This window comes from Aulonocara stuartgranti, assembly GCF_965226115.1.
Source record: "Aulonocara stuartgranti genome assembly, chromosome: 11".
Taxonomy (NCBI): domain Eukaryota; kingdom Metazoa; phylum Chordata; class Actinopteri; order Cichliformes; family Cichlidae; genus Aulonocara; species Aulonocara stuartgranti.
Window position 1 is genome coordinate 27802692 of NC_138947.1, and position 144179 is coordinate 27946870.

General features: G+C 42.0%; 3 protein-coding genes across 9 annotated transcripts in view; 2 read left to right on the plus strand and 1 right to left on the minus strand.

Moving 5' to 3' along the window:
- Positions 1 to 9060, plus strand: part of znf407 (zinc finger protein 407) — a 152314-nt gene extending 143254 nt beyond the window's left edge. Inside the window, exon 10 of the mRNA XM_082552495.1 lies at positions 7409 to 9060. Within this exon, the coding sequence (XP_082408621.1) occupies positions 7409 to 8262 (854 nt within the window). The 3' untranslated portion in view covers positions 8263 to 9060. The remainder of the gene's footprint in view (positions 1 to 7408) is intronic.
- A 45167-nt stretch (positions 9061 to 54227) lies between these two features.
- LOC309717427 (prostaglandin reductase-3-like) lies at positions 54228 to 61066 on the minus strand. 3 transcript variants are annotated; one of them, XM_082551996.1, is made up of 3 exons: positions 60430 to 61065; positions 57376 to 58094; positions 54228 to 56015 (listed from the first exon to the last, which is right to left on the minus strand). In XM_082551996.1, the coding sequence occupies exons 1-3, from the start codon at positions 60711 to 60713 to the stop codon at positions 55927 to 55929; spliced, it is 1092 nt and encodes a 363-aa protein (XP_082408122.1). In that variant the 5' UTR covers positions 60714 to 61065; the 3' UTR covers positions 54228 to 55926. The 3 variants fall into 3 exon arrangements, with proteins under 3 accessions (XP_082408122.1, XP_082408123.1, XP_082408121.1); XM_082551997.1 differs by having other exon boundaries at positions 54229 to 56015; positions 57181 to 58094; positions 60430 to 61066; XM_082551995.1 differs by lacking the exon at positions 54228 to 56015 and having other exon boundaries at positions 56965 to 58094.
- LOC309717426 (teashirt homolog 1-like) lies at positions 59975 to 95896 on the plus strand. Of its 5 annotated transcripts, none has more exons than XM_082551991.1 (3): positions 59975 to 60264; positions 62424 to 63000; positions 90989 to 95896. In XM_082551991.1, the coding sequence occupies exons 2-3, from the start codon at positions 62961 to 62963 to the stop codon at positions 94510 to 94512; spliced, it is 3564 nt and encodes a 1187-aa protein (XP_082408117.1). In that variant the 5' UTR covers positions 59975 to 60264; positions 62424 to 62960; the 3' UTR covers positions 94513 to 95896. The 5 variants fall into 5 exon arrangements, with proteins under 5 accessions (XP_082408117.1, XP_082408116.1, XP_082408119.1 ...); XM_082551990.1 differs by lacking the exon at positions 59975 to 60264 and adding an exon at positions 61339 to 62203; XM_082551993.1 differs by lacking the exon at positions 59975 to 60264 and adding an exon at positions 62272 to 62318.
- Positions 95897 to 144179: the final 48283 nt, after the last annotated feature.

Below are 144179 nucleotides of genomic sequence, written 5' to 3' on the forward strand. Positions count from 1 at the left end.
CTCAGGACTTGCTCTTGGTTACTTCCAGGTTAAAGTGAGGGGTACAAATTTGAGTTAAGGATTCTGACTACTGCAACGTCCTGATGAATATAACAAGACTCACACTGTGCTCTCCCCTGATTGTATGTGTATGTGCGAGTAAGCTTATATTCACAGCACCCTGACCTGTGTTACCGTGAATGTAATTGATTGTGTGTGTGCTGGTGTCTCAGTGTTAAGGTTAATTTCTCTAACTGCTGGTAAGTGCTGTCTGACCGTTCCCTTGGCGGCCTCTCCGAGCTAAAGTAATGCCACTTAGAGCCCCTGGGCCCCCACCGCTGGCCAGCACATTGATCCGCTGATCAATAATCACATCTGTACCACACACCGTGTGTGTGAGGCTTCTGCACTGATGCTTACATACAGAATAGTGTCTAGAACAAAGTGTCACTGAATGGTTATCAAACTGAGGTCTGAGGGTCACCAAATGGTCATTGAAGTGGTTCCAGAGGAGCCCCCAAGCAGAATAAGGTTATGTTTAATTCCAGTAGCGTTTCATTTAATATAAAGTTATCATGTTCTGAGACCAGAGTCCTTTGCAGCACTTTTCTCCCCATACAGTGCACACAGTTGTGTCCTCCTTGGATTATTTTCTGATCATGCTCCAACAGTTAATCAAACAGTGAACAACTGCAGGCATTAAAATAACTTCCTGTAAATTGTGCTGTTGCTTCTTAGCAGCAGACATCAAATTTTATCAGGTAGTTTTTGGGAGCATGAGTCTATTCTAGCAGTGCAGCCAGGTCTGATCCCAAAAAGTAGTTGTGCCGGCAATCCCCTGTGCTTTCTGGTATTAATTGGAAAGAAAACTAGAAAATTGGCCTTTGATTTAATACTGATCATATTTTCCTTACATGTATCATGCTGTTCACTGCGCTCTTCTCGCTGATTCTTCCATATTTCTGTTTGCTTTGCAAATTCTTCTATAAACTAGTCATCTGATAGTTCAGTAAAAGCACCATCACCCCTGTCATCTGATATAAGAAGTAAAGTGCTTCCTCAAATACAGTGTTATATCCCCTGTACAAATTCATTATCAGCATTAAAAGCATACCTCAAGGTTTTTTTGTTTCTTTCGTTTTGGAAATGAGAGTGACATCATCACCTGTCTGTGCATCCTTTTCCTCCTCCCGTTCTTTTATTCTTCTCAGGGAGCCTCCATCTTGTTTCAGATCACAGCCAATAAAGCAGCCTGCACCTCTCTCTCTTTCTCTCATCCTCTCTCCTTCTTCCTGTTAAAGGAGTCAGTCAGTCAGAACACTCAAAACACATATTAAACAGGCATCAGCCTCTCGCCGGGGCCAAATCACGCTGTTCAAATGTTGTTCTTCCACCGGGAGCGCAGGACAACTGAAGAGATGGGATCTGCAACATTAACTTGATTCACGGCTGCGGCGACTGAGTGACACTCCATAAACCTCAGCGGGCCGCCGCTGGGCCCCGCCGACAGCACCCCATGGCTAATGTGACACACACTAGCAACGCGTAGCCTCGCCACCCCCACAGCACAACACCAACACATTTTTGCAGCACAGCAAGCACACGCAGAGACAAATAGGAATAGGAGCGCATGTGGTAGAGACACACATCGGTAAAGCCTGACCTTAACCCACAATGCTGACATAAACAACACGTGAACTTAGAGATTCACACAAAAACTGGCAGAGACTGAGCTTTAGTCACCCGAGCTTCATTATTTTCTACACTAATGTGCTCTTTCTCTCCTAAAATCACACACACACTCTTACAAACAGGTTCTATGGTGCAGTGGTAGAAACTGAACAGCCACTGAGTTATTGTCCTCTCCGGCCGACCTCTCAGCTCGAAGCATTTTGGTGTAGGCAGTTAGCACTGGCCCTGTAGCTCTGTGTAAATAGCTAACCTCTGCTGCTCAAAATGCCACCTTCTTCTGGCTGCCTTTGACAGTACTGACTCCTTCCACACACTAACTACAGCGCTTGTCACTTGGGTTACAAATAGCCGGGCCTGAATTGATATTTACTACAGAGACTTGTTGCCTCTGTGCTGCAGTGCCGCAATAATTTTTTCTTTTTTTTTTTTTCGTGTTTTGCCCTTAAACAAATGCATAGTGTTAGCTTTACCTGCATATGTAATGAGATAGATGTATAGGGTAGATTTAGAAAGACACTTCAAACATGAGAGGAGAGACTGAATAAAGAGGGTTAGAATCAGGGAGTTGAACACTCTACTTATGAGTATTTAAGCTGTAATGCACAATGTATACTATATATCTTTCTAAGAGAAGAGTCTGCTCCCTCTTAACAAAGCTGCAGTCTGATTGCCCTCTTCATTAAAGTTACCATTTCATGTGGAGAGGAAACATCTTGATTTAAAGAAATCACCTTGTCCATCTACACTTCAACTGTTACACTACCTCTTCAGTCCTCTATTATCAGTTTCTTTTCTTCTTTTATGTGTAGAGTCATTTTTTAATTCATTGTCATGTCATTAGCATTAGCATCTTACAGCTTACAGCAAAGCTAAGGTTATTAATAATAATAAAGCCTTAAAATGAAAACAATGGAATTTGAATGAAAAGAACAGAATTTGATCAAAAACGAAAGAATTTGCATGAAAACAACAGAATTTGAACAAAAACAACGGAATTTGAATGAAAACAACAGAATTAGAATGTATAGAACAGAGTTTGAATGACAGCAAAAGAATTCTAAAACAAACAATAGAATTGGAATAAAAGAGTAGAATTAGAATGAAAACAACAGCATTTGAATGAAAACAACGGAATTAGAATGAACAGACCAGAATTTGAGTCAAAACAATGGAATTAGAATGAAAAGAACAGAATTTGAATGAAAACGACGGAATTTGAATGAAAACAACAGAATTAGAGAACAAACAATGGAATTTTAATGAAAACAATGGAATTTGAAGGAAAACGACGGAATTTGAATGAAAAGAACAGAATTTGATCAAAAATAAAAGAATTTGCATGAAAACAACAGAATTACAATGAAAACCACGGAATTTGAATGAAAACAACAGTATTTGAGAACAAACAATGGAATTTAAATGAAAACAATGGAATTTGCATGAAAACGACGGAATTAGAATAAAAACAACAGCATTTGAATGAAAACAACGGAATTTCAATGAAATGAACAGAATTAGAATGAAAACAACGGAATTAGAATAAACAGACCAGAATTTGAATCAAAACAATGGAATTAGAATGAAAAGAACAGAATTTGAATGAAAACAACGGAATTTGAATGAAAACAACGGAATTTGAATGAAAACAACGGAATTAGAATGAAAACAACGGAATTTAAATGAAAACAACAGAATTTGATCAAAAACCAAAGAATTTGAATGAAAACAACAGAATTTGAACGAAAACAACGGAATTTGAAAACAAACAACGGAATTTGAATGAAAACAACGGAGTTAGAATGTACAGAACAGAGTTAGAATGAAAGCAACAGAATTCTAAAAGAAACAATAGAATTTACATAAAAAGAGTAGAATTACAATGAAAACAACGGAATTTGAATGAAAACAACAGAATTACAATGAAAACAACGGAATTTGAATGAAAACAACAGAATTACAATGAAAACAACGGAATTAAAATGAAAACTACAGAATTAAAATGAAAACGACAGAATTTGAATGAAAACAACAGAATTTGAGAACAAACAATGGAATTTGAATGAAAACGACGGAATTTGAATGAAAACAACAGAATTTGAGAACAAACAATGGAATTTGAATGAAAACAACAGAATTTGAGAACAAACAATGGAATTTGAATGAAAACGACGGAATTTGAATGAAAACGACGGAATTTGAATGAAAACAACAGAATTTGAGAACAAACAATGGAATTTGAATGAAAACAACAGAATTTGAGAACAAACAATGGAATTTGAATGAAAACAATGGAATTTGAATGAAAACAACGGAATTTGAATGAAAACGACGGAATTAGAATGAAAACAACAGCATTTGAATGAAAACAACGGAATTTCAATGAAATGAACGGAATTAGAATGAAATGAATAGAATTTGAATGAAAACAACGGAATTAGAATAAACAGACCAGAATTTGAATCAAAACAATGGAATTAGAATGAAAAGAACAGAATTTGAATGAAAACAACGGAATTTGAATGAAAACAATGGAATTTGAATAAAAAGAAAAGAATTTGAATGAAAACAACGGAATTAAAATGAAAACGACCGAATTTAAATGAAAACAACAGAATTTGATCAAAAACCAAAGAATTTGAATGAAAACAACAGAATTTGAACGAAAACAACGGAATTTGAAAACAAACAACGGAATTTGAATGAAAACGACGGAATTTGAATGAAAACAACAGAATTTGAGAACAAACAACGGAATTTGAATGAAAACAACGGAGTTAGAATGTACAGAACAGAGTTAGAATGAAAGCAACAGAATTCTAAAAGAAACAATAGAATTTACATAAAAAGAGTAGAATTAAAATGAAAACGACAGAATTAAAATGAAAACAACAGAATTACAATGAAAACAACGGAATTTGAATGAAAACAACAGAATTACAATGAAAACAACGGAATTTGAATGAAAACAACAGAATTACAATGAAAACAACGGAATTAAAATGAAAACAACGGAATTAAAATGAAAACGACAGAATTTGAATGAAAACAACAGAATTTGAGAACAAACAATGGAATTTGAATGAAAACAACAGAATTTGAGAACAAACAATGGAATTTGAATGAAAACGACGGAATTTGAATGAAAACAACAGAATTTGAGAACAAACAATGGAATTTGAATGAAAACAACAGAATTTGAGAACAAACAATGGAATTTGAATGAAAACAATGGAATTTGAATGAAAATGACGGAATTTGAATGAAAACAACAGAATTTGAGAACAAACAATGGAATTTGAATGAAAACAACAGAATTTGAGAACAAACAATGGAATTTGAATGAAAACAATGGAATTTGAATGAAAACGACTGAATTAGAATGAAAACAACAGCATTTGAATGAAAACAACGGAATTAGAATGAAAACAACAGCATTTGAATGAAAACAACGGAATTTCAATGAAATGAACGGAATTAGAATGAAATGAATAGAATTTTGAATGAAAACAACAGAATTAGAATGAACAGACCAGAATTTGAATCAAAACAATGGAATTAGAATGAAAAGAAAAGAATTTGAATGAAAACAACAGAATTAGAATGAACAGACCAGAATTTGAATCAAAACAATGGAATTAGAATGAAAAGAAAAGAATTTGAATGAAAACAACAGAATTTGAATGAAAACAATGGAAGTTTAAAACAAACAACAGAATTAGAATGAAAACAACGGAATTAATCAAAGCTGTGTTGCCAGCATAGACTATATATAAAAGATCCACTTAGCCATGGTTTATTGTCTGTTTTAAAGCCTTGATTTTGGTATTTTTGGTTGCCACCAGAGCCAGGCGTGACCATATAGTTGACTCTTAAAAAAGGGGTGAAGCACTAAGTTATCCGCTAACGCTAGCAAACCTGTCTATGTGTGTCCAAAAAAGAGACACTTGATAATTAACGCTAAGAAACAAAAAACTTGTTTATTAGAATTTCACAATTTCTAATTGGAGCTCAGATTTGTCGGTGGTGCGCTGAGTGACACAGAAAGCTGTGTTACTTGTTGAACAATTAAAAATACTCAAAAAGGCAGCAAGACTCTAAATACACTTGAGAGGTTTTGTTTAAGTGACTTGTGGCAAGGTCTTACAGAAAGCTAGTAGCTACAGCTGCAGAGACCAGGCTCTAAACAATTTATTCTATGAAGTTGGGAGTTTTAACAATATCTGGATACATTTTTGGCAACCAAGCAGCAACCTTCAGGACTAAAAACTGAAACCAAAGCATGCTGCAGTTCCTCGACTGGCCACGTAAGCCTTGCTTCAGACAATCCTGGGGCCATTCTGAAGTGGCTTTTTTAGAATGAGTAAATTTCTTTTGCCCTTGAGGTTGCTACTTAGTTGCTAGAAAAGGCCAGACTGTATTAAAAATCTTTAACTTTGTCGCCTCCAAGTAGAATTTTCTGCTCTATCCATCTAAGCCTTAATAGTTCACTCTTTTGTCAGAAGCAGTTGTAATACATAAAGGGTTTTCTGTTTCCTTTCATTCACCTACAGCTGTGTAAAATGTTGTTTATTCCAAAAGCACCTTTGCAGTATTATCTGTTTTGCTGTCACCAAAGAATGAATGGTCATTTTCTATTTGGCTAGTAAGTGTGGGAGTTAAAACGAATGTGTTTCTGGTCGTGTTTGAGGAGGACGTGGCACCATTGGGTCAGAAGCTGTTTGTGGCATAACTCTGACTTTCTGATCACATTGTCCACCCTGTGAGTGGAGGACATTAAATGTTAGCTGTAGATAGGAATATCAATGATTGATGAGTTTTTTCCTTTATGTACTGTGAGATCTGTATGATCTTGTGTGTTGCCCTTGGGTGTAAACCTTGTACCTCCAATGTTAGCATTTTAGAAACTTTAGAAAGAAAGGAAGGAGAAGAAAAAAAAGTACAGTTTTATTTCCTAAGAAGTTAGGAAAGTCTTTCCTATGGTGTTTGTAAAACCAATGTACATTTGAAATGACAATGTATGTTTGTTTGTTTTTTTACAGTTATTTTACAGTAAGTTCATCTGCACTCAGCAACCTAGGTGTGAGAGTCCCTTTTTCACTCTCTCAAATTCCTATTTTTCTGCATAGATTAGTCTACAAGTGTCTAAGCCAGGCGCTGTTTAAACAATGGCATTTCTAACACTGTTCCTATCACCTTGGAAACGCCATGGCAACCTGTGATCTGAGAGGGCACAGTGTGGCTCAATTAGCACCAGCCGTATCTCACCGCACTCTCCCGCCAGAAGAATATCTCCATATTCTGTCTCCTTTCATGCATTAAGTGACACAAATACGTGAAGTGTTACATCACCTTTTATGTCAACTTTCCATGTAGTTTTCCTCTCTCTCTTTTTTTTACACAGTGATGGATGCACACACACATAGGAAAGAAAGAATAATATATGCATTGCCATGTGTGGTACAGACAGTAATTGGCACTCCTCATTTGCCACTTTTAAATGAGATCCTGTCCATTTAGCCACTAAATGACTTTCATGTTTTTATGCTGTGATTGGGCCTCAAAAAGATCCTTTGTGTCATACTGGCTGCTAGAATGACAGGAAGGTTGCAGTCACTCTCAGACACCTTTTTCCTTCTTTAATTTCTAGCAGTCTGGTAGATGGAGCTTCTTTATGTCATTATTGGCTGCTTATAACAAACATATTAACTAATAAGAAATGCATCACTGTGTTTCCCAGGTATCGTTTCCAAGTCCTTTGAGTGTCGTCTGAAAGGCCAGGGGGCTACATTTGTGGAAGCAGAGGATATGGGCTCCCCTTTGCACAGGAAAGACTCTTCTGAGTTATCGGGCCATGACGAGATCCAACAGGTCATCATCATCCAGGGCTATGGTGACGGAGAGGTAGCTATCGACCAGACCCTCGAGGAGTCAGCCGCTGCCACCCTGCAGACGCTGGCCATGGCCGGCCAGGTGGCCGAGGTGCTCCACATCACTGAAGACGGACAAGTCATAGCCTCGGGCAGGGAAGTGGCATCCGCAGGAGCCCACCTGGCTGGAGGCAGCACCCAGTACGTGGTCTTGGAGTCAGGGGAGGCCAGAAAGGAGTTTCAGGCTGTGGCCAGAGGAGGGGTAGCAGTCGCAGCTGCTGGTGGACAAAGTCACATTGTCTCAGAGTCCTCCACAGCTCTCGATGCTCTGCTCAGCGCAGTCAGCGAAATGGGCCATCAGGAGGAAATACAAGGAGAGGCAGCCATCGTTCATGAGGTCTTGACCCCAGAGATAGCTGAGGCTGTGCAGAGTGAAGTGCAGGGGGAGGGGAAGCAGGAGGGGGAGGAGCAGGTGCAGGTCATCCAGGGGACCGGCCAGGAGGACATGCAGGAAGTGCTGCAACTCGCCGCGTCCCAGATGATGAAGGAAGGCCTGACCCAGGTCATCGTCAATGATGAGGGCACGCACTACATTGTGACTGAGCTGGACAACTGCACCTTACAGGTGGAGGGAGAAGTGTATGGAGAGGCCGGGACAGGTGACGGGGAGGTGCACCAGGCGGAGCAGCAGACAGGAGAAGAGATAGTGGTGTACCTGGATTGAGCTGCTCGCAGTATTGTCCTGGAAGGGTAGAGGAGAGAGACATCCCTGAAAGATTCACATTGGGCATTTTATTTCACTTCCCCTGTTTAGCTAGGTTAAAGCTCACGTTAGCCCAGATGTTGTGTTCTGCATTGTCTCTGTTTAATTTCACCCTGCTTCATTCACTTCGTACATCACTTCTACCATCTTCTCTTGGGCTACACTGAACTCAGGTTAAACATCGTTTATTCAAAGCGACAGTAAAGGAAAAAAGGTTTTGGTGCTAAGTGAGCTAACCTGCAATCCACACAGCCGCCAACACTGCTTTAATTAATTAATGCAACTTAAGGAAATGAATGAGTATACATTGTCATGAAATATTTTTACAATGCTTCTAATGTGCTAAGAGTTAAACAAGTTATTATAAAGAAAGTCTATCTTTTCATTTATAACAGAGCTAACAGGTTTTTTTTCTTGCTTTTTGATTTCTTTGTGGTACATTTATGTTGCAACCTAAAGTTTTTCTGTAGCAAAATAGATGTTTTTTTTTTCTTTTGATAACGCAGTGATTTAATTTGTGTGAGCAATCTTTTCTTTTTCTTCAAATCCTTTGTGTGTGTGTGTGTGTGTACTATTAGTTCCAAATCAGTAATACGATGAATGATTTCCCAAATAGACCTTATACATATTTTCTGTGTAGCGAAAAGTAAAGCAATGACAATTATATGTTTTAGATTTTTGACAGTCCTTCATTGTGTGGAAGGCCTGTTTAAAAAAACAAAACATGAGTGCAGTTTCATTTTTGACAATAAAGATTGAGCCTAATTTTTAACAAGTGTGCCCACATTTGTTTTCTTGGCAGTTAGCGCTGTTGATAGTTATGTCAGCAGCACGATGCTATCGTGCATACAGTGCAGCAGCATCGTACAGGCGACATGCACATACATGCATCAACTGATGGTTCCCATCAAGCTTTCTGATCACTAACACCGTCATTATCATCACCATTATCATTATCGTCATCATGATCACCATCATCCTAATCGCCATCCTCTCATCTCGTCCCCCCATCAGGCCCATTCTGTTCATTGCATTTTTTTCTCTTCCCCCCCCCCAGCACTATTCAGCACTGGAGGGAGAATCAATATTCATTTAGGCCCCTACACAAGCCTGGTTTCTGATGGAGTGAGTGGGAGAGCGGTGTGACGGTTGCAAACACAATGGCCAACCACTGAAAGTAGAGAGAAAGCACTCGTACACACTGAGGGCATCAAAAGATCATCCCTTTAACACACACGCGCTGCGCGAGCAGAGCAAGAAGGTGGGCTGAGAGGGAGAAAGTGGTGGAGGAGTGGGCAGGAAAAATGAGAGCATTACAGATGGATGTTGAGAGAGGTGAGGCCAGGGAGAAGTGAAAGAGCGGTGAAATCCACAGCCACACAGAGAGAAGGGAGCCTGTAATTTCACATAACACCTGTCTGCCTTTCAGCCTGTCTTTGTCTCCTGCTCCCAGCCTCATGTTGCATTTATAAGCTCGCACAGTCTTTTCATGCTCTTCTTCCTTCTATTCAGCGGAGATGGGCGCATTTAACGGAGGTCACGTTCTCTGTGTGAGCAACCATACGTGCCTGTGAGAGCCAAGGTTTGTCAACACCCACTGAGTGGTGAGAATGCACCGATAGCATTTAGATGCCTCACATTTATAGAACTTACAGTTTGTTTTTATAATGCTTCCAAATATGTGTTATTCAAGAGTCATGTCACAACAACAGCAGTATGTGCGACTTCTTTTGTGACCTCTCAGTGGGCTCCTGATGCCAAGGTTGAGCAGCGCTGCTTTAAATAATGAATTTTGAAGAGAAGTGCTGTTCAGTCAAATAGATGCACTGCACTGAGGAATAATATTTATTTTGGTGCGTATGTACTCATTAATTATAATATTTTGATTTAAATTGGCTAATCTCATAACGGATATGCACATGTTTGAATAATATTAGAAAGTAATGTAATATGGTACACTGTAAACTATATATAGAGATATCTACATACACTACTGCTGCCAGAGGTTTAAATTAAAAGGTTACCCAAAACTGAAAAATAATGTACATTTCAGAATTATACAAAAAGGCCTTTTTCAGGCCTTTTTTTAAATGAGTTAACAAATTAAAGCTCTTCTGCAGCAATGGAAGTTGATCAAGCCTTGAAAGCTGGTGTTGCTAATTCCTACAGATGTTCCAACTTTTCTGGATTACTTACAGCCCCCTCTGTCTGCATAAAAGCAGTGCTGGAACAAACTGTGGTACCGTACCCTCATGAGCATCAGTTGAACATTATTGTACTGCAGAAAGTAGAGTGTTGCTGCAAAAATGGTGAGAAAAAGGCAATTAATGGAAGAGCGACAGACCATCATGACACTGTTGTCAAAAATGTAGGTATTTCCTTCAAAGAAATTACAAAGAAAGTCAAGGTGTCAGTCAGTACAGTTTCCTTCACCATCAAAAGGCACTCAGAGACCAGGGCAAACCAACAGGAAGAGGTCTGTCAGACCCAAAGCTGCAACTGAATCAGAGGACAAGTTTCTGAGAGTTAACCACTCACAACTCACAGTACAACATCTTCAAGCACAGCTGAATAGTGTTCATAGTAAGCAAGTCTCAGTTTCAGCTGTGACTCGAGAAGACTTCGAGCTGCAGGTTTGACAGGATGAGTTTCAGCAAGAAAGCCATTACTAAGGCATGAAAATAAGACGAAGAGGCTTGCCTGGACCATGAAACACCACTGTTAAGACTGCTGTCGTAGGATTGTCTAATATGCAAATCTCAGTGCATCCACCTCTATCTGATTGGTGGATCCGGAGGACAGCCCATATGGATTGGCTAACTAGCTGGATATGATATGATGACATTATGTGACGATACTGCCATGGATTCCCATTCATTCATCTTCGGCTCATCCCAACCAGCAGAGTTTTGCAAACGTGCCCAGTGTTGTTGGTTATATACAGGAGTTTGTAGGGGTGGACTGGCTTTTTATTTGATTAGTTTTCTTCTGTTTTTCTTAGTTAGGGAGGTAAGTTGTTGTCATTTGGTTTGATTCTTTTGATTATGTAAATTTTGTAAATCCACAAGATAGGCTCCTTTTGTCTCCTTTTGTTTGTTGTTTTGGCACTAAGTCCATCCCTTACGAATTAACATATTGTAAAAAAATCATTATCAAACTGTACCAATTGTGCGATATGGCTGCTTGAGGTCTGACGAGGATGGATCACCCTAATGTGGTGACCTGGCCATCTCTAGATGGGCTATAACATCGCCACTGGATTACTGAAGACTGGAGGCAGGTATTATGGGCTGATTAATCAAAATTTGAAATATTTGGTTCATCACACAAGATCTTTTTACACCGTCGAGTAGGTGAAAGGATGGTTCCACAGTGTGTGGCATCAACTGTCAAACATGGAGGAGGAAGTGTGATGGTCTGGGGCTGTTTTGCTGGATCCAGGGTGACAGAGTGAGAGGCACCCTGAACCAAAACAGCTACCACACCATTCTGCAGCACCATGCAATACCCTCTGGGATGCGCCAGTTGGTCAGGGGTTCATCCTACAGCAAGAAAATGACCCGAAACATAAGTTCAAGCTATGTCAGAACTATCTCAGGAAAAAAGAACAAGATGGTAAGCTTGAAAACAAGGAGTGGTCAGCACAGTCTCCAGACTTAAACCCCATCGAGATGGTTTGGGATGAACTGGACAGAAGAGTGAATGCAAAGAAACCTACAAGTGCCACACATTTATGGGAACAGATATGGGAAGAACTTTCCGAAGGATATTTGATTTCTATTGTACAAAGAGTGCCACGGGTGTGTTCAGCTGTTATATCTGCCAAAGGTGGCTTTGATGAGTCAGAAATTTAAAAAGCATTTTGGTCTATAAATTGATTCCATGGTTGCTTATTTGTACTATGCTTTCATTTCAGAGTGCAGAGAGACATTAAACTGCATCATTTTCAATAAGAAAATTGAAACATTTGGGCGTTCTAAAACTTCATTCTGCAGTGCATGACCTTGGCTAATCCTATTGCCCTCAATAAGGTCGCAAGTTCAATGTTCTTTTGTGTTTTTTCCCCCCTCTGAATAGGAATGCAGATTATTCTACATGTCCATCTGAGTGATTGTGTACTGTATTGTGTGCATCCCCACCCTCTCCGTGTATCTCTCTAATCAGGGCTGGATGGCTCATTATTAACTGCAGCAGGCCACTCGAGTGACATGGAAGAGGGAGAAATTAGCAGCTGTCATCCAGTGATGAGTTCATTTCCTGACAGGCCTCTGCTCCGAAGAGTCCTGCTGCAGACGACCAGACGGCTGATGGAAACCTGCCGCTGAAGCTTAATTGGAGAGCCGGAAAAGGCCAGTGGGAGAGGAAGGGAGGGGCAAAAATGGAGAGATCAGGGTAAAGTCATAACGGTAATGTTAAGGGTCTAACTCTTAACTGAGTTTCACAAGCAGTAATTCAACTTCTGTATCAGCAGTAGGCTTTGTGGGCATAATAGATGAAGAGCAGTGGACAAAAGTGTAGTTTTAACATACTATAATAATTACTCCTGTCATTGTTATTAATCAGGTGCTGAAAGAGATAGCCAAAGCAATTTTACCTCCCAAAATGCTGCGCACTGTAAATTAGACTAACCAGAAATCAGCTCAAGGTTTACATTAAAATGTTAAGGCATAATCCAAATCTAACAGCATACTGTGTAAAATTCTCCATTAATCGTTTCCTATAAATATGTTGAACTGAATAGTCATTATTTTTATGTTAAATGTATATGCATCTGAGTAGCACATCATATTGTCCATATATAATGTACCACATTCTGCAGCTCTCTTCAGGTTTGCATTGTCCTTTGTCCATTGTTTTGGACTGCAGCTTTAAATCTGGGTCACTTATTATGGAGCCACAAATTTTAAGCAAAACTGAGCTAACAGCAGACAGACACAGTTAGCAAGTAAGTAGTGAAAAACAGTGGCACATGTGGTGGCTGAAGCCTCTGATGTGCCTATAGGTGGTGGAGACCAAAACTGGATCATTAAGAGAGAATGGAATTCAGGTTCCATGCTAATGCTAATTATCTGGCTGTGTGAACACGATGTTTGTTAACTTATTAAATGTCTGTTGTTAAGTTCACCAATACTTCATAGCCAATTTGAGCATGTGTTGCTAACCTACAACTGAAGACACGATTTACTTGTCAGGTTCCAGTGGTGTGCTCTGAATTGCCGGTTTATTTTCGAGACAGACTGAAGTTGTTGACATCCAAGGCTATAATTCAGTCTTGTTAGGGTAATGCCTTTACACTCTCATATAACGACATATACTTGCAACGCTTTATTTATTTATTTTTTACATTGATGCTTAAAATACTTCTAAAGCCTTCAACCACTGGCTCAGTGCGAACGTGTAACATAGTATGATGGGTAATGCACACACACACATTCATACACACAAGCACTTGCACGGTCTCCTTGGGGCAACTCTCATCACTCTCCTGGGCACAGCGGAGAGGGACAGCAGCGTGGATGGAGGTTTCTCTTTTTCGCTCTCTCTGTTTCTCTGAGTATGATAAATATGGCAATTCTGTTTAGTTGCCATCTATAGAAAACATATCAGCCTGAGGATCATTTCCTTAATGTCTCCACTATTAGTTTTGGCTTCCCTTTGGCTGTATTAACATGCCGGCTGATATGCTCTGTTTGTGTGTGTGTGCGTGTCCTCGGGGCTCCAGGTACAATTCTATTAAACCAGACTTGTTTGTTTATTTCCTGTCTGCCTCCCTCTACATGTCCCCTGCTTGCTAGGACTCCGGATCCAGGTCTGTACGTACATTCATGTTAACGACAGGCCGCACACGTATAGATGAACGCACAGTCAGAATCCAGTGTTTATTTGTTTTGTTGTTGTTGGTTTTTTTTTTCATCATTTTTGTAGCTGTAAATCGATAGCTGTTTGAGGCAGTGGAAGCCACAGTTCAGTTATGGTTCATCTCTTCCATGGGAGTTGTTATGGGAAAACGGAGAGAAGGCGGGGAGGGAGGGGAGGGTATGTGGGGAGCCCTGCGTGGCTCTTCTCCCTTTCTCTTACTTTTCCTATGTGGCTCTGCATTTGTGTCTTTGATCATGTTAATCCCTGCCTAGCGCCCACCCCCCCAGTCTCCCTGCCATAGACTCACTGCCACACACACCTCAGTGCCTGACAGAAATTGACAGCCCACTCTATCCCACACACCCCCTCCAAAATGGCATGCATTCTTCATTCCACCATTGAGCAGCTTACCCCAAACCCAAATAAAGAATGAAATAAAAACACTACGCAGGCAGGCAGGCAGGAATTGACAGTCTGCAGCACTTCATTAAGCAATAGCAGTGATTGAAAAGGGATCTGATTAGCTCACTATGATGAGATAGCAATGTTTCAACCTTGAACCAGAAACAACCGTAAGTGCTTTTTAATTAGGCACACAACACTGAGGAATAGCACTTCAAAACATAAAAAAGAGAGAGTGAAAGACAGAGTGTCTCCAGCAGAAGGGAGAGCAAATGACGAAGCAAAGAGAGGATCAGTGGGAAGCCTATTCCCTCTGCCCTAACAAGAACATCACTTTTTCAACATTATGCGCATCTAGGAAATGTTCTCAAAACACTTTTTTTTACTACTCTCCTTTTTAGTTTAGCTTCATCTCCATTTAGATTTACAATATTTAAAATTAGATACACCTCTAGAGGGTAAGAAAATGTTAGGCGTTAAATCTGCACTCTTGAATTACAGAATTTGACATCGTCAATTTTATATCAGAGGCGCTCACAGAGTCTGATTCACGTGTATAGACTCAGGGAAGTCGGCACGCTACCCTGCGCCAACACACCACTCTGTTTAAATAGCAGATCTTCACTGTCAGCCTGCGATAACACCTTTCTACATAGCTGCTGCAGCCATCTGCTTCATGTCAGCACTGCCATATAGGGGTTAATTCTGTTGGTATATTCATTTTAGCAAAACAAACAGCGTGACAGATGAAGGGAAGGGAAAAATTATTTGATTTTTCTTGATTCTGAAAATATGTCACGATAAAGTGAAACTTTAATGTTTTATTTGCCAAAAAATTGGGTCACTTCAGCAGTAAATACTTACAGGATGCGGCAAAGGGAAAATAACAACCTGTACCAACACTGGAAATATCTGTAAATAATGCACAAAATGAACTGAAGAGATCAGAAGTGAAACTGTGATTGTAAAGTTTAACATTTGCTTCTTCACTACAGAATAGCTTAGTTTACAATGCAAATACAATAGTAATAGAGTTTATTGAAAGAAAGAAAGTAACAAGACTTATATTATACAGCTATGCTAGCAGCTGTGTTAGCAGCACAGCTACTGACTTTAATTTGTTGACATGATGTTCTTTACCATTTTTTCCTCTGACTTTTTACACTTTAATAATTGGTCATATGCTCAACATTTGAAAAAAAAAAACCTGACTGAAATTGTTCCATCGTTCTACAAATTTCATACACTAATAAAGCAGAAATTGTGTAAAGATAGCAAGAAAATCCATTCCTTTTAAAATGTTGGCATGGAGACAAGTGAGTGAAACTAAAAACGGTGGCATGGTAGAGTGCACTGCAGGGCATATAAAAACAAAAGAATTTGAAAGAAAAGTCTTTCGTTGCTTTTATTTATGTCATTTGTGTGCAGTCGATTCAGTACTTTGAGAGTCTATTGAGGTGTATTGCTGCTCTCCTCTGTTCTGTGTTTCACCGTGAAACACAGAACAGAGGAGAGCAGCAAAGCAGTAGGTGAGGCTCTCATTGTGGCTTAGGGATGCCTTCCAGTAAGTTTACTATATATTTTTTCTCATGTACACAACTTCAACTACAACTATGGTTGAAACATGAGAAACGTGATGGGAAGGGCTTGTTGTTTATAGTGTGAATATCTTAGCCCGTATTGAGACTAGTCCCATTTTTCTCGTGGATCTGCCTGTTTTTGACGTTCACAAAGCTGACTGAGTGATCACAACGAAATTCCTATGGCATTTCAAAAGCTGGCTAAAAAATGTGCTTGTCAGTTGAGTGGCAACAAAGCTGTTATTAAATGTAACACTGTGAGGTCAGTCCCGTCCTGTGAATACAGGTAATCACTGTCCATGTCAGCTTCCCTGAGAACTTTGACCTACTTACTCACTGCATGCCCAATGGTCAAACTGACAGTATCAGGAAAGTACTTGAGCAGTTTTAGTATAGATGTGTCAGATTCCATACGGACAAATAGACTGCCCTCCAAAACAATGTTTTTTTATTTATTACACTAACAGTACAGTCTGGTTCAATTATCACCAGCATATAAAATGTGAAAATAGGCCCATGTGTGCATGTGCATGAGCAAAAATTTCTTTGGCATTAGGCTTTCTTCTTAGTCATCTGTTACTGTCTGTTATGCTCCTTTTTCTGTATCTTTCCCCTAATGTACTACAAGGAAGTGAGGCCTCAACTCTCAGGGTGATCTCATTTGCTGGATTGAGTTTTAGTGTCACAGATATTGGATTTGATGTGATACTACTTCTGACTGTGCAATGAAAGAAGTGCAGTCACGAATTTATGGTGCTGCCAATGGGTGGTGTCTGTGTCATTCAACAGGGCTCATTTTATTGGCTAATTCCCTCATCCCTAGTGATCTAGTTGGCAATTCAGCTCCCTAAAAAAATCCTGCATAGGAGTTTTGAGTATAATATTTTCAGAAAAGTGGAATATGTCATTTGTGGGGATTTATTCCCAAATTGATCTTAAACGTATCTGAGCTTGTTATAATTTCTCTGGCTCTCTCGTAGAGGAGATTTTCAAAGGAAGGCATAATTGCGTTGCGCTTTCTTCCCAGCCACCCTGACCGTCTGCCTTTTAACCATCTAGCATGGTGAATCGAGCCCCGCATTTGTGAAGTGTAGCCCTGGGAGTCCCCTAGTGGCCCCTGCCTTGCTGTAACAAGCATGGGGGGGCCCCTGTGGTAAGTGCTCTCTGGGGACCCCGGCTCTGATCTGGCCATCCCTGGGGTCCTGTTAATTCCTGCTCTGCTCAGAAAGCCTCGCCACTCTCCAGTGCTCTCCTGCCCCTTCTTTTTATACTTCTCCTCTCCTCCTCTTCATCCACCTATCATGCTCTCGCTCTCTCTTTCTGTTCTTTTTGTAGAAGGTGTGCTGTCAACAGGGAACTTGGCCAGTCTCATTAAAGAGCCGGTGGAGGTTGTGAAGTTGCGACAGTGACAGAGATGTGAAGATCAGTGGCAGGGTAGTGGATGGAGAAGCAGTCCATTAGACAAACCCTGCTGATGTATGGTTGAAATGTGATGTGGAATTAGTCCAGTGTTCTCTATGAATACCATCGATATTAGATGATTCTGCAGTTTGTGCTTGTGCACATGCAGAGGTAGAGACTGACGAAATTGATGGGAATTAGCACCGATCACTTTTTTGTTTTAGTTCAATTTTTCAAAACAAGTTTTCTCATCACCAACATTTCGTTTATTATCCACAAAACACTAGAAAGCAAGAACTTCCCTATCAAACTTTCTTTTTCTCTTGTGTGACGTGACAGTTAACAGCGTGATAAGTAATTAAAGGAAAGGTCTTGGGCCAGTATCAGATTCAGTGTGTAGTAATTATAAGTATATTAGCCAAGTGAGCCTCAAAGATGCCCCCAGCTGCTTGTCCAAGCTGATTTAATGTGACTGGTCCATAACAGAATCATGTAAAATTTTAGGATTCTCCCATCACCCCCGCGCCAAAGTGCCACTCTAGATAAGAGAATCCTCCAAATGAGGCCCTGGTGACCTTCCAACCATCTTCCTATCAGCTTTTCTATCTGCCCACTTCCTTCCTTGTCTTCCCTTCGTTGCTTCTCTTCTTCCGCCCTTGTCCCGTGCCTGGGCTGAGATAGGGGATACAATGTAGGGAGTTGGAGGGTCGTGGGGAGGCAAGGGGAGGCGTGTACATGTGGAGAGGAGGAAGGAGGAGGCGCCCAGATCATGCCGGGCGACTCCACAGGAGTGATAAGAGCGAATAAGCTGTCAGCGTGGGCGTCGGATGGTCCTTATTGTTCATATTTAGATGGAGGAACAATGGCGGGGTGTCAGGCGCCTATAGTTCATAATCTGCTGATGCTGACCAAGTGTCAGTGTGATCCATGAGCACAGAGGCTCCTGAATCCTTAAGCAATCCCCCGTAGGAATGTCATGGGGGAGAGTACAAATGGGACAGCATCTGCCGGACTATAGATAGATAGGTATAGCAGAAGGGGAGGGAGGAGAGGGAAAGGAAGGAGGGCAATGAAAAAATAAAAAGAAAGAAGGATGGAAACAAAAAGAAAAGTGAGACAAATTCAAAGAGAAAAACGATATTAAAGCGAGTTTACTAAAAAGAACAGCAGAGCTTAATTTCCCCTAAAAAAAGGAAAAGAAAATGAAAGCGACTAATTGTGAACAAGTGTGGAGGAAGGCACCTGCGAGGAGAGCGATAGATGGATGGATGGGGGATTAAAACGAAGAAGTGGGAGGGAGAAAGGAGAGAGGAGGGGGAGAGAAACAGCGCGCTGATTGTGAGGAGGCCTTTAGCAGTGTGAGCTCCCACCTGCAGGTGAGACAGAGAGGAGAATGGGTGTCAGATTAGAAGGAGGCCCTGAGAGCTCCTTCCCCCACAATGAAGGCTTGATTCCGGGCAGAGAGATGCCCCGGAGACGCCAGGCGCACCCCGGAGCCGTCACAGCCTATCAGCCACTTTTCTGCGCTCGTCTTGATCAAAAATGCAACCACGCCGCCCTCACGCCGCTTCAGCTGTGACAGATGACAATTAATGGTGATTGTTTGATGGAGTTTTGGAGCAAATCTTATCTGTGTGTGTGTTTTGTGACAGTGTTTTGAAGAATTAAAAAGAGGCACGCAAAGCTGCACACACACGAGTCACGTGTTTTTGATGGCGTTCTTAAATGTGTCACAATGAAAATGCCCCTCCCCACCCCAGGCATTCTTCATTTACTGTCACAACCATTAGACATGGAAGGGGAGAAAAAATAAGAGATGGTATCAGTAACGCATGAGCTACAGTAATTAGCCCCCTGATGCAAGTGTGTGTACGTGTTTGCATGTGTGTGTCAGTGTGTGTCTGTGTGTGAGTGGGATAAAGCTGACAAATGCACGCACAAATGAGTAACAGTGCATTCCTACACCTGCTGAGGAGTCTCGTCAACAAGAGCGGTGTAAACTGGAATCACCATTTTAAGGGCTTAGTCCCACATTCTCTAAATTAAGCACCTTCTTGGGTGTCTTGCAGTCATACTATAAGCTATGCTAACGCTTCCATTAGTTTGTGAGCTGACACATGATGTAATGGGAGCCTTGTCGTGCTATGGTGATTCCTTTTAATGCTCCACATCTTCATTTTCCCTTCCCACTTCTTCTCCATGCCGCCACCTTAACATCTTTGTCACGGGAGCCACAATCCATTTCATTATCTTTGTATTCTGGGGTGGAGGTGAATAATGGTGTACTGATTTCCAGTTTGCAATAAGGGACTGGGATTGAATTCACTGGGCAACTGGGGGCTTTTCCGTGTGCCGTTTGCATATGCTCCCCATGTCTGCGTCGGTTCTTTCCAGACACTCTGGTTTCCTCCTACAGTCCAAAGACATACATGTTAGGCTAATTGGTAACTCCAAATTGGCCAGAAGTGTGAATGGTTGTCTGTGTCTGTGTGTTAGTCCCACAATAGCGTCTCATCCTGTGATAACTGGGATACGCTCTATCCCAACCCTGCATTGCACAAGTGGAAGAAAATAGATGATGAAGGATTACCAGCTTGTGATAGACCTGTAGTCAGATCCCACACTGCTTCACTAATGTTGAGGTCAGGACTCAGGGGAGGCCAATCCATGACTGATAGTGTTTCATTGTGATTTTCTATCCAGGTATGCTCTTACAGCACTGGCAATGTTTTCAATAAGACCTCCAGCATCACTGGCTGAAATGTAACCCCTACCATGACAGAGCCTCCACCTTGTTTTACCGATTCCTGCAGACGCTCACTAATGTACCTCTCTCCTGACCTCCTCTGTACACGCTGAGGATGATTTGAACCAAAAATTTTGCCACAAGTCGCTAGTAAGTGCTTAAAGTTACCATTTGAATTTGGTTCTTTGCTAAGTTGTCTACGACATACAGACACAACACTGATTCATTCTTTGAGTCAGGCGTTTTTGAGACTTAAGTGGTTCATAGATCAGTATTAAGTGGCTTAAGAAAAGAAAGAAAAAAAAACCTCTGTAAAAAGTCAGGTAGGGGGGATGTGAAGTAAGTGAAAAAGCAGTCAATGTCCAAAGAAATACTTTGAAAGTCCATCAGAAAGCCTGGAGAACTACTGCACAAAACTACTTTAAAAATTCAAATTTGTGCTTTAGAAGCAAAATAATAATAATAATAATAAAGAACTGGGGAGTGGCTCAAGAGCTGTTTGAATTTTCAATTACAAGATAATAAAGCCAACAGTAAAGGCTAGTGTTTAGGACAAAAGTCAACCTTCTCCTCTGTTTTCCTTCTGTTTTTTGTTTTTTTTTAATTATTATTATTATTAAGTCAGTGCTTGACTGTCTCACTTTCAATGAACCACAACACCTCTGGGAGAGGTTTCACAAGTAAAGACTTCTAGACTTCTGTCGGAGCTGTTAAGGAAGCTTTTAATATGAATGTGAAACACGTGTGGAGGGCGTGACTCAATTCACCAACAGCAGCTCAACCAAAAGAAAAAAGTACTAAGAAGAGACCGCAATCAGCGGGACATTTCAACCTGTATTGGTATGAAAAGGAGAAACTTTGGTTAAAAATACAAAGATATAGAATTCACATATTTAAGAACTTAAATGTTCAGTGACCCCCACCCATAAAAAGTAAAAACTATACCAGATTTAAATGTGTCCTCTTTAGCCCCGGGCGGCACTGCACCTCTTCAGCTCTGCTGCCGTTTTTAGAACAGCGACTTCTGAGTTTGATTTTTGTGTTGAGGAAGAGAACAAAGTTTTGCAGAAGGCAAAATCTGGAGAGTAGGATTAGTGATGAGTGAAGTTTGTGGTGGTAGGTCGAACAAAGTGTCTTTTTGTGCTTTGTGACTATGAATGACATAAGCCAGAGTTTGTGTTGTTTGCTGTCGTCTAAGTTTTACATGTTCACAGTTGGGAAACCTCTTGATCTCCCCTCATTTGGTTATTATAGACTAAATGCAGTATTTTATCCTGAATTTGGTAAGTCAACAGACACGGCTGAGTGTACCAGAGACAAAGCAATTTATTTAATAGAAGCTTCTACACAAAACATCTGATCTTTTATAGTTTATGGTTTCAAAATAGTACGTTTTATTCAGCTGTGACATTTAGATCTAGTCTGTGCTGCTTGTCACCTACTCTTTCCTCTCTCTCCAGTCTCTTTTTTAACAGCTTCAAAAAAAAAATTGCATCAGACTTATATTAAAAAAGTAAGTGTAGAGGCAAAGGAATGGTGACCCTGAACTCTGACTTCACAACCATAAAGCATGGCAGGTTGCTATGATCCAGTCCCCGGTCTCATTGGATCTCGTTTCCCAGCATGCCCCAGGTTCTTCCGCCCGTTCCCCTTTTTTACTGTGTTGGCCTTGGTCCGGGGTCTGTTCAGCATCAAACGGCACACAGTGACGTCCAACACAAACACGCAGCAGTCAGAGTCCAGCTCAGTGAGCGACTCTGCAGAGACTTTTCCCCTTACGTTAAACATCACTGACATCACAAAGAGCTTAGCCAGTGCCTAACCACCTCCCAAAGGCTGGGACTCGGCCACAGTAATCAGCAGGTAAATCCCGTAACACAGAAATACTAAAAAATGCACACTCACGTGCACAGATGAATGAACTGTCACCCATTCATTCAGTTAAAAAAAAAAAAAACCAGGACGCCTCAGCCTGAAATAATTTCATCTGAGTGGAACTGCTGCAATTAGCAGATCTGGTCACACAGGTGAAACACTGGTGAACTTTGACATTAAAATTAGCTGAAAATTAAAAAAAACAAGAGCTCAACATCAAAAATAAGGTAAAGCTATACTGCACAAGGTTCCATATTATTTGCAAGGCTGAAGCATGGTTTACATTTACATGCGCATAAACAATAAGAAAAAACCCTGTCTTTAAATTCAGTACATTGAACCACACACACGAATAACAAACTACAAAGTGAAGCATTTTCCATACTCCCTCCTTCCACCATCCCTACATAACAGTCTTAAAGGTCAAGTGAAGACTGTGTGCTGAGCTGAAGCTTGTGTTTTAATCCCGATGTTATTAGCAGAAAGACTGACCTCAGATCGCTGATTGATGATTTAACACTGCATCTTTGAAAATCAACGTATCCGTCTCCCATCTCCTCTCAGTGCTGATCATATGCCCTTTTTATGCAACACTTGCATGATGACATGTGGCTCGCAGCAATACAGTTGATATGAGGGTTACCTCACCCGAGCTGTGCTGCATTTATCCCCAAAGAATGACTAAAATAAGAACACCTACTCAGCGTGCACAAAAGTATTCATTGTATTCCGAGGATGCAATACAGTGCTGCAAGTTAGAATAGAAAACAAGAGGCTATGCCTCATCTCTGACACTTAATCCCATTTTGCATGGCATGATCAAAGGAATTTGTCCTAAAAAAGAAAGCAGACAAAAGCACAAGTGTACACCCAATGTACTGTATTGAATTCCAGGTTGAAGCCATGTGACTAAAGAGAAAAACCTGTGATGTCATAATGTACAGTGCTCTTCAGTTTTATGCAGTTTAAAGACAGTGAGGATGCTTTCTGAAAAGATTTGTATTTAGCGTTTAACTTCATATAAGGTGCAGAAAAAAATAAAGCACTCTTATTCACATTTTCTCGAGGTACTTGGCAGGTCAGTTGTTTTAAGCACATGGAGGGTTAGACTGAGTTCTGTGCATTTTCTTTCTGTCTCAGTTGCTTCTCTGTCTTTATGTAATTACAGGCTGACTTGATGATGCTGACATCGAGGCTCCTTGTCCGTCTCATTGCTAAAGACACAGTATCTCTTTATGACTTGATGACTGTATGTTTGCCATGCAGGAGAATGACTTTAGGATCGATCAGATGTCTCCTTGATGGTGTTGCATGATGGATAAAAATGTAAAGATCTTAAGTGCTTAAAACCTTAGCACACTACTGTACGTCGGTGACGAGATTATGATTGAGCTTGTTATAATTAATGACGCTCAGAAACGTTTACATGTGATCATGAGCGTTAAAACATATTTCCCTTTACATGATTAGCTGCGAAGGCCTGTGCCGACTTCCTTCCTCCAAACTGTGTGCGCGCCGGGTCCCTTGGGCATTTAATGGCAACACATTTGAAATATTACCCAAGTTCATAGAAGGAGCCTCTTGCCTCAGCAGAGGTGTGGCAGCTGCCTGTAGTGGTGGCCTCAGACATCACTGTAGGTGAACGGGGGTGGAGCAGTAGGGGCCCTGGAGAGCACCTAGTGGAAAAACAGTGAGCGCAGCACCTACAGCAGAGCTACAGTGCAACTACAGTAACTCCACAGTACTGTACGTGGCAGTGTGAGAGCTAGCTAACTGCCTCAGGGTCAACTTACAGCTATCACTGCAGGACGACTCAAAGTTTGCGTCAGGCTTCATCTCTACTTCAGCAGTTAGGTCGCACTTGGCTACAGCGGTTGCCAGTGGACATTTGGGGACTCAGCAATATTTGCATCAGTCCACAAATCCCTAATTCCCAAAGATCCCTGTTTTCTGTCCCCTGTAAACAAAAGCACATGTGACAGTTGTTTTACATTATTGCAGTAGGGTGGCGATAGCACCAGTTGTTCCATATTACTCACTTACTTTTATCTGCTTTTTAATGTAGTCATTCATTATATTCTGTGTCTGCCGTTAAATGTAATATGTTAAAATTTTATGCAAGAAAAGAAAAAAAGACAGATTCTTAACCTGGGAGTTATTGTTTGTCTCTATTTGTTTTTTATTGTCAGTTTTTATCAGATAATTCCTTAGAATTAAAATGCCAAGTGTGTAGAAAATCAAAGGCGCAAGCTTCCAGCAGAAAAAACAGACATTTATTTGCATTGAATTTTTGAGTATTGTTTCTTACATGTGGGTGATTGTGAGGATGGGATGAGCTGACGCATAAGCGCTTCGACTAAATGATGCTCCTCTCTTTCTCAGACTGCTCACTTGCCAATTTAAAGGGAGAGGAGCTCGCATCAGTTATGGATGTGCACTATTGAAACGTGCATGTGAGAGCAGAGAACATGTTTTATTACTTAATTGAGTGGAGTTCCAGCAGGCCCTGTAAATGAGGAGTGACAGTAGGCGTTATCGCAGCGCGCCCTGGGTAATTATGTTTGGCTAAGTCTGGCTCGGAGGAGGTGAGGCTCTCGGCGTGGTTATAAACAGCGGAGTTAGAGGAACGTGCGTGCAAAAGAAGCTGTTTTACTTCCAGAGCGAAGAGCTCGCTGCATATGTAGCGGGGAAGAATGCAATTTATTACGCTGAACGTTCAGCAATTTAAACTTCCATCTGAAGGCTGACACTTGCTCACACAGGTTCGCATGCTACAATTAGCACATGTAACGACTTTGCAATCAAAAACAAAAACAGCCGTGTTTGAAGCACTCAGTCCTGGTGAGAGGTGTAATCATGTTCAGGGTAATTAGACAGGTTTGTTGTTCTCTACAGCCATGTTACGTACCTGTGGGATGCTGATTGACTCAACAATCTAATTAGGTTTCGTTATGTAGGCACCACAACGCGTTACAATTGGCAGCGAGGCCCATATGGCACACGGGGTAACATATTCTTTAAGCGTCACACACAAGCGACCTCCATCGACCTCACAGAGGAGAAGTTCTCTGACAGACAGGCTTTCTGAGAGCACTGCTGAAAGGATTGCATTGTAACTCAAACTTTCTCCTTAATCTCAACCAAGAAAGAGTTTTGTCGCCTAAACGTAACCAAACAGCGGCTGGAAACTGAAAGAAATCTAAAAGGAAAGAAACCCCCAAAGGAAGGCTTCTCTCTGGCCTCTCAGCCTCACACAGACAAAGAAACGCTGTCTTAATGTTGGCTCACACTTGAATAACGCTGTTGCTGTGATTAAAGGAAGAATATCTTTCAGCATAAAAGTTTCTTTTGGTTTTGGTGAGGAACACCAGCTCGTTCTAAAGACAGTTGGTAGCAGCTCTTATTGTAACTATTTGATGAGCTACAAATGAGAATTCTGTGTTTTTTGAGTTGAAAAAAATTATTGGCCTTCTAAATTGTGCACAAAACATCTTAAATTAGTGGAAATCATTTCAGGCAAAAAAAAATGTATTCAATTCATTATCTCACAAAAAATGTAGAGGACATGAAATGAAATCATAAGAAGCTGAAATCAAACTTTTTTTTTTTACTTTAAATGACAAAAAAATGAATGTGCCTTTCCATTCAATTGCTTAACCTTTTATGGGGGATCTGGAGCTAATCATAGTTGACCTTCTATTGCACTGTTAACAGGGAGAGCCAGAAAACCCTTCACGCTCACACCCACGCCTACAACCAATTAGGAATCACCAATTAACCTAACACGAATGTAGTTGGTATGGGACTGTGAGACAAAAACAGACCTGGAGAAAACCCGCAAAGGCACATGAAGGTAATTCTCCGCACAGCTGACCAACAGATTCAAGCCCAGAACTTCTTTTTTTGTGAGGTGACAACGAAACAATTTAATTGTGTTTAATAATCAACTTAACAATACTAGTAATACAAGAAAATGTAATAAAACAAAAAACAAGCCAGACAAACCAATTAAATGATCCCTGTTAAGTCACACATCATCTGTGCGACTCTGTGGAGAATTGCCTTTCCGTCATGTGATCTATCTGATGAATAAGAAAGATAAAGACCTGGAAGATGAACAGTGTATGATGGAGAATCACAGATGTTATGGGAGGGGAAGGCTCTGGCCGTGTGACACTTTATCTATGAAAATGGATAAAGCAAGAAGAACAGAGGATCAACACAGTGAGGGCAAAGTCTCCATAGACTAATTATTCCTGTGACAAAGTGGAAACTGTGCCACCATTGTCCTCGCTCCACCCAATCACACATGTAGCGCTGAAATGAAAAAGAAACTCGTTCTTCTCTGAAAGTCATACATACACACACACACATATATATATATATATATATATATATATATATATTTAAAACTCTAGGTGAGAGCAAAGGAGAGGCTCTGATTAAGGCGGCGTATAGTGAAGAGAACCCACAGTGTCACCCACCTTTGGGCCCTCCTTAAGTGGCCTTAAATAAGATAATAAGGGCGATGGGCAGAAAAGAGAGGACTTTGTCTGCTGGCATTAGCGCGATGGCCGTGTTAGCCGTGATATCTTTGAGGGGGGATAGTGTGCCAGTAATGAGACAGGGTTGCCTTCCCTTGCCGGCCTAATTAATCCTACATTTTCATAGCATATAATCACTGCCCACAGTGCAGCCTTCTACTGGCCAGAGAAGAGAGATGTTGGAGGAGTCTCTATCTGTTGCTCTATCTTTCCCTCTTCCCACTCCATCTTTCCTTCTCCTTCCTCCTCTCTGCAATTTATTACACTGGTATCCAGAGTGAAGTGAAACCTCCCAGTATGGACCTATCTGTCATCTCTACATTATCAGGAAAACACACTGCCTACCATATTGTGCTACAAGGGGCTCCAGCAAATTACTATTTTTATGGGACATGATAAAGGAAATGCTGCCTTATGCTCAGATACGTAACTGTCTTGGAGGAAATGGGAAGGATTGAGCGTTGCAGATTGCCGTGCGGTTTTGATCTTTGTGTTTGCGTGTGGCAGCCAGCGCAGTTACGCCTGATGGATAATGCAACCATTGGCTGAAGCTCATAAAAGTGTGTTCCTACAGGGTTAAAATGCAATAAAGCTTTTAAAATGTAATACCCTGCCAAAAGATGGGCCTACGTCTTTATGATCGTATAGAAACACTGATATTTTTTTATTTTTTATTTTTTAAATACTAATTGTGTTTACAGAACTAGGCAAAAAGTTAGAAATATTCTGAAATTTTTTACTCTCTTTTATGACTTAGGCTCAACTTTTAAAAAAGGGGGTATCATAACATTTGGACGTGTACTTTCTAGCCAATGCAATTCCACATTTACACAAAAATAAACAGCTCAACAGCTCAAATTGCGCGTTAAAACTGCGAATTAAGACACCTAAAGCATTTATGTGCACACCCAGTTCGTTTACAGTATTATTTGAAATGAGGTTTTTTTTCTTCCCCCGTCTCTGCAATAGCCCCTGGACTACAAACGCATCAAAGACCACAGTGTCTCTCTGTTCAGTGGCATTGAAGCCATGTTGCAGAACGATCCCTGAGATGATAAAGAGAGGAAAGTGAAAAGTCACATCCTGTCACATCTCATCATCTCCTGGCTGAAATGTGAGGCTTGCAGGGCCTTGAGGGTGACATCCTCCATATACCAACGCACCACAATGCAGTGAATGAAGAAGGGGGTTATGGAGAGGAGAGAAGGAGAGGGAGGAGAGGGATAGAGCATATGGAAGAAAAACAGTGGAGGATTTAAGAGTAAATAAGCCTGTGCAGAAGCAACTGATCCTGTCCCTGCCTATCTCTCTGAAATTCCTCTCTCTCTCCCTCTCCCTCTGTCTCTCCCCCTCTACTTCTATCTCTCTCTCTCAATCGCTGTCGGTGTGAGACAGATACCCCAACCTCAAAGTGACAGGCCCTCAAACGACTTGGCGAGGAAACCAAGCATTAATTAAGTCATTGCCGGACTGTAATTTCCTTGAGAAGTGAAAAAATGCACGAGAAAAGGTTACTGAGACCTTTTCTGTGTCAAAATTACCATTCGTCATGAATATTAATGCACCTAATGAAGACAACCTTTGCTTCATCAAGAATGTTCTGGAGCAGGGTGCCACGCTGATAGACTCTCCCTGGCTGTTTTTCTCCTTCAGTCAGGAGGGGAAACTGGCACGCACACACACACTGAGTTTTACCCATCTGAGTCACCTGCGTGTATCTTGTTCTTTATGTGGAGCATCACATCCTTTCAAAGGCAAGGTATCATATTTGACATGCTGGTTAGGAAAGAAAGGCGCATAAATACGAAGGCAGTAAGTTAGCTGTGTATTAATATTTTAATACTTAAAATGGTTCTGGTGGAGTTGGGTTTTTTTTAAATGCTTTTCTATGTTAAAAATCGAACACAAAGCGTAAGAATTTGTAAGGTATAATTCATAAGACATGTCACGGTGGTGAGAAACTATGTGCACCTTCACTACTTCTGCAGGAGTTAAAAGGGTAAGTAGCAGCCATGTGCTGCTAATCAAATGCTTTTCATTAACTGATCGTCAGGGAGTGTGAGCATCTCTGTAAAAGCAGGAATTTTGGCAGTTTTCTGGTGTGTGTTCACAGAATGTCACACTCTTCCCAGGAGTGGATATCCCAGAAAATTTGCCCACAAGGTCAGATTTTGCAACGCTCAGACAAATTGCAAAAATCCCAAGAGCTACAACTCAGACTCTAAAGGCCCCAGTTAAAGCATTAGATGCTAAAGTTAATGGCAGAACTGTTAGAAAAAGACTGAACAAGTCTGACTTTTTTGCAAGTTTTGCCAGGAGAAAGCCTCTTCTCTCTAAAAAGAACATGGCAGCACTGCTTAAGATTGCAAAGTAGCATCTGAACAATGCCCACTGAACAGATGAGACCAAAGTGGAGATAATGCAAGGCAACATGTTTGGAGGAAATCAAACACCACTACGTCTGCACAAACAACTCATACCAACTGTCAGGCATGGCCGAGAAGGGATGCTGACTTGGGTTTGTTTTACAGTCATGGGATCAGGGTAACTTGCAGTCATTGAGCTGGCCATGAGCTCTTCTGTATACCAAGTATTCTGGAGTCAAATGTGAAGCCATCTGTCCGTCAGCTAATGCTTGGCCAAAACTGGACGGTGATGCACAGCAGGAAATCTATAGAAGCGGCTGAAAAACAAAAAAAGAATAAAGGTGTTGCAATGGCCAAGTCAAAGTCCAGACCTCAGGCTGATTGAAATACTGTGGTGGGAGCTTTTAAGGAGCCTTTTAAGCAAATTTCTTGAAAAATGTTCTGTGGCTTGTCTTTAAATCTGGCACAAACATTTAAGATTTCCCACCATCATGTCAGATTTTTTGTTTTCCGAATACTATCTCTATGGCCAGAATACCCGTAAAGCTATTGATATTCCAGCATCTACCCCTGCATCAAGTGTGCATCAACATGTAATCATTAACTCTGTGAGCATGTATCTATCAAAACGTAACATTTTAGAATTATTTGTCAAAATACAGCCTCACAGATCTGCTAGTGTAGCACTGTTGTAGACTCTTCTTGTCTGTCTCTTTGAGGTTCAGCACATTATTGCAGGAGTTTATCTTTGTATTCCAAGCTGAAATATAAATGATATCATCCCCTGTGACTACAGACCAACAAAACATACGCTTACTTTTCCAAGAACAAATATAAAAAAATCTTAGTCTACGTACTGGTTGCTGGTGTATTTACACCAGGATTATTGAGTATTAGGACATGGTTTATGATGAAACTGGGAAAGCGGGATTGTAACTTTAAAGATTCACGATGACTGATTCTGACTTCACCTTAAATAACCAGGCAGGAAACATTTGAATTATTCTTTTAAGTGCCACTGCTACACACACATGCTGTAGTCGCCACTACTCATTCACCATCTTTGCCCTCTTTACTTCTCAACGTCTCTCCCTCCCCTTGACACATACCTCTCATTAATTCAGCCCTGTCATATCGACACACACACACGCACACGCACACACACATATGCACTCGTGGTATCTCTGCAGAAGGTGACAGCTCTGTGTTGAGTGACAGCAGCTCTGTCTGTCTGCTACAGGAAGATCTTCTGCTGCCAACAGTTTTGTAAAGTAACCCTCGACTGTCACTGCGAGAGAGGGAAGGGTCATCTATTCATATGTCTGCCTCCTCAAACTGTAAATAGCTTTCAGTGATGTCTTCCCTCATCCATTATTAACTGCTTTTGAATTAATGACAGTCTTTTATTTTGCACAAGTGGGATTGTTTGCCGTTGACTTATCCATCCAGCAGCAATTCTGCTCTTGCCTGTAATTAGAATGAGTTGGAAATTGAGGCATTCTCTTACAGCTGGATAATCTCTACTGTTGGAAACTTTTTACTTTTAACTTCAGCCTGCATTTCCTAGCTTTAAAAGCTTAAAGCCCCCCAAAATATGTGAGTGACTTAGTGCTCTTGCTTGCTTTGCTGATGTCTCTTCAAACAAACTCGGTATTGGAAATATCCAACACTATGGTTCCACGTGGAGCTTTTGACCTCTGGAAATGCTACAGCGCTAGGTTTTTAAGGAATAAATTCCCATTTTGTCTATTTTAAGCATACATAGGAGTATATGCATACATGCATGAACAAGCCCATGGGTCATGCAATATACAGCCGTATCTGTGGCATCACATTATATCACTAATCAGTCACATTGGTCATAATATGCCAATAAATAGACTAATGAGCTAACATGTAATTAATTAAAAACAAGAAACCCATATTCTTTTTTTTAATCACCAACTTGGAGATATAGCACTGTGCAAATGAGCCATCCCTCATTTCTTTATGTTTTGCTAGGAACATGGGAAGTAGGTGCAGCATTTACTGAAAGATGTGCAAACACACATGAAATTGAGTTTATACAATTCTAGCAAACTTCAAAGTCAATATTTGCTGTGACCACCTTTATTCTTCAACACAGGCTGAAGTCTTTTTTCATTTTCTCAAGCAGTCTTCAGGAATAGTTCTCCAGTTTTCTTAAAGGGCATTCAAAGCTCTTCTTTGGATGCTGACTGCTTATAGTTCTGCTTTCTCTCGGGATGATCCCACACTGCTTCAATGTTGAGGTTTGGGCTCCAGGGAGACCATACCACACCACACCATACCATACCATACCATACCATACCATACCATACCATACCACACCATACCATACCATACCACACCATACCATACCATACCATACCATACCATACCACACCACACCATACCATACCATACCATACCATACCATAACAACTTTATTTATAAAGCACTTTAACAACAGCAACAGCAACTACAAATTGCTGTACACAAAAATGAAAAAATATACTAAAAAAGATTAAAAGACACCAATAAATGCAGCGATAATAAAACAATAAAAACAAATAAGATGCTGAGTTTATTAAGATAGAGAGTATAAATGTGTTTTAAAATGAGACTTAAAAATGGACAATGTATGTGACTGTCTTTAGTGCCAAGGCGATTTATTTCACAGGGGCAGCGATAGAAAATGCTCTAAGACAGCGGTCAGCAAACCCCTGGGCCACGGACTGATACCTGTCCAGGTTTTCAGGGTTTTTATCGTTAACTCGGTTTCCCTGGGTCTTTTCCCATGTTGTAGTTGTGCGTCTTATTTTGAAAGAAGTATTTACATGTTACCATAGCAACCAGAGAGCATTAAGGGGCAGAGAGGAGGCTGTTACTCTGAATGTTGTTGGCACATTTCAGGAGGACCCTGATAATAAAGTTACACAATTACACAGCGAATTAGTGTTTATTATTATATTATTATATATTTTGTTGTATTCATCCGCGACACCTTAAAGGCCGGTCCATGAAAATATTGTCTGACATTAAACCGGTCCGTGGCGCAAAAAAGATTGGGGACCGCTGCTCTAGGACATTTTTTTCAGACACTGTCCCCTCTGAGGTCTGGACTTCTGCTTCGATTTTTGTGTACACTGGAGCAGTTGGCTCAGAGAGAAGTGTAGGGGTCAGCAGGTCAGAGCGGTAAGGTGGGGCAGGACTATTTAAGTATTTAAAAATAAGCAAAATAACTTTCAAATGGACTACAAAGTGATACTGTTGCACTGTGTGTTTTTCTATCCAGGTATGCTTTTGCATTGGCTGTGTGTTTGGGATGATTGTCAAGATGCTGTCAAACTTTCTGCTTTCCAGATAGTATTTAACAGTGGATCAAAATCTTTTGCATTCATTACTCCACCAACACCACTGGCTGAAATGCAGCCCCGAACTATGACAGAGCCTCCACCATGTTATACAGATGACTGCAGACACTCACCTCTCTTCTGACCTCTGATGTACAAACTGACAATGATCTTTATCAAAATTTTCAAATTATCACTCCAGAAGACCTGTCGCCTCTGATTTTCTGTCCAGGTCTTGTGTAATTTGGCTTACTTAAGCCTTTCCTCCCTGTTTACCTTCCTTAAGTATGGTTTCTGGATAGCCACGCTTCCACTGAGACCATTTCTGATGAGGCTTCAGTGAACAGTAGCTTAATCAACTGAAGAGCCAGATGCATCTTTCAGGTCGTGTGTCAGGCCTTTGCTGAATTTCTTAAGGATATTTATCTTAGACAATGTTCATCTTCCGTACATATTATTTTTAGCCCTGCCACTTCTTCTTTTGTCCACAGCTTGTCCAGTTTTAAGGACACATTGCACACCATGCTGAGATATGCCAAGTTTTCAGCTAATCAACTTGTTGGTGGAAAAATACTATTCTACTCCTGTCAAACTGTGTTTGGCATTTTTTTATAGTTTCAACTTAAGAAATGGGAACAAATGATATGTTTTTGCGACAGGCAGCTAGCAAGTGCCTAAATATACAATTTAAAATTGGTTCTTTGCTAAGCTGACTTTTATGCGTAGAGACAAAATTATTTCATCTCTAGTGTTAAGTGCTTTTGTTAAGCTTGAATGATCCACAGGTGGTGATTGTTAAGTGGCTTAATAAAGACAATTTCTTCTGAATATTGACAGGTACAACATCTGGACTGAAAATGAGTGAAAAAGCAGCCATCCACCTGTGGCCGACATGCAAAATGGAGTGGATACATGTGTGTGAGGGTTCAGGTGTTTTAAAGCTAAAGTAAACTCTGACAGCAATTCACCCCCAATAAATACAGACATTATCCAAAGGTGTGTTTTTGCAAAAACTAGCTTGACAATAGTTAAGCCTTAATAATCTCTTTGAAAATGGTCATTGTCATTATCAACTTTCTTTTTTAATCCAGAGAAGATAACTCCAGGGCTTTTTGCGTTCTCTGATGGTGCCATCATTGTTATGGGACTCACTCCCCCCAATCTTCTGTAAAGTTCTCCAATGAATGGCACTAATACCCCAACTTTCTCATTTAACAGACTTTTGTTTGTTTGTGTACTTAGTTCATTAGGACACAGATTAACTTATGACATTCTCATTTGCACTGGGTGACCATTTAACAGGCCCTCATTAAATTGAGTCTTTCTTAATGTGGTTATTTTTGGTTAAAGAAAAATATTCTACTATACTCCGTGCTCACTCCCAGCTCTCTGTGACAAATCATTCCTGGAAAAATTCCATATGTAAATCAAATAATCAGCAATCCACAACATGTTTTCAATGTCACAAATCCACAGATGACATGAGGAAGGGAAAAGAAACATTACCAAAAAACAAAGAAATGCAAAGTATGATGAGTATCATTACAATACTCATCATTTTAAATATTTTTGTGTAGACTTGTGTTTTTAAGGAACACTCTACATTTTGCAACCTGTGTGTTCATAATGTGGTTTTGGACTGAGTTCAAATTTTACTACTAGGACTATAGAGGATCTCTGGCATCCCCTAGGTGAGAAGAATAAAACTGTGATTTGTAGTCAGAAGTTCTGCCAAGGAAGCCCATAGCTGGAGGGCTCAGAGACATACACAAGACAGACAAGAACATACAGTAAATCGGTCCACCAAACGTCAAAAACACAGGGTTTTTTCATCATCTGATCCTTCCAACATCAGTCTAAAAGAGCAAAAAAATTAATTGGCCGTTTGGAGGCACAAAAAGAAAGTTTGCCTTTGTTGTGAATCTGCATAAGAGTCACCACCATACATTATCATGAATAATACATCCATATCTCCTCCATAGCCACGGGTGGTAGGGATTAGATAAAGCGCCATAAATAAGCTTCAAAGCCTGCTGTATACCATTTTGTTACACCTCACCGTAGAGGCCTTTTCTTTAATCACAAACTTGGCCTTAGCTGGTGGGGCCCTTTTGTTGCAATTGTGCTGGTGTCGCTATTAGTGCGGGGCAGCCCCGTCTGTACACATGTATTCATTTACCTAATTAACACGGAACTCACACTGGGAGTCAAATGAAAGCTACCGTTGGGGAGTCACAGAGAACAAAGCCTGGTGAGGAAGCCCGGCTTCCTACTGTTGCCAGCCACTGGATCACTGGAAAAAAAGCAGCAGACACCCAGACAGGCCTTTGCTTGTGTGGTTTGCCTAAGACATAGGTGATGAACTGGCACAATTTTATAAAAAGACATTAATTTCATTTGTCTTTTAAAAGCTACCTCTGGAAATCATGCAATATTAGAAAATGATCTGTTATTTTGTGGATTGTCATTCGGTAAATACAGAAATTATACTCGTTAACGACAGTAGCCAAGTTTTTTATACAAATCATGATAGGATTTGTGCCAAGTGTATCCATTTACTGACAGTCTATGTTTCCTGGCTACATGTGACCTTAACACAAAAAGAAAAAGTGTCTGCAGTCAAAACGTAATGCTGAAAGAACCTGTGTAGATGAGCTGAAGACAATAATTCTGGCAATTATGGAAATAATTGGAAATATTAGCCTCAGAACCATTTTACAAATTTAGCTACTTTTTTGGAACAAAAAATTTATTTGCTTTACAAACTTTTATTAAATCTAAGATTCCAGAAGCAACTTACTAACAGCTTTTATTTTGTTTCCTTGCTTCAAAATTTTAATTTTGCAACCGAGTTAACTGATACTGTGCAAATTAAACGGTTTAAATACTTAAAAATCGATGACATACAGTAAAAATACTGTTCACTGTATTGAGGCTGAACATACTTGAATCAAAGTACATGCTTCCCTTAGCCAGTAGCATTAGAAGGCATAGCGTACATTTTCATTGCTGTGCAGATGATAACCAGCTTTATCTATTGATAAAGACAAACCAATTAGTTAAACTGCAGGAATGACTTAAAGACAAAAATACCAGGATGACCTCGATTTCCTGTTAGGCCTAAAAACCTTAGAAACATGGCATCTAACCAGATATTTATCGTGGACGGCATCACTGTTACTTGGCCTCCAGTACCACTGTGAGGAACCCTGGAGTCATCCTGGATCCTTTACTGCCCGTATTAACCCTTAAAGCCTGAACCTTGAAATAATTGCCAGAAAATTCTAATTGTTGGGGTGATGTTGTGATTTTGGTGCTATATTAATAAAATTGAATTGGACTGAACTGAACCCTGAATTTTCAGCCCATTTTTGCATTATAATTTGAACAATAGTAATAATTTGTAAGCTTGGCCAGAATAAGACAAACAATAGGAAGGAAAATACAAAGTGCAGTGAGTCTATAATCAGACATAGGTTTGGTTAGTAACACATTCCAAAATCTTCAATTCCAAGTTCACTATATTTTTTCTATGATGCAGTAATGTTACCCATTACTGTACTAAAGTAATCACAATACAGTTACTAATCAAGAAATCGTGTTTTTCAGTTGCCTCCTTTTTTAGTGGATAAAAATGATCAAATATTTCTGCACTCTTCCTCAGCTGACGTCAGTTTGTCTGGTGAGAGAAAAAAAAAATAGCACCTCAATCTACATCTTATGAGAAATGAGCATATAAAGGTTAGTTTCCTTTTTACTGTGTGAAACATAACAGAAAAGTACCAGTAGTGCCCGTACTAAAAACTAAAATGCACTGCTGTTAACATGACACAGACTCTGCAAACATCTGCAAAGACAACAAAGCTAGTTGCAATGAACCCAGGACCCAGCATGATGTTAAAGTTGAGTGTAAGCAGACTCCAGCGGGAAGCCAAAGCTGGATTTTCATCAAAATAGCGATTCGCAGTCAGGCTTGTAGCAAACCTATCCATACCTGTTTCCACAGTGGCCACAGCTTTTGTCTGTGAAGTGCTCTTCGGGCTGATTTTCCACCAACTTTTCTGTCAGCTTTGTGTTAATGCTAAAAGAAAGATCTTTTGTTTGTTCGCCGCATTAGGATAGGGATTTGTGTCAGTGTGTGGGCATGTAGCCTAAGGTTTATATTGTTAACTGGTAATTATGTGACAATGGATCTCAGGCCATGCTGCAAAATAAAAAATACGTAATGCAATGAGCAAAGTAATAAATTACTTTCTCCAGGAAGTAATTATGTTATATGTTGCTTTTTTAAAGTTAAAAGTAAATACATTACTTATTCTTGAGTAATGACCCCAACACTGTTTGCAATAGGCTCTTGTGTTATTTCTTTCCTATAGGCTGTTGAAAATGGTAGATAACTGCTTCTGCCTGTTAACACGGCTTAATGATTATGACTGTCTTCCTTCAAACCCTGAAGTTTTGCCCTTACAAAATTATGAATCTTATAGGAAAAAAATGAGAAACAAAGCCTCAAGACACAAGCAACTACTGACTTCAGGGCTATAATAACTCCACTGGTGTTAGAGTGACACAGGATTTGAAATTAAGGAACACTTAATTAGTAGATTATCATACATATTTCTTTGTGCTCATTCTCAGACAACATGACGCGCGACTACATCAGCTATGAATAAATAATGTGCTCATCAGCTTTAGCCATCTCCTGCATGTATTTTTGTTATATATCTGTTCTATGTTTAAGAAGTGTATAATGACACCATCTCAGCTCAAACACATGTAATTAACATTTTACGTTTTGGTGACATTTTATAAGTCTTTTTGACAGTTGCCTGGAAACAGTTTCTATCTCTATTTGTGTTTATATCTCTGTTTTCAGTCTATTTCCCTCTGAGGTGGGTGCTGGGCTCACCATTTTGTGTTAATTTGAAGAGTTGGATGTCTTTAAGGACTGATTATCTTTAATTAACACAGTAAGATAGATGCTCGTTCTATCTGCCTCTTATCTCTACCTTGTACTCTGTCAGGTAATTTTCATGGCTTATCACCAACTGCAATGTAATGACTTGAACTGCCGGATCTGTATTATGTGAAAAGTTATACTGTAATATTGTTTTCAAAAAAAATGTATTCTAATTAACTTTGTAGAATAATACACTATTCTTTGCAAATTTTACATAAAATTATCCCATAAGCTGATACTCAAGTGTTTGCCAGTGGATTCTAGAAGAATAAGCAATATACTGTATTTCAAATATCACCATGAGCATGATTTGGAAATGAAATGCAAAACAGTGTTGTTGTAATCACTGGTTGGGTAAAAATAATAAACAGCATTTGACACTAACTGTTCATTAAAACTTGGTCTTTGAAATACAATAATGCATAAAAATAACATAACCGTGTGTAATTCTACCCTAATGCCAAACAAAAAAGTGCTGATTATGAAGTATATTATGTCCACTATCATTTTTTGTCAATATTTTCTTCATTTTCTATCTGCACTTGGCACTTATTTGTACTGGTTAAGGGTTTGGTTTTGGCAAAAACATATTGTTTGATATCAGAGAGAGTTGTCAGTTTGTTACACTTCTTTTTGTCTTCAGTCTGACGTCGCCTCCAGTTTAAAGTCTGAAGAAAATTCAAATATTTGTTTTTCTAAAAGATTATGCAGTCATGTGAAAAAGATGCTTTTCACAGGTCTCTGTGTAGTTCTATAAAAAACTAAGTACATTTCATGATTCAGTAGTTGGTAGAACCACCTTTAGCAGCAAAAACTTGTAGTCTTAACATTGTTTTTTGTTCTAACATTGCTTCAGTTCTTTTAGGTTTGTGGTATTGATCTATGCACAACTCTTTTAAGGTGGCACCACAGTATTTCAGCCAGGTTGAGGTCTGCGCTTTGACTAGGCCATTGCAACACCTTGATCCCTGTGTTTTTCATCCATTGTGTTGTAGATTTGCTGCTGTGCTTCGTGTCATTGTCCTTTTGCGTGACCCAATTTGTGAGAAAAGAAGAGTTCATGAGTGACTCAGTAACTGCAACATGCCCAGGTCCTGTGGCTTCAGAACAGGCCCAAATCATCACTCCTCCACCACCATGCTTGACAGTTCCTAAATGAGTTTGTGCTGATCTGCTGTGCATTGTATTGTCACTTTGATCTCGTCTTTCTAAGCACAGTTGCAGAAGGCTTGTGGTTTGTTAAGGTGCAGCTTTGTTTTAGAGAGAAGATGCTTTCTGCTGGCAACCTTTCAAAATAAACCATAAACTAATTATACTATCCTGAACTTTAACATTTGACATGCTGACTGAGGCTTTTTGTCATTGATATAGTTCTTTGCTAGGAGATTCCTGAAAAGATTTTGGCAGTTTGTTAATACTTACTTTAATGCACCAGACCCTCAAACAGCAAAAACTTTAATCGTGAGCAGAACACCTAGAAGCAGACCAAGACAACTGTCACCAGTTTAACTGATTTATTAATAAGCAGATAAGTTTAACAGGCAGCAAGGATGCAGTTAGGGGTGAATGGCTAAGTAGGTAAGTGTATTCACTTTTTAAAATAGTGGAACTTTTTAGAATGTGCACATGGTCACAGTTGGCATTTCATACTGGTAAATGGACTGTTTCTTGTATTGCACTTTTCTATTTGAGCACTCAAAGTGTTTTATACAACATGCCTCATTCATGCAAGCACTTTTTTCTATGCCTAAGTGCTTTCTATCTCACATTCACACTCTTATGAGTGCGTCAGAGAGCAATCTGGGGTTCAGTATCTTGCCCAAGGATACTCTGCCATGCAGACTGAAGCATCCAAGGATCGAACCACCAGCCAGTTAATAGATGACCTGCTCTATGTCCTGAGCTACAGCCGTACTTCAAAAGGTCTTGCTTTGGACTGATTTGTGAGAGGAGTGGGTCACCTGACCAGGTAAAGATGTTAATTCTATGAGCAGGATTTGAACTGGTGAATGTGGATTATTATCTCATTCTTATGGTTAGTTGATTTCTTGGTGAGTGTTTCTTAGGTGCAACAGTTCAGCTTTGACAAAAGTTACAGATGAAGATTTTATGTTAATATTAGCAACAGTGACACTCCACTTCACCGTACCATAGCGTCCATCACAGGGTCAACACAGAGCGCCAGACAATAAGTTGCAATCCCATCAACATCCACATCTTCCAGCCACCTTGTTGGATAGTTTTAAATTTAGCTTTCCAAACTGACCGCACATAAAAGGAGCGCCGACGTGACAAAATTATTTTCTGCTTCATTTGTCTACTTGGGACAGTCTACCTGAGCTGATCTAAGAGCTGTGAATTAGTCCCCTCAGTGGACATGACGCCAACATTTCAAAGTTGTGAACGCTGCTCTCTTATTTTTTATAATTCTGAAACTTAGATTTATAGACTTGGCAATTATTTTAACCGTTCCAGTTGGTGGGTTGTTTATAACAGATTTTTTCTTTGGTGTGGCAAACCTTTTCACAAACTGATGTTGATTGGGGAGAGGATTCAGTTTTCCCTAACCAACACTAGAGCTCATTGTATCTTTCTGAATCCACTGCTGTTTTAAGCTGGAGCTGATGTGTAGTCATCCCAACATACTGGTTTTGCTAAAGTGAAGTAAAAACAAACAATGACAGCTGTTACTGGTATTATTCCTCCTCCTTCACAGACTTAGCTAGCATTACTTCAAGGAGTTTGTTTAAGCGGCGGTGGTGTGTGTCGTGTAGCGAAGCTGCAGATAGACCCCTATCTCTTTTCATGTCACAATATCAGATAAAACAAGTGAACTGGATGGTAAGGTGGACTGATAACAGAAAAAAATATTTGCTATGGTTATTGTTATGGCAACTAAAGTGCTTTTTAAGCAAAGGGAATGGTGGTTCTGCTGGCTAAAATGGCCACATCCCTATCCAGTCTTGTGTTTTGCACAATGGTGGTTTTGATTATAATGTTGGTGAATCCTTGCTTCTTCATTTTTTTCACATGTGAACCGATGGGATGGTATTTAAAAGTGAGTCCTCAAAGAGTTTCTTCCCTTTCTGACTTATCATTATTATTCAACACCAAAACCAAGCAAAGTGGATTATTACATAAACTCGCAAACTGTGGGAACTTTCTTCAGACTCACTGTGTCTAATAAACTCAGATTTTTACAGTAATCAAATACTGGCCAGATAAAGCATGTCAGCAATATAATATTTACACCTAAGAAAATACATCACGATATAAAGTTAAAAAAAAAAAAGAAATCCAACTCTATGCACTTGCATTCAAGGGATAACCTCCAAACCAGAGAGCTATTTTAACACAGATTACATAATGTAAAATAATCACATTTCTGATGTTCACACACACACACAACAACAACAAAGATTAATTACGAGGGCCTGGATGTTGGATCAGCAGCCAATTATCACCTGAGGAGAGTCAGTTGGCCTCAGTCAGTTGGCAGCTATCCTTTCCTCTTCTCACACTTCTCCTGAAATCAGCCGCCCGTCAGCCCCAAGCAAATTGGATGAGGAGCCATAAAACAAATTTTCACCCAAATACAAAGTGACAACAAATCTGGGATGGCAGTAATAAACTCTAATATAAGAAGAAGACTGAGGGATGAAGGATGCTGCCTTGTCAGTACATTAAAATGAGAGTGGAGGAGCACGAGAGAGAGAGAGACAAGTGATCTGTTTAAACTTCATAAATGCAGGGAAGGTCCTCTGTGTTTTAGTGGCGGCTGCTGGCTAGTTCCATAAGAACCCCTGGGGCACCCGTGCTCTTATTCATACCGTCAGAGATTTTTCCTAGCTGATGCGGGAACACCAGAAAATAGTTTGAACGGTGAGGATAAGTGATTGTGCTCACGGGAGAGCAGAAAGCGCAGCTTAAAGAGAGACAGAAGAGGTGATGGACACACAGAGAGACCGACAGACAGAGAGTTGTGGAGGGCATTTCATGTAATGTTGATTTCAGTGAACCCAGATTCGCCTCTCACCAGCGGCCTGACCTCCTCTGACTTGGATGATCCTCGTTGCCATGGAAACTGGCAAAACAAGTGTGACACCCCACCACCACTACCACCACCACATCTGAGTGATGAAAATGAATGTGGCCCCAGGATCAACACGCAGCCATATTGGCAAAAAATCAATACTTTTTCCCCCTCTGTCTTGCCTCGGTCCAGTAAACTGTAACATATCAATCCATATGTGCGCACGCTCTGCACTAATCCCACCCCCCACCCCTCTGTTTGTGTGAGTTGCATGTGTGCGTGTGAGGAAGAGAAAAAAAATGTTGCATTGAACAAAAGCTGCCCAGTGTGTTTGAACTGCTCCATTAAAACAATCTTTGTTTTTGATACAGACAAGGAGAAACAGAGCAAGCTGACTGAACACAGACTGCATGTCAGTCTAAGATTGAGGGGTTTTTGTTGTTTTGTTTTGCTTTTCTTTAAATTCTGTTTCTCATTACTGTGCCGAGCCTCAAGCAGTGAGGGGGGAAAAAAAACCCGAACTAGAGCAACTGTGCCTGAGCCCAGGGGCCCCCAGGAGCCACAGGGGGTCCCTACTTTGATGGAGGCCTGAGCATCATTAGAACAGATAGCATGATGGGGTCAGAAACACAGTTACTGCTGCACTGCTTCTGCAGACTCCTAGCACCACTCTTATTGACAAACACACCAGACACCAGAAAGTATTTCCATCTAGCTGTTTGTTGAATTATGATGTTTCAAAATAGAAAAATATAATGTCCCAATCAAACACCTTCTATGAGAGAACTCCTGTTGAATAATGGCAGCATTGTTGTGATGGCTAGATAAACAAGGTTCAAGCAAAAACCAAAAGAGCAGGACTTTAGAATGGATGGCAATGGACTCGCAGAAAGCACAAATTAATTATGTAACCCATTGAGGTTCTTTCCGAAAGTTCACTGTTCATGAAAAAAGGAATATGGGCTACCTCTGCCTTTATAGGCCTCATAAAAATTATACTGTTGTACTTAAATTTTTTAATAAAGTGACTGAGAACATTTAGAGAGACTGGCATATGTTAATAAGACTGAGAAGAGCAGGCTGCCCAAACAGCATTGGGGAGGAACAATCTGGCTCTAAACCATCCCTGGTCCTCAAAGGTCAACCATATTTTTATAATAGCAGCCCTATGGCCAACTCTAAATCTGTCCCTGGGAAAATGGAAGCCATCCAATGAGAAGGTGCAGGAGATAAAATCCGGTACGTGTGCGAGGCATTGTTACGACGCGCTCTTTACAGGTGGGCAGGGTAGAAATATGGGACTTGCGATTCCCTCTGTGTTTTATAGGCTACCTTTAAGTAAATTTCTGCTGTAAGTGTGAAAGCAATAGCAAACGTTAATCCCTTACCTGCACATATATGTATATGTACATATGGGCGACTTATTAATACCTGTTTTGATGATACGATGCTAAACGAACTACTACTGCAACCAAGTTTTTGGATTTAGCTAAAACTCTAAGATGGGAAAAAACAAAACATCTTTGCAAGCATCTGCACAGACAGCATGCTAACGCTAAGCTAGCCAACCCAGAGTAATGATAAAGCCGTGTGTATGCTGATCCCAGCTGAGCAGTAAGACCCTGAGCTTCACCAGGTATTCTCTTTGTGATGGTTTCAACTTTGTGTTGTCGACCTTAAACACTAAAAGATCGTCATTAGATAGGGATTCGTATTGGTGTGTGGGACTGTAGCATAAGATTTATTTTGTTTAGTGCATTTCATGTCATTTTACGGAAGACTAAGAAAGTAATGAAACAAATTACTTTCTCCAGAGACTAATAAAGTAATGTACCGCATTACTTTTAAGTAAAGTAACAAGTAATGTGTAATACGTTACTTTTCGCGAGTAACGACCCCAACACTGCTAACACAATATAAGACTTGTGGTTCCCTCTGTGTTTTATAGGCTGGCTTTAAATTAAATTTCTGTTGTGAGTGTGAAAGCAGTAGCAAACGTTAGTCTCTTAACCGCACGTGAACGGCTAAGAACACAAATCTCTGTGTGCACATCGTGCAGTGAAACGTAAAAACTGCTTTCCATTTTTGCCCTCAAATGAAAAAAAGAAAAAAAAACATAAATAAAGGGACGGCTCAAATAACGAGAATAATAGGTTTTATTTAAAGTTGGCAACAAGCCTCGACAATATTCCCTGCGACACACACATGCATGAGGTGGGGGTGGGTGAGAAAGAGAGAGAATTACACAGAATACCATTCCATGAAAAAGCCAAACAAATAATTTTTGCAGTGCTGGAAGCATAGAGGATCCTGTTACAGTGAAAATATAGTTGAAAAACAAACAACAACACCAAAGCTGCAGGTTGGTGGTAGTGTTGGTAACTCCTATATCCTCTCAGCAGAATTAATAGATGTTATGCTATGCCAAAGTTAGGCTGAGGGACTGGAAGTATTCCTGTATTTAAGAAATAATAATTTGTTTTTAATATATTGAAATTTTAATGTAATTAATTTTATTGGGATACCATCCTCTCATGAGCCCACTTTACCCTTGATAATACCACCCAAAACTGCCCATTTGTCATATGAAGCTGCACTACTGAAATCAGTCTTACAGTTTTAAAGCTTGATGTGAAATGACTAAAAGTCATATCTCTTTGATTTTCTCTTATCTCTCCTCTGCCATGGAAGTGTAAAACGAAACCCCGGAGCTTCGTTTTGTCCTGTTTCTCTGTGTTTGTCATTTATAACAAGGTTGTGATCATAACTAACGGCGCGTGTAATATTTTTCTTTCAACCTTGTGATGCCAGACAATGTAAATCTGCTGTACATGTAAGGATCAGTAGCAGAGCTGCACTTCCTGGTGCCTATCAAAGGAACTTGATTTCCCCGTGGGATGCGGCAACGATGATGAGGGATAGTCGTCAAAAAAACGAGTCACCTGTCAGTCTTTATGTCTGCTTTTCTTCTTCTTACTGTTGATTTCAAAAGCTGATGTGAACACCAACCGGAAATACCAGGCAATGAATGATCAAGTTTGAAAGGAAAGCTCGCTACCAACAGTGTGCAAATTTGGGAAAGCAACACATCCACAAAACTCTTTCATCACATTTTCTTAAATTGCACAAAACAAGTGTAATCACTCACTAATCAGTAAATAGGTCATCACAGCGCATAATAAACATCAAAACAGAGATACATAATAGTTCCTCAGTTGTTGATACTTGACTTTTAGGATCACCTGACTTATCTGTTTTTATTCCCCAGGTTGAAAATATGTTGGGTGTTGATGTCCAGGCTATCGGGATCTCTGAAGAGTTTTCTGTGCGCCCATATGTGTGTGTGTGTGTGTCTCTGACACAATGTTGCTCTGTTAAGGTCAAGCCCTACAGAATGTCAGGGATGATGACACGCACTGAAAGGTTTCATCTAATCCCTCCATTTCCCCTCTTCTCCTGCGTCCCTCCAATCTGTCTACCCAGCTTCCATCTCCGGCCCCGCTCACTCACAAGACAAGACAGACATACACTGGCCTTCACCTACAGTCTGCATCAAAACTCTTCGTGGGTGTGTTTGTCCGCGCGCGTGTGTGCGTGCATGTTTGTATGTGTGTGTGTTTAAATAGCGTCAAGCCATGCCATCCCACTAGTAAGGCCAAATCAGAAATGCCTGAGGCCACTGTCTCTGTGTCTGCATGGCTTGCCTGGTCTTTACAACCCGCTGTCAAACATCTTTGCTTCATTCCTCACCAGCAACACATTTACTTATCTTTTTTAGGTCTTCAGCTTATGCTTTAATATAGTGGGGGCCTGCAGTGGAATAACCGGCGGTGGCAAACAAATAAATGTACGAGAACTAAACTTACTTTCCACGTGAAACACTGAAGATTAAAATAATTACAGAAAATGTTTTGAAGTGAGAGTAGAAATTGAATTTATTCCACATTTAGAAGTCAGCAGAGGGTCGAGATCCTTTTTAATGCCAAATGTTTTGCATTTGGGGGCATTTATGTGATGCTCTCGCACAGATAACAGGTCAGTTCTGACCTCTGACGTGCTGCAAACATTACCGTAGTCCACACTGGTTTCTTTTGCAAAAGGCAGGCAGCACGAGTAATCCTCCGTTATTTCAATTATTCTCATATCTGATCCCTCCAGATGTGTTTGAAATACTAAACTTTAATTCCAATTCTATTCAACTTTACAAAGAGCTCCCTGTGACAGTCTTTAGTTTCATGTGAAAGCAAATCTAATTCTGTTATTTCTAAACAGTGTCAAATGAATTCAATTAAGCTGCCATGGAAAAGAATGTTATTTACACCTTATGAGATTACCTGGACTTAATTTCCTGGGGTTTTAAATAATTGACAAACAGCATGCGCGTACTTAACTAAGCCTCATATTATGCGCACAGTTGAACATGTCATCATTTAATCTTAATGCTTTTTACTTCAACATTTTCCCTCCCTTTTTTCTCTCTTTTTTTCCCTCCCGCTCGCTTGGCCGCACCATAGTTAACACTTATTAAATTAGCAGTCATCCAGTGATCAAACAACAACCCTTTTCCATCTAGGCGGCTGAATGACGGCTGAGGTCTCCTCGGCATCTGGTGAGACGCCTAGTTTAGTGGAGATAAGCACAGAAGCCGTGCTAATTATGATATTACAATTCCAGCAAACCGTTTTTCTGAAAGCGGCGCAGTTTGGATTTAACACTGGTAAGCAAAGAAACATTGTTGGATTCAAGATGCCTGGCTTCCCCTGCACCTTCTCAAACTGTCATTTATCCTCACATCTCTGCGGATTGGGTCTGGGAAAACGGAGGAATGGCGGAGATGGAGAGAGCCGAGGGAAGGGGGGGAATGAAGGATTATATAAAGAAGAAGCAGCACTTGACGGTAACTGGCTGAGATTAGCGCCTTAGGGGTACAGCAGTGGCTGTGATTTTGATACTGCGCCCCCAGCTAAACGCTGAAGGCCGCTTTGCCTAGAGGAGTCTGCCTTCACCCACAGGCAGTCAAAGATTGTTTTCTTACCAGCATCTCCTCCTCCTCCTCCTCCTCCTCCACTCCACAGACACCTGTCATCTCCGATGTCAAAACTCCACACAGAAAGGAAAAGACAACGCAAAGAATAAACAAAAGAAACATGTTTTTTTTAAAGGCACACTCTGCATACAGATCTGCGAGGGTGAGGCCCAGGCTTCACCTGCAGCAGCCCGAGCCGAACGTCATGAGGATCCTACCGGCTCCACGCGGTGAAGCCTAAATGACGGCATCATTCTTTGTCATCTGTAGGCGCGAGCTGGAAATTAATTTAGCACCAGAAAAACTTTGATGCTTGCACTTGAGTCTGAACTCACTCGACTTCGTGCTTTGCACTCTGCACAATAGCTGGCAAAGAACAATTCTAGGCAAGGCTTTACTTTCAAATCATGATCTATAACAACATCCTTTCATCTTTTCACAAGACTGCCACTCAAGAGGGCTACAAAATTGTTTATGGTTTAAAACTGGCCTAACATGTACCTACAGCACAGTTTCCTGCACTATATAGATTAAATGTGAATGAATTTAGGACTTAAAGCTCAGTTCAGAGTTATAATTTATCCATATTTCTCATCTTTCACTCTAAAAGGATTTTCAACCAAACAAACAAATCTCTCTTTATAAACTGTCCGTTTGTGGACCAGCCGAGCTAATCATGAGGTCAACGTATTGTCATTTGGTTTGTGTGATAAATGCTGTAAAAGCGAGGGTAGCCAGACATCATCAGTGTAGACAGAACATTAAGATGCTCCAATTAGCCTGATGAGATAATCAGACTGAATTGCCATTTCATGAAGAAATCAGATATTTGGCAGCGAGCTAGAGGTCTGGGTCCAGGCTTCTGCGAAGCGTTTGAGTGGACTTTTGCGGGTATACTTCCTTTGTTTTCCCCTTCATATAGAGAGAGGGCGAGGAGAAAAAAAAGGGATAAAATCTAATTTGAACTCATGCTGGCTGAGGAAAATTATTTTTATCAAATCCACTGTGAATGACCTTTGCCACCTTGAGCAAACACGGCTGCCTGAGAAATAGTAAACTGATCCTGGTGTGAAGTGGCCCTTGTTGTCCGTGTAGTTAAGCAGAAGTATGAGATGACGTGACACTGGCAGCAGTGCCAGGCGGTGTTGTTGCAACCAATGGGGGGCAGAGGACACAACAGAGAGTAATGGCTGCTACAAGCCATCAGCCCTCACACAGATAAAAAAAAAACACAAACAAAAAAAAAAACACCGCCACATTTCATCTGCCCTGTTTTTCTCCATTTTAATTCCTTCTGTTTGTTTGTTTGTCGACCTTGCCATGTCAGCTGACCTTCCTCTGTCCAGGACCCTGAAGAGAGAGGGGAAGGGGGAAAAAAAGAAAGAGGAAACAATAAGCAAGACGCTGACATTTCTGTACAGAGAAGAAACAAACAGCTCATACAAAATGCCCCCCACTCCCCTCAGACAAATTTACTCAAAAATATGTGTGTGTCTTGAACGTCCGAGGGCTGTCCGGCTCTCAGCCACCATTGCCAAGGAAGTGTCACGGTGTCGTGACAACTTCAGCGACTGCAGTGCGATGGGTGACCCTCGGCCGGCAGAAGGGGGGCGCTGAATCCCCCGCCCACCCTGGATCCTGACAGATGTCATATACCTCCTCCATGGGCACCTTCTGTTTCCTGTTCACCTTTCTCCATCCTGCAGCGTTAGGGCTCCTGTCTCCACCTCGTCAAAGCACACACACGCGCACACACACAAACAGGGGGGAATCAGACAAAGAAGGAGACATAAACTTGACCGGGATGGATTTTTAAACGATGTTTCTGGATTGACAGCAGATGATTATGACAAGAAGCAGTTTCCATCTCAGTTCCAAGTTACATTCCCATCATCTGTTTGCCCCATCTATTTATGCTTTTTTTTTTTTAACCATTTGCTTTTTACTTTACGTTAAAAAAAGGCAAATATGGATTCCACACTCCCTGGCATTCATATCGCCTTCTCAGAGGATGTTTCCTGTTATTTACCAAAGGCTTCTCTCTGAGAACAGTTGGTATTTTAGTCTTAGCACACCCCACTCAAAACCTGTTTGCACAGATTTTCCCCATCATCCTTCAGACCATAGTTTGACAGAAACACTTCAACAAAATGAGATTCTGCCTCGTTACATTGTCTTATACTGTTACATCAAAAGTGTCACCAGCCCACTCCACGAATAACAAGTCTAACAAACCAAAAAGCCTTATGATATTAGATTTCCATAAACCTTCTGCTGGCTGCCTCCTCGCGTGGATTGTGTATCATCCGCTCAAAAATGCTCTCCTAGATGGAAATGTGTGGACTAAATCTGATCATGGCGCTAGATAATGTTCACTTCTCACTGCTGAAACACAGACTTGAGGAGGAAACGGAGGGGATCCTGTGACTAACCCATCAATCACGGTGACGTTTCGCTCAAGTGATGGATATTCTAATTTCCCTTTTATATACAGGTGCGCAGGATGGATGGATGACGATTAATGGACGGGCAAGGCTGTTTCCACAAAACAAAGAAAAAGACGTAGCATGGCCCGCGGCGTCGCTATGGAGGACAGAGAGCTGCACTTCCCTCTGTTTTGAAGACGATACTTCACATTTGGGATTTGATGTCCCTGTAAACACGCAGAGACAAAGTATACATCCCGAGGTGACAAAGGTGTTGCTAACACAACAATTGCCTTCCCTCTACAGGGACCTACAACAGGTTCAGCAGTCAGTTCTGTGACAGCCCTCGACACCTTCGCCTCACCTCATTTTCACACAACCTGTTTCTCGCTTTCTGTCATTGCTATCACCTCCATAATTATTCCTTAACTTTCACTCCGCCTCAGACTGCTTAAGACTGTAATTTCTTGAAAAACATCTTCCTCCTTCAGCATCTCTTCCAGTGGGGGGCACTTCTCTATCAAACTTTTCAAAGTGAAAATTGTGCTAAACGTCCTTTTGGTGAAGTCCTTTTGCATCGCCCTGAAAGTCTCATTCTTACTTTCCAAGCACAGTTTAAAAAAAAACAAAACAATTCTTTCACTGTTAGGCTTTTAAGCTTGCACATCTTTCATATCGGACTTGCCGTTTATCTGTTTTCTTAGACCGCACCCACCATGCTGAAGGTGTTTCATTGCACTAATTGGCCAAAGTCATGACTGAAATAGAGTTAAACTAACCAGGAGACTAAAAAAAGAAAAGAAAGGAAAATACAAACTCTTAAAATTAAACTTTGCATAAAAAACAGCAGAACAGCATTTCAGATGTATTACAAATGTTAAAAACTGGTGTTTTCACTGCAATGAGACAAAATAATTTGCATTCATTTCTGCAGATCAACTATTTCACTGGGCTATTTTGCACCGACTTTGCTCATTTGATGGCTTTTTGTCGGACGTCAGCTGCGAAGCATTTCCCCGGTGGGTTCTAGTTTTTCCCTTCACAGCTGACATTGAACATGGGCATTCATAAACCATCCAGCACTTGAGACTTTTCCTAAGACTTAACAATCCAGCCTGAGATCTCTCTTCCAGCTCTGTCCTTCTACCTCTAGCTCACTTTATCTCTCGCTCTCCATCCCTCCCTCCCTGTCCAAAGCTGTCCTCCCAGCCATCTGTCATGTGATGTTTATAGGCCCTTTTGCTTTTGTGTCCTGATGACCACTGTCACAGAGAGCTACCCATTACCGATGCGCCCTGATGAACGATGTTACCCAGACGCATCGCTGACACCCTTGTGTCCTTGGCCGCAGAGATGCTGCCTCACTAGCCAACTCGGGCCAGTAAAGAATGAGGACGGGGAGGGACCTGGGGGAGCTGAGCTGAGGACCTGTCCGTCATCACACCGACAGGGTGTTCATATTTCCCCTTGTTCCCACCGCCATCTTTTCTTTTCCTCTTTATCCAGCCAATAGAAATGTGGGGTTGGTCAGCCTGGTGACGATGTTGCCATTAATCCTGCGGTGGTGAATAGCGCCCTTGCCTTTCACCTGAATGTATATCTACATCTGAACAGACCCAGCGAGGGACCCTCACTCCCCTCCTGAGGCCACAAAAGATGCCCCGAAGGGTCAATGTAGGCAGAAATACATGATGAATGTTACCGAGTGTGATTTTATCTGTCAAATAGAAACATTGATCTTTTATGCACTATGTTTAAAGGTGGCACAGTGTGTTAGAATAATGTTTTATTACACTGTTATGATGGTTATAAATTAAAACTGTTCCAATGTTTTTTTTTAGTATTAAATCATCATTGTTAAAAATGTGTGCTTTTTTTTGAGTTGCTCTTGAACTTGACCACTAGCACACAATTATCATTTGTCAAAAGTTACCTTGGTTACCATGCTTGATCTAAAAGCTTTTGGTTGTCCAACTCGGTGCTCTTTATTTAGGCAAAAATGTTCAGTTCAGGCAAAGCTTTGTGTAAAATATTTGTGCACGTCTAGTTTATGATATAAACATTTTAGCGTGAATTATGTGAATTGAACCTCACAAAGCGCAGTAAATGGAAATCATCTAAATCAGTTCAGTGTTTCTGCCTTTTAAATGATTCTACCTGGTGTTTCGAGGCTTTTGGCAGGTACGTTGCTGGAATCCTCTGGGAGAACTTGCAACAGCTCTTATGTGGATTTAGGATGTCTCAAAGTCTCTTCATGTAACTACACACAGACGATTTTGAGATAAGGGCTCAGTGTGTGGAGTTTGTGCCATGTTTTGCAGGAGGGTGTCATGGTTTGGGGTTTTCATTATGGGTCTGGATCTTGTTTTCATTTTGTTTTTGTGTATTTATAGTCCTGTCGTTTTTTCACTCTTTGTGCCCCGTCTTTGTGTCTCTCCATTTCTACCAGTTTCCTCCTGTGTTGGTGGGTGTTAACTCTTTGCCCCTTTTGCTGCATGCTGTAACACTTCAAATCATCACTCCGCCACCACCGTGCTGGACAGCTGCTATGAGGTGTTTGTGCTGATATGTTGCGTTTGGTTGTAAATTATGGCCAAACATCTCTTCTTTTGTCTCATTTGTCCAAAGGACGTTGTCTAACATATCTTGTGGGTTATTCATAACTAAGCTGTGCTACCATCTTCCTTTTTTTAGGGATACAAAAGCTTTCTCTTTCCTCAACCTTTCCAAACAAGCTGCACTTTTTCAGTCTGTTTCTAATTCCTCTAACATGAACTTTTGCATTTGCTGACCGAGGTCTTCAGTCAGAGGTGTTGCTCTTGGGTTTTTTGCACTTTCTCATTGTACAGTCTGACCTAGGGGTGAATTTGCTGGGAAGATTGGCAAGTGTCTCGAATGTTTTGCTCTTGTGAAAAATGTTTTTTACTGAAGAATGATGAACTTCAAAATGTTTAAAAATTCCCTTATAACCCTTCATGAACTGCTGGGCTGCAACAATTAGTTCTCTAACATCATTGCTGATGTATTTCTTCCTCGGTACTACGTTAACACACCTGAATGCTGCAGCAAACTACCAAAACCTCTACTCTTATGCAGGTACTCACACTTTCTAACAATCAGTTAATCAAGTATCAAGTATTTGATTATCACCACCAGGCTGCTACTTAAGTTTGCACTTTTTTTTTTAACACACTGCTTCTGCCTTTTGGCTTACTTTGTGTTAAATAAAGAATTCTGCAATATAATTTTTTTGTAGTTAATCAAAGTTTGTATTTACCTCATTTTAAGACCTGCTAAGATTATTTTTATTATGTCGGATTCTTAAAACCTTTAAAGAGGGTTTCCTTTCTCTCTTGTGCTACCTGGACTGTAGCAAAAGCTTTATTCTCATCACTAAAGAGACTTCAAGGTGATTCTTGTGAGAGCTGTGGAATATATAATATTGGGTGATTTATAAGAATCTAAACCTCTCAGGTGCACTTATTTTTGTATGGTATTATACAGTATCTTTGACATAAAGTTATATGTTTATAGCTATTGAAACATAAACCAGCAGTTCCCAAATCAAAGATCAGAATCTCAGTGATTGTTGAAAAACTTCTAGTACAAAAAAGAAAGAATTCGTAGTTTTTTTTTTCTCGGCAGACTTTTGTTTGTTCATTTCATTCTAGGATATTTAAAAAAGTCACTTTTCAAAGATTTCAGAAATATTCAAATGAACAGGAACTCTTCGGCTGATATATGCCAAGTGTAACTTTTGGTCATTAGAAGACATTGTTCCGTATTAACAAGCCACAGTTAAAATGTCACCTCATTTATCATCTAAAACCCATAAGCTTATTTTTTTATTTATTTTTTCAGGGAGGGTTTGGCATGGAAACCACTGAATCATAGTGACCATACACAAAAAAGATTATCCTTATTAAATGCAGTTGTTTGGAACAGAGGTTAAATGGATAATATGGTACAAAATGGGGAATTCTTAGAGCGGGAAGAAGGCTGCAGATAATCCTTTCACAATAGTGTAACATAATGTGAACAATCTGTTGGACAAAATAAAAACCTCATTTAATCAGTGGGGCCTTCTCTCCTCTTGTGTCACTGCTCCTCCCTTGCTCTCTCTCTCTCTCTCTCTGAACGTCTTTATTGGCCGGTGAAGCTGCTGATGAATTCTTAAGCAGATCACACTGATAATTGTATTTCATAACTGTCAGTTGTGCGAAGGCTGCCAGTGTGCCCAGGAGCTATTTGTGTCTCACTATGTCCTCCACAAACCTTCCCCCTCTCCCTCCTCCACACTTTGTCCAGCCCCCCCAATCACCAGGGATGTGCTTACTGTCTCCGGCCCCGAATTACTCAATCAGGAGGACACATTTACGGATGACACCTTTATTACAATTAATCACGGGAACTTGATTAAGAAAGTTATTCCTCCCCTTCATTGAGACTTACACAAGTGGTTCTGCTGCATATTGTAATTTATGTCCCACTGAGCTCTCCCTCCGCTGATAGACAGAGAAGCCGACAGACTGCCAGCCATACTGAGACGCGTGTGGACGCTTGTGGGTCTGTGTGCGAGGCTAGGCGCGGATGCGTGCATGGCTACATATCCTGAGACACATGCGCACAGCCACAAACACATCCCCCCTGTCATGCTGTCATGCACAACTCACAGGTTTTGCAAAGAGTTAAAATAAATGACTTTAATTGGCTGTAGAGACGTGCTCGCTAAAGGAGACTTGAATATTCCATTTCCCTTTCCTCTTGTCTTTTCTTTTCACTCTCCCTCTCTTTAACACATACCCCCCCCACCACACACACCGACACACACACACACTTGAATGAAGCCATCTCTTTACCTTTACTCACAGTTCCTGGGTCTGCTGTGGCTAATTAGTTGAGTGGGGTTTTAGGTTTGGTAATTAGGCGGAGGTAGGAGTGATGGGGGCTCAGGGAGTTGGGGAGTTGAGAGGGCCTGACTGACTTGCAAAGAAAGAAACTGGACTGTCTAGATCCTGGCAGCACCGAGCAGCCAGCCAGTGTCCCTTAGGTGCCTGGAGGTAGACTACCATCCCACACTAAAGAGGGTGATGTCTTTGTTATGTGCCACATATTCCAGCAAGAAGAAACTGTGAAAAAAAAGAGGATTTAGCAGGGAAAAAAAGGAACAAGAGGGAGACCTTTGAGAATTTTCCTACCCTGAATGTCAGCGTACAACAATAAAATCCGGCACCGCGCTGTTGTCTTGGATGGCAAATTAAAGTGGACTTGAGAGCTACAAAAAAAGTTGTGATCACCGCTAATTAATGTAAAGGTGGAAAAAAGAAGCAACAACTGAACATTTTTATTTCAAACGTAGAGTACATTTAACTTTATTGAGCTCGTGGCCACCATGGTCACAAGTGACAATTACTCCATAATTGCTGCATCAAAGTAAAGCACAAATAGCGAGGAAATATAACATAAGCAGACTGAGTGCACAGTGTTATACACTAAAGACTATATTTGGTTCTCTGCCATTAGCTTAAAGAAGTCAACTTTTAAAAGTCACACCAGAGTAAATATGACTGTAGTAGCAAAAATAGCCCTCAGTGTGCTTAATTTTCATGGATTCAGCTTGTTATTTCTGAATGTTTTCTCCTTAAATGTTACATAGTAGCTGTTGTAGTAAATGTAAAATAAAACTACAATCTTATGCCATCTGAAATGCTACACAGTAGCTAGTACACAAGGTAAATTCCTGGGAATAGATGGCGATCCAATGGAGGCAACACATTCAACTTTTTCCAATGTTATAAATTCCTATGCAATCAGTTTGATAATATTTGCGATAATCAGTATATTACATTTGCATTGCATGCATTACAATGTCATCCGCATTCACATTAAAGGGAAAATGAAGTTTACCCTTCATTCCTTCCATGTACATCACCTATTTAAGTTTGTGTGTTAGTGTTTGTCCCTTCTGAGGAGCAGCAACAAAACTAAAATGAGAGAGACACTTAGCATGATTTCTAATTTCTTGATTTTTTTCTCCTTTCTTTCACCACCTCACAGCAGCCGGTGAATACTTTTCTAGAAGACCTTCACCATCTTTAATGTCTTGTTTACACTCTGCAGTTCCAGGTTGCTTCAATACGATGCCAGTTAGCAGCCTAGGACTGCAACACAATCCAATTAAATAAAGAGTGTTGTCTCTCCAGGTTCCTGTGTTCTCTAATTGGGGCTGTGACTGCTCACTAATCAGTGGAGGTACAGGTAGGCCCCGGAGGACGGCGAGACAGGGCCTCTCCTGTTAATTGAAGAGATGCTACACCCGGCCTCCTCCTTCTCCTCATAGTCCAACATGGATGCACAGGAGTACTGACGCATGCTAAATTCGTCTACGCATCCACGTGCATCATCACTCCTCTCACCTTTTGTGTGGCCGGCATGTAAGAGCTTGCTTTTCTTTTTTCATTTTAACTCCTGAGCAAGCAGTGGTGTTAAGAGGTGACTGGCAGTCATTTAAAGTGTGTTTGCTCTCTTGGTCACTTACGCCTATGCAATTCCCAGTACTTCCATTTCTGCTTTAATTATATCCATAAAAAATCTTTAAAAACGTTTTTTTTTTAAACTGTGCAATCAAAGTTGAACTTTCATGGGTAAAAAATGTTTTTATTCTGACCCGAGAGGCTTTAGATCACAGATGTGGTGCTTTAAATACTGAATTAAATGAGTGCAAAAACGTCACATCCGTGATTTAAGTAAATAATTTTTAACCTAAATTTGTAAGAGCAAGCTACACAAAAACATGGCAAGCATCGACTAGCGTGAGTCATCCAACTCCAACTGTAACAGAAACAATGATTAACATGCACACATATTTTTAAGCAGCTAAAAATAGTTGTTTTTTTTAAAAAAACCTAACAGCTACTCGGAAAATTGAAAATAACCGTGCACGTAAGACATTACGGGCCTGACTCAAAGCAACAAACATACCTACGGTGTCTCTTGCTGACACAGGCTGTGGCGTACGTGTGAGTGACTTTGAGAGGTGTTCTGACTTGCTCCACTACGGATTCAGAACCGCCTTGGCCTGGTGTGTTTCTGATTTCCTGCACCGTCTGGTGAAGGTAGCAGCTTTGCATGCTGGGGTCACACCTGTAACGTATTTCACACTGGGTTATATTTTGAGTAGCCACCTGGATGAGGAAATAACGTGTTCACGGTGCATGAAGACTACAGCCATCCCTGCCAGGTAGGAACAGGTGTTTGTTTAAAATGACACACAGTGCAGTAATCCAACACGGACTGTTATAAGCATCTCTTGTCCATTTCCTGCTTTTGGAGTGGTTTAACAGTACACTGCTGAAGTTGGGACTCTGAAAACTTTTTTTAAGCTCAATAAGGCTTTCAAAGTTGAAAGAAACACTAAAGTTTTATCTTTGGGTTTTATAAAAATGAGTGCAATGTGATTAAACTTTAAATGGTATTTTTTAAGACTTTGTTGTTTCAAAAAGCCAAATTAAATTCAAAAAAATGGAAATGGAAAAAAAAAAATGTGTCAAAGGGCATATCGCAGAGCATTCACTATGAGTGATTTTTTTTTTTTTTACTCACAGTGGAAGAAAATAATGACATTTTCTAGCCCAACTCCTGGTTAGCTGGACTAATTTTTTTTATTATGTGCAGCTTCGGGGCATGTGAATGAAAAGATTGATTGTGTGAATGCCGTTTCTGTCAGCCACAAACAGGCAATGAAATGCCAAGCACACCTGGAGCAGCACTCACTTTTGACAAGCACATACCAATGTAAGGCCCTATTAGAAAAACAATGAAGTCTATCATAAAACATTTATGGTAGATAAAGTGCTCGAGAGCGCCAAAAGCAAGCGCATTATGGCAGCAGGTCTAACATGATTTCGGAGGTGGACGGAAGGTGTGGGGGAGGTGAAAAAAACCTTAGCTTTTGTTTCCGAGTTTCAATATGTGGTGACTTTTGATTAGCACACACTTATTTAAAACTTTAAATATTTTATATTAAATTCTGTGCTGAATATATTCATGACTGAGTGCATGTGCACATAAAAAAGCAAAAACAACCCCAAAGCACTTTCCAAAGTTGCTGTATGTTTATTCATGACATTATTTTTAGTTACTGGGCTGTATCATCAGTCATTTTACAAAAATAAAGAGCTTTTCCGTGGTTAAAAATCCTTCATTAAACTATACATATATATATATATATTACTGATTGAATCATTGTAATTTTAAGTATGATTTCTTAAGTGCATCTACAATCAGTTAAATCACAGCTTGCTATTACTAACAGACGGTGGTGCCACTTCCACCACGACTTTGCCCAGGTTTCTCCCTGCATACATGTAGTCCACTGCCCGGAAAACCGCATCCAAGCCTACAAATTTCCCCTCCTCTGCCAAATCACCGCAATCCACCTCACACACTAGCTTCCCTTTGGCAAACATCTGAATCATGCTACTCAGAGCCTCCCTGTAGTCACCTAAGAAGTGGGGCAAGAAGAAACCCCGAATGCTGGCCGACTTCTGGAGTAGCTTGACTGGTAGCGTTCCTCCTTTGAAAGGTGGGATCCCTGAAGCGCTCTGGTACCCTGAGATGAAGCCAATCACTATCAGCCGGCCTTTATTGGCCAGACTGTTTACTGCGAGCTCTAAGACGCTCCCTCCGACTGACTCATAGACCACGTCTATGCCTTGTGGATACTCTTTCCTCAGGGTCTTAGCCAAGTCTTCAGCGGTGTAGTTGATCGGCCTGTCGCAGCCGATGGATTTGAGGAAACCGGCTTTCTCGTTGGTCGAGCAGGTCCCAATGACATGGCAACCAGCCTGCTTGGCAAACTGCACAGCGAACTGTCCCGTTCCTCCTGCGGCCGCCGTGACCAGGACAGTCTCACCTTTAGCCAGGTCGCCCAGACGTTTTAAGGCTATATAAGCCGTGGCGCCGCTGACCAAAAGGGTGAGGAACTCTGGCTTCACCGCAGGAACAGGCACAGCTTCCTTGGCTGGGACCACCGTGTACTCGGCAAACGCGCCACTGCCGAAGTAGGCCACAGTATCCCCGACGGTGTAGCGGGAGCTCGCGCTAAGGCCAAGGCCGACAACCTCCCCAATGCCCTCAAAACCTGCATCAAAGGGAGGCTTCACCGAAGGGTCGTAACGGCCCGCTGAGTAATTAATGTCTGAGGCGTTGATTCCCACAAAACTGAAACACAAGAGAAAAATAATTGAGGATTAAAAGTTAGGGAAATAAACCTGCTACATCAGCATGTGCTGAGCAAAATGGATACATTAACATTGCATTTCAGTTAATGGGGTTTTATGCGGTTATTAGCGTAAGCACATATTTCCTGAAATCCTGTATGAAGGTCAACTTCCTTGTTGTGCAGACGGGCGCGCACAGGGCCAAAACACTTTGGTTTGTTTTGGCAATGAGTTATTTTTTCTCTTTTCCTTCTCTTTGCTCGGAAAGAAAAGTCCTGCACTGACAGGGAAAGGTTTGTATCACAAAACGCATTGCATGATGTCATGATTCATTGTCTTCAGAGACACCCACAACAAACTGCACTTTAAAAAAAAATAAAAATTCAGATAGCTGCTTCTTGCCTCAACATGAAGACGGTTGTTTTCATCTTACTTTTGTAACATGCTGGAAACAAATATGTGAGAAAGGAACGTATAAATAAATCATTTACTGTCTTTTAGAGCGGCACGCACGCTGTGCCTCATTACCGTGCATGTCACACGTGTACTTTGAGCTCCCAGATAATGCTTCTGTGGTTTATAGATGGGTGGCGACGATATAACAAAACGCCTTGGTTTGACTTCTTCACATCTATGGAATCAGTTTCCTCGCAGCGACGTATTATTTTATTATCAAAAAAGGTACAAACTGTTTGCATGTGCATAAACTAGCAAGGCGTCTGAGTTTAAATAACACTCCAAATTAGCAGGGGATCTGTAACAATAAAGTCTCAGTCTGTGCAAGCCTAAGCCCTGGAAAAACTTTTCAAACAGGTAACACAGGTTTGGCCAAAATGCTCTGTTAAATGATAGCAAGCCTAATAATTTGACACTGGTTCCACTGAAATTACAAAATAAGATACAGTGTATTGATAAACGCTATACTTGGGGATAAAAAATAAATCTCTTATGTCTCTCAAGAATTAATGAAAGTCCAGAAAACTACAAAAACTCACATCTTGCAATTTTATACGACTTTTATCTTTTGCATGTGCGTGACCAAATTTTTGTGCACATGTGGCTCAGATAAGATGCTGAGGGACACCTGGACTCTTGGAAGTGAAGGGTTTTAGTACATGTAAAAAAAATGTCTGCACGCATTTATTTTTAAAATTTACTATATATATATATATATATATATATATATATATATATATATATATATATAAACCTCAGTCTCTTCTTTTCACTGCAGCTATGATTTTTTTTTTTAAATAAAAACCGCTCACAATCTTCTGCATTTTATATTCCTTTAAAATTTCTCTTACACCGTGCAAAACGGGACAAAGTGTTCTCTGGTTTACTTTCCCCTGTCAGTTAAAACATTTTCCCATGACTGTGATGCATCACTGACACAGACGACCCAGACGGTCAAGGGTCTCGGTGCACCAAGCGACTGTCTTACAAGCTAATAAGATCCTAATGTTGTACGTTTTACACTCAGTCTCGGGGAGGACTGTATTTTATTGGCAGTAAATACAACAGTAAACCCCGAGGTGGACTGATGTAAAGCTGACTTAACATTAAAAACTACATAAGGCGCACACAGCCAGCAATGTTGTAGGAACCTGAAAGCAGAGTGAGGTGGAATCAGAAATTTATGCAGAAATTCAACTATTAAAAAAAAAAAGCATTAATGTATGTTTTTTGGCTTTAATTTCATTTATCTGTTACTGTAATAATGTCGACTCTGTTCACGCACAACAGAGCCCGTACAACAGACTCCTGGATCCACTCTGCCTTCTGCTGCTGTGAATGAAAGAAATGATGCTGCAATTCCAGCGCCGTGTAGCACTCCCATCGCCTTCTCCATCATCTCCATCTCTTGATGCCAGCCTGAGCCCCCCCATGACTTTCTGTTTGCAGGTTGGTGACGTAGAGAGACAGGACAGAGAGAGAGAGAGAGAGAGAGAGAGAGAGAGAGAGAGAGAGAGAGAGAGAGCAGGGGAGAGAGAGCGATAGAAGAGAGAGAGAGATGCCGAGATGGATTGATAGACAAATGCAGAGAGGGCGGAACTTGGAATTACAGTACAGCGCTTATTCCTCACGTATTTTTCCATCTTGTGGCGATGATGATGATGATGATGATAATGATGAGGGTGATCGCAGGTGCTGGACATGGGTGATTCGAGGTAAGCGGAGCCGTTTAATAACTTCTCAACAATCTCCTGACAGATCGGCATTTTAAAAAAAGAAAAAGAAAGAAAAGAAAGAAGACGCTTCGGGTCACCTAACGCTTTCCCGACCGACAGAAAAACAGAGTCCGTGTGTTCCCACCGTCACCAAAATTAACTTACCGATTTCTGACCAGCAAGTCCGCGTCTCCGGGTGTCGGAACGGCCACGGTTTGCGTAGAAACGGCCTCTCTGAAATTCGGGCTGAGCTTGGTGACTACCAGCTTTTTCATACTGCTCGCTATGGAGGATCCTTTAAAATCCATGAAGTGCGCCGAGTAGGACATATCTACGATGAACCGCCTCGCAGCCAGATGAACTCCTGAAAGTGTGTCGGTGCCTCTGCGCCCCCCGTAGATTAGCGGTAGTGCTCTCCTGCCGTTTCTCGCCAACAGCGCCCTGGACATGATTCCGAAATGTGACAAAGTTCACGACCAAACTTGACGCGTGCTCGTGCCTGTGATTAGGTCGATCAGGTGCCATTAGCCTGCACCACAAGCCTCCCCTCTGCACACGCACGGCGTGCAGGCCAGGCCCGGGCCAGGCTGAGCCGAGCCAAACGAGCTTTTAGACCAAAAATAAAAAAACAGGGGGGGGAGAAAAAAAGCGCGATGCGTCGTAGCGTGACTCTTACGCAAAGCAAACAAGCGGGGGATCGAGTTTAGGATTAAAACATTGCACTGGTGCAGCCCCAGCGTGGAGCACAGCAGCGCCTCAGACTTGTCGTCGGGAGTCCCTCCCCTTCCCGGACACAACACTCACTTCCTACTAAGGTGAAACAAATCAATCCTCGTCTCCCCACACAGGCTATCCTCAGCCGTTTCACTCCCACGAAAAGAACGCCAACCCATCGGATCTTTTCCCAACACCTACAAATAACAACAAAAATCACGGTCCGAGCGTGCACTACGACTGCGCTCCCGTTTGACTGGCGCCTTTCCCCCCTTTTCTTCCTAATACTAAATGTTTTGAGCGTCATAGGGAGATGTTTCTGCCCACACTACACCTGTAACCAAAAAGCTCCCACAGGCGATTTGTGAAAGTGTCTTGTTTTCATCTCATTCCATTATTTGTTTCTTTATTTATTTTGCCTGCTCCTTCCATGCAGCTGTGTTATCGTCTGTTGTCATCTGACTGTCATTTTTCTGGAAGGATCTATTCTTAACAGAGCTGCCGGAGCGCACTGGGGGACATTAAAGCGTCAGCGGGAGCAAGAGTCGTGCCCTAACTCGTGCCGTGTCACTACCAGGCGATCTTAAGATGTCACCTGGGTTGCAAAAAGCTCAGACTTAAGTAGTGAGCCTTGTTGTTTTTGATAGTTTGCAAGAGGCATTGGGATAAGTTTGGTTTTGTTAGCTGATCTCGCAGTAAGTTTTGAGAGGATCATATCCTTTTGTCGGAGGTTTGGCTTCTTTTTTAAGCAAAGGGAGAAGGAGAGAGAGAGAGAGAGAGAGGGGGAAAACAAGACAATTAAAAAGATTGACAGGTAGGCTCCTCTGTCAGGGGTGACGCTTGTGGAGAGGGGAGGAGTAAAAATGTAGCAGGAAAAGCCACTCGATGCGTCTGTCTATCAGTTGAGACTGTCTGAAACAGCTTCTGGATCCGCCGCGTTCCCATTTTTTTCTTTTTTTTGAGAGACCGCGGATCAGTCCCTGGAGTTTTTGCCCCCCGTCTTGTTTTTTTTTTTTGGCTTTTTCAAGAGACAAATATTTTAGTCCATGTCGATCTGATCTGTTGTTGGCGAAGCTTGGATGCGCCTGCGTCTTGTTTCCCCTCTCTCTCAAGTGATATCCTCTCCACCGCATCAACCAACCCTCCAAAAAAAAAAAAAAAAACCCGACTCTGTCCAACATGCGATCAGATGAGCGGTGAAAATCATTTCCACGACTCTTAAAACGTAAGTACAAGAGAAAGCCTACTCGTCTCCATTTATTTTATTTAATTATTTTCCCCCTTCTGTGGGAGAGAAAGAGGGCAGAAGGGGAGGGAGGAAAAAAGTCTCCGCCGGACTGGTGAGGCTGGATCCGGGCTGAGGTGGCGTGGTGGTGACGGGATTGACATTAACCCATCTAATGCCTGTCTATCTCTCTTCTCCTTTCCCATTCTCTCTCTTTCAGGTCTGTGGCAAAAGAACGGAAGGAAACACAAGGATACATTACTTATCAGAGGTGTGCACTCGGGACTTATTTGTTTGGTTACCGCCAGAAATCTCTTTCTTTTCTTTTTTCTTTTTAGTTTTGGTGTGCGTAAAAGGCGCAGCAAACTATCGTCCCCCTCCAAACAGCACTGGAGATTAGGGGGATTTTTTTTGTTTTTCCCCCAAAGGGAGTGAACCGAAAACTTGGGTTTTAAGGTGCTGTTTTTTTTTTTGCTTCTTTTCGTACTCTGCCACGAGAGAGATGAAGGAAGATGATTTTTAATGGAAGTGAAGGTGTCAGGAGCTGGCCGAATCCCTTCGTAATTTTTGAGCTCAGTCTCGCTGAAGCCGACCCAGCTATCACATCCAAAAAAGAGCAGCCGGTTTGAAGAGACATTCTCAGCTCAGAGATCAACAACACCCCTCCCCCGAAAAACGGGATGATTTTTCAAAACTGATAAGACTCCATTTGTTTGTAATTCCTGCATGAGAAGCACCGTGGAACGCGACGGTCACTATGCCGAGGAGAAAGCAGCAAGAGCCGCGGCGATCAGCAGGTATAACCCGCCCCTCCATTACGACCATTTCCCATCCCAGTAACCAACTAGTTTTTATTTCCAAGTGCCAATTGGAAGTCTCTCCTTCCACCTTTTTTTTCTTTAGCAGGACTGCATGCTGCGATTTATTACTATTATTATTATTATTTTACAACTTATGGTTTAAATCAATTTATTTGTGTTAATAACACAGCGCACAACTCACCCTGGACACACTGTTGTGTTTAAAATGTATCTAATTGCGCAAATGACGCACGTATCTGCGCAATGCCACTTTGAGATTTTTTTTTTAAAATCCTCCGGTGCCAGGAAAGTTCTATTAAGAATGGTGAGATAAACTAAATGGCATGTTATGGGGATAAAAGGGAGTTTTTGAGGTTCAAGAGTGAGTAATGATGAATAATTGACTGGGAAAGAAAGGGGGGAGAAAAACGGGCGAGAGCTGGTTTTTCCTTTCTTTTTTATTTTATTAGAGGATTGCCACCCTTGATTTGATGCGTGATTGATCGTCTGTCATGTGGCAGTCTTTGATCTATTCATCCCTGATAAACATCAATAAATCCCTCCATGAAGACAAGCATGCTTCTGGTAGCCACTCAAATGCACAACCCTGCTTTTAACCAGGAACTGAAAAGCAAAGACAAAAAGGAAGAAAAAGAAAAAAGGATAAAGAAGAAAGTTGGGAATTGTGGTTGAAAAAAATCACCTTATTTCTTCAAATGTGTATGCACAGAAAGCAGATGAAAGCACTGTGTGTATGTTCAATTGCAAGAAATTCCCCAACACTCTTTAAAAAGAACAGGTATTTGAATTCTCCTCCTCTTCCTATATATTCTTAGATGAAAATATGGAAGGTTCTGGCTGTCCTCGTCCGAAATATTCCTCCCTTATTCACTGCAAGAATCAGCCCACAGCTGAGGTCCACTGCTGGATATGATTTTTATAATGTGACCAACTGATAAAACCAGGTGTTGGCAGAGGACCGACAAGGTTGACTTCTAGTGGTTTGGATGTGGACTCCCCCTTTTTCCTCTTGTCTCCCTGCAGCCTTTAAACAAATGTAAATGAGTGACAGGGGTTTCTACCTCTGTGCTAATGAGGCCGAGCCTTTGAAGTTAGGCATTAACAACTGGAGTGAACAAAAGACAGTTACAGAATTTTAAAGAGATTTTGAAATATGAGGTGCAAAGCGGGTCGAACAGGAGGGCCAGCCGACGAAGACTTTGAACTCAGCAGGTTTTATCATTTTAAACAGAGAGCTTGCGATGATGAAGATGATGGTGGTGGTGATGATGAGGATGAGGAGGAGGATGAGAAGGAGTGTAGGACGGATGAACATTCAACCGGTGCTCGCTGTTAACTTCGCCTTTTCTCGTTTGCCTTTGTGGCAACCTGTAATATGTTTTCTGGCCCACACCGCGAAGCAAGAATCGAGTTTTATATACCGAGTCTCGCTGTACCTTTCTGCATTTGTGTGTGTGAGACGGAGAGAACAGTCACCGCTGTTGCTTTGGCAAAATATCCCCCTGGAAAAGGTTGGCCATGATGGGAGCAGAGGGACTCCCGTTAGGTTTCTGCATGTAGATGGAGGCATGAAAAACATGACATCTCTGTGACCCCTCCCTTCCCCTCCTTTCTCCTGCCACACACACACCACACACACATACACACAAACCATTGATCCATTACAACGTCCACTGAGTGCCATGCACATCATGGGTTGTAATGGTCAATCACAGCTTGGCAAACGGGATGTTTTCCATTCTTTCACGAACACGATGGCCGGTCAGAGATAACGCCCTCCACTCCACGCTTCCAGAAGCGACTGACTAACACGCAATCACGCTGATACGCATGCACACACCGACTTACACACCAGGCTAGCCCGATGCTCCACTGGGAGCTCGTACTGACCTGTGGCTTCCTCTGTGTGCTACTGCTCAAAGAGGAAATAGCTCATAGTGGGACTAGGCATGGAAATCAGGAGTCAGACAATTAAAACAACAATAGCAGACTTGTGTGGACGGCCTATTTTTTTCATTCTCACTTTGTAAAGCTTGTGGAGACTTTTATTAGGTGCGTTATGTTTCGAGGCCGCACCATGCAAAGTTATATTTTGCAAATCAGAAACAGCAAAAGATTTTCTTAACAGTTTCGTTTCTTTGAGTTACATAATCAGATGTGCACATTTCCCTGTTAATTTTCATACACAGTGCACTTCTTAGGCAGCTTCTTGGCAAAGAATTTTCGGGTTGCTTGAGCTTCTCATGTTAAAACTTTTCTTTGATCAGGTTGTTAATCGATTGCTTTATTTTGCAGTAAATTTTACAATTTCCGCAATTTTTTTTAAACAATAAATTTTGTGTTTTGTTTTGCTTTTAAGAAAATTATCACAGGATTTCTTAGGATCATTTTGAAGTATCTGCATGTGTGTGTGTGTGTGTGTGTGTGTGTGTGTGTGTGTGTGTGTGTGTGTGTGTGTGTGTGTGTGTGACACTGCTGTTTAGATGACAAAAAACCCCATTAATGACATATTCCACCGATGGAATGAAAACGCAGCACTCGTTGTCACGCTTCCTGTTGCTTTATAATTTTCATCAGGAAATTCACACGCAGGAATTCCAGAACATGGAAACCAAGATGTGAAGAAACTTTGCAAACCTGAATCAGCAAGTTTGTGAAAATATATATATACACACACACCCTGGTGTTCTTGTTTGTGCAAAGATGGATGTTGTGCATTACTACGTGCACCTCGTACAGTCGATGCCTTGATTTAAAGGTAAAGAGGCCAGGAGGAAAAACCAAAAAAAGTAAAGGACAGAAAGCAGTGACGCCGCCTTTCATGGTAGGCAGGCTTGCATAGTCTTACATGAGGAAGACGAGGGAAAAGAGACGACGAGATAGTCGCTCTTGTTCCGTTGCATGATGGTTAATTATAAGAGAAACGGTGTGTGTGTGTATAGAGTGGGGAAGGGGTGGTGGTGGTGGTGGGGGTAAGGTTGCATCCCGTTGGCTTCATTAGAGAGAGCCCTAATTATCTGTGGAGCTGATGGATTTGTGACAGGCCCTAACGATTAATGCTGACAAATTCAGTAAGGTGTCAAGTCCACAGCTGCCTTGATGTAATCAAGTTGATATTATACAGTCCCCATAGCCCCTAGTGCAGCACCAACTCAATTTGCCTGTGCAGGTGACAAATGGACTTTGCTACCTGACTAATCACATCAGGAGACAATGCCAGTTAATGACCTCAGTAAGGCCCCCCCCCCCCCCCCCCACCCATACACACACACACACACACACACATACGCCCCCATCCTCAACACCTCCTATAACCTTGCAATAAGCGAGCCAGACCAGCCACACCACATTGCAGCCTATCCCTCTGTTCTCTGCTAATTTTCTGCTTGTCCCATTGTTTTTATTTTCATTAGAATTCTTTCGGTTACGCCGAAAATCGTTTTCGGGTTGTTTTTAAAAAAATTACTATTACTATCATTAATGCAGTGCATTTTTCGTGAAGTTTCCTCTTATTTTCTGCTGTAATTTTCTCAGTGGAAATTTCTCAACTCTTGCGAGAGCTTTATTTATTTTTGTATTAATGACACGGCTGAGGCCTGTTCTAACCGCCTGATGCATCAGCGCTCCAGAGTAATCCCGGGAACCATTTTTAAAAATCTCGACGTTCTGTTGAAGTTTTCACACTTTTGCGTGTGTTGCGGCCCCACCAGCCCCACCACCCCCACCCTTGCCAGTAAATCACTGCCACTTCATAGAACGGCCTCCTCGTACTTTGGCTGAACGTTCTCCCAGCTCGGTGTTGTAGCCGCCCGCCTCACTGAAGGCCTCCAGTTTATTCCGAGCTGGAGAATCACAGTGCCCGGGGATTAATGATTTTGCATGCCCGGGGTAGCTAAGATTACACAGCGACCTTTGTGCTCTTACTTGACGATGCTGTTATGTGATATTCTCCCCTCGAAATAATCAGCACGCTGAGATTTATGTGGCACCCCCCTCCCCACACACACACACACACACACACACACACACACACACACACACACACACACACACACACACACACACACAAACATCAACTCACCCTTCTGTCTGCACCGGTGTCCTGAGGAATACTGCACTGCATAGGCTCTAGGTGTGTGTGTGTGTGTGTGTGTGTGCATTTTATTGAAAAAACTCAGTGTTGCCAGATTTGAATACCCCCCCCCCCCCCTCCGAGAATTAGAACAGTCTTGTTTTGATGAAAAGTTGATTTTTTTCAAGAAAGGAACTAGTGTCTCGCTTGAAAGTTGGAAGGCTTAACTTCCGATGGCTCAAAGGCTGCACAGCTTCTGAGAAATGAGAAGTTTATGTTAGATTTGGATGAAAAAAGGAGGAAAAAAAAAGAAGTGTGTGCATGTTTGTGTGAGTGTGTAAGAGGAGGAAAGGGAGAGAGATGAGGTGAGAGTGTGCGTGTTTGTGTGTGTGAGCTTGTAGCTTAGCACTGACCGGTGTTAGTTTTCCTGGAATGAATAACTCCAACGAGTGTAACGGTAACCACGCCATGTTAGTCATCCTTTTTAGCGTGGCCTGCCCCTCTGCCCCCCCCCCCCCCCCCAACCCCCCACATCACTGCAAGAGCAGGAAAACAAGCTCCAAGAGCAGCGCCATGTTTCTCATATCTCAACTGTTATATCTCTGCACTATTCCCAGTCAAAAAGGAGGGATATCAGACAGAGCGGGAACACTTATCGATCCACCGCAGCCTTGTTTCATCTCAGCCCCAACACACACACACACACACACACACACACACACACACACACACCTCGCATGTACTGTATGTTTTCTGGCCATTCTATTTAGCCCGGTGTGTGCGGACTCAGCTAGAGGTTACACTAATTGGAGCGGTGGCGTCATTAGCAGGTGGCATCGATCGACTTCGTCAATAGCCACTTTTGCTCCTGCGCCACCCTCCCAAACTAGCAGTTAAATTTACATCTGGGATTTGAGCCAGTCAGAGGTCAAACTTGCTCAGCTCGCTCTTCTAATGCCTCGAGTCACCACGAGTGCCCCTGGTGTTTGTGTGTGTGTCTGTGTGTGGTATTAGTTTCTTACATGGTTTAGTTTCATTTGTCATCCTTGTAATTCTTTTGCATGAATGTGCAAATATTAGTTGTGTAAACATAACCAAAACGGTTTCAAGATCAACAGGTTTGTTGAATGTTTTTTTAAAAAAAAATATGGATTATCAGGAATAACTAATTACAAGATAGATGATATTAGCAAACTTGTAACCATGTAGCTTTTGTGGTTCATATGGATAAAAGATAGATTTCACGCCATACCGCTAATGCCCCTCGTTGTCTTTTTCCTCTTTTTGATTCTTTTCGGGGCATTCGCAGCAAAAACCTGCCCTCGGGGCACGCCGCTACCATCACTAGCAGTGTGTTGCCCTCGCTGCACTTTAAACACACACATGCACACCGTCAACCATAAACACAGACAGTCAGGCAGACGCGCGCACGTACACACACAAAAACGCACGTACACACCTACACCTAATGCTTAAGTGCAGCCAGCATGTCTCTGTGGGAGGTCATAATGGAGGTGGCTTAGCATGATGGGAAATCATATCATTAAAGAAGCCAGATGTGCTTTGTTGCCTGCCTTGCAGCACATAAAAACAGCAGCAAGTCATGGGATCCAAAAAAGAAGGAGGAAAAAAAAAACGCTAGTCTGAGAAAATCAAGTCTGAAACAGATAGAAAGCAGCCCTCTGGGACTGGGCTGACAAGCAGTCTTATTCCTGACTGCCATAGAAAAACAATTTCCCCACAAAATAAAGAATTTTTGTTCTCATTTTTCAATGTTGCAGCAGCATAACAAACTCGTTTTCTTAACTTTCATGAAATTTCAGAAAGGACTCAAAGCTTTGATAAATGACTTGCTGTCGCCGTTATCAGCTCTCTGTTAAGTGTGCTTAATTACTATGTAATATTTGTGTTGTGCTGAGTAATTACAGTTTGTTAAGGGTCCACAGTAGGGATGTAAGACCTCCGAGCTCATTAATGAAAAAAAAAAAACTGTTGATATTTTGTGTGTGTGTTTTTTATTTATTTATTTTTTGCTTTCCTCTGGCACATAATTTGAGACATGAGGAGGATAAGAGGGGAAACGTTCAAGAGAAGTAGTCATGCAACATTTACAGCACAAAAATTGACATCTTAAATTTTCTTAAGTAAAGTATTACATTTGCCGAGGGTAAATTTGCTCTCTTGATCAGTGCTGTGCCTCCTCGAGAGGCTATGGGAAAGTCTGCTAGAGCCAAATTTAACATGTTACTACTATCAATAAAAGATGAGCAATTACAGAATATTTTGTTTAATAAGTATTTGAATTCCTCGGCGCAGGAAAAAAACAAACAAAAAAAAACATGTCGCTTACCCACTCATTACATCAGTTAGCAGGGGGAGTGAGAGGCAGCTCTTTGATGCCAACAAACAAACAAGACAAACGAGATGGGCCCACTACAGAAGAGCAAGAGCCCCATCCAGGGACACCCAACCCCTGTACACTCCTCCCTCTCCTCCCTCTCTTCTTCTCTATCTCCCTCTACCTCTCTCGCTCTCTCTCTTTGACTCTTTCACATATCTCCCCTCTCATTTTGCAGCACTCCGTCTCCCTTTATTTCTTGCTCTTTTACCCTCTCCAGCATGTTTCTCATCTCAACCCCGTCCCACCCACCCCTTTCCCTTCTGGATAAATACTCTTCTTTTTTCTTCTTCTTCTTCTTCTTCTTCTTCTTCTTCTTCTTCTTCTTCTTCTTCTTCTTCTGCCAATCAAAAGCAAAGAGAAAAAAGGAATTCTGGTGTTGGGGCTAAACAAAACCAAAAAAACAAAAAGGAAGCTGGCTGAAAAAATATATATTTTTCTTTTTTTTAAACTCCTCATTTTTCCCGTTGGTTGTACCTCGGCGGACAAACTTAGGTGGAGATTGTCAGGGTCGAATGACACGCTTAAAAGGAGGCAGCTGGGGGAGTGAAAGAGTTGAAAAGCGCGGTTTTTTTTGTCTTTTAACAAATACTAAATTATCTCAGCATGGCTTAAATCCATACAGCAATGTAATGATTAAGTGTGGGGTTTTTTCCCCCCCTCTGTTATGGAGTGTGGGGGGGGGGTGGATGTGTGATGGTGTGATGACAGCGGTGGGCACCGATGTTTAGCCAAGCAGCAGCACCAAAGAAGATTGGCCGTGTGGGTGAAGCTCAAGAGAGGTGGATATTTAGGATAGGGAAGGGAGATGAAATCTGTGCGTGTGTGTTTGTGTATTTGCTGCATGGGGTGGAGTGGTGGGTGGTGGGTGGGGTGTAGCTTTTAGGATGGGCATTAAAGCTCACAGATGAACGGGACGATGGACAAATTCTCCCACAACAGCTGTGACTGCCGCCATTATCCTGACAGGTGTCAATTAAGAATTACTGCCTGGCCGGCCGAATTGCCCCTCCCGACTCACGCACATGTCCCTCCATCCCTACAACATTCCCCTCCAACGCTCTCCTCCGCTCCCCACCCCTTGTCCAGCTGTCGGTGTGTGAGAGAAATAACACTTTACCCTTGTCAGGGTTGTCACAGGCCCTGCAGCCCCTGTTCTCTCCCCCTTTGAAACAGCAGCCAGCGGCAGGCACTCATTGATCAATAGCTCGCTGTATTAGCAATCACGGTGAAGCGAGTGTTGGGCGGATGGGTGGAAGGTCCGGTATTTTCCCCATTTTAACCTCGATCTGTAGGCCGGTTCGCACTCTGGTAGTTGAATAATACCAGAACGATGCAAAGACGGTAGGCGAAAGCAAAACTCTAGATCAAGCTCGCTATGCAGTTTGTTCCACAGGTTTAAAAAAAAGCATCTTCGTTTCATCCCTGGTGTGCGTCATACATACACAGTGTATGTTAAGTTCACCTTCTGCAAAACAGCAGCAGCTGCAGACTAACCTAACCGCTGGTTCTTCTTCCCTCTGTGTTCCTCGCGCTCTTGGCTAACACGGGCCCATTTTTTATTCCACATTGTAAAGTGGGGAGCTGAGGTCAGCGAGTGAGAAAATGAACAGTTGCCATTGCCCATCTTGAGGGCTTCCTTCCAGTAAACCCGCTGGCTGACAAACACATTTGAGTCGACAGGCTTCTAGCATTAAGGTGGAAAAAAAACAAACAACCCCCCCCCCCCCCCCCCCCCCCCAAAAAAAAACCCCCTCAAATTTAAGTGGCGTGTGTTCCACATTTGACATATTTTCTCAATTTTTAAGGGTTTAAATCAGTGCAGCGGCATGTAGGTCATTTCCCTCGGTAATTGGTAAAGTTTAATCGAAAGCATTATGTGCACAGGCTTCAGGCAGCCAAGTGGTGACTGCGCACAGTAAGTAGCAGAGCAGGAAACGCAAAGTTCAGTTTTACATTTGCCATTATTTCTAATTACATATCACCTAATTTACCGTTACATGCATATATATGAAGTTATTATACGCCTATGCGTAACACTGTTGACACTGCGTAGTTTACTGCTCGGCTTCTGTAATGTGCAGTTTTCAGCACCGGTGCAGAATAAACATGGGAAACTTCAGTCGGTTAAAGGAGGGAAGCAAAAACAGCAACGCGCAAGAAGCAACATGAGAGCGAGTGGCGAAGGCTCCCCAGGAATACGCAGATGGATTTGCATGTTCACTTGGGAGTTACAGTTTTGGATTTCCTCCCTAGAAATAATTTGCCACAGAAAATAACCGAGGAAGATAATATCAGTGTTATTTTGCTACTCCTAGCTGTATTTGCATATCTCTTGTTTTAAATAAGGCAACCCCCTCGGAGTGAAACTCGGTTTGTTTTTTTTTGTTTTGTTTTTCCTAAGCTTCATTCAGCATCACCTCTATTTCCTCCCCTCATCCTCACAGATCTAACACCTCTCCCTCTCTCTCTCTTCTTTCTCTGTTTATTTCACTCTTTCTTTCAGGCCTACCTCCTCTCTGCTGTCTCACACTGGCACTAGACTGCTCTGAGCGATTATCAAACCTGAGAATATTTTTCCATCCCCATGCAAATCACCCCACCATGCTCTCTCTTATCGTTCCTGCTTTGCCCCCGCTACCTCCTCCCCGCCCCGGCCCCAGCCACCCCCAAACAGCTGTGTGTAATCAAAGTAAACGGCAGCTAAAGCTAAAAGGGAAACGCTCTTTGTGGAGATGGATGGAGGGATTAAATATTAACCGGATGCGGCTGACTTAAGGCAAGTGTTTTACATAGCTGCTCCCGCCATGGATGCCGCACATTGATCCCTTCGCCCTGGTGCTTTTACTTGTTTGGCTGCCTGCCGTTAATTTTTCACCATCATCTTGCTGGCCGGGCCTTTAGAATGGGAACGGGGGTGGGGAGGAAGCCAACAAATGGTTCAGCCATCTATACCCCCCCCCCCGACACACACACACACACATACACAGTCCAACCCCCCCCCCTTGCTGTGTGCTTTTAACAGGGGCAGGTGAGATGGATGATAGCAATTTGAAATTTTGTTTGTGCGTGTGATCATGGAGATTGTTTTCAGTATTACCATGGTGTAACAATTCCAGTGATTAATTGAGGTGAATGCTTGGCTCAGATTAGAAAGATCAGGGAAACTGGAGGGTTTTTTTATTTTTGCCCCCCGTCCTTGCTCCTGACTTGTCAATGTCGTGTTTATCAACTGACCTCAGAGTCCAAAGTTGCTAGCTTTTTATACGCGCTTGCAACAACACGCTCTCCCGGATTCTTGCCTCCACACACTGCCCCTCTTGTCATATCCCTTACTTCATTTCCTCGTGCCTCTTTCTTCCTGTCCTCCAGCTGTGATTAAAAGACAAAATCAAACCACTCAGGCCGAACTTTGTCCAAAGAGGAGACTAAACAAAAACAAAATGGCTTACAGTGGCTGCACTATTCCAGGGGTAGGGATTTTCTTCCAGGGGCAACAGCGCAGTGTTTTCATGTGTTTGTTGTCTGCATGTGTATAGCAATATCCTGTGGGGGTCACAGAGGCGGCCTGTTAACGTGGAGGGGGGGGGGGGGGGGTTATACCAGTGGACCTTCATCCCACCCCTCCTGCACTGGTGCTGTTGACAGCATCATGAAGGCCTTCTGGCATTTATAAATGTGTGTCCGTGCTCCAGCTTAGCGGCCCCCCCAACTCCTCTCCAAACACTTCTGCTGCACACACTCCCACCCCAGCCAGAGTGCACATCCGACCGGGTCGCAGGCAGGTCGTGACCCCCAGGTGGCCACGGTCCGAACGAAGCAGGTTCTTATTTGCTCTCTTTTCTCTCTTTTCGGCTGGCTTCATATTCTATTTAAATTCAAAGAGATATGAACCTTTTTATGCAGGATATCAGTGTTTCGCTGCCGGGAGGTACAGATAGATGGTATTTAAAATGCTGCATGGTATTAATCTGACGATTTTCATGCCACCGAAAAAAAAATGTAAATAATTTTGTGGTTCAACCAGAATTACACATTATTAAAATGCTCTAAGCCAATAAGCCAATATTAATAGCAACGATAATAATAAGAACGCTAAAAATATTGTTGCCCTGTTGTGTAATCCAATCAGAACGCTACATTAAGTTAAATCCGGCTACCTTTCATGACACCATTGTGTTTGATTTCTCCAATAAGCACATGATGATGAAATTGGTACACAGTGTTAGACCTGCCTTATGGGTCATCCTCTAATATGTGGCAAGGAAATCTATTAAATATGTCTGACTCTACTCTTTATTCCCCTCCTTTGTCTATTGGATCCTCACGAACGTCTTCCTTTTCATGCTGTTTTCTTTCTCTTTCTCCTCTCCCTGTCTTTCGGTGTTTCAGGCTCTTTTGCTCTCCTTTAGTCAAAGTAGCCCTAGTCCCCATAGCAACACATAGTGAACTCTTACTCATTAGTGTGTGTTGCAGCCCAATGAATGGCCTGGATCCTGCTCCTCATTCCTGTGATTTCGTACTAACACAACCATCACCTCATCGTGATTTGTATTTTCTTTTTTGTACCTGACTGCAAGGAGTAAATGCTAGTGAAGACATTTGGATGATTTCAAGTCAGTAGTGGGTGGTTGGGTGTGTGTGTGAGAAAGAGAGAAAGCACATGAAGATTGAGAAGCGACACTGGGAAATGTCCCTCCGCCACGCCTGACTCGCGCTCGGCTGTTTTCTTTTTTTTGGCCGTTAAATCTCCAGTGTACTGATAACAGGTCAGCCGTTGAGAGAGAAATGAAAGGGAGGAGGAGTGTAAAGAGAGAGAAACTGGAAGGGGGGAGAGTGAGGAAGAGGAAGACTGGGATATGATTAGAGAGCGTGTGAGTAAGGGAGTGTGTATGCAAGAGGGGGGAAAAAGCGAAAGAGAGATTGGTCTTTATGCTGGCTCACCCATTGCGTGGGCGGTGCATGGAGTAGAGAGGTCAATAGGATGCCGTGATAGGCTAATCTGCCAGGAAGGGAGGGCTAGGGCAGGCCTCACGGGAGCAGCTCATTGGCTAGACTCATTTGCCCTGTGAAATAAAATCTCATCATGTCTTTGTTTTCTTTTTCTTTTTTTTCTCTCCACCATTTCAAGATTGATAGTGCGAGCATTTGCTCTGAAAAGTCTTTTGGCGTGTGTGAATATTTATCTGTTTGCATATAAACTGTATGCATCTGTATAACGCTGCGTGTGTGTGTGTGTGTGGCAGACCTCTCTCAGTTCATCCCAGTTCCTGTGGGAGTGTGCGTGCATGCGCAACATTTCCAGAGCTGTGTGTGCTCGTACTCCCAGTCAGACACATGGATGACAGATGACCCAGTGGGAGACACCAGCCATCCTGCCCAACCGGAATCTTGCTACCCCCCCACCCCCTTGCCTATTAAAAAGTGCGCACTTTGTTTACTTCCTCGGCTTTTAGCCATAAATCCTGGATCTACCTCCAATGTGGCGTTGCCCTCTTTTCCTCAGGTTACGGCTTTGAACACGATCATAATAGCTGCGTCACCGCTTGTGTGTATCTGTGTGTGTGTGTGTGTGTGTGTGTGTGTGTGTGTGTGTGTGTGTGTGTGTGTGTGTGTCTGCGTGAGAACAAACCAGCCGCAACCTGGCTGCATGCATGCCTGTCTGTCGCTGCCTATGTGTGTGTGTTGGGGGGTGGCGGTGGGGGCTTACTGGACCAGAGGAAACCTAAATCCTCATATAAAAGGGCCATGCACTCAGGCTGGGCTGAGGAAAGGAGGGAGGGAGACAGAAGGAAAGAGAGAGAGAGAGCGAGGGAGAGAGAAGGGGAAAAAAGTTGATTTCCTTTTTCAGCAGAGCCATACATCACAGGGCCTCCCAGCTGCAGTGTCACAAGCTGACAGAATGACATGTGTCATTTATCAAAGGGGCCAGGCGGGGGCCTTGGGAAACGTGCACCACAAAGCCTGAGAGAGTTCATTCCAACGCTCAACCCACCCTCCTTCCCTTCCTCCCTCCCTCCCTTCCTCCCTCATCTCTACTCCTTCAGCCCGCCCCCGCTGTTCACTCTCCTCCTCGTTTTCTCTTCTCCCTGCCTCCCCTCCTGACCACCTCCACCCTCCTTACTCACTTTGCCTGGTTCCAAAAAAACGGGCCCTGTAATGTTTCTGTCTTCCCTCTACTCTCACACAGCCGCTTTGTGTGTTTGTGTTTGTGTGCGTGTGTGTGTGTGTTTGTGTGTGTATACAATTGTGTGTTTGTGTATGCAGGGCTGACCCATTGAGTGCAGGCGCTGGCTATATCTTCAAAGCCAACTTTTGAAAAAAAAAATCTGAAAGAATAATTAAAATATTCAATAAGTTGGGAGGGTATTCAGAAACACTTACAAGCGGTTTGACAACATCTACCGATATTTTTATACATTCATTCACAAATTTCTCACTAAATGATGCTATTAATATTTACCTTTGTTTTTCTGACGTGTTTAAAACCCGCCTTATCTTTCTGAATGTCATTATTGCACCCTCCGTACGGAATAGCTGGTTCCCCCGTGTCATTCTTTTGCTGTCGTTTTTAAATTGTCGATGCAGTCTGGAAACATTTATATGCACAAACACACTCCATACTTGCTACTGAAGAGTTGTTTGACAGAGAGATTACAGCTTTTCTGGCTGTTCGGGACCCAGTCGGAGGTCCGCGGGGGTCACGGCACTGAACGCACTGGGCCTGTTTAAGGGCACATTACTCTGCAGAACAGCTCGTACATAGGAAAGCCCGTTGTAGCTGATGTGTCGGTTACTACAGCAAACAGTGTCGGTCCAGTTGTGGCATGCCTTTCTACTACTACTTTCTTCCGTTAATGTCTTACCTCACTGCATGCACTCCTTTTTCTTGCTTCCTCTCATCAATCATCATCTCACCTTTCATCCCAAACCTTCATCCACCCCCATCATAACCTCAGCTAGGGTTAACTCCATTGCAGCCACTTCCCGAATCAATGAACTATCTTACCTGGGTGCCCTTCCCTTCCTCCAATCAGGTTATATTATGTATTTAGAGAGGCCAGAGCCTGATTATCATCATCATCTGTTTAGATGCCTTAGAGCAGGCCTTGTTTTCGTGTGTTTTTATGTGGTATATTAAACTTTTTCTTTGAAGAGAAGAAATATGGTAAAATCAACATTAAATCATCGAATAAGTAAAAGTTTTTTTTCTTTGGTTAGTAAGTGACAGGATATTTTTAAGGCATGCTAAGGTGTCCGGATAAATACAGTTTTGATGTATCTTGTCAGCACGTGTCTACTTTGAAAGCCGTGCCTGTGCGCTTACTTTCGCTTTCCAACAACCAGACTAAACAGGGTATATGGCGCTCACTGTGCAGACTCCAGCCAGGTCCTGGCAGATCATATAGCCTGAAAAAGAGCTGAACAACTCTCTGGCTGGAATTCTCTGTTTAATAATTAAAAATCCAACTCTGGGTCTTACAACTTGGTGAGCAAAGCGGCGAGAGTGAATGAGAGGGGAAAAAGATGGGGCGGGGAGGGAGGAAGAAGACGTGGGGGAGCCCTCCTGACGGTGTAATGTTTCCTTACTTTGTCTGCTGGGGTTAAAAGACGTGGTACATCATTAAGAAGAATATTGAGTGGCAGTGTCACCGACAGATGACCCTTCTAACAGGTCATGGATAGTTCACTCTTAAAAGCCCCCCAGCCCGCTAAATACTTCCCCTCCCCCCGCCTCTGTATCCTCAGCCATAGGTGTGAGTTCAGGGCTGAGAATTTGCACTCACACAGTGGCCGTTTTAATTTCTTTGTTTTCCCTTTTTTTTTTTTTTAGTGCAAAGAGCGCAGTCAAGTTTAGCTACTGTATGATAAAACAATCATTTCAGGCAGCATACGCTACACCACCATAGCTTTTTTGGCACCCATGGATGACTCAGCTCATACTAAAGCAGCATATGCATTCATCGACACCAGAACTTCATCACTATCCTTGTGAGGTCATTACATCGGTGAATACACTCGGTCTCTTCTCAGCTCTTCTGTTTTGCTTCTTCCTCTTTGTCTTTTCGCCCCTTTTTTTTCATCCCTCTCTGTGCATTTCTTGTCTGTCTGAGTTTGAGTGTGCGTCAGGGCGGTGGGGTGGGTGGGGGGGAACTGGGGAGACAGCCCCTTTTCATTTGTCTTCATAAGCCTCATTTATTTTTGTAGCCAGATGTGAACTGACACACATCACTCAGTGCAGCCCTCCCAACCTGACTCCCCTTCTTCCTTCCATCAGCACCCTCGAGCCCCACCCACCCTCCTTCTGGGAGGTCAGGCAAGCACCCAACCACCTCCTACAACCCCCCCCCCCCCCCCACCCTCTCTCTGCATCCCCCACCCCACCCCCACCCCTAAATCCATTCAGCATTGCACAAGATGAATGTGTCTTTAAAGCAGAGATTGATTGTGGATATCAGAGTTATGGCGCCATTCATCACAGCAGATATTATTCAGACGAGCAGGATTGAACAAGGAGGTGGGACTCTTGAGCCCACGGGTGAGTTCTTGGGGGAAGATGGGCTTTAAACTTAGAGGGAGTTTAATAGATTTTAGATGAGTATGTGTGTGTGTATGTGTGTCATTTTGTGTGTTTGGAAATGAATGGGTGTGTTTATTCTCATGTACTTGCTTTTACCTTCATAAGTCTGCCACACTTGGGAACGCTGGCATGTGTTTGCGTCTGGCTTTTTCTCATCTCTATTCTCGTCAGTGTGCGTGCGTGTGTGTGTGTAGCTGTCTGCATTGATCTCCACTGATGTGATCCTCCTTCAGAGTCTGTTCTCATCAGACTCTGATTTACGGCTTCATTAGGATCCTTGCGCTACCTCCCCTTCTTTTTGTCTCCCTCCTTTCGCCAGGTCACTCTTAGAGACACACACAAATACACTCGGCCACAGTCAACACACACTCTGTGGAGGGAAAGCTGCAGCTAAAGGACTTTTCATCGCAACACTTTGTATAGTTGGTTTCTGTTCTGTTTGTCATCTTTATGAATAATCTCTCATTATTCATCAAGGCTTAGCACCTCATTGTGCCTTGAGAGTTGAAGTGCTGTGGCGGTTTTGGAGGTGCTTCCCTACCCCCAGGCAGCCCCACTCTGCTGAAAAGAGCCCTCATTGTGTGTGTCGTCTTTTATGGCGCTGTCTGAAAGAGAGGGATGCACTCCAGTCGGCATTCAAATGCACGCGGTAAAGCAGCCAGTAGAGCAGGACAAACACCACAGGTTGTAAACGCATTGAAAAGAAGTGTGTGTGTGTGCGTGTGTGTTTGTGTCTCCGAGTCTGTAAGGGTGTGTGCGTGCATGAGGATGTGTTAACGTGAATGTGAGCGTGTGTGAGTCTGGGCAGGCTCTTGACTGAAAGGTTTTCACTCTCTTTACCTCCACTTTTTCTCTCCTGATACAGTTTGCCACTTACTTTTACTCCATTTTTTCTGCCCACCTGTCTTCTGTAGAAATGACTTTCTTCTTCCTCCATGAAGAAAAGAACCTCAAAGTTTCTACTTCTCGTGTTTTCACCCCTCCCCACCTCCCTACCGAACTATTATCAGGAGTCAAGTCATGCAGAAATGTAAAAAAAATAAGAAGGTAATCACACTTTGTGCTGGTGCTTTTGTCGTCAGTCCGTGATGGAAATGGGTCTAAATATGAGATTAGAACCTGCCGGTGACTGATGCTATTAGGCAGATATGCCATAGACTTTACTATCTCCCATGAAGGATTAGCGCAAATTATACTGGGAGACAGGCTTGATTTCTCCTCTGCCTGGGTGGATGTGGGCATTTGAGGCACTCTAAGTTGACAGCGTCTGTCTCTGCTTAGTTCTCTGAGACAGGTTGTGTGACAGCTGATGCCAGGCAAGGGCTTAAAAAGTGTGTATGTGTGGGTGTCTATTTGTGTGTTGGCCGATGTTTGGTCTGTATGTGTGTGTGTGTGTGTGTGTGAGTGCGTGAGAGTAGGAGAGTTATAAACTGACAGGCGAGTGTGTTTGAATGTGATTGCACGTCAATGACTTCTTTTTTTTCAGAAAACAGGTTCTCTTTGAGTAGGGTGACAATTGGGATAGGCTAATTTTAAGCCTGGTGGCTTCCTCTTTAATTCTACACACACTCTTATCTGGCATTATATTAAATAATTAAACTGTCTGTTAGATTGTCCAGGTGAAGCTGCTGTTTTTGTAGATTTAAAGGAAGAAACGTGGGTCAGACACCAGACCAAGTGCTAGTTTCAGTGTTTAAATCCACCTTTAGGGAGGCTGATTAAAAACAGAAGCTCGATAAATATTTCTATCTTTACTTTCATTCAGAATGGTGTGTCGTGACAGAAAGCTAGTTGACTCCTTCACGTTGTACGTATCTCAAATTGTATGAACAATCTTTAACTGCAGGATATAACAAAAAGAAAGTGGTCAAGCACTTTGTTGAGCTCTTAGGAATGTTTTACTGAACATGCAAATGCTCCCCATTTTAGCCCGTCTGTCTCCTCTTGGTGATCTGATTTAGGAGGGTGACATGTCCTTTAATGTTGGGCAGTAAACTGGAGGGTTGGATTTATAGCCTGAAGCCTTGTTTTTCCTCTGGCTGTCTCTGCCTGTTGGCTCCCATGACGACAATTCAAGTTTCTGTTACTGCATTTAAGGTGGTTTCAAAGGTGCAACCGTTCATTTCTACCTTAAATCCTGCGTCTGCGTATGTCAGGAAATTGCCCGACACAAGAGAAGCTTCACAAATGACTTTCTGTCAAATATTAGCTGATTCTGAACAATTACAGCAAGCTGAGGTCATTTTGGGGTTAAACTTAAACACAAAATGTTCTTGTTGCTCTTGATCATTGAGAATAACTCATTTTAAATTCAATCAGTGCAACACATAAATGCAGCAAAGTAGCAATTCAACAGTTGGACCCAAAAAAAGCTGTCTCTACTGCAATCATTCACATCCTCGTCCTCAGATTTCTGCTCCGTCTCCCAACTCATCAGATTTCTCTCTTCTCTATCCTCCTGTTTAGCTTGTGTGGTGTGATGCAGAGTGGTGCTCTGCTGTGTCAGCAGGACTGAAACAGGTCAAAATCTGCCTCCGATTGGTGTCGAGTTAGACCATTATGTACTGTAAAGCTTGTAAGGGAGTCCTCTTTTAATATAACGTGACTAACATACCTAAAATTTACTCCTGTGAGTTTCTGAACAGTCTGCCTCTGAAATGTACTTTAGAATCATGTGAAAATGTTGGTGTTTCTAAAAACAAAAGCATTTTTATTTTGCAAAGGAAACTTTTTTTTGCATTAAAAGTCATGTCAGCGCCAGCTTTGCTATAAGAAGCCATTATTGGTCTCCTCTACAGGCGGATGTTCCAAATCAGTCTCATCCTCACGGCACAGTTTGAGTGATCAGTCCGAGGCCTAGTTTGCTGCTGCCAGCATGGGACACGATGTTCTATTCTTTATTTATTTCCACGGCCCATGCATTTTTCCCATATAAAGACAGTCTATGTCCGACCGTGTCAACGTGTGATGGATTGCATAGTCCTCTTCTCTAAGGAAGAGAAGGGGGGGGGAATGTTGGAAAGAAGGGAGGGAAAGAAGGAGTGAGAGAAGGAGGAAACGGAGTGGTGCGGTGCAGCAGTGAAGGACATGGCAGCTTAGTGCTGGCCAAAAAGACTGTGCTGAACACCTGCTCCTGTCTCCAACGCCCCTTCAACCTCCTCATTACCTGTCAATCTATCACAAGGCAGCCAGATCAAATGTCTGCAGCAGCCAGGACTCGCACAGGGAGGGAGTCGGGGAATGAGGGAAGGAGGGGAGAATAGCAAGGAAAGAAAGAAGGGAGAGAGAGAAGGACAGATTGCATGTCTGGGAGAGCTGAAAATGATGGGGAAGTAAATGGAGCAGCTGCGTGTGCATATCGAAGATCTGTTGATAATTTGGAGTAAACTTTGTTCTTCTGGAGGTAGTTTGTCATGTTGCTATATTTAGAATTCATGGAATACAGACTGCATGTCAGTAGTTGGATGTGACATTATGCAAATCTGCTTTATCATTGTCGGTAGAGGGTTTTAAAAAAAATAGGAATGATTCTCAAATCAGACATTCGCTTCCAAATAAAAGAAAAAAAGAGCATGTTTGGAGAACTTTTTGGCATCCATCTGGTCAATATCTTAAATCAAACACTTCTCAAACAAATCAAAGGCAATCATGTTGTCAGAGTTTCTAAGCAGCAGCCTGCTGTTTCCATTCCTAACTGTGCTCTAGAGCACTGCGCAGACTCACTGTACAGCACCCTCTGGCCTTTGATAGGCACCTTTGTGCAAAAAGATGGGAACCTGTGACAGACAAGCTCCTCTATAGGAAGGTGGGGCCTGTGGTTTCAGATTACAGCCACAGCGCTGACACTGTGTGACTGTGTTTGTGTGCTGCACACACACACGTTTATGTATACGGTGAGCACCTTTGCATGTGTGTAAGAGAGCATGTTGTCTGAATTAAATGTATACGTGTGTGTGTGTGTTTGTGTGTGTGTGCTTTAAAAAGCAGATGAATTTGAGCTCATCAATGTGCATTAGTGCACACATGACCAGCCCCAAGCCCTCGAGTTCTGATCCCTCTCAATCCCCGCTCTTTCCCTCTCTCTTACATTTTCAGTCTTTCTTAAGCTCCCTTGCCCCTCTCTCTCCTTTAGTGTGTGAGCTGTGGTGATTTACGGTAATTATCCATCGTTGGGTCATCTATCAGGCTGGCTGTTGCTAGGAGATGGAAGCAGCTGCTGCTGGCTGTTGTCTTGTCAGGGACAGTGCATGTGTGTGTGCGTGCGTGTGTGTGTGTTTGTACATACTTGCGTTTGTGTGTGTTTCCTGGGATCTGGGTAAGGACGTGTAGGTACTTCTGTGTGTGTTTACTGGCAGTGTGTGTGTTTGTTCAGGTAAAATGGGCCATCCTGATGTAGGGATTTAAAAGCGCAGGTGTTGCAAAAGAAAGACGGAAGCAATGAAGTCAATGGATGGAGAGAAGGATTATAAGAAGGAGTGAGGGTGGGGTCAGAGGTTGAAAGAGTCCAGGTGGAAACTTAGTGTGTGTGCATGTTTGGGGAGGGTGGGCAGCTTAAAAGGCACAGGTGTGTATGTGTGTGTGTGTGTGTGTGTGTGATAGACAGGGGAACTGAATGATAAATTTTTCTAGGCAGATGGAAGTTAGAAGAAGTCGGGCCTTGGGGAGTAGTTTTAGTGGCTGTGAAAATTGCAAGATTGTGTGTGTGTGGCTTGTGAATAAAGTACATTTTCTATTGGCAGGTGATCATCCACAGATGGGTGCCGGTTCAGATCCCCACCGAGGGTCCTATTTCTCTTTATTTTGTCCTTGTAATCCACCTTAACCCATTGTGTTGACACCGTTTCAGGTTTCATGTTCTGTGCGCGCCATTCATGCTGAAGCTGAGGGAACCAATCCTCACACGCAGGGAAAGGTCAAACTGCAAATAGTGTAGTCTTAACAGTAGGCTTTCAATAGACATATGAGAGGGAGTTTTCAAAAGTACTATCCCCACAGGTAAAGTGGGACATGTTTCTCTTTCACAGAGACTGCAAAAAAAGCAGCACTTAAAAAAATTTACTGCCAGTTGTAATAATAATTCAGGATGCAGTGTTCCACATTTAGAGGCGCCAGTGGCCTATAGTTATCCGTTGTGTCCCACCAATTTTGCACAGTGTTGTATTGAACAATTTTCCTCTCTTTCTGCAAATAAGTAAATATTCACATTCTAATATAAGTGAGCTATTCAAATATGTATTAGTTACTCTTGCGCACAGAAAATACCATAAATGTATCATGCATACTGAGGCCACATCGCACTGCAGCCTAAAAAGGCTGCTGATGAAGCTGTCTTCACTACCTCTTAGCCTCCTCGTACTTTCACTAAAGTTTCATTTGCTTTAACCTGTTGGCAGGTCTGAAAGAGGCAGCTGGATACAAGCCACACATCCATATGAGCCACGGTAACTGTAAATACAGCCTCCACTCTCAGCTCTCCATACCAGCCTAATTAGTGCCAGTTAGCATTTGTCATTGCATTTAGGGGTGAAGATTAGGAACACCTCTCAATTAATCTGCAATCAGCCTGTTTGTTAATTAGCTAACCTGTTCTAAGTGGCCTTCAGGGCTCTTGTGTAATTAGCTAAGCTGCTGAGAAACAGGTCTGTGTGTTGACATTGACCTAAAGCTTACACACGTGTGCACAATACACACACAAACACACACATTTGTATATGATGTATGCTGTTGAAGACCGTAAAGGTGTCTCCAGTCATACTCAAGAAACTTGGCTTCCCCGTAAACTACATATAAACACGAGCGTACCATCTGCATCTTCTGTGTGTTCATGGGAAAAAGAGGCTTAAAAAAGGCACAAATGCAAACACACACACACACACCCAAAACACCCACTCCATTACTCAGTTTATTAGTAGTCGCAAGTGTACTGTGCTCATCCAGACATACATATTTGCACGTCGTCATGCTTGCAGCAATGCGCTGATTGTTTCTTCCTTCACTCTGAGACAAAACTGCATCCCTCAAAAGTATTCTTAGAAAAGGCAGGAGGGAGGAAAAAAAATACATACTGTACTCCCCGAGCACGTACACTCTTTTTAACATTTCATCCTTTTCAAGTGCAACAACATTCTCACCAAAATGAACAGCTTCTCCATTGCTGTGTCGAACCTTTTTTTTTTTTTCCCTCGCTCACTTCAAAGCCATTTGTTTACCCTGCTGCCTCCTGACATTGTCTGTGGTAATTAAAGGAGCGCACTGAAATTTATGGTTTAATTATACAGGCCTTGTTATGCAGAGAGGACCAGGATGGGCTGATATGCTCAATAAAAATAAATAAATTCCATACGGGTTTATTGAACACGCTTTTGCAAGGGGCCGGGGGGGGGGGGGCATCATTCCAGCGGCTCAGGTGTGTGTGTGTGTGTTCTTCTGTATGCAAATGTGTGTATGTTTATTTATGTATTGCCTCGCAGGGTTGCTGCTCAGCGTGCAGTGTGAGTGGGTGAGAATGAAATGTAAAAAAAAAAAAAATAGCCAGATGAATTGCAATCGATTGGCGCTGGTTCACTGTATTGATCCCTGAGCATGTTAAAGCCTGCTGTACTCCATGAAGAACACTCAGTCAGTCAGTGTGGGCTCACCCCCGTGCACCCCCACCCTCTCCCCTTCCTCATCCACCCCTTTGTGAACGAATGCATGGCTGTACCGTATGCGCACTAAATCACATTGTTTTGTTACTGTGTGTATACGTACAAAGCAGATATGATGGCAACCGCAGCCCCACCTCGCATATAGGCGAGAGTGTACGTGCGTGTGTGTGTTTTGGTGTTAAGCATGCACCGTAATGGAGAGTGATCTTGGCTGTGGCCCACAAGCAAGCTTCTCTGAACTGATCTTTGAGTTGGGTATAAATAGCGCTGGCTCTATAAATAAAACAGCAGCACCTTTCGCACTCACTCTCTCTCATTTGCGCACACATTCAGCCCCTCTACTTAGACATTACACCTGCCCAGGCACTTACATGGCACTCGTGTGCATAAACACTCCAACACGAGCTGCCCATTAATCCATATATCATTCTTTTTAAGGTCGTATAGAAGGAAATCTGCGGGACATATTTACACGAGAGTGTGACTTGTAGCAGGTTAGCGCCTCTTCAGCCCCACATTTATAGGACAGTAATCTCATCAGGTGAACAGAATTTAGGCAACTAAGTGGACGCTTTGTATGCATTTTTATTCTTTCAAAACACACTGAACCTGAGCTCCTTTCTCTCAAAGACCAAAAGGAAACTCTTACAACTTCCAGCTAGCATATGCTTTGCTTTCAGTAGCTGTCGGCCAAGAACTTAAACGGACAGACTGGCAAATAAAGATCCAGCATTGATATGTATACACTCAGCTCACTCAACACACAACACCATCTAAAGCATCACTGCAGTGAGTTTAAATAATGCTACTAGCTCACCGTAACGCAACACGACTTGAGGTATTTGCCGGTGCAAAATGATCGCTAAGAAGGCCAGTGAATATCTGCCAATAAAACTGGATTTCAACACCAGTACCGTGCGCACGACGCTTAATCACTTTTACACCACTTTCTGTGTCAGTCCATTATGTTGCTATGTGTCTGAAGAACAACATGTCCCATCCGCTGCTGTCTGCTGAGCTCAACTCAAGCTAGAAGTGTTTTGAAATGGGGTGCAAAGAGGAAGGGGGGGAGAGAGATAAATTGGTACAGCGAGCTGGAATGCTGCAGCAGTTATTTAAGGCCCTGTAGGTGCTGCCTAGGCCATATGCTCCCATTATTCCGCTTGGGAGGGGCCCATGTGGGCGTGTGAGCAAAGCCGGAGAGGGGAGGAGGAAGAGGAGGAGGGTGGGAGAAAAAGAGAAAGAAGGGCTAATGGATGAGAGTTAAAGGAGAAAGGTAGCTGAGGAATTATTTTAAGGAGAGAACCCCTATCAAGCGCGGGAGGAATTTTTAAGAACGGGATACCGTGGAGAAGCCTGAGATGAGATGAGAACGAATTAGCTTCTAAAGTAAATGATCGCCTTCACCCTCAATATCCGGCTCTTTCACCGTCGCCTTTGCATAATTCATCTCGTCAAATTTTGAGGTGTGACAGAATATAATTCATGAACTTTTGGGGTCGATAACTTCTCTCAGGCATCTCTATCATTTTCACATCACCAAGCTGAACTTAATAAGATTCTGTATGACACACCTCCTCACTGGTGTTTATTTTGTTACTTTCTACACCTCGTTGAAAGTGAACTATTTGAAAGTGAATAGATGACTATAGGTCCTCAATCCATCCAGGTGTATTAATATTTATCTATTAAGCAAACAAGGCCTTACCCCTCTCGCTTTCTCTCTCCCTTGTCCCTCGCTATTTCTTGTTCTTCCTATCTGTTCAGTATCTTGTCAAACTGAGGCCTGTGTTCCTGATCAGGGCATTGCTCTCATGTTAGCCGCTTCACAGGAAGCACATCCCAGCATTCCCTCTGACACGCTGGCAGCAGCATTACCATAATTGGCTTTTCTACATGACGGGACAGAGGAAATAATAATGTCATTTTATTTACAGCCCTCTTGTCCCGGTCCGAGAGCTATCACCCTCCCTCTTTCTCCAGCTCTGCACCACGCACTGACATACACCCCTCCTTCTCCTCTTCTGTCTCATCTTCTCCTCTCCCTGCGCAGGACGTGAGTCTCGTTCTGCCACGGCGTGTAGGTCAAGCGATGGCTTTTTGATCAGCTCCTGTCCAAAGCCATCAGGCTTGGGAGGCACGTAATGGAGAGCGGGGTGACAAACAGAATCTGGGGAAGGAATAAGACTGCCAGTTTCCTATTAGGGGCCGGCCTAAACGGCCTCTGCCCCCCACCTCACCGCCGCCTTCTACACCCTCCTCGCACCATTCTGCGCCGCGAACCCCACTCCTGCACTGCCTAAATCACATGAGTGAAGGGCCCCATGATTGGACATTAGTGCCGCAAATGACTGCCGTGATTGCCCCCTCTTCCCAAACTCACATCAAATAAATAAAGAAATGTGTGTAAATAAATAGAAGGAGGGATTGCTGGTGAAACGGAGGTGGTGGCGAGGGGAGGCTGACTGGTTTCATCCCCTTCTTGCCCCCCCCCCCCCTCTGCCTCTCTCTCGCTCGTTTCATCGCCTTTCTGCCTTTCTTATCTGGTTTGTTTGGCTTTGACAGCGGCCAAATGGTGAAGCTCTGCGAGCCTGACAGAGAGTTTTATTGATTTAACAACCAGCAGACTCGCAGCAAAGAAAAAGGAGAAAGCAAAAAAAAAAGGAAAAAATGGGTAGGGCGGAGAAAGATACAAAGTTTTGAAAAGGAGTGATATGTTTCTGCTCTGCTCCTCGCCAAAAAAGCTGACGTATCCCGCTGGTTATATTTCATTTGCTATCATTTACAAAAGTCATGCACACACACACACACACACACACACACAAAAAGTTACGCTGCGTGTAGACGGAGAAAATGTTTAAGAGATGATCTGTACATAGGTCCATCGCTCTGTCTCGCTGTGAGGCCCAGTGTTGTGTTGAGGCAGCAGGCAGGGCGTTCACCGCAGACTTTTCATCAGAAAACATGATATCAAACATAACAGGGCACTGCACAGACTCGTTTCTGGTGTGGTCCCTGAGTGCTCGCGTTAAACGCACAAACTTGATCACGGATTGCGATAGCAAACATCTGTAATGGCGCACGGCGCTCTGCAATCTTTACATATTAGGCAGAAGTTAGAATCAAGGGTGCTTCATGGGTGCATTAGTTGGGTAGTCCTTCAGGAACTATCTCATTTAAATATGAATAATAATAAATGAGGCAGATGGGAACAAAACACATACTTGAGCTCTTTTAAAGCTCTTATCTCTAATCAAATAAGGGTCTGTGTTCCAAAGTGTATTTGGTAACCAGAGACATGAAAACCTTTGATAATGCATGCATTACAGCTCTATTAAGTGTGTATGTCAATCTATTTGTGCATTATGCATTTTTCAAAGAGCTCTTTACAACACTTAAAGGGGCTTCTACAAACCCATTTTGCTACTTTACAAATTTTATAAGCCTTTTTGTTAGCGCTACATTAACCCTCTGAGCAGGTACCAGGAGATCAGAGACACTGGGTGGATAAGTCTTGCTTCCTTTCCCCGTGTTGTTGCTGTTGTTGTTGTTGCTGGTGATCTGGCGTGGCTGGTGGCGGGCTTGATTGCTGCTGCTTGTGACAGTGAGTCTGCAGTCCTATCCTGGCCGCACTGCCGCCTGTCTCCTTGATGGCGGCACGTCCCCGAGCAAAAGTGACAGGCGCTTTGGCGCCCGTGCAGATGGCCCTGCTCACAGCCATCACCCACTCGGCAAACCAAACCGCCAGGGACGGCACGCCAGCCCTTCCCGGGCCCGCCCCTTGCTGCTGGTGTTGCTCTGCATATGTGCATCCAGGAGAAGAGAAGGGGCTTAATCTGGCCGCCAGTCACAATCGCACTTCTTCAAGTTGCGGGTGATTGAGTTGATGCGTAGCTTCTAATATTTGTTGGGTTTTAGCATCCTGTCAGAATTCATGCAGCATCTCAAAACAGATGGAGAGATCATTTATTTCAGACTCAAGTTTCATCACGAACGTTGTACGTTTATGGCTTGCGAAGCCGTCCACTTGCTGCCTGTGATTTTTACAGATGTCTGTCTCTGCCAGTCTTTTGTCTGTGGGCTTTTGATATCTCCCTCTTTGTTGTTTCCATGACAACATGGCAGGACAGGAATTGATTGACAGGGATCGTCAAAGGGTTCCCTGGCGACCTGCTCATCGTTCGAAGCCCCTCCCTGCTGCAGTCTGTGTTTTGTCACTCACCCAGGGATATTTCTGATCTGCTGCTTCTCATTCCTGCTGTCTGTGTATCTGCGTGTCTACTTATTGAACAATGCCAGCTAGCTGTTTTTTTTGGCTGCAGCTGATGTGATTGATTCACATAGGTAATTCCTACTGTATGCTTGCGCCGTTCCTGTGTGCTTGAGAAGAATGGATAGCCGTTCTGCAGGATGCTTTGTATATTATTAAAAAGGCTGATATGTATTGATAGCCTCCTCTTTTGGAAGCGGGTTAGTGAGAGGGAAGGCACTGTAGCAGAAGACACTCTGCAGATGTGTTGTAGAGAGTACAGCACATAATGCTAATCTGCTGTGTTAGGGATTTTCAGGAGTTTTAGAAACTGTCTCGGTCTCAGTCTGTCAGTGGGATTGAAGCGCAGCCAGGTTCTCCTGTAGTGCTCTCATTTCACAGAAATCCTGTCAGGCGTTAGGGGAGTATGTTGCTCATTTGGAGAAGGGTGTATCAGTAGCACACAGCGAACTCAGACTTATAGGCAATATTATGGTCGGTGGGTTCAGGTTCGCGCTGTAAGAGCAAATGTGTACGAGTGGGGGGGGAAAATGCATAAAGTACACACATGGGCACGGAAGGTGAGCATGCGTGCGGAGTCGCAATCGCAAACAGGCACTTACGGAGGCACTCACACGTACGCACATGCACATCATCACATACTCACAGTTGATGGTGCAGCTGCTCACCTCCTCCCCGCCGCCACCCACCACCCTCCACCCTCCACCCATCTCCTCTCAGGCAGCAGTAAATGGTGCCAGTGTATATATATCAGGTATTATGTCCACTTAGATTATGATATGACAGGTTAGCGTGCCGTTTGAAGTTGACAGCACATCTGTTTCATCGGGAGAGACTGATACTGGCATGTAGGACACACATCTCACCATGCAGGAAGGAGATGAAGGAAGAAGCTAGGGGGCCGTCTCTCCTGTCTCCCTGCCTCACTCACCCTCTTCTTTCTCCCTTTTTTCCCCTCTCATTCCGCCTCTCCCCACCTAACAAACCCACCGCCTCCTGCTCACTTTTTCTTTCTCTCCCACGTCTTCTACTCATTCACTTATTCTCCCCCTAACCATCTCCTGTCTGCGCAGCTTGCTAATGCTTACTGTGCCTTTCTTTGCATGCACACACACACTCACAAAAATGCACGCCTCCAAATGCACGTAGTCTGTCTTTCAATCTCGTTTGTTTTTACGTTTTTTTTTCTCCTTGAAACCTGTTACATCTTAGTTCTGTTTCCGCTTGGCTTTTTTTCTTTAATCGAGTGTTTGCCTTCCTGTTTTAATTTGTCTTTTTAAGACATTGTTGTGGATCATCGAACAGCTGGAGTGCAAATATATAAACTGGTTGCATTTGTATCGCTCTCAAACCAGAGAGCATTGTTTTTCCAGTTCCTGCATAGTAGCACAGTGACCGTCAGCTAATTGGAGTGGGTTAGGAAAACTGTGATATCTCCAAAGTGGTAATTTTTTTCTTCTGTCCCTCTCCAGTCGAATAACTTGAATGGGAGAGGAGCTAGGCTTCATGGACTAGATGAGTGAGATGCAGTACAGGCTTGGAAAAGTGAGAAAGAAAGAGAAGGGAGGGAGCTGAACATGTAAGCATGCAGCTGGCTAACAAGGCCAAACAGCCAGTCATTTCCTGGGGAACATGAGGCATGTGTGGAGGAATAGATAGTTGGGAAGGAAAAGGACAACTGTCAGAAGCTCAGTGATTTATTTTTCCCTTGGAGGTTTTTTTCACCACTGGCTTTCAGAGACACATGTGTGCAAAGTACACACAAAGTCATGCATGCATGCAGACATATACGCACACTCACATTGGGTGAGAATAAAAGCCTGCATTTCCCACCATTGAGCATTCATTCCATGTTATTTTGACAGTGGTCCTGTTAGTGTGCTGTAAATCTTTAATTTCACTGAGCTGACCTCTTTTCTTCTCCCCCTCCCCCCCCCCCCCCCCCCCCCCCCCTCCATTTTTATCTCCCCTCTCTTGCTGTCTCTCTGTACTCCAGCGTACATGCCCGAGGACGAGCTTAAGGCAGCTGCTCACGATGAGGAAGAGCACCTGCAAGATGACGGCCTCTCATTAGACGGCCAGGACACTGAGTTCCTCTGCAACGAGGAAGAAGAAGACGTGGATGGGGGCCGACCACCTAGCTACAGAGACTCCCCACTCAGCAATGGCACTAACCCTGACGCTGGATACGGGTCTCCGCTTAGTGATGCTAGCGACCGACTTGCAGACTTCAAGAGCACCTCTTCCAGGGATGGTCAGGAGAGGGAGGGCTCAGCTTTTCCCTTCCGTCCCAACAACGGCCTCTCTTTCCAGGACAGCCTGGCACAGATGAAGGCCGTCTATGCAAACCTCATCTCAGATGCCTCTTGGTCTAGCATCACAATGGACATCATGAAATCTAAGCCTGCTGCAGCTGGCAGTGTCAACAGTGCCCTCACTAGTCCAGAGCCTGCCTCTACTGCCTCTGTGGCCACAACTACAACCATAAATAAGAGCAGTGGGGTCAACATGGCTAGCAGTCACCATAACGGCAAGACCTCCAGCACCACTGTCAACCACACAGGGAGCGCAAGTGGCAGTACAAATGGCACAGCAGCTAGCTCTGTTAGCAGCCACAGTGCAACCAGCAGCAGTGGGAGCAGCAGTGCTGCTGCCAGTAATGGTAGTGGTGTAGCCTATGACTGGCATCAGGCAGCACTTGCCAAAACACTTCAGCAGACCCCCTATCACCTTTTACCAGAGCCTAGCCTCTTCAGCACAGTGCAGCTCTACCGACAGAACAACAAGCTGTATGGCTCTGTTTTTACTGGTGCGAGCAAGTTCCGCTGCAAAGACTGCAGTGCTGCCTATGACACACTGGTGGGTTTGACGGTCCACATGAATGAGACGGGCCACTATCGAGATGACAACAAAGACAAAGAGGAAGATCAGGGAAAGCGCTGGTCCAAACCACGTAAGCGTTCCTTGATGGAAATGGAGGGGAAAGAGGACGCCCAGAAAGTTCTGAAATGCATGTACTGTGGCCACTCATTTGAATCTCTACAAGATCTCAGCGTTCATATGATCAAGACCAAGCATTACCAGAAAGTGCCTCTCAAAGAACCAGTGCCAGCCTTGGCCACTAAACTGGTGCCCACTTCAGCTAAAAAACGTGCTATCCAAGATGCTATAGTCTCTCCATGCTCCCCAGACTCTATCCATGCTGGTAGTGGTGGTGGCAGTGTCTCTCTTGGGGATGCTGGCAAAGACACAAAAGCTGCAGCTAACCCCTATGTTACGCCAAACAACCGCTATGGCTACCAGAATGGTGCCAGCTACACATGGCAGTTTGAAGCTCGCAAAGCACAGATTCTAAAATGCATGGAGTGCGGGAGCTCCCATGATACATTGCAGCAGCTGACTGCCCACATGATGGTTACAGGTCACTTTTTGAAGGTCACAAATTCTGCTTCCAAAAAGGGCAAGCAGCTAGTCTTTGATCCAGTGGTGGAAGAAAAGATTCAGTCTATCCCATTACCGCCAACCACCACCAGACTCCCTGTTCCCAGTATGGTTAAGTCCCAGCCAGTGTCTCCTGCACTATCCTCTGGCTCAGAGGAAAAGAGGGAAGCGGGTGAGGATGAAAAAGTCGAAGGAGGCGAGCAAGTGGAGAAAAAAATCAAGGAAGAGAAAGACGACTCAGGTGAGAAATCTGAGACTGACACCACCTCGTATAAATACCTTAGAGAAGAAGACCTGGAGGAGACCCCTAAAGAGGGTTTAGATATTCTCAAATCCCTTGAGAACACAGTATCTAGTGCTATCAGCAAGGCTCAGACAGGCACGCCCACCTGGGGTGGCTACCCTAGCATTCATGCGGCCTACCAGCTGCAGGGTGCCGTGAAAAGCTCAGCTACTGTTCTACCCCCGACTGTTCAGAGTGTTCAGATGCAGCCAATGTTTAACAGTGGTCTACGAAGTCTTGTGAGCGACCCCAACTCAGTCATCCACTCACCTCGGAGCCCTTCCTCTCCTACTCCCCTAAGGAGCAATGTCACCGCCATGGAGGAGCTCGTGGAGAAAGTGACAGGAAAAGCTGCCACTGTGAAGAAAGAAAAGGAGGAGAAGATGGTGAGCCTGGAACGATGCCGACAACCATCGCTGGGAAAATCCCCTTCCCCTGCACTGAGAGAACAGCGAGAGCATTTGGCATCTCCAAATGACTTTTCTGTAGGTAAACCATCTGGTATGAGAAGTAGCAGCCCGGGCAGTGTAGATTCAGAGCTTATCTGCAAGAAGGAGCCCAAAGAGAGCCTAGTAGATAGCCACAGCAACCATTCAAAGAATGGTTCTGAGACGTGCCAATCCCCAGTAACTAACGGAAACAGTCTTGGCATCATCACCGATCACTCACCTGAAAGTCCTTTCATCAACCCTCTTAGCGCACTCCAATCAATCATGAACACACACCTGGGGAAAGCCTCAAAACCAGTAAGTCCCGCAGCAGATCCACTGTCTATGCTTTACAAAATCAGCAACAGCATGATGGAAAAGCCAGCTTTCAACCCAACTCCTCAGGGCAAGCCAGCTGAGCCCGTCAACCACTACCAGCTGTATGAAAATAATGACCAGCCCATAGACCTGAGTAAAAATAAGTCCGCCACTAATAGCAACAACAACAACAAAAGCAGCAGTGCACTTTTGACCAACAGTAGCGTAAATGGTAACAAACCCCTTATTTCCCTCCCTGACACAGTCTCCTCACCCCTGAGAGAGAACGCTCTGATGGACATTTCAGACATGGTAAAGAACCTCACCGGGAGACTTACGCCCAAATCTTCAACTCCCTCCTCCATCTCAGAGAAGTCGGACGCTGATGGCAGCGCGTTTGAGGATGCCCTCGAGGACCTCTCCCCAGTGCAGAAGAGGAAAGGGAGACAGTCAAACTGGAATCCCCAGCATCTCCTCATTCTGCAGGCACAGTTTGTGTCTAGCCTGAGGGAGACCCCAGAGGGCCGCTACGCCATGACCGACCTGGGCCCTCAGGAAAGGGTCCACATCTGTAAATTCACGGGCCTCTCCATGACTACCATATCCCACTGGCTGGCTAATGTCAAGTACCAGCTGAGACGAACTGGGGGCACCAAGTTTCTCAAGAACATGGACTCGTGCCAGCCCGTGTTCCTCTGTGGTGACTGTGCCTCTCAGTTCAGGACTCCCTCCTCCTACATCAGCCACCTGGAGTCTCACCTGGGCTTCAGCTTGAAGGACCTGTCCAAACTGTCAGCTGAGCACCTACGGGAGCAGCAGGCTGCCTCGAAGGTGATCACAGACAAAATGATATTCGGCAGCCCCCTGTCAGCCTTGACCACGCCAGAGGACGACACAGGCTCCGTGTACCAGTGCAGACTTTGCAATCGGACATTCGTCAGCAAACACGCAGTCAAACTGCACCTCAGCAAGACCCATGGCAAGTCTCCAGAGGACCACCTGGTGTTTGTCACCGCTTTGGAGAAGCTAGACAAAATGGAGAAGGTTTAAACAATGTCTCGAGCTGAGAGTAAAGACTGACAGCTGTGGAACTGACTCGATTTTCATTGCACTAAAAATGACGTTGTTCACAGTTACTGCACTGGGCCGAACTGAGCCGCCAGAAAAATAAAAATAAAAATCAAGTCTTATTATTATTAATTTTTTTTTTGTGATAACTGCCTGACTGGACCATGTCTTTTCATGTCAATTTGTTTTTGTTTTGCCAAGCTTTTTTACACTTATTTTGTAATATATTTATATGCTATTTGTCTGATCTGTGCATGTATTTTAGTGAATCAAGGTTAAACACGATATTTTAATCTTTTCATGGCAAAAATACAACTACTGCTTCAACGGTAAAAGTGGCGAGTGGACAGAATTGGTGGAAAAGATAACTGTATATTACTTGATATGAAGAAGGTGGAAAATTCAATGTATACACCAAAAGAATGAAAGAATACCCCGAAAGACTGAAGTAGCACCTTAGACAGTTGAATTTGTAAAGAGAACATGTTTTGAAATATCTTGCATTTGTCAAAATCAGATTTTAAAAGATCAAGGATTATCACCCCACCCCCACCCCGCCCCTCTTTCCTTCTTGGGTTTCTGTCACGGCAATGTTTTTGATGATGAATGGCCTGCTCATAAATCTGTCAGTGTAAAAAAGAGGGAAAAAAAAGATCACATGAACATTTGGAAAAAGTGAAATGCTGCTTCTGGTTCTGAGTTAATCAGTGGAAATGAACGGCCATCGGTATGCAAGTTTGCTGCAGAAACTTTTTCCTTGTTGTGAAGTATCACGTCATAGCAATTTTCCAGGTGTATGGTTTGTTACAACTTTTCTCTTTCTAAACTGTGTCGCTTTATTCAGCTGTAAAGAGAACAGTCCGTCACGTGTAAATGATTACCAGTGAAATGTCAGTACTCCATGAGACATATCTTACCATTTGAAAAACGGCTCAAAATTGTTTGTATCTTAAGGTGTGTGCATTCTTGAACTTTTATATTGTCATTTTTATATACAAAAACAAAAAGCTAAAAAATAAAAACAGATGGTGTACATAGATATATGCTGTAGAGCTACGAAATGACCTTTTTTTTAAAGAAAAATACAAATTTAGCTTCTTTGGCTTGGTTTACAGAAATGATTTTAATTATTACTTGCATCCAACTTGATGCATGAAATGGTGTGGAAAATAAATAAGCGATGCACAATGACTATACATTTCAATGTTTTATCGACAATATTGTAAAGAAAGAAAAAAAAACACGACTTTTTAGCACCGATTAGTTTGTTTCATTTTTCTTTTCTCTCTCTCTCTCTCTCTCTCTCTCTCTCTCTCTCTCTCTCTCTGAATTGTAAAATAAACCCCAAAGCAGTTGTTAACAGTCAGATTTTTGTGGTTGTGTGTTCTTTTGTCATGGCGGTGCACCAAACTCAAAATGTAAAAACTCGGCTTTGTAGAATTTGCTCTCGAGCAAAGTCAAGTGTGTACACCCATGTCAAATCCTAACCCAGTGTAACAGGATTTCCTCTAGGGGCTATTCTTAGCAAACTGGAGGTGAGATTCGAAACGTCTCGCTGCTGGTACATATTCTGTGTTCTGTAACAGGCCTGCTTTTATGTTTTTCCCAAATTGTTAGACAAAATAAAAGTCACTGGTGTCATACTTACAACTGATGACTGAGCCGCATCATACCACCAATGATTATAATGATGAAGATGACGGGGATGATAAGCCTGTAAGGGTGCCTATTGTACAGTAAGAAACCCATGCTAGGCTTGTGACTGGCCTTCGGAGGGACGTTCTGAAAGAATCAGTGTTGTATTAATGACGGCAGTGTATTTTTTGCGTGTCTTCTTGGAGCAAAATCAGATGGCTGTCTGTTCTGCTTAAGTTTAAAAAAAAAAAGGGGCAATAGGGAGCCTATAATCAAAACTGAATAATACATTTTATGTGATTCTTGAGACGCTATGGGTGAATCTGCGGCCTGTGTCACATTAATCACAACCAAATTGAATACATGTGTGCAATAAATGCTACTATTTTAGCACATGTACACATTTTTTGGTTGATTTGTCCAACTGTATTTTTTTTTGATGAAGTGTCACTTATCACTGGATACAGGCTTTTTTGTGTGTGTTTTTTAAATTGTTAGTCAGATATAGTGGAAGTTGTTGCAGTTTCTCGTTCCACTTTACTGATCATTTTCAGATATTTCGTAATTACTGTTTTGGACAAATCACACAGCTTCTGTGTCATCAGTTTTGTGTTTTAGTTTTGTTTTGTTTTTGTATGTGTGTGTGTGCGCGCAGTTGACTTTTGTTATGTTTCACATCCAGCTTTATTAAATTTATAGAACTGCCTCAGTATTCAGTCGGTGTGAAAGCTGAAAGGAGATTTATTAGGGGCCACGACCTCTGTGTGACCCCCAGCCAAAGGTATCAACAAGCTTTGGGGTTTTCTTCTCCGGGCAGTCCCGCAGGTGAAGCGTCTGCATCAGGAATCCGATCTCTCATTTCGCCCTCATGTCTCAGGTTTCTGATAGAGTACTTACAGTACCAGCCTTTGTATGGATGAAGCCATGCTGCAGTGTTATGACTTCCATTCCTCACACTCACAACATGTCTTGTGTCAGCTGAGTCAGTCACACATACTCAGTCTCCCAGCTATATTAGCACGAGTGTCTTTGTGCAATTACACACCTCCTAAATCTGACTGCACCTCGCTGTGTTGATACATGGATTCAGTGACAAAGGAAACACAGGCAGAGGGCAGATTAGCCCTGGCTGAAGATGCAGCTTTCTCAGAGAGGGGACTGCTAGAGTTGGGTTATAAAACAAACAAGGCAGATAAACAAGCAACATTTGGAGGAGATAGTGTTCCCTGCACACCAGAAATAAAAAACACCTTGTAGGTTTAATACCCCACAGCTAAACCTGTAATTTTGCTGCACCGTCAGATAGCTCCTGAGCCGATAGAGACTCTTTCTTGCTTTGTTAGAGATCAGTGCACTGTTTCCTGTGCGTATTCTATGTAAATTACATGCGATAATCGCCACGCACAGCACAATGCTGGTTCCCGCGGTGCAAACGGAAACCGAGGGTAGATAAACGCAGGCTGGGCAGATTTGCATAGCCTTTGTGTTTTGGGCGCTCCTGAACGTGAGCCCTGAGGATTGGTAGGGATTTCCTCAAGGTTTTGTATAAGTAAATGCCTGCTTCCTCCCAGGGCTTGGACCATTATGTACAGCAGACAGGGGTGGGTGTAGACAGAGGGCGCAAACAGAATAACAAAATTACCTGGGCTGGTGGGAACATGGGGAGGGAGTATTAACCTACACACACACACACACACACACACACACACACACACACACACATATATATATATATATATATATATATATATATATATATACAGAATGTATATATGGGATAGCATGGGAATGTGTACTCAGCTTTACACTCTTATCCAGTACATTGCATAAAGCACACTGTTATCTGTTAAAGGCAGTCATAGAGAGGTGTCACACTAGGGTTAGGGCTCACAGAGAAATGAAGCTGAATGAGACAGGGTTTGTTGATCTAAGCGCTCGTGCCGTTTGATCTCTTCTCAGAGGTTCACCTCTAAAGTTCCGAGGCGTGTTATTACTTCAATATGTGCGCATGCTCAGCGGAAACAACACCTGTGGTTTTCCCTGACAAGTCCTTTTGAACAGCTTCGCATGTTCCTGGTCGTCGTTCCAGGTTTTGTGTGTGATAGCGACGCGGAGTTCATCGTCAACCACGAAACAAAGACAAAGCTCCCGCTGAGGATCCCGGCGTACGTCTGCAGTGTGCAAAACCTCTAACTTTTTGCACACAACTCTGACGTATGGTTTAATACCCTTCCAAAATACCTCAAACCAAACAAACAATGTCTGACAGAGAATCAGCAAACAAAGCAACAACGACTGAGAGCCTTTGTACGGGATCAGAAACTAAAGTCGGAGAAATCTGTTCGGATCCTGATAAGAGGCTTCATTGTGGAAATTGCATTCGGGAAGAAGTTATCAGTATTCACGTTTAGCTGAGGATACCTGCCTCCGTCTATTTTTATGTTCATCTAAGTCACTTCGTGGACTTGATTCATTTTTGTTGCTAGGCTTCTCATTGTAAAATGTGAGGCAACTGTTACACGGATTTAAGAACCTTAAGTCATATTTTTGTCAGTCAGCTCTTGGAGCAACTTTCACTTTGTATTTTGAGACACTTTGAAATGTCTATTATTATTATTACTGTTTAACTTTTCACCTGTAACCTTCCTCATATCGTTCATAGCTCACTAATAAGATTGTAAATGTATTAAAATGTGTTGATTTTATTCATTAAAGCTCACATGCTACACTGCTGCTCATGTGCAATACCCCAGCTGGTTTGAGTAGCAGTGTATCTGTGCACACATTTTTTTTTTCTTTGATGGACATGCAGCAGTCTTTCATCAAGGTGGGTTTATTTTGCGGTGGGAGGGTTGATGTGACAGAGTTGTCTTTAGAGAATGATGTTGTTTGACAGTAGCAGGCTAACGGATGTAGGAGATCATCTCAGTCTGCCAAGCCTTTAGTTATGATTTGGTGGTGGATGAGATCTGCAGGTGTGTGTCGCCAGGCCCTTCATCCATCACAAGCCCGGACAAAACACAAAGCATGGGCGGGGGTGGTGGTGAAATGTTTCCTCCAGCTTGGTGGATGAAGGATGTGGTTTTACAAAACAAGATACGATACCTATCCATTCTGTTCTCACTGTGTCAATTTTTTCCTGCCTTTTTTGGTCAGGAGCGGGTCTGTTTTGTTGTAAGTCTCTGCCGTTTTCAGTTTCATTAAGGTGTACGTTAAAAGGCATGTATCTTTCCATAAAATATGCATTTGAATTGTTAATCCCTAGGATATAAACATGCCCTGTGCCCGGTACGTGTTTTTCTATGCACACCTTCTCCATGTAGCAGCTAATAACTATCCGTGTTTGGCTGTTCACCTGGGGACTTGTCTATAGCTGTGATAATAATCTATATATGAAAGATTAATGACATATTTCCCCTCATCCATTGTGTGTATGTATGATTTAATCACTGACCTCTCAGGGTTTTTCTTTTCTTTTTTTTAGCACGAGAACTACCATGTTCCTGTCGTTTCCTATTTCAAATCAAAGAGGTCAACATAGAAAATGTCTCAAAACCAATTTGTGTTTCAAAAAGACCCTTGAGAAACAGTGGCTTGTGCTGTGCTTGATATGCACAAAGACACTTATCCCTTATCTATCTTTTCAGAGAGGAAAGAAAGGGAGATGGAGGGTGAAGTGCTCCAGGAATCCGTGCTGCCTCCATGAGATATGATGCTGCTTGATTTTGATCATTGACATTTGCTTTTTCATGCATCCTGAAAAACAAGGCCTTCCTTCCATTAAGGAATTATTCAAATGACCTTCAACAGTGCATGTTTTCCTACAGTTTTGTTGTGGGAATATGAGAACACATACTGACATCTCAATTACTTATGCAAGGCTCAGAGTGGGCCCAGTGGATGCAATCACCGTGTGTGCAATCCTCAGTCACTCCGAATCACAGAAGCTCCCGGACAGACACACATAATTCAGACAAGTCAGACAGGATTTGCATACAAAGACCACAAAAAAAGGGCATAAATAAAAAATGCACCAAGAGAAGGTAGAGATTTGAGAGGAGGGGAGAGGATGAGGACGGGGGTGGGGAGGAAGGGGAGACCGGTAAATTGTTTTAAAAAGGTCTTGCATGTCATGCTGTGTATATCAAAGGATGTACAGAACTGATACCAACACTTGGCATTTGGTTTAGTGCTGCACACCACTTAATAACAACAAAGGACAAAAGCCTCTGTGTCGATTATGATTTTTATTGTTTATTTATTATTGTTTATTGTGTCAGTTTATGATGGTTGACTATTTTATAATATTTCTCGATATCCGTGGACTCTACACGAATCCAAACACATTAAACACTTACTTTCACTGCTTTTTAACCAAAAATCCACATTGATAAAACACTGGACCAAAACATTTTTTTTTTTAACTTCCACCCTCACAGAGGTGACACACTGTCTCATCGCTGGTGATGAGTGGGTGGTGGGGGTGGGTGCTGGTGGTAGGGGAGTGGTTGAAGGGGTAGAAGGTGGTTGGGGGCAGGCGGAGGGGTGGGGTGCATCGGAGGCTAACCCGACATCCCGTCATTAGCGTTGTGCAGTGGAGACGCAGGGGCACCCTGACACATGTCACGGACAGCCAGCCAAGAGCCCACGTATGAGGCTGACACGCTGCGCATAATTTATCCCGTGACACGATCTGCATGTCGAGTTGTTGATCTGTTGTGTTTGGTTTGGACATGGGCGCTCTGGCAGGAAAGACAGAAGGGGGGTGTGGGGGTGAGGGTGCGGGGGTTTATTATGCAGGTGGGGTGTGGGGGAGTGGGGCACGAGGAGAAGAGCGAGGGCGAAGAGGTGGCAGAGTGTATGCGTGTGTTTGTGTGTTAGTGTGCTTGCTTGTGAGGGGCGGTGGAAGGCGGCCTCTCGTTGTAGCACACACTGAAGGGGGCGACACATTTGTCATGTCCACTGAGAAGCAACATATACATAAACAAGTGCATTCAAATTCACTAATGCAGACACCCCGACTATCTCTTTCTTTCTTTGTCGCACACAAACACACACAAGCACATTCGCACTTTAGTGATATGAATGTTGAGTCACAGTGAAATCACAGCCATAATCTCGTCCCTTAAGACATCTGCTCGTGAGTGAAAATGACTAATATTGTTGAAATGACCCCGTGTCACACCGTTGGATGTGATTGTTTTCCGGGCTTCAGCTGCAGCGTGTTGTTAAAGCACGGATGACACCACATCTCATCAGCCTCACATAATTTTTGCTTCACTGACTCAATAAAGCATTTCAGGGTGAACATGTAGGTGTGTTTGTATTTTCCTTTAAAGCCGAGCAGTGCAATGAAAGAAAAGTTTAATTAATCTCATTTCAAATTCTGCAGCAAATACGGCTTCATTATGATTTACCTCGAATATGTAGACTTAATGTGTTGCATGTACATCAACACTGCAAGGAGATATCCATGAGATAGTGGTTAATTACATGTGTATATGTCTAAGTGTGTGTGTGTGTGTGTTCTATATATGCTTTCCTCCTAGCCTGGCTCGTTTACATGAATTATGCATATGACCAGACTCGTTAGAGGAGCCCCTCCCTTATCACACTCCTAATCCCTGCTGTTGCTGCGGTAACCAGATTAGACATGACCGTGAGATACAGTAGGCCCTCGAGGCCTCTTTCTGGACAGGCCTCATCCCAGGCAGGCATGAATGAGGGTTGAGACATGTTATAGGCCTGCAGGTCACCTGTCCAGTGGTATTACCAGACTGAAGCTGGTGGTTAATGGGATATATTCACTTCAGTTAGGTTAAGACAGTTGCCATGTAACCCACAGGCTATCTTCCAGCGGGAGACGAGAATTGGAGTGTTTAAATTCCTTCACCATGTAAGGAAACAATCTCGGTAATCTTTACTTGTCAGTGTAACCAAATGATGGTTGAGATTTAAAAATGCAAGCCGTAAATTTTCTTTTTGTGTCTTTGCATACATGTGTGTCAGCTGTGGGTTATTAAAAAAAAACACACAACAGTTTTAACCAGTGCTCTCTGCTTAAGCCGAGCTAGCTCGTTTCCAAACCTTCCTCACACTGTGGTTGCCATGGAGAGATACTACAGAAAGAAAAAAAAAGTTTTCATTGGGTGTTAAAAAAAAGACGACTTTGTCAAATGTATCCCAATGACCAATATAAAGACCTCATCTGGTAATAAAGTTGAAGGCCATTTCCTCCACAGGACAATAAAAAATAATCTTTCACCATGTACGTGAACTCATATGCAAAAGAAACTTACACTCTTCTAATCACACTAAATTTAAATATTTGGGGGTCAAAGACAAAGAGCTTGAAAAATATCGAAGTTGTAAATGTGGCCCTGTCTGACTGTAGTATACATGATCATTATATGACCATTTGCATTACAAATCGGCTTTCAGTCCTAAAAAATACTCTTTTCTTAAACCCCCACACAAAAAACAGTTAAAATGGAATAATTACACACACACACACACACACACACACACACACACACACACACACACACACACACAAATATGTATATGACTAGCAGTGAAGGAAAAGCAGAGATATCCATACTGTTAATCAGGAGGTTGTTCTATTGGAGTGGATGGAATTTGGAAAATTAGCCGTAGGCTTTTTATAGGCCACAAACTGGGCAATGTGTACAAAGCTGCTGTTGTTCCTCGAGCAGATAAATGCGGTGCCAACGGAATAAAAGTTTGCTTGTGCTGAATACAAAAACACAGTAAGACAGCTCGATATCCATTTAATGCAAGATCTTTATTGCACAGGACAAGATATATATACTGAGACAGGACAGGACACAGAAGATCCAACCTCTCCTGCCCTGATGGTGGTTTCTCCCCTGACCACAACTTGTCAATATGTTTTTGTTAATATTGCTTCAAAGAAAGTGTGACCACAGAAATATTTCCAGTGTGGCATGGGATTTTTTTCAGTCTGGAAACCCTGCAATGAACACTTTTTATATAGATTTTTAATGGAGATTTTTTTGTGTCCTGTAAAAGACTAAATCATGTTTCCAAGACTTGTATAAACTGATCACTTCCCAGAGGATTTGAAGCTCAGGGGCATGTGTTGCACATTCTTCCCCTTTCTTTAAAGGACTACAATGTGTTTGCTTGGAAGCAGTTTCCCCTGCAAACCCCACACCCAGCTCAATCGCTGCTCCCATGTGATCCCCCATTAACATTATTGGTTCAAGTTTTTGTAGCCAGAGGTTGCCAGCAGGGTTTTTTTTTTTTTTGGGGGGGGGGGGGTTGCAAAGATGAAAGAAGGGAGAAACAAGAGAGGCGTATCTGTTGCTGTGTGTGAGTTTTTGCTTGGCATAAATACTGTGGTTGTTCCATCTGATTCCATGTGTCAACCATAAATGAGTACTAGTTTATGAGTAAAATTTCAATCCGAGCGAGCACAACACTGTCGTGTAAAGCACTGATCAATTGCTGTTAATGTGCAGGGTTTTTTTTTATTAATGATTACCACTATTTGCTGAGGTTATGTCATGTGAACCCCCTTGACTGCACTAGGTAATTTTGTGGAGGACCACCTAAGAGTTTCTAGTGGCCTGGAGCCCTAAATAAGACGAGCCCTGACCACTTTGGTATCAGTTTGAAGGAACAAAAGTAAAATTAAGGGAAAAAGAAACAGACTGGCATTGTAGGCAGCTTGCATGTAATCGTACTGTTGTTATTTCAAGCCTTTTAATTTCACAGCACCAGTTGGAGTTGTCCATCTGTTTATTAAAGGTTAACTGCCTCCACACTTACGAAGCGCACGTTTCTCATGCTCCTCAGAGTGTACAACATGCGGTGGCTTGTCTCTGACGCATCTGAAAAGTTTGTCTTCTTTGCTGATAAAAGAATAAATGACAATCTTTGTCACAGTTAATCTGGCATAAATAACTCAGGGAGGCGACTCTAAATTCAACCCGAAAATACACAGACACTGAAGCAGGTGAATACACTTTATGTATATATAAATACATAACTTTTATATTTTGAGTTTACTGTTAATATGAAAACAATGATCAGGACAGACAATCAGCAAACACTAAGTCCTTGTGAGCTACTACTCACTTCTTTCCCCATGAAGAAGTCTCCAGGTGAGATGGGCAGACAGTCTAGTTAATAGTCACACATAACCTTAGTGCTACTAAGATAGGAAGCTGGAATTCCTGGGTGTTGACTTAATGGACAGCCTGTCATTTCATTTTCATTTCATCGAGATAATTTACTTCAGCCATTGTGTGTGCGTGGACTGTATGTGCAATGAACTGGACTAGTTTCAAAGTATGCCAAGGCCAACCTCACTGGGAGCTTTTGTTCCTAGATCTTAAAGAGGAAATATTTCCATTATGAATCCTACTTTGGTTTAACTTTTCATATATAAATAAGGTAATAACTAGGAAAGAAAGAGGCTTTTTGGAGCATTTCCAAAGCAGCCTTAGACAGAAACAATCATGTGATCTGTCTCCTTGAAATTTCGCCCCTGATGACTTAAGGCAAGTTATTACAAAAGCCCTTCCCCTTATCAAAAATCTAACCAGAAAATGAAATGACTCCTTTCACAGGAAACTTTTTGATGTTGTCAGATTGGATAATTTTTTTTTCTGCTTCCTTTTACAAAACCAGTACAAAGTAAAACCAGAGCTGTTATAAGGGACATGGTACTCAAAGAATCCCAGATAGAAATCTGTGGGGTTGTTTTGTGAGATGGATGTTGTAATAGCCAATCATCTGCTTACAAAAGCTGAACCAGGAAACATACAAGCCAGTCTTGTAGATTTGACACTGATGCACAGCCATATCTGATCATTTTCGCAGTGTAAGTACTCAATTACTGACTTTCTGTATATGAACTAGCACGGTATTTGTTGGGATGAGCCAGAGATCGTGCTACGAAACACTATGCTTCTGTAGTAGTCTTTGCCTCTCTCTGCTCGATTCTACCTCCCCTCACATCCAACTGGCCATGGCAGATGGACAGCCCTCCCTGAGCCTGGTTCTGACGGATGTTTTTTTCTGTTAAAAAGGAAGTTTTTCCTTCCTACTGTCACAAAATCCTTGCTCATAGGTCTCATGTGATTGTTGGGATTTCGTTCTAATATATTAGGGTCTTTACTTTCCGACACACACCTAACACACCTTACCACAAGAAAAACTCCAAGGGTTGCAAACCTTCACCAAGGCCATTCACTCTCTGGGCAGTATTTACTTTTAAGGGAATAGTATTGTAGTTTGCATGTATTCAATTTATTTTCTTTGTAATTTCTAAAAGCTTTTTAAGTTTGCTGTTCATTAACCCTTTAAGACCTACCATAGAACCAAGTCCGCCAGAGCTTATATTATATTTTTACATGTTGTGGAGCCATTTTTGGGAGCATTTCAAGTTGCTATACATCAATACAACCATTACAGCCTAAATTTTAATAACATGTATGTATTAAGTGCATAGTAATTACATAAATTGCAAAAAAGTGCAATAAACTACAAAAAAATTGAAAATCGTTTTTGTTTTTTTAACATATATTTTTAGTTAGAGAAATTTAAGAGGCTTATCCCTCAAAACTGTAAATACAAAAAAGTTACACAAACTAGTTTCCCACCACAGGGAATTTATTTTGACTGTCTTCATAGTTTTATTTTTGAAATACACCAATTTTTATTCACTGCAGGAAAAACGAAAATAAATATTATAGTGCAAATTTGCAAAAAAGCAGCACATGCATCAAAATAAACTATTTCCAGCAGTGCAATATTAGTCCTAAGCATCCCAGAAACGACACAGAAAGTCATAAAGTCAAACATAACTTTTAAAAACACCAGTATAGGCTCATGAGGCCCTGATGGTAAAAAACGACATTTCCGCAAAAATGACGTCACTTCCGGTTTCGGGCAGGTCATAGCGGACATGCAATAGTTCGCGCTGACGTCTATTCCAACGTAGGAAGTGTTCCAAACAGCTGATCGGATCGGCAAAGCGTGTTTCTGGAATATTATGTTTTTGTTCCTGCAAGCGCTTTTTATGCAATTTTTGCAAAGCTATATGTGGAAGGAAACTGTGACCTAGGACAAGCTGATGGCATAAGATGTAAGTACAACTCCTCTGGTTTCATATGCAAAAAAAATTGTTGCGCTAGCTCACCTGGTTGCAGTACTACCGGGATTTAAAAGTAGTTTCGCAAAACGGAGCGTGCCCGCTCTGACCGGTTTTAAAAGGTTAAAAATCAGATAAGGGTAGCATGACAGATGTTTACTTTGAGTATACAAATGTTATGTAGAAGTAGATAATAATAGATTATATTCTATATATTATATCATTATATAATATTATACTACAGTGTTTCTAACTAACTAGGCAGCTCGTTCTCTTTTTGTTGACATTACTTTTTTTTTAAAGACATAACACATTTGGGATCAACTTGAAGGGCAGCTGTGAAAAGTAAAAGGTCACAGGTCGGATGTGACATAACATCTGGATGTAAATGTATAATTTACTTATATTATTCCCTATATATATCTGTATGTAGACAATAAACAATGACAGTAAGAAAAATAGTTTTAAACAGCTCTGTAGAGTATTATTATTATCACTTTGACCTTTAAATCAATATACTGACCTTGAAGGAGGGGTCAGAGGTCAAATGTGACGTGCCATTTTAAATCTTTGTATGGTACTTTCTATATGCTGATAATGCACACCACAATCATGGTTTCTAAGTTCTAAGGTTTTTTTCCCCTTCAATTTTCAAATAATAAATCATTGATTTGGCCCTGAAAACTTTGGTGGATAAAGGCCAAATTTTAATGGATTATTAACATGACCCCACTTTACACCCCAACAAAATTTTTCCAGTCAAACCTTTTTGACTTATTGTGTTTACAGACAGAAAAATGACACACATGTACGCAAATGCTACCAAAAACATAACCTCCTTGGTGCAGGCAATCAAAGAATTTAACATTTTTCATTAGATTTGGCTGCTAATTCTATACATGAGTTTTTATGTCCCAGTCATAAAAGAAATGAAAGCAATGGCTTTCTTACAATTCATTTAGAAAAAAAGGTTTGGTCTTGCTAAACCGAAGTAACTGCTTGGAGGCTTTAACAAGATGGCTAGCAAATGGCAAGTGAACTTGACAAACCTGCAACAATCGAAATTACTCAAGCATGTTAAATGTGACTGATAGTTAGCCATGTTTTCACTGCTTCAAAGTTTAAAAGGAGCTGGTTGCCATGGTGACTTTTTTGCCCTACAGATTCTGTGAATTCTGCTTCCTGTTCCTGAACCGTGGGTGGAAGTGACACCATGTGACTGCAGCTACTATCACAGTGTCTCAACGGCTAGCCCCACCCAGCCTCCGACATCCAGCACCGAGTACTCCCCCTCTACCTCGCCACCCTGCTTCTCCTTTGTTAAGCCAAGCTCGGAGTGCCATAGACAGAGATGAAGGCGTGGAGAAATCACATGCCAAAAAGGCCCCCCTGCCACTCTCACTCTTGCACAGCGACAATGATAGGCTGTCATCACACAGCGATCAGCACTGTCACCCACAACATTGCAGTGCACAAACACACACACAAGTATACAAGTGCATGCAAGCACACACACACGCACGCACACACGCATATACACAGGCGTATACACTCACACACACACATACACAGGACCCATGGCTGTGAAAATCCGCACCAGCCTCGACAACACTGACAACCAAGTCACTGCTGTCACTTCAGTTATTTTTACACTGGAGCCTGACAACACATCAAAAATCCCTCTCGCTATGGGAACAACATGAGACCACTGCATCAAGCCCATTAGACGCCACGTGTCACATCAAATATCTAATTATCTGCTATTCAATATTCCCAATTAAGTTAGAAATGTTCACTATGCACATTCACACGATAATTTACCACAGTGTTGTGTATGCAAACTGAGATGATAAGGCTGGTCTAGCTGCAAAAAAAGAGCAGAAAGAAGAAGAAGAAAAAAACAAAAAAGCAAAAAAATTGCTGCTCTGCTGTCCCAGTGACAGTGAGGAGGCTGAGGTGGATCCTGGAGAGAGTGATCGCTTGCTGTGGTTCAATCCTGGTTTGTGCAGATATAATCTGACCACAAACAAAGAGGAAAAAAGACACAGAGAAAGGCCCAGTCATTCCACTAGATTTTCTGTCCAGTTTGGTGGAGCAAGAGTTAACTTTTCTGGCCCTGGCTGCTGTCAGCAAGCAGAAGGCAGCCATGTGATGAGTCTGATTGGCGGCCGATGGCGGTGAGATCAGTGGCAGGGCTGTGCGATGGATGCCATCTTGGCCGGCTTGTGATGTGCAGTTTGTCGCCCGGGCTTCACTAGGAAGGAAAGCCTTGAAAATACTGCTGGCTGTCACTCAAAGAAAAATGTGGTGTTGTTTTGCAAAAAAAAAAAAAAAAAAAAAAACTCTTTCCAAATACTCCTTTGTTTTCTATCACTTCCTTTCACAGTGCCCGCAAGAATATTAATTTTATAGTAGTAATTAAAAAATGTATGCAAGTAGCTTGCAAGTAGCTTTAATGAATACCCCCCCCCCCCCCCCCCACACACACACACACACACACCCCTTACCACCCAGTACCTGAGTTATCTGAAATTATTAAGGTAATCTAAATTAAATAATATGGATACCATGGAATAGTATAAAACTGATGCTTTTACCTGTTTTAAAAATCATAAAAATCCAGATATCTTCAATGGATTCTATAAAACAATGTGTTCAAAGTACTTTGTTTGAATCACAAATTAAACACACTTTTTCATGTTCTAAATGGAGGCTGATTTGACTGCATGGAAGAGGCAAATATCCAAGCAAATCACCAGTCAACTGGTCCCCCACAACTCATCCACCCCGACTCCCTCACCCCATTATTTCCCATTAGCCCCTTGTATGCCATGACAGAGAGGGATTAATCACATTGTAAAATATTACACTTCCAAGCATCTTCCTATTTAAATTTAGTGACAAAACAGGCAAATTAAGCCTTTGCCCTATGCAGCCTTGTACTCCCCCTTCTCTCCTCCAAACATGCATTCCCCCCTTGTAAGTTTGTAGCCTGAAGCGAGGATCGGCACCACAGACAGTTGGAGGAGAACGGTGATGGGGTCAGCTTTGCCTGCAGGCACTGGGGGTCCTTTGGAGAAGCAGGCGCCTCGAATTTCAACCCTCAACCAACATCTACAAGAACTGAGTTCCCGGCTGCGTCTGCTGACCAGGAAGTAATGCAATAACACGAGCAAACCAAAGCAGACAAATGAGAACGGGCTCAACATCTGGCAATCTGAAAGAGGTTACTGTGCCATTAACCTAACATGGTATGTGAATGGAAATTTTTGACATTTGAAACAAAATATATTTGGTAACACTTGAGGTGGTGCAATGAGTTGAGCAGCTTTGATTGGTTGCTATGACCCAACTGCTGCACATTGCTGCCAGTGACCAAAACACAGCAGAACAAATGTTCCAGTCTCTCTATCTGTTGCACTTGTAAAATATTAACAAATTCATTTGTATAGTAACATTCAACAATCATGTCAACAAGGTTTTTTTTCTTCCCTATTCTAAGCAAGCAACAGCCTGATATAGTTTCACTGCAGTATTTCAGCTGTGTTAGTTCTCTTACTGTGTTGTTAACACCTGACGGGTTATTCTGCTTTGTTTTGCCGAAACCAATTCCTAGCAAGTGACATTTTCATACTACTCACTGTAATTCAGTACAAGAGTTGTATGAGTGTTAGGAGATACATCAATATTCCTCTCACTGCATTTCGATAGTTGTGGGGTAGTTCCTTAGATAAGATGATGTTCCCATTCAAAATCCGATGTACACAGCTCTGACTGCTTAAGTGTGTCTTCAGTGAGTGAAACAGTTGAAAAGGGTATCAGGCCCATTTCAACTGCTGAGTCTGATTTCTGAGGCCGGTTGTACCAACTGGTTTAGACAGACAAATACACAGGAGTATACACTTATATATCTCAAGTCTGTCTTTGTTAAGACTAGTCTTTACATTGAGCCTAACAATGAACATCTGGTTGGATCATCCAAATCTAAGTGCGGTCATAACTATAAGAGATGAACGTTCATGGTAGTGCACTCATGACTAATGCTGTTGCCTTTCAGCATGCATTCTCTAGGTAATTTTTCCTTTTCTGATTCATTGTAACTAAGGAGAATCAAAACAGAAGAAATCTAATAGAATGTGGAGTCAAACACCAACTGCCAAGCATTACAACAATGAATAGATAATCAATCTATTTTGGACCGGTGCAGTGAATCCTTTGGAAAAGCAGGCAAGATGCTGTACAAAGCATGAAGGCCGTCTCTTAAAAGATAAGCTTGTTCAGTCAATACAGAAAATAACTGTGAGCAAGAAAGGCTAAAATTGTTCATGTCATTATCAGTTGTAGTGCCTACAAAGGCCTTCAGAACACATGTTCAGAAAACGATTAGGAAACGTAGTTTTATATAAACTACATGCAAATTATTACTTTTAGAAAAAAGAACCAATATGTGGCTAAGATATCATGGAGCTGATCAAATCAATGCAAATAGTGTAATCAATGAAATGTATTGTGGGGTTTATTGTTGCTGGCTATACAAACTAGACGAAGGGCATATCTTTATGACTTTGGCCCTTTTTGGGGTTTTTTGGTTGTATTTTTTATTAAACTAATACAAGGTCCTTATCAGACGCTTTCTCCCTGGGGAATGTCACCCTTTTCGGAGTACGTTTCCACGTAAGAGAGATTTCCCTGACACAAAGGCATCTCTCGTCTATCTGCAAAGCTTCTTGAAGTGTTTATCCACCAGAACTGACAGAGAGCTGACTTTAATTAGCACCATCTCCCTTTTTACTCCCCCCCCCCCCCCCCCCCCCCCGACTTCCACCCACCATCCCCACTCTCCACTCCTCTCGCCGACTCTCGTCAGATTGCATAACTTCCAACTGAACCATATATTAGGTTTTATTCACTGATGTTTTTGAAGGACCAGTTCATAGAGAGAAGGAGCGCGAGTCGGCTGCTCTCCTCATTTATGGCACATAATTAAAACTAAATGACAATTCCACTCTGCTATTTAATTAACCACTTTAGATAAGGCAAACACACATGCAGTATGGTACAGGAAAGCACACACACATCACAAACACTCACAAATGAGCTCACGCACACACACACAAACACACACACGCACGCAGACATGTCCTAGCTAAATCCAGAAGGCAGTCCAGACACGCACAAGCCATTGCACAGAAGCAGGTCACCCCCCAACCTCCCACCCCAAGATTATTAAACCCCATAATATTTCAATCTGGGGCTTTAGTGACTTTGATAACATTCGAAAGAGAAAGCTGCCCCTCCCTAGACTCTCTTTTTGGGGGGAGGGGGTGTCAGTCAAGTTGACACCCTGTAAATACTCTTTCAAGCTCGCTTTTCAGCTATTCCCCCCTCTGTCCAATCATTTGCGAGTTTTCTCAGTGTTAATGATGAAGGGTTTAATTCATCATAACAGTATTCGCACAACCTCTAATTAGCAGCAACACTCGTACAACAATGCCAGCGTTATCTCCTCATGCAAATGAGCTCTCAGTCTGTTGCGTTTGCTAATTTTATGAAACGGCAGGGCGATAACTACGCAGGCTGTGCTAATCTTCCCTGCGTTTAACCCTGGTTTTCTTTTTAATCCGCCATCCATAACAAACAAACAACAAACAATAATCCTATTATCGGCTTGATGATTCCTCTTCTTTTGACGTTTTTTTTTATTTAACTCTAATTTAATCTAAATTATGAGCAGAGAAAAACACTGACAGGCACGCACTTTGTCTATACGTTCCGATTTTTACTCCAGATGAGCTTATTGAGTTTATCAATACAATCCCCCTGACAGAGGCCTTGTGATATCATCCATATAATATTATGTCACTAAAAATGAATGCTTAATTATTTGCCATGTTGTGCCTCAAACATTTGTGGAGCCTGGAGTATAATGAATAAAATTCAATTAGTACCAGGCTGAGATATATTAAGGCATGTACAGTGCACACTCTTTTTTTTGATATTCCGAATTAAATTCATGATGTTCATGTATGTAATCAAAGTTAGGTAATATGCAGCCCAGGCAGTGTCATATTATGTGGATGAAGTGTGTCGGTGTGTGGTGGGTAGGGGTCTGGCTTGTTATGACCCTGGGTTCACTAACCTTGTCCATATTGACAGCTCCTGCTATTTGGGGCCATAACTGTGAGGGATCCCTGTGGTTAGATTACTGAGAGATGAATGCTCTGCCTGTATGTGAACATGCAAGTCTGTGTGCATGTGTCTGTGAGACTGCTTTTGCTTTTACTGATTACCCATTTTACCTGCTGGCACTTTGAGAGAAAATATCAGATATTGTCTCGATTGGCTCAGTGACACAGAAATAATACAATCAACACCCATAGTAGTTTATACACTAATACGGCCATTGAAATATGCTTAAATTCACAGTATGATTAGTTAGGCATGAAGATATATCTAAGTCATAATAATTGTGTGTATATCTGTGTGTTTTGTTACATAGATAATGTGACAGGTCATTTGCGGAGACCTCAGAGACAATCCTACTTTCACAAAGAGATAAAATGACCATTGAAAACTCATATGATCACATGATATCTGTGTCTATTAAATGTTTAGGTCCACATGCCTTATCATGTGATGCAATCAGTCAGGCTAAGTAAAGTATCTTATCTAATCTTATGGCGAGAAGAACATGGAGTCCTGCGCACAATGTTAAAACAGCCTCCACAGTCAGCAGTTAAGTAATGCTGCATCTACAGCATCTGCTTTATCTACAGGGTGGGCCATTTATATGGATACACCGTAATAAAATGGGAATGGTTGGTGATATTAAAGTCCTGTTTGTGGCACATTAGTATATGTGAGGGGGCAAACTCCTCAAGATGGGTGGTGACCATGGTGGCCATTTAGAAATCGGCCATCTTGGATACAACTTTTGTTTTTTCAATAGGAAGAGGGCCATGTGACACATCAAACGTATTGGAAATGTCACAAGAAAAACGATGGTGTGCTTGGTTTCAACGTAACTTTATTCTTTCATGAGTTATTTACAAGTTTGTCTTTGTTCACAGCCATTGACATGTCGAAGAGTTTAACACGTGAGGAGCGGATCGAAATTGTGTTGATATCTGGTGAACGCACAAACCGGGTCATTGCAGCAGATTTCAATGCAAGACACCCTGCGAGACCACCCATCTCCCATGCTACAGTCAGCAAACTGCTTGCTAATTTTCGTGAAACTGGTTCACTGTTGGATTTGCCAAAATGTGGACTCAAGAAAACTGTCACTAATGAAGAAACGTCAGTGGCTGTCCTAGCTTCATTCAGCAAGAGCCCACAGCGTAGCACTCGCCGCATGTCACTGGAGAGTGGCATTAGTCAAACATCCTTTCGGTGGATATTAGCTACTCACAAATGGCACACTTACAAACTCCAGCTACTGCAGCATCTCAACGAGGATTACCCAGATCGGGGCACAGAATTTGCAGAATGGTCAAAGCAAAAACTGGAATGCTGAAGATTTTGTTCAGTGATGAGGCAAACTTTTATGTGAATGGTGAAGTTAACAAAGAAAACCACCGCTATCAGTCTGACACTAACCCACATTGGATGGATCCCTCCAAGACTGCTGGACCAACAAAAGTGATGGTTTGGTGTGGTATATGGGGTACAACGATAGTGGGTCCATTCTTCATCAATGGTAACCTCAAGGCCACTGGATATTTGAAATTGCTACATGATGATGTGTTTCCCTCTTTATGCACTGAAGCTGGTACGTTCCCTAAATTTTTCCAGCAAGATGGTGCACCACCACATTATAGGTGCCAGGTCCGAGCATTCCTAGATGAACAGTTTCCTGGAAAGTGGATTGGTTGTCGTGGGCCAGTTGAATGGGCCCCAAGGTCTCCCGATCTGACCCCCTTAGACTTTTATCTTTGGGGTCATCTGAAGGCAATTGTCTATGGTGTGAAGATACGAGATGTGCAGCACCTGAAACTACGGATACTGGATGCCTGTGCTGGCATTTCTCCTGCGGTGTTGCTATCAGTGTGTGAAGAGGGGGAGAAGAGGGTTGCATTGACAATCCAACACAATGGGCAGCACATTGAACACATTTTATAAGTGGTCAGAAACTTGTAAATAACTCATGAAAGAATAAAGTTACGTTGAAACCAAGCACACCATTGTTATTCTTGTGACATTACCAATACGTTTGATGTGTCACATGGCCCTCTTCCTATTGAAAAAATAAAAGTTGTATCCAAGATGGCCGACTTCTAAATGGCCACTATGGTCACGACCCATCTTGAGGAGTTTGCCCCCTCACATATACTAATGTGCCACAAACAGGACTTTAATATCACCAACCATTCGCATGTTATTACAGTGTATCCATATAAATGGCTCACCCTGTATATAAGTTTCTATGTGTGCACAGCTTTCAATATGAGCGTATTTATCTAATTACGTCCAGCCAAGAATCTGCCAATGACATGCTCTCTCTCAATAACATCCATCGTTACCAGTCGAAGTCGCGCACTGAAATGATACATTACAGCCTCGCTGTGTTTGTCACACTGGGTCAGATTAGACATTTAGGGACTTTAGGGTGCTGGTGCCAAGGGTGAGATGTTAGAGAGAGAATGAGTTGGAGGACAGGGTTGATTGTTGGGGTGTGGGGAAAAATGGATCGAGTTTGTGTCGATGGGGCTACTGACGATGCCCTCGTTCCTCTTTCTAAGCCCACCAGCCATTCCCATTTAAGATGTAATGACATCTCATAATTAGCATAATGTGCCAACTTGTCTACTGATTTTAGCTGTCACACTGTATTTGTTTGAGCTTGCTGAACTGCAGCTGCAACGCGAGGGTTGGGGGTCTACAATGGGTGTAAATAGAGCCTCACACAATCTTCACATCCCACTGACTGTTATTCATGATTTAAGTGTAACACATTGTTAATAATATAAAACCTGACAACAGACTGTAAATCTGAAAGGAAACTGTTGAGTGTAGCGACTCTTTCAGATGTCCAGCACAATCTGACATATACCATCACTCATACTGGTTTTGCATACATCTGTTATATTGGCTGTACTACCCAGAAATGAACTGATTAATGTGCTGCCTTTCATTATATATTTACAACATAATTAAATATTATTAGTAATTGTGGCTAAAACCTTCGCTGATTTGATTATGAACTAACATTTTACCAATTGTAGATCACTGTCCGGTGAAGGGTTTTGTTTCATAAGTTTTCGTATAATTATTCCACATTAGTTTTGGAACAGTTAAATTCCAAAAAGGTGCACTCAGTAATTTTTAGGCTATTTAAGAGCAAAAAAGAATATTGTATGCACAAATATCCATAGATTCAAGCGTAATAACCCTGTTGACAAACTGATGGGTTTTCATAACCTTATAATCAATACGTTTATTAGGGTTTGCGGTTTGGGGAAAGCGCAATGCTCCCCCACAATATTTGAATGCAGTGGATTTTACGAATGAGGCTAATGACTGGTAACACAAAATAACAAAGGCAGAGAATAAGGGAAGTTGTAGGCATGCAAATGCTGGAGAGAAACATTTAGATTTGTGTCTCCACCTTTAGACTCAAGATATGAACGATCAACCCTAAGCGTTATCATCGGTAAAGGAGCGCCCAGTGTTGCTAACTTAATGACTTAGTCGCTATGATTAGCGAGTTTTCAGACCCCCTTAGCCACTTTTTTCTTAAAAGCCACTAGCAAAAAAATCTAGCAATTTTTGCTGGTGTTATTGGATACTTATGACGACTTTTTGATGTAAAAGCATGTATCACTGTTGCTCTCAACAAGCAGTGGGTGCTGCTGTGGGCACCTCGCCCGTGCCAAAGAGCTCACAGGTGGCGGCTAGTCCTCACGCAGCAGTCGCCCCCAGCTGCTGTCAGAGCAGGAGATGTTCACCCCTACACGCCCAAACTGCAAATGAACTGTGCATGAGCGAAGCCGTTGCTCCCGCCCTGACTGTAACTCAGTCAGTTCTTCATTGACTGTTGCTTTTTGTGGATTACAAGGTTTAAAACTACATAAAAACACGCACACAAAAAAAACAGTGACTTTGCCAGAGTGCCTATTTCAGGTCACTTTTGCCGATCCCAAGCCCAGATAAAGGAGGTGGGTTTGAATTGTGACATTAAAAAATATATAATTGCTAAAAGAAATACTCAGTTTTTACTCAGTTTATATCTCTTCCATGATGTTATTTCTCTCTCCTACAGCAAGCATGATCAATTATGCAAATTATGTGATGATGTAATTTAGCAACTTTTAGGACAGCCAATACGATTTTCCTTACTGAGGAGTTGGCAACACTGACAATGTCACCAACACCTAATATCACTCCCTTCCTCCTCACCTGACGCCTCATCTCCCATCTTCAGATAGCTCACAAGAGCCAGCTAAACAACAATACAAGCTGGTTTCAAGCTAACATTAAGGCAGCTAATTTTAGGCTCATGTGTTGCAAAAAAAATCACACTTTACCACTGATAAACATTTTGGTTGTATTCTCACACAGAGTTTATTTACTTAGTGTCAGAGCCTGATAAAGTTAAATTCACTTTAAAGATGCTCTCACTAACTGCAGCTAACAGCAGCCAAAGAGGCTAACAGTAGCAAAGATGGTTTCACTATCATCAGCAAACAGCAGCTAATGGAGGCTAACAGTAGCAAAAACAGCAGTTGTACCCATAGAAAAGTAGAGCATGTGCTATACATCTCACCTATTAACAAATTCACAGTGCACAGAGACAGTAGACCTACTCAGATAGGTAAGAACTTCAGGGTGGCTCTGAAACAGTTGCAGAAACACGCTGGCTGGCCACAGCTGTTATTGGATACAGTCTAAATGTAATGTTTTTGATTTCTACTGCCTGACTAAAATATGTTTGTCCTACAGTGGCCCCTACACCTAGGATTATGCATTTAAACTGGGAGGAGAAAGAAAACAGAATTCAATCTGCAATCTACTGACCTCTAACGAAAAAATTTTACACACACTAACTTTAATGAGCCTCTACATAAAAAATAATTATAGAGGCTTGCAGTACATTTACCATGCTGTCTACTTTATGAAACACTTTGTCTTTTTCATGGTAGACAGCTAGCTAAAGCCCTGGCTGATGCAAGTCAGCTTATTTTCTTGGTTCTGTGTTGCCTACATTATAATTGTTCATAATTTATATTAAAGTTACAGAAGAAAAAAGCTAATAAAGAATAACTTACATTCCAAATTAGTTCAGTAGCCACAAGGGGGATTATAAAATGTAGCTAATGTGCTATAAGTTGCCTGCTTTTCTTACATTCTGGCTCTCAGTCTCCTCAGAGGGCAGCATTGACAAGTTAGCATGCTATTACTCAGTGTTGCCAATTTCTATGTCAGACTTCATGACAGGTTAGTCCTGAAAAATATGTTAAGGTTTACATGTTATGAGAGAATCCAGCAACTGCAGCAGCTCCACTTAAATGAACTGATTTTGCTGCTTCTAAATTCTGTTAAGTGGTGTGACAAGGCCTCAAAATACATAAAACAGTTTTGGCAGCTTCAGGCCAAAGAATAGCACAGACTCTGACTTTAAGACTACAAATAAATCAAAGCAGATCTTACCTATACCTCTACGTCTAACATTGTATTCCATAATTGACCAGTCTTGGTTTTATATAACTACAATTTAATAGAATCTAATAAATTTGATTACTGTGATGTATTCCATCCTGTCTTGTTCATATAGAGAGACAACCAGGTTGTCAAGAAGCTAAATAAACATGCATCCAAGCCGTCTAATGCTGAAGATGCTCTATTCATCAAACTTGTTTTAATCCATCTCCATATGATTCCTGCCCTCTCCGCTATACATCCATGTCTCAGCAGCCTTATACATAATGTATCTGAGCCGAAAAGAAATGGAGGTGACAGAGTCAGTAGTTACTATGATCAAATATCATAGCTGGAGGCTAACTGGGCATCAGGGCCCACTGACAGACACAATCCACAGGGAATGAAGAGAGCGAGGGAAAGAGAGAGAGAGAGAGAGAGAGAGAGAGTGAGAGAGAGAGAGAGAGAGAGAGAGAGAGCGAGAGAAAGAGAGAGAGTAGTATAAGGTAAAGGATGGCTGTGTGTCAGTATAAATCACCATTGCGGAGGCTAATCTCTCAGGGTCTCTGGCAGGATAAATACTTTGCTTATAGATCCAACACGCCTCAGTCTCCGCCACTCATTGGGCACGCTCAGTAGGCACAAGGCCTCCCTGGGCACGGTGCTGGCTTTCCTCCTTAAATCATCCCTCATTCTCATCTTTTTTCACTCTGTCCTTTCAGCACTGAAAGGCTGAGAGGCTGGCTGGATGACTGGAAGAGGAATGAGATAGATATTATTCTCAATTCTCTTTATTTCCTCATACTTCCCCTCACAGCAAAAAAAAAAAAAAAGCACTCACTCTCATCAAGGCTTTTAATCTCATATCTGATCTTAAAGTCTTATTTCAATTCTTCTTCAAACAGGAAGGCAACAGGAAAGTAATTTGGGCAGCCAGGGTGAGCTGATTTCTTTTGTTACTCTAGCAGTCTCACTTGTCGTTGTTTTTTTGCTATAAACACGCCACAATATCTTGAAAGAAGGAGAAAAATATGCAGATTACTTTACTCCTTTGGAGAAAAAAAAAAGCAAAACAACCAACTCTATCTTGCTAGATGACAGGTTCTTTTCACTTGTTTTACAAAAAAGACCCCAAAACAAAAGACTTTCCTGAAATGACTTGTTAAAAGAGATACCTTTTGCAGTGTACCAATCATTCAGATTTTCCTTTTTTCTCCCTTAACTTTTCCAGCACACAAGTGGCAACACTGAAATAAAATTAGCCTCGTTCTATTGTCCTTGCACTGATGGGGAGCATGTTCAGTACAGCTGACTCCATTGTTTAAAACCTTATATTTGCAACTGCCTTGCTCTCCATTTTGTGTGTTTTGTATTTGCATGTCCCCTGCTTCACCCCTTTCATCACACTGATGGCGAGGTAAAGACGAGTGCTTCCTTTTCCCCCTGCCTTCACCTTCCTCATCCTCTCCTCCCTTCTTCATTCCTCCCCTGTTCTTTCTCTCGGTAATCTGGTCCTGTCTGTAACAGTGGAGTCGCTGCCTGATTGAAACAAACGGCCACTGATTGCTGATCAGCCAGCTGTAAAGCCTGGCAAGGATATGAGCTAATGAAAAAATGGACCTGATTTGAGAGGCACCGAGCGTTGCTCACCCTGCTAGCCCTGCTGTCCCCTGCTGTTACCCTCTATCCCTCCATTCCTCCCCTCATCTTCCTCCCATCACCTCCTCCACCTCGCTCTGTCTGCCTATCATTGTCAGCTATCCTTACCAGGGGAGAGAGAGGAACAGAGGGAGATGGGTTAGGGCTGATTGTTTAATAGATGTTTAATAAAAAAACAAGGAATCAGCAGACACACACAAGAACACCGTGGTCGTTTTTTAAGGGTGTGTTTGAATATGTATTAGTCTGTGCGTTTCTCTACTTCTTACTTCTTCTTGACCAAACTGTCTACAAAGGGCAAAAGTCACCAAATCCTTGAACACGGCTGGATTTTATTCAGTATAGTGTTTATACGTGTGACACAAAAACAGAAATTTGTTGTAATGTAATAAGGAAGGAGGTAGAATAATAAATGCAATAATCACTAAACAGCATCTGATGCGTTTTATACTCTTGCTTTAACATCAAAGAAATCTTTTTTTTTTCGTAATGAAAGTACAAAGAGGTGCGATAATAGCATACAAAGGCAGATTTGTGCACATAATGGACCACTTAGGACACAATGAACATCTTGTGTTTATTTTTGCACATTTTGATAATTTCCCCTCCCCATTTTGATGCATACAAAAGCACAAAGTAGCACACTCTGACCCCCTCATCTTGTAGGGTCACAGCTAAAGTGGGCAATAATTGCCAGTGGCAACTCATTAGAATTGGTGATTTGGTGAAAGTAAAGTTGAAAAATAAGAGAAAACACACAAATAAAATGCATGCGCGTAGACATGCTGCACATGCAAATACATCCACACGTACACAAAGACACAGAAGCAAGCAGACACACACGCACGCACACACATGCACAATGCCAAGACGATAAATTAAAATCTTCATGACCCTGTGTACACAAGATTAGCCACAGGGCCAACAGACCTGCATTAGAGCAGTGCATAGTAACAGTGAAGATCTCTAATTGGGGGTCATTATTTAAGCTGAGAGAGGGAAAAGGCTGAAGACTCTCATTTTCACTCCTCTTTCCTCCTTTTTTATTTGACAGGCGCAGTAAATTAAGAAAGTGGTGATATTTAATACCTTTTAACCTCCCTGAGACAGTTTTCTGATCAATTACTAGAGCAGGCTGTAATTGTTAGCCTGGATAATGATTCCACATGTGAGAGAGCAGCGCTAAGATGAAGCCCTGAGTGCAATTACCTTAAACCCTTCAAGTGTACTGGTGTCTGGAGAGGACATTATGGAAAGAGAGAGTAAGTAAGACAGGCAGAGAGAACCTGCAGAGAGAGAAGCTGCCATATGAAGCCGAGGGTGACTTGAAATCGTCTGACAGTGAGGAGTAAACCCTGCACATTAACCTGAAACATACTGACTGATCACGAAGAATAACCCGCCAGGGCTGGGCTTTCGCTTTGGATTGTTAAGATTACTTTAAAATTTTGTGCATGAAGTATTGGCGCTTATCCCTCAAACAGTTGTTAGACTATTTCTGTGCGCTCTCTAATAAAGTCAACGCTCAATAAGACATGCATTTCGCTACTTTGAAATTTGCTCACTGTGAGCGTGGCATTACCGTTTCACTCAAAGCTTTGCTGTGCATGCGTACAGCCTCGCAGATCGGCTAGAACGGCAGTAGAATTTAACAGTTTTTATTGTGTTTTGGCACATTAATTTCACAGCCCACATATTTATAGTTTTGATTCATTTCTACCTCTTCCATCTTTGTTTCCAGCAGTATGTGTGCTCCCCACTAAATAAAAGGAAAACTATGATCAACTGCTTGCTAGCCTTTAACAGCTAAGAAGCGAGCAGCGAGTAGAGCGTACAAGTGGAGCATATAGTAGAAAATAGTGACACACATATATTTACACATTACACACATCACATCACATCACACACACACACACTGCATTAAATAAGACCTTGAAGAAGCAATTAAGACTGTTAACCCATTAAGAAAACGCTTCCTGTGGCCTACAGACTGCTACATAGTGACCAATAGAAAGAAAAACTGTTGTAAAGTTACACACGTGACTTTAAAAGCTGATGGTTTTTCAGACGATTTCCTTATTCTCTTCAAATGTTGTTAAAAAATATTTCCAGTTCCATCTGAATCAGTGACCTCAGTTGACCTCTGGTGTTTAAACCGTTGTTCTTTATTTTAACACAAAATCAGGCTGCGTAGGAGATAAGCTATTGCTACTCTGCGCGCGTTGCCACATCCTTGCATATTGGCACTCGTTAATGTGCATATCGGTTTGCTTATGCACAACTTCCCGGTTATGTGGAATGGCATGTCTGCAATTCTTGTGCTGTGAAAAATAAAGCGGGTGCCCCTTTCTTGACTTTGAATGGTGTATGGAGCTAAGCAATTCAAGATTAAATTAGACCCTGTGAAATCTTTTGCTTGGCCTGACAGTCCTCCAAATACTAAATAAATCACCTTTTTATTGTGGAGAAAACTGCGTGGCTCGGGTGCACATGAGAGCACTCCTATTTTAAACAGCACCGTTTTACACAACACCCTCACTACAGTCGCATTCTATTTTGAAATTGGTTGCTTTCACTCGCTGTAGGTGACCAAAGAGGAAACATAAACATTCACATTATCCGGCTTCAATTTTTTACCACCCTGACCGCGGAGTAGCATATTTCTCCACTAATCTGCATGTCTGGTGTGTCAGTCTTGGAATGCATCACAGTTTTGAATATTCATGATAAACACTGAAAAGAAGTGCCAAAATGTCCCTCTCGAGTGGAAACATTGTTGCTCAACTGAATGCCTCACACTGCTGTAAAAATCAAGAGGTGCATTTAAAATGAGTAAGGTAGAAGTTAGAGGATATTTTGAACAAACTCTTTGCACATGGCTGACTTTTATTTATTTTAGATAGATGAACAAATGGGTTTAGAAAATAACTTAAATGATTCATCACAACTCTAACAAGATTTAAAACTGAAATGGTATTCTACATTAGATGTAGAAAGTACAGGCATTACACTATACATTTATCTTATAGGTTAAATGCACATGCTACAATAAGAGTTATTGCTTTACAGCTTTCCCAAAGCTTTAATTTGCTACTTTTCACCCTTGAGCTTCTCTTCTGTTTTGCATAAACTGCAAGATTTATCGGGGGAGGTGGAAAGAATATGAACAAATAGCAAAATTTCAAACAAACAGAATGCTTGATTTCTTCAAATATTGAACAGTTGGTGGTGTTATCTGGCTCAGTGACCCAGCGCTCACAGCAGGCAGAGCGGAGTGGCATGGCCTGACCTCCTGTCTGTGGCAAGGCTGGCTGGAGGCTGAGGAGAGCCGAGAAGGAGGGAGAAGGGGAGAAGAGACAGGCAGAAAAGGACGAGGGCAAATAAAATACCACACGCCTGCTCAAGAAACACACACAAAACTAAACTAGCATGAACCTGCTGCCCACCCACGCCCCTTCCCCCAATATCAAATATGTTAAGGCCATCTGTTTTTTTTTTTTACACAAGTAAACAACAATACAATGTCAATACCAACAGGCCTGGGCGAGTCTACTTGTTTAATACCAAACAGAAATAAACTGGCGCAGTTGTCAAAGCTAAAAGTCCCATAATTAGTGTAAATGAGATGAATCCTATTGCCTCTGTATCATGCCAGTGGTATTGCTAATGCCAAAGTTTATTTTAGTTATTTATTTTTTCAGTCTGCATTTTTTAGTTTCTCCTTTGTGGTTTTTTTGCCATTAACCTTTCCATTTCCTCAACAATCTGGTATTGTTCAAGCGCTTAAAACGTCGCCAATTTCTTCTCTCTAGCAAACAGCCTGGTCTTCCCGTTTCGTGCTGTAAGGCCTCCTGTACTGTAAAGTTTGTAAAGTCATCTACCTATTGTTATAGCTTTTGACACCTTGCATACAGTACTGTACAAAATGCCGAAGATAACACAGTCTGACACCCTAAATAGAATTTTGCATCAACAAAAAAATATTAGCCAAAACTAGGTATATCTCAGCATGGTGTGCAGTGTGTCCTCAGAAATTTGAGGAAACTGAACAAGTGGAAGACAACAAAAGAATTAGGAGGCCTGTAAAGCTCTCTACAGCAGATAAGCAATATCTAAAAGTCATATCCTTATGAAATATGAAAGACATCCAACAAAAATCTGATGCAGGGCCTAAGAGATGCATCTGGTCCTATACTCATCAGAAACAGTCTGAGTGAAAGGGTGGCTGTCAAGAAGCCATTCTTTCACAGGGAAAACACGGAGAAAAGGCTGAGGTATTCCAGATTACACAAGAATTAGACGGAAAATCAGTGGAAGCAGATGTTACGCAGCGATGAATTCAAATGTGACATTTTTATTTAAACAGTGGAGGCTCTGTCGTGGTTTGGGGCTGCATTTCAGCCAGTGGTGTGGGGATCTTTTCAAAATTGATGGAGTTATGAACACAAAAACGTACCATCAAGGGAAAGAGCTCAAGTTATGTATATATTTAAAACATTTAAAACAAAGTCAACTCTGGTTGTTGGTCAACAGGCAGCAAAAAAACACCTTAAAATCACCTTAACAGAGAACACAACAAAAGGTAGCCAACATCCAAAGAATAGCTATGAATGTCCTTCAAGAAGCCTGGAGACCTGAAACTAAAATAAATTCTAAGAAAGATGCCTAAAGAGTTCAGGTTATGTTGATGAAGAAGGAGAAGAAGCGGTCATACCAAATATTGACTTTCAAGCTCTGTGTTTGCCTTACATACTGTACATATTTTTGCACGTATTTCCAAGTTTAATTGCAAAATATTAACAAAATGAGGGCTGACTCAACACTTATGCACAGTCGATCCATGACTTACTGTACTTTTCAATCTAATAATGAGGGACCTTCACTTTAGGGAACACAAGCAAAGAATTTTACACATGGTTTACCACGATCAAGTAGTGAAAGCAACACTTTACATAACCTCCCATATTTGGCGGATTATATCCTCTAAGATTTGGTCATGTATAGTTGTGTTGTATAAAAAAGATGGATGTAGCCTCTGGGTATAAAGGGTCCTTTAAACCTACGCAAAAAGAAGTCTGTTTGTATGGATTTATTGCCTTAATCAAGTTTCACAAATGAGTAGTGATGTCAAAGTCTTTGGTTGACGCCCTCATTTCAAAAGTGCCTATCACCTAGTAAACAATCAGTGCAATTATATTTATGAAATGTCACAGCAACGTACTAAGACTAAAAGGACATTTTAAGTTCTGGCTGTAATGCTGTTTTTATCAATGGCTGTATTATGGAAAAAGAGAGGTGCTTCACCTCAGCATGACATGTGACTAAGGCAAACACAACCTGTTCATAAAGGGTTACTTGCAGTATAAGACCAATTTGTTTTACTGAAAGGCATCTTCTTAGGGATTGTGGTCCCTTTTTGCTTGTGACATGCATTGGGACGATGCTATTAACGTCTATCACTGGTTTCATGGCATTTGATGCTATTTAAACTTTATAATAGTCTACATTCTAAATAATGGAAGACTGCTGCCTTAACAAAAGACAAAGAAACAGGACCCTATCTTGCAATTACATGATACAGTCTGTGATAATTATATGTTTTTTAAGCCTGTTGTGGATCATCACCACACTTGACATAATGGAGTTATACTTGATTTAAAATAACCACTGTTAGCTCAAATTTCAATTTAAGTCTTTTTAGAATGTTTCATTGAATGTCGCCGCTGTGAACAGACGTAGAACTTTTACAAAGAACACAAAGTGTAAGGTTTCCATGGATACAATGACTTAGTATGTGGACTATAAAACAAGTGTAGTTTTGTGCTTGTCTGTACACAATTAAGTATTTTCCTTTGGAAAAGCAAAAATAGAGTGATGTATTGACAACTAGTGAAGATTTACTTGTAATAATGAAGAAATCCTTAAACCTGAGGCATCTCATACTAAAGCAATTCCTGCCTATAGCCTCTTTGCCTATAATTTCGCAAGTTTATATTTAAATATATATCTCATAGCTATACATTTAAATGATATGATATTACACAGATATGGTATTAACCTCCTAAGACCCGAACTCTTCCATGGCATGCATTGTTAATTTCTCTTTGATATTTGGTCTGACTGGGACCTCATGAATGTAAAAACAAAGAATTACCAGATTTTTTTTTTTTTACCAAATTTTTGTTTCTAAGAAAAATGAGAGCCACATATGAGGATATTCATTTAAAATTTTGATAGAACAGTATAGTGTCCTTGTAAGTGGATATCAGGCCCTTGTACAGCAAGATTTAATATTTTGGTCTAATTAACCCAAAACGTGATGTCCACATATGTGGACGCCAGGTCCTAGGAGGTTAAATATTGGTTTTTGGACCAGTAATATTGTCATTATTTGACACCCTTAGTTTTGCCTTATGACCACTGCTTTACTTTAAATTGTCAACAACACAGAAAATAGCAACAGACATCACTTCATGGCTTAACTGAATGAAAAGTCAATTGACACAGTGAAACAGAGTCAGTGAAGTGATGCTCCACATTCAGTTGAGCTGAAGTCCCTTGACTGTGCTGCCTTTATAATAGAAACAGACGAGGATGATTTACCTTTGCAGCCACTGAGATGATCCACACAGCAGATGTTTTACACTTTCTGACCATTTATTTGTGGAGTGGGGAAAGGATATGGGGTGGGTGGGGGGGGTGCTTGGGAAGGGTAATTAGGATTTATGGAGTGAATCTGCAGAGTTGCAAAGGCAACTGATGATCCCTCCTCTAAGAAGTGTCTTTGTCTGCTAGGTGAGGGATAACGGACGGCGCCATGTTGACAAGGGCAAGGACAAGGAGTTAGATGTTTTAGCGTTGCTCACCGGGTTCCTCATCCGCTTAGCGCAGACAAACACACAGATTCACTGCATGCCCAGTCAAACAAACTGCTTTCTCACACACGCACACATTCACGCACACAAAAAACCTAAACACGTCAATCTATTTAAAATAAGGTGGTGCCGGTGTTTGGTTGAATGAACAAATGTGCCCACCTGCATATACACACTGAAAAATGCCAGTTTCTTTTGTTTAAATGTGATCTAAACAGTGACAGTTACACATGCGTTTTGAAACGTGGATGCACATGCATAAATCATGTCCCTATATATATTTTTTTAAGCAGTGCTCTGGGGTGTGTACACATAGACAGTATATTGTTTCCCAATCTTGTCCCACTTGAGGTCATGGCATTGCCAGTCACTCAGTCCAGCTCAAACACTCTTTGCCTAAGGAGGAAGCTCTTCTTATGTAAATGTGCTTGTTTTGCTGGACTATTTTATTTCATGGCATCACGTGAGCATGGCTCCAAAGTACCTTCGCTGCGTTGGTCTAATGGGGAGTCAACCAGATGACTCACATTTGTATTTCTGTCTCTCTCTTTGAGCCTCTGGCCTGTTGTCTGACGCTTGCCAGCGGTCATTAAATTGGTTATTTACAGTAAACAGCGCTGTAATCCCGTCACAGCCTTTCCTTCATTCTTCCACAAAACCATAGCCAATGTTTGGTGGCGAGAGAAGCGAGTGTTAAATGGGTATTGAAGTGACGTTATCTGGATTTCTTTCTCTCTCTCTTTTTTCTCCGATGGATGTGGAGCAGGGATTGTTTGTCTAAATGTTAGCACTTTGGAAGAGCTCCACAGCTGTGGGCGCCTAGATCACATTGGAGGTTTCACTGAGCGCACAGACACACACACACGCACACGCATACATACATACAGATACACACACACATTCATACACACACACCACTCACTCACACTCTGACAGGCAGCCATGTTGGGCTGGCAGCTCAACAACACAAAGCTTTTATCTGTCAGTGGTCAAGCCTGACTGAACCCCCGCTACATTATAGGCACTCACACACACTGACTCTGCCTCTCCCAAACTCGCACACAGGCACACATGCACTTTGAAAAAGTGCCATTTTTATTTTTTTTCTCTTTAAAACCTGGCTCAAATCTGCTCTTTTCCGGAAATTAGCCATCTGTGCTGCCCGTGAGTGACAGAATGTTCATATCAATCCTTCCAGGAGATGATGAGCACCCCTTCTGCACAGACAACACCCACACACACCCACTACGACACACACGCACACACACACACATACACACACACACACACACACACACACATGGCCACATTTCCAGGAGCAAATCATTTGTGAATTTATTTTTACTATGGATAATGGCATGAAGTGAACCTTCTCTTTGAAACAGACAAATTTTTGTACAGATTCCCATGGCCACTCAAATAAACACACACGCACATAAACACACACACGCAAACACACACACATGACCACATGCCACATAAGGCAGAGTGTATGTGGAAGAGAAACAGAGAACAGACAAACACACAAACACACTTCCAAGATTCCTGCAGGACAAAGATGGCTGGTGGTTAATGAATCTTAGTTAACACCATTAGATTGAAAGATGAGAGCTGTCTGAATGTGCCTTCCTGTGTATGTGTTTTTTTCCTCCTGTCTCTCTTTCTTCTTCCTCTCTGCCTCTATTTTTTACGCTTGAAATTCGACGAATGGCTTTCATCAGCAAAGCGCATCTCATTAGCAGCGATGATGCGCCGTATGTTGATCATCATCATCTGTGAGTGGACTGATGAGCGATGAATGTCAGCCGTAATGGAGGCGACAACGCTGCGTCCCGTAAACCCACCGCAACACACTCGCGCTAATTACTCCATATAGCGCCGTTACCGGCAGCAAAACGACTGCAGCGGCACCAGTAGGAGCAGAAGTGGAAATGACAATCATAATGAACCATATCAGGTGCATCAGTTCACTAAATGCAAGCTGTGTCTGATTTCTTTTTTAAATCACCAGGCCTGCATTTCTGGGGACGAACTGGTGAAATATTATTATCACGCAGTCAATAAATACATACATTTGCACTTTTAGATCGAACACTCCTCTTTAATAGGCCTTATTTAGAATTCTGAAACATAGCTAGAAACATTTACTAAAATACTTCACTTAACAACAGTTTTTAAAGTACTTGAACTTTACTTGACTTCTTGTTCTTCTGTTTTTTTTTGCTGCAAACTATATATTGAAAAGATTATATAGAATAACCTTTACATTTGACTTGGTTTAAAATTAGGTCAGCTCATCCAGTTTAGATATGCTGCTTTCAGATTAATGCCCATTAAATCAGTGATGCAGTGTACAGTATTGCTTTCATGGGTGTAATTTGTCTGCATAGCAGATACTCTAGGTTTTATGGAGCAAGAAGTTAGGTTCTGAGGAAACAAGATTTTTAAAAATGTATTTTACCTAAAAAATACAAAGGAAAGAAGATGAAAGATGAAGTTAACGGCTGTGCTTATAAAATATAGTAATACTCAAATTAACTAAAGTACATACGTGGGAATGACACACAAGGGAGTGAAGAAAGCCTACACAAACAAAACCAGCTAAAACCAGATTCCCCCATGACACAGCAGGACATGGTTTTGCCCAATGAGCTGGCTTGTTTTCTGCTTCACCAGGAAGAAACTTCCTATGAAACATGGTGGCTCAAAATATAAAATTAATTTGTTAATTAGTAAAAAACAAACAAAAAAACAAATGTTGACCCTACAGTGTAAATCTGTATTCAGTCCATTTGAATAGATACCAAACTGACTCCAAATCAAAAACATTATTTTCATGTTATTTAAGTATGTTTGACTATAATACAATTAACATATGTAGGTAAATGATGAGCGCATAGCATAAAGATAGCTTTATATTTGTGTAAGGAATTGAGGAATTGAGTTTCAAACATGTAAATCAATCTGCTCTGAAGGAACTGGATGGACTGGACACGACTCAGTCACGTCTCAAAATGAAGCCGAAAGGTAACCCCACCCGTGTGTGTATAGATTTACAGTGTTGCTCTTCACCAACGCCCACAGGCTGCACAGTATGGGTATAAACTAATAGAAGAAGCAGCCTCTGAATATTTACTACATAATAATCCCACCACCATGCACTGACTCTTGCGCATCACAGGTGTTTCTCTTCACAGGTGACAGAAGGAATGCCGAGATGGCAATATATTTTTTTCCCCTCTGTTTGAGGGCGTTTGTTTTGTGATATCGTACCTCATGCTAACTTGCAAATTATTGAGAGCCGGGGTAACAATAGCAGACGACTCTTTTGTCCTCTCACCACTCAGGTTTCGACTGCTGATGCTGTGATTCTCCTGAAATCCACTTTGGCTGTGGCACAAATGAGACAGAGAGAGAAAACACCGTCTGGAAAACACCCTCGAGGCTCCAGTCTCCGAATCAGTGGTCAGCCTGGAAGCTGTGGGAGGTTTTTGGCTAAGACCATTGTTATCTTACACCAAGTTCAAAGTGCCTGCTATTCTGTTTCTGCCCTATTGCATGAATATGTTGTGACTATACAGTGAGACAAGTATAGTGCCTTTTACATTTTTATATATATTTTTATATATCAAAAGATCTTAATGGCAGGCTATCGAAATGATCTCCTTTATTCTGTTCTGAATCCTCCATATTTGTCTTTGCAACAATCAGCCGACCTCTCCACGTTTGTTTTGTCCAATCGGAAATCTCCAACTTGTGTGAGGGAGAGCGCTGGAAAGTAAGAAAGAAAGAGCGTGTACCTCCGCTCCAGTTTGGAGAGATTTATGAGTGGACCAAACCAAAGAGTCTAAGAGTGTATACTCAGAGAGAGTTTGGGAGGAGAGATTTACGATCCACGGTTTGGGTCATAATTCAAAGTTCATGCTCACATATATCACATTTTGAATCACATAGATTATGAGAGGGAACAGATTTATCATTCACACAGGTAGCACATGTGCAGGCTCCAAAAAGGCAGAGAAAAGCAAAAACAACACGCGCTCACAAACTCATAGACCAGATGTTTTTGTTTCACTTTGAGGCAACGTGATCTTTACACTTAGCAGACCCGGTGACATGACAAGTTCAAATTGTTGCTGATGACCGCCTAATCGATAACAGGCACTAATTATTCGCCTTTCCTTTGCATGAAAGCGAAAGTAGCGACCATTTATTATTGGTACCGTTTGCATGATTATCAGCTGCTGGTAATTTTGAAAATGCTTTCAGCCAGCTCTTAATGAGGCCCGGTGCATTTTTTATTAGAATAAAATCTGAGTAACAACTTTCTTTTTTTTTGTTTTAATCAAATATAAGAAAAAAGGGAAGTCACATGCAGCCCAGCAGAGGCTCTTTTACAAGTCTATCATGATGTAAACTTTTCTATTTCCTATGATTTACTGTTTGGAGTGTATTAAATGTTTCATGTGCCACAGAGGCCACTCTGCAGAAACCTATTCAGCTCTGAACACACAAGCCCATCTATTTCTGTTCCTGCTTGTTAAATATTAACCACACATTCCCGCTGTCTCATCCACTGTGTATAGGTGTGGGTGTTTGGGAGATAGAGAAAGCTACGTGTGCAACCTTTCTATTTGTGTCCATGTGTGCATGCACGTATATGTGCATCAAATATTTGTGCATGTGTGTGTGTGTATTTTAACTGCCAGGGTGTATTGGTTAGCGTAGTGAGGAAGGCCCTCACACCATTTCTATCTTGAGTCCTTTTCCTCCTTTTAAATTCTTAGTCTCATTAAAAATACCAATTTTTAATGTAAATAACAAATTCATTAGAATCGGAATGGTATGATGGCCCCTGAGGACAATGTACTCTCTCAATGCACAAGAGAGATAGTACAGCGGGCAAACACATAAATAGGAAAACATACAAATTCCTGAAATTATCAAATGTGTGCCGCTCGGCAATCACTGAGATTATTACAGACCCTGATCAGTCAGTCATCTCAAGAGGCTTCTGACATGAGTATATATGTCAAAAAAAAGGAACTCAGCTGCATAACTCCAATAACACATTTTGATCTGTTACTTTTTTTGTATTTAAACTTTGAAAACATCCATGCTGAGGGATTCAAAACAGGAAACTATAATTTTCTGATTTCATAATCAAACTTAGAAATAAAAAATGAGGCCCTTTTACACCCGGGCATGCACTAAAAAATTGAAGTATTTTAAATCCAAAGCTTAATACCTTGTAACAAATGTGGCCTACCTGTAAAATTACAGTAGAGTACTGAAGTAACCACAGTTAGTTATGGTGCCGTGTACCTACAGTATTTTATATCAGCTTCTTAATGTGCAAATCTTGTAAATATTCTGCTGCCCTTATACTGTTTTTTTCAGTGTCTCCTTAAACACTTTATTAATGTGAATTGAACATTTTGTACCTATAAGAACACCATGCCTCATGCCTCCTTTATCTGAATTTCCTCACCCAGGTATCCCACTGCACTGTTTCTTTCTTGGATTATGAGAAGGCATCAGCTGTGCTGAAATTCTCAAATCCCCAGGACCTCATGGTTTCAGGAATGCTGCTGTATTTTTGATTTTAACAAGCACACTGAAAATGGATACCAGGTAGATGTGATTAATCACCGTGTTTCTATCACTGGCAAAACTCTTACGCTGTTTTTAACCACACAAACACCAGAGAGCACACTAGAAACCCACAACAAAGCCTACATGCAACATAGCCATCACAAAATTACAATTTAGACTGAATACTTCAAACCTATTAAGCTAACTGGGTTTCGCCCTATACGGCAAAAGCCTGCAGAGGCCTGACCATACCCAAGACCATTTCATATGTCCCATTCACCTCCCACACCCACACCCTAATCTCTACTTCATTTCCTGTTAATTTTAAAAGCTAAAAATGCCCAAAGATAATATTTACTTTAGACAAAGAAAGAAAGAAACTGTTACAATCATATTTTGCCTTTTTTTGTCAATCTTTGACAAGCTTGTTTCAGAAGACATCCCATTATGTCAACAAGATCCAATGCTATATGCAAAACACTTCATAACTCAATAGTTTTTGTTCCAGTAATTAAGTTTGTTTTTTTTCCGCTGGACTCAGGTGGAAGAAAACAGTGAGAATCTCCCTGCAGATGACGCAACGTTACTTTTTGTCTGAACCCGCTCCCTGGCCTGTTCGAGACAGCTAATGAGAGTCTTTTGTTTTCTGGAGGCTCAGTTCTTGAGAAAGTGAGCGTCATGAAGCTCTTGTTTTTTATCTTGACCTTGTTGGAGCCTCCATCACCCTTCGAAATTAATATTCAAAAGCTCTTAATTAAAAACCCGCCACCCCATCCTCCTCTGGAGCAGGATAAACAAATCTGGGGCTGTGTTTGTTCCCTTCTGGCCCATCCTATACTCTATTTTAATGATTTCACTTCAACCTCAGAAAAAAAAAAAAAAAACGCGAGATGGCACGATGCAGCAGAATGTGACATAAAAAGATGAAGACAAGACATAGCTGGGGGTGAGTGAGGAGAGAAGTGGCGGTGGCAAGAGGGGCTGTCTGTATCTCAGAGACGTAGTTAATTACAAAAAGCATTAATGTTTTATTAACCCCTTATCAGTAATTAATCATGGGTCTTTGATGTAAAGTTCAGCTTACAAAAGCACCACAGAAAAAAAGAAAAAATCTCTCATCCATATTAGCCTATTAAGTCGGCTGGTATGGACCAGTCTTGCTAACTGCAGAGTGCAGGACAGCCTCCGCAGGCATTAAAGCATTTGTTTTGACAGCACTGTTTGTTTTCTACTCCCAGAAGCCATTGCAGTGCACCTCCAACTCCCACTAGTCTCTCACCAAAAGAGCCAGTCTGCATTTCAAATATGATGGAGCAATTGCATATTGTGCACAAAATTCTACCTTTTCCTCATTGTTTCCCTGAATTCCTGCATGTAACATGTTATACCTGACTGGGAGACAAAAACAGATGATTTTCAACTACTGCTGAAATATGCAGCCTCTCTCTTCAGACAATAACTCGCTCTGCGACTGTGCTATCTGTAGCAGGATGCTGCTAATTTAAGTGAGTACAACATGTGAACCAGAAGAGTACTGAAGTAGCACTTAGAAAAGTTATTTTCACTGAGAATTGCAAGTCTGGTGTAAACAATTGTACCGGTTAAATATTCCGGCACAGTAAAGTAAACTGGATATGAGTCAGATTTTAACTTAAGTTTGCCGTGCAAGTTAGTTGCAGTCAACTCACATGAGTTTAAAGTTTTTCACTTTTTCCTGAAAAATAAAATCTTTAGTTTTTGAAATGTATTATTTTTACACTGAATCTATGTATTTCTATAGCTAAAATTAAATTGTTACAATAATTCTGAAAAAAATAAACAATACAAACACAAATTTTTTTCATTATCTTTAAATATCTGATCTACTCCGGTTTGATAAGAGGTCCTGACTTGCAGAATGAAACTGTTCTCAACCAAGGAGAGGGAAATGACCACAGCCTCTCAGGTTGCTATCTGGGGTGATCTAGAGGTCAGGGGTGAAAGAGAGGCCAGCTGGACTATGAGAGGGTGATCAAGAGGTCAGCAGACCTGGGTTGTGTCTCTGTCTCCGCAGTTCAAAACCATCATGTGGAGTAAATGTGCGCTCAGACAAAACACAGTATTCGTTTCACCTCGCGTTAATCAATTAGCCTGCTAACGGATTGGCAGCCGCGTTATGAGCACATCGAGAAGAAACTGAACTAAATGTCAGCCCCTCTGCAGCTCTCCCTCCATCCTCTGCCAGGCAGGAAGCTCAAACGTTCGCGTTCGCGCACATGACTTTTCCCCCCGCATCCAAGCGTGTTCCCTGCTATGCAAAAGTACAACAAGACACTGGAGGCCATGTTACCATTGTTGATGCTTTTGTTGTTATTGTTCCTGCCCGTGTTGATTAAATTAGGAAATCCTTTAAGTCGGCAGAAAAGAGGGGAGCGTTGTTTTATTATTAAAGAGGAAAGAGACACCCCGGCAAACGTTGCACCGGTTAATGAGAAGTACAGCAGAGTGCTTCAGGACTTGGAGATTTCAATAACATGGCAGAGCAACTCCCCTCCACCTACCACCCCCCCACCCCTCTGTGAGGAGGATAATACAACAGCCCCCCCTCCGTCTGGTTGCTCCTTCCTTGTTTTCCTAGCTGGCAGAGCAGACTGTAGGTGCTGTCTGAGAGACAAATGTAGTTCAACAGCCTTTAGGTTTTCTTGTTGCCCCCCTCTCCTCCCCTTCTTCTTCTTCTTCTTCCTTTTTTTTCTCCACAGGTTCTCAGAAAGCCTATAAAGATTCGGGGCCTGAAGATTGTAAATGCAGGATATGAGTTCGGGATAGCAGAGAACTACACTGATATTTGGATAAATTCCACTGTTCGTCATACTCTTGCACTTACCTTTGGACACTTCTATCAAAACATTCACATTTCCATAGGTTGTTGGTGAGGGGTCTAAAGGGTTGGAATAAAGGGTTACTTCTTTCACCTGGAGTTAGCGGCTTTATCACCCGACACATCTACTTCTTCTTTATGTGTATCCTCGTTTTCAGCTTCTTTGCTGATAGTTAGCAAGAGCTAGATTTCTGCCAGGTGCAACACATCGTATTTCTGACACATCAGAATACTAGTAACAGGAAGAAATCCAAAAAAGAAATGCCACTTCAAGAAAAATGGGCATCTCATCTCTTTTTGCTTTCTGCTGTCACACAGATTGTAGCGTAGGTGGATGCCACTGTCAGGGCAAGGTCACGTTTAGTGCATGTATTTTTATGTGGATGTATGCGGATATGGTTTCTGTCTTCTCGCAGTCCGCGTGGATACAAGTGTGCTCCATCGTGCATGGGACTTGGCAGAGTGTGTGTGCGCGGCTGCATCTGTTGTTTAGAGGGTCGTGTCACACTGTGGCTTCATCAGACATACTGCAACTGCAGTCCCTCCTACACGACTGCTGTTTTCCCATACAGGCATGTGGTGTGTGTGCGTGAAAGACAGCACATAATGTTTACATACTACACACTCTGAGGCTTTGACCAGGCAAGGCAGTAAACAGACAGCAATCATAAAAACATGCTGTTGATCTCTCATTGTGTTTAATCAGCGGAAGCCAGCAAAGGAAACTGAACATATATTATTATGGCTGTCTGTCAAAGGTGGTACTTCAACGTTGCCTTCATTCATAGTGCCTTTTAATATCATAACATGTATATTACTGAATATTAACTCCACGCGCAGTGCTAAAAGCATAATTTCACCGCTTCAGAAGAATATGGCTTTGTGCTACTAGGACACAGAGTGCTTTCAAGTGGCACTGCAGCCCTGCTGAAGATACAGTTATTGTTACATATTGCCTATCAAAAATAAACAAAATAAACAGCCTTCTCAGATTTAGAGCTGGTTCTTTTGAGACTAACGTGCCTAATGAAAAAACCTGACAGGGTATGGACTTAATTTGCTTTGTGAGAGTAAATATTAGCTTAAATAGAAGCCTGATTTTAGTAGCCACTGATTTCCAAAGAGTACAAGAAAAGAAAATTCCCTCCCTGTAAAACCAGACATTTCCAACCAAGATGTTTTTGGAGCTTAAGTTTGTGTGATCACTAAACAAACAGGGCCTATGCATCTGTGTTGACTAGTGAGCCGCAGACATGCTGGTAGCCACATTTGCTACCTTTGGGGAGAATCAGGCAAGCTAAGCTAACCTAGTTATCAGTTTAAAGGAAAAACATAGAAGTTGTGTGACTCTTATAATGTAGTTGTCAGGGAATATATTCCATGATGCCAACAACACTGGAAATAAGTGGACTTGACTAAAAGAGCTAGCCTCAGGAACAAAGATGGCTAAAGCTAATATCACTTTAATTTAAAGGTGCTAATACTATCCTTTTACTTTCTGTTACGCCATGCTTCCTCACACTACAACAAGGTTATCAGAGGGCCACAGTGCTAAAGTTCAGACGGAAGCCCTTTCTGTGACCCCTGACCCTGCAATGACCCTGTGACCAGGGCAGTGGTGCTGCTGAGTTTACAGAGTTCATCTACTGTTCAAAGGCACACAGAGACCCCCCAGCAGCCATGCACACCCTCAGATTGTTATTCCTGGAAGTGACTGAGCATCCAACTCTAGTCTCCACAGTACTATGCATTGTATAAACTATGGCATGAAAACAAAAGGAAAAACACATGTTGCTAAGGCTGGATCCGTTCTAGCATTTATATTGTTCCACATTAAAATTATATCTAAATTTTTGCCATTATTAATTACTCCTGCCTGATCCACTATTTTGGATATTGTGGATTATATCACTGACAATAAAAAGAAATCACACACATTGACAATGGTACAAATATTTGGAGCCTCCCTGGTGTTGCAGGGTGACAAATCTACAGATCCCACCCCTTGACCTTTTGACCGTGCTGTGCCTTATGGGTAATGATGACACTGATGGCCTGACAGCCAACCTGCCCAGTGGCCATCTGGAGTAGCTGTCACGGAGGCTGATTGAGAAGGAGACCCACCACCAGCCATGCATTGATTTTTTTTTTTTTTTTATCGGGTGCCCAGCCCTCCTCTCAGACTCCTGCTCATCAGGTCCTTTAGCATCAGCCTCACCCTGAACTTTGACCTGAGAGAGAGTGGAGCTGGAGGTCACTGTCAATACCTCACTCTCACCCAGCCTCCTTGTTTTTACCAATGATAACAATAAACTACCACATTTCTGAAGAATCTAATGAATGTAGAAGCAATTACAGATTATTTTTATTTTTCATATTTTTTTTCTATTTCCATATGTGTATTTTTTTCCAGTGCTACATTTATTTCCAAAATTTCCTAGTCTCATTTCTGGTAAATTTGTTGCATGTCATACTGACTGATTGTTAGCTGTCCAATTGAGCATCCTAGCCCCAGAAATATCTATAAATTCAAATATGTAAGCATGTAACACCACGAACCTCCAGGCTTGAGCTCCTACGGTACCCCGCTGCTTTACAAACCATCTGGTATGTAAGCAAAACGTTAGCGATCTGCTACTGATAGTTAATGTTAGAGGGGTGAAGCGCGACCATGACCAGCTTTTCTTACAATACCTACCCCCTCCCGTTACCTCTAAACCCCCATTCCCCCCAACCCCCACAACCCTTAAACAGACACCTACACACACCACTGCAGCTGTATAGTGATCCGAATAATCCGACAGGCTCGGGGAGTGACTGATAGCTATTGTTGTGTTGGAAAGCTTTTGTCACCTGACAAAGAGCTCTGGCTTTGGCCCTCATCCCTCTACATCATGCTCTTCCTCATCCTCTCTCTCACGGGGATATGGAGGGGCCTCAGCACCCCATCATGATGACTGATGGAGTCTCAAGGATGAGTGAGGAGAAAGAAGGTGGGGGTGACGCTAAATCTCAAAGGCTATCTTCATCGCAGGGGAAACTTAGAGGACTGCTTATGCCATAAAAGTGGTTTAAAAAACAACAACAACAACAAAAAGATTTGAAATTCACTGTTTGTTCACTGTCAAAAATAGAAACGAAACCATCTCCATTGAGAATCACCAGCTGTCTTGATTAGCACATTGAATAAGGTATTGACATCATAGTGGAGGCTCTAACCAGCCACTAGCGCAATTTTGCTGCTCTGACACTTTTATTTTTGCTCATTTCGCTTGTTTATTGTCATGATAATGAAGTCACAGTGTTGGTGTCATCAGGAGAAATCTAGCATTTTGGCCTGGTTCCACTGCTAATGTATGCAAGAGCTACTTTTCTTCTCTCATCACTGTCAGCCAGCCGCTCGCCACCAAAATGGCTCCTAATTGAGCGAACTGGAAACAGGCAAGAATTGAGCTGTTAATATACAAGAATATGAGATTCGGTATACATGCTGAGGAGTTTTAAATTTAGCTGTGAAATATGCTCCTCAATATGTTTCTGTCATCACAAAATCATTGCACGTGATGAAACGGTTTTGTTTTCTGTTGGGTCTTTTTTTTCCCTCCCCCCCCCCCCCCCCCGTTCTTGTTTTTTTCGTGACAGCGAGGATTTCAATGTAACGAGTGGGAGTGACAGAGCACTACTGACAAGCTTAAAGCATTATAAATGTTGGGACAATGCAAACTGGCAGACTGAATGCTTGAGATTTCTCTTTCTGTAAGGCGAAGACGCATTTTTCCTCCTTTCCTTTCTTCTTTTTTTTCACTCCTTTTCTTGTATTCATGCCATTTATCTCAATGGCCCCTCAGTGCACTGTGGGAATAGCAGCAGCACTTGCGCCATGTGTGAGACAAAGAGAAAGGTCTGTTTCAACACCATCAATTCCACAATCCCACACAGTGATGAGCGAGAGATAGTCACCATCTGTGGATGTGTTTCTCATCCCTTTGCCTAAAAGTAAAACTGTACCCAGCGAAAAGTTAAAGTGTGAATGCCTCACTGTGGCGTTTGTCTAAGGTGTTTTTGGAGATACCTCCCACTATATTCTGCGTCGCCTTATTTTTAAATAGTGGCATTTGCGGTGGCTGTCCACATGGTGCTTCGTAATTTCACATGCTCGAAACACAAAGACATTTTCTTCCTCGGCGCGTCTGTGTCACTCTGCCTCCGCTGTTGCTGTCTGTTTTGCCCTCTTTCCCTCTCTTTCTCTCTCCTCTCATTCCCTGTCCCTGGCTGCAGCGCAGCAGCCATTAGCTTTACAAATCCAGCCTTTGATCTCTGATTTGGGTGGGTGCCTGGGAGAGGAGGGGTACTCTACATGTGTGTGTGCGCGCGCATGACTCTGCGTGTGTGCATCTAGCTGTCTATGTAGGCCATTTGAGGGCTAGCTGGCACTGCAGAGGAGGAGGGTTCACGACCGGTCCACTTCTGCTGAGGTATTACAGAGGGAGTCGATTTCCAGGGAAGAGGCCGTGATGATAATGCCGGTTCATTTGCATTTGTACTGAGCGAATAAGCTGCCTAATGGTTTAAATATAACTCACTTACTGCTCACTCCAAAACTCCAGTCCTCTTTCCCGTGCCACTGTTTCTCCTACGCCCTGCCACCCATGCTACCTTTCCTTTCCCCTTCACTTATCTCGCCCTTCAGAGCCTCTCGTCCTGTCTTATCCTCACCTCATCTCTCACAGAACATCTCCTTTTCAAGGCCGTGCACCCAGATATTACATTATTGAACAGAAATCACTTTTAGCTCTTTGGCAACATTCAGTGACTCAAAATCTGTTCTAGACCACTGTTATCATACAGCCTAAGTGTTTCTGTCAAGGCTCATTATTTAGATTTTTGAACGCTCATGGAAGCACAGGTGCTTTCATATTGTAGCTAATGACTTTTCTGGCTTTTGCTTAACAGTATTTAACATCAAAGTGTAAACGTCCACGTGTTTTCAAAAGATATGTAAAAGATGCACATTAGGTACTTTACTGATATTACAATAATCATTCTATTTATCATCACTAAGCTAGGGTGTTGAGTGGAATCTGATGAAATGTTTGACTCTCTCCAGATGAAAAGCATTTCCAATCTGTAGACTGGGTTAAATCACACTGATTATATCCTTAGTCAACTAAAATCAATCACATAAAAGATCCACCGACTGTCCTTTTTTCCCAGTTTTGTTTAAATCTAGGCCTGGAAAGATTAGAAAAGCGCTGAGTTTCTCTCCCCTCGTTTCTCTCCCCTCGTTTCTCTCCCCTCGTTTCATCTTTCTCCACTTGTCCACCCGTCTGTCCATCTACCTGGCCCTTTCTTTGCCTGTTCTCCCCTTCTCCAGAGAGGTAATGAATGGCTTCCCTCACTGCGGCGAATTCACCTGTTTCTGCTTCAGCCTTCCTCCACTGCATTAAGTGGGGATTTATGGAGGCGGCTTCCCATTGAACAAAACCATTTGTCTTCCAGTTTGGTTTAACAGCACTCTTTATTCCCTGCAGATTTAAGGATAGGAGGCTGGGGGTGGGTGGGGAGGGGCAACACCATTAAGGGCTACGGCCCTCCCAATTTCTCTCACACTTACATCGCGAAGGCAAACAGCCCTGAGCGGTCTGCTCCTAAAGAGGCCTCTGTGAATAGATAGATGCCTGATGGATCAAGTGGAGAGCTAACACATGCAGGAGAACTGTCCCATTTCTGGCTCTTTTACATGGCAGGAGCTGCTGGATTTCAAATGGGACCTACACTTTTACTCCTCACCCAAGAATAGAAATGTATAAATGAAATCAGAGGCAGGTCTGATACACAGGGGCACGCCAGATATATAGCAGCGGGCCACAGAGACATTTGTCCCTGATGGTGAATCTATTACTGAGTCCTTTATTGAAATTGAAGCGACATGCTAGAGACACTCTGATGTGATAACCTGTAAAACTGTGATGTTTTATAATTATTCAGTGGCAGCATATTTGGGTGAATCTTTTAACTGCCAATGACTGTGTCATACGTAGCTGCATTAGTGTCTCATTACTTTGGAGATAGGGTGAAGATTCCTTAATGCCTCTCGACAGGCCATGATGTAATTACACAGTGTTTGTTGCAAGTCAACATGATAATTTGTGTTTCCAAGGGATCTGTCATACGCCCGGGACGCTGGGCGCATAAATGATTCAACCCCTCATAAATGCCCTGATTGAAAACAAGCTGCTGCCCAAACCAACTTAACTATTTTATCATGATGGCAACTTTTGGCCTTAAAGTACACGTGCACAAACGTACACATACAACAGGCAAAAACAGAGGCGAAAAGGAGAAAGAAATATCTGCGCTACGAAAACTCATCGCAGTGTTTGGCGCTGTAAGGCAGAATTATGCATGAAACGGTAAGAAAAGCTTACCTTTCATTTCTCCTCACCCTTCTCTCACTCTGCGTGCGTGCACATGAGAGATCGAGATAGGGAGACTGTGATGTGCAAAGAGAGAGAGAGAGTTTAGTGTATGTATGTGTGAGTCTGCTCTGCAATTCCCCAGTGGCTGGCATTGTTGTTGAATTTACCCATTCCCACCCTGTGAGCTCGACCTAACAAGACTACACAACATCTGCATGGGGGCTGCAGAGTTTATGTACACGGTGGAGGCTGTGTTTGAGAGGTGTGTGTGTGTGTGTGTTTGGGGGCGTTGATTTTTGTTTTTGACTATCTGTTTTGAAATCTGCGCGGTGGGCAGGGTATATTAAAGGCAGAGCGAGGTGTTCCTGCGTAGCCGCTGGGTCTGCTGCACCTCTCTAGCATTCTGACTGTGACCCCAGCCTTCGGGTGTGCGTGTGTTTTCATTCCCTTTGTACACACTCTCTAAGATGTTTTTGCTCTCCTCCTCTTTTCTCCTCTTTTTTTCCCTCCCTCCCTCTGCTTGTGTTCCTTGCAGAACAGAGCCCCAGATACTGAAGATATTGCCCCTGGTTTATTTGGCCTGTCTCTGTCTCTCTTTTTCCTCTCTTTCTCTTGCCATATATATCTCCTTATTCTCTTCTCTCATCTCCTTTCTTTTTCCCTTTTATTTATCTTCTGCAAGTCCTCTCACTTTGCGATCAATACGGTTTTTGCTTGAAGCCTCGCAGCCAATATGAGAGGCGCTACGGGATTTTTGAAGTTAGAATGCTAAACATGTTAAACAGCGAAGATGTTTTGAAAATTTGGGATCATTGGAGAGATGTTAAACGTCTGAATTTGTTTTTCCCAGTTCCCAGCTGCATACTGTACATGCATCAGACGTTATAGCTTTTTATCGGCTATCTTTGATCTTTCTCTGGCTCTTTATATAATATTTCTGATTCCAGCATTTGAATCTATTAGGGAATCACTAAATCAGGGATGTAGCAATTATCGTTACAAAATGAACATGTGATGCATATTTATATATTCATAAATTTACTTTGAAAACAGTTTGCTTCATTAGAAACCAACACTGCATTACTCGCTCTTCTGTCTGTATTTTGCATGATGTCTGTATAGTTATGATACACTTTAAAATGTAAAGTTCAAAGACTCCAGTCAGTGGCTCGGCCGCTTTTTCTTGCATCAAATTCCCTTTATGGGAACTTTATCTTTATGGTGTTTCGCTTCATTCTATGGTGAACTGAGCATGTTGCTAATCCCTATAATGGCAGTTTCAGGACTCTTGGAATTTCTTAATAAATAAATTCTTATTAACATTTCTCAATAAAGCTTAACAAATGTGATAAAGTAAAAAAAAATTGATTGTCCAAAAAACATTGTCCTTCGACATAAAACTCACATGTACTGTACTAACTAAACACACACACACATATATGTGTGTGTGTGTGTGTGTGTGTGTGTGTGTGTGTGTGTGTGTGTGTGTGTGTATTCTATGGCTTCTATGGCATTCATGTCTATCTCTAATACATGCTTGATGGTCACATTTGCCATGGTAGGTCCACATCATTTACATTCTCAGTAGGTCAGTCACCTGATCCACCACTTTGTTCCATAACTAAAGATCTCAGCAAGATGAGAAATTGCTATCAAATTTTAAACACAGATTCATAGTATCCAGAAGATAAAGCCTACTTACTTTCACCCTTGGCTTTTGACTTCATATTACCAAGCAGTTCATGTGGTGTGGTTTTGAATAAGAAGTATTATGTGAACAGTGGAAGGCTGGATGGATGGATGGATGGATCACCTGCGATTAAACCGATTACTTAAGGCCCCAGTCAGACAGGCTAGAGGACCATCTAGCCTGTCTGACTGGGTGACTGCTAGACATCGATGGCATTTTCAGTGAAATTGGGTGCTGAAGCCCCAGTCACACATGCAGAGAGACTGGAAAGTAACCCCTAGGCTACTACTGGGGAAAAATACGTAGTCCCTGAGTCTTTGGTGACTGAAGCATATAGTTATGGCTGGACCAGGTGACCCTGAATCCTCCCTTAGTTATGCTACAATAGACGTAGGCTGGGGGATTCCCATGATGCATTGAGTTTTTCCTTTCCAGTCACCTTTCTCACTCACTATGTGTTAACAGACCTCTCTGCATCGAATCATATCTGTTATTAATCTCTGGCTCTCGTCCACAGCATGTCTTTATCCCGTTTTCCTTCGATCACCCCAACTGGTCACAGCAGATGGTCCCGCCCCTCCCTGAGCCTGGTTCTGCTGGAGGTTTCTTCCTGTTAAAAGGGAGTTTTTCCTTCCCACTGTCGCCAAAGTGCTTGCTCATAGGGGGTCATATGATTGTTGGGTTTTTCTCTGTATCTATTATTATAGAATCTACTGTACAATATAAAGCACCTTGTGGCGACTGTTGTTGTGATTTGGAGCTATATGTGCTATGTGCTGGCAGTCACAAGGTGAGCTTGGTCACAAAGATTTATACACTGCTGCAATGAAAACCTCCTTGTGGTTGCAAGCAGATTGCCAGACTTGTTCATAGTTTGCACAGAGAATGCTGACTGGTCTGCAAACACTTGCCAACTACTTGCTGAGATATACTTAAACTATTAAGATCCTTCGCCTTCAAAGTAAAAGTTGTCGCAGGTCCAGTTAAGCGCTGTGATTGAGCGGGTGCCCATATGTCCTATGACTGAAATGCAGTGGCCTGGCTTTGAACCTGACCTGTTGCCATTTGCTGCGTGTCTTCTGCTGCACTCTCTCCCTGTTTACTGTCTAATATTTACTCCTAATCTGTAAATAAAGGC

Coding starts and splice junctions, on each gene's coding strand:
- LOC309717427 (XM_082551997.1), bottom strand. CDS start 60,713: ATGTCCAGGGCGCTGTTGGCGAGAAACGGCAGGAGAGCACTACCGCTA. Junction 58,095..60,429: donor GACTTGCTGGTCAGAAATCG/GTAAGTTAATTT, acceptor CTTGTGTTTCAG/TTTTGTGGGAATCAACGCCT. Junction 56,016..57,180: donor AGTGGCACCACCGTCTGTTA/GTAATAGCAAGC, acceptor AATACGTTACAG/GTGTGACCCCAGCATGCAAA.
- LOC309717426 (XM_082551991.1), top strand. CDS start 62,961: ATGCCGAGGAGAAAGCAGCAAGAGCCGCGGCGATCAGCAG. Junction 63,001..90,988: donor AGAGCCGCGGCGATCAGCAG/GTATAACCCGCC, acceptor TCTGTACTCCAG/CGTACATGCCCGAGGACGAG.